This window comes from Cetorhinus maximus, chromosome 9, assembly GCF_964194155.1.
Source record: "Cetorhinus maximus chromosome 9, sCetMax3.hap1.1, whole genome shotgun sequence".
Classification (NCBI taxonomy): Eukaryota; Metazoa; Chordata; class Chondrichthyes; order Lamniformes; family Cetorhinidae; genus Cetorhinus; species Cetorhinus maximus.
Window position 1 is genome coordinate 68,998,330 of NC_135887.1, and position 144,179 is coordinate 69,142,508.

At 46.0% G+C, this 144,179-nt stretch overlaps 1 long non-coding RNA gene across 2 annotated transcripts; it reads right to left on the minus strand.

Moving 5' to 3' along the window:
• Nucleotides 1-10,821: 10,821 nt before the first annotated feature.
• LOC144684703 (uncharacterized) lies at nt 10,822-64,394 on the minus strand. Of its 2 annotated transcripts, XR_013577546.1 has the most exons (5): nt 64,246-64,394; nt 62,020-62,550; nt 52,983-53,273; nt 43,279-43,356; nt 10,829-11,225 (listed from the first exon to the last, which is right to left on the minus strand). It is a non-coding gene; the product is annotated as an uncharacterized LOC144684703 (long non-coding RNA). The 2 variants fall into 2 exon arrangements; XR_013577547.1 differs by lacking the exons at nt 52,983-53,273; nt 62,020-62,550; nt 64,246-64,394 and adding an exon at nt 45,150-46,482 and having other exon boundaries at nt 10,822-11,225.
• Nucleotides 64,395-144,179: the final 79,785 nt, after the last annotated feature.

Consider the following 144,179-nt stretch of genomic DNA (forward strand, 5'->3'; position numbering starts at 1 on the left):
TGATCATTCTTTTAGAGTCATTCTTTCTCAATGGAATATATCTTTGTTGAGGATTATGAAATATCTCCCTAAATGTCTGCCACTACTTATCTACCAACTTATCTTTTAATCTATTTTACCACTTTAACCAACTGTGATCATACCTTCGTTACTGCCTTCATTTAAGTTTAAGACACTATTCTCAGATCCGAGTTTTTCCACCCTCAAAGTGAATGTGAAATTCCATCATGCTGGGATTACTCTTCCCAAGACGATCCTTTGCTATAAGAAGATAATTAATCCTCTTTCATTACACATTGCCACTTCTAAAATAGCCTGTTCCTTAGCTGCTTCCACAACTTGTCTACTTCAAGAAAATGTCCTTGATGCTCCTTATGAACTCATCCCCAAGGCTACCTTTGCCAATTTGATTTGTCCAATCTAAATGAAGATTAAAATCACTCACAATTATCGCAGTACCTTTCTGACAATCCCCTATTATTTCTTGATTTACACTCGGTCCAATAGTGTGGCTATTTTTGGAGAACCTATAGACTATTCCCTCCAGTGACTTCTTTCCCTTGTTATTTATTATATCCACCCAAACTGATTCTACATTTTGATCTTCAGAGCCAAGGCTATCGCTCACGACTGTACAGGTCTCATCCTTTATTAACAAAACATAAGAAATAGGAGCAGAAGTAGGCCATTCAGCCCCTCAGGCCTGCCCCGCCATTCAATAAGATCATGGCTGATCTTCCCCAGGCCTTAATTCTTCTTTTGTGCCAGCTCCTCATAACCCTCAACTCCCTGATATTGCAAAAATCTATCTACCTCCTCTTTAAATGCTTTCAGTGATCTAGCCTCCACAACTCTTTGGGGTAGAGAATTCCAGACATTCATTACCCTCTGAGAGAAAAAATTCCTTTGCATCTCAGTTTTAAATGAGTGTCCCCTTATTCTGTAACTATATCCGCTAATTCAAGATTCCCCCACTAGTGGAAACATCTTCTCAACATCTACCCTGTCAAGCTGCCTGAGAATCTTGTACATTTCAATAAGATCACTCCTCATTCTTCTAAACTCTAATGAATAAATGCCTAACCTGTTTAGCCGTTCTTGATAAATCAACCCCATCATCCCAGGAATCAGCCTAGTGAATCTTTTTTGCACTACCTCCAATGTCAGTATATCCTTTCTTAAATACAGGGACCAAGACTGTACACAGTACACCAGGCCTCGCCAACACCCTGTACAGCTGTAACAAGACTTCCCTATTATTAAACTCCAACTCCCAAGCAATACAGGTCAAAATTCCATTTGCCTTTTTAATTACTTGCTGCGCCTGCTCGCTAGCTTTGTGTTTCATGCACAAGAACACACAGATCCCTCTGTGCTGCACGTTTTTGGAGTCTCTCCACTTAAATAATAGTCTGCCTTTTGAATCTTCCTACCAAAGTGCATGACCTCACACTTTCCTACATTAAACTCCATCTGTCAAGTTTTTGCCCATTCAATCAACCTGTCTATATCCCTTTGCAGATCCCTTATGTCCTCATCACAACATGCGCTCCCACCTATTTTTGTATCGTCAGCAAATTTGGAGACATTACACTCTGCCCCCTCCTCCAAGTCATTAATATAGATAGTAAATAATTGGGGCCCTTGGACTGATCCTTGTGGCACTCCACTAGTTAAGTCTTTCTAAACTGAAAAAGGCCCATTTATCCTGACCCTCTGTCTTCAGTATGTTAACCAATGACAGATGTTAGGCTGAATGCTCTATAATTTCCTGCTTTTTGTCTTCTTCCCTTCTTGAACAGGGGTGTCACATTAGCGGTTTTCCAATCCACTGGGACCCCCCCCACCATCCCCCCCTCCCACCTCTCCCCCCCCCCCCCCGCCACCCCCCCCCGGAATCGAGTGGGTTATGGGATATTTCGACTAGTGCCTCCATTATCTCACCACCCATTTCATTTAAAACACTTGGATGCAGGCCATCAGGTCCGAGCGACTTATCTGCCTTTAGTCCCATTAGTTTGTCAAATACTTTGTCCCTCATGATAGAGACTATTACAAGATCTTTCCTCCCATTAGCTCCTTGCTTATCTGATATCTTTGGAATGTTTATAATGTCCTCCACCGTGAAGACCGATGCAAAATATTGGTTTAAATTATCTTCCATTTCCCTGTTCCCCATTATCAATTCTCTAGTCACATCCTCCAAGGGTCCCACGCTCACTTTAGCTACTCTCTTTCTTTTTATATACCCATAGAAGCTTTGCTGTTTGTTTTTATATTTCTTGCCAATTTACTTTCATAATCAATTTTCTCCATCTTTATTAGCTTTTTAGTCATCTGCTGCTGGTTTCCAAAAAATTCCCAATCCTCTGGCCTACTACTAGTTTACACCGCATTGTATGCCTTAGTTATTGATTGGATACTCTCCTTGACTGCCTATGTTAACCACAGGTGTTTCATCCTTCTCATCGAGTCCTTCTTTCTGACCTGGATAAATTTTTGCTGAGCATTATGAAATATCTGCTTAAATGTCTGCCACTGCTCATCCATTAACCTTCTCCTTTGTCTATTTTCCCAGCCCACTTTAGACAATTCTTTCTTCATACTTCTGTTATTTCCCTTATTTAAGTTGAGGACACTTGTTTGAGACCAGAGTTGCTCGCCCTCAGACTGAATTTGAAATTCTATCATGTTGTGATCGCTACCCCCAGAGGATCCTTAACTATGAGATCTCTTATTAATCCTACCTCATTACACATTACTAGATCTAAAAAGCCTGTTCCTGGGTAGGTTCTGCAACAGATTGCTCAAAGAAACAATCCCTGATGCACTCTACAAATTCGTCTTCCATGTTACCCCTGCCAATCTGATTTGTCCAGTCAATATGCAGATTAAACTCACCCATGACAATTGTCATGCCTTCTTCCACACCTCCATTATTTCCCAAATTACACTTTGTCCTACACAGTGAGGCAACTCTTTGGGGCCTATAGACGACTCCCACCCTTCTTCCACTTGCCATTCCTTATTTCTACCCAAATTTCACATCATGATCTATTGCACCAATATCATTGCTCACTACCGCAGTGATACCTTCCTTTTCCTTTCTGCTTCCTTCCTTTGGAAATATGAAGTACCCCTGAATGTTCAGTTGTCAGACTTTGTCACCTTGCAACCAGACCAGATCATATGAATTTATTTCTATTTGTGCCATCAATACTTCTATCAAGAACGCTGCATGCATTCGGACAAAGAGCCTTTAATTTGTCCATTTTTTCCCTACTCTGACCCAACTTGCTGGTGTACTCTTACGTTTGTACGCTCTGTCCCTTCCTGTCAAGCTCTCATTATCATTACCCATATTGCTATCTTGCACTGTTGCCTGTCCTTTCCCTTTAACTTTCTTTAACTTTAACTTTCAATCAAACCCTCCTCCCCGCTATTTAGCTTAAACCATATCTTCAGCCCGGGGGCTGAATTTTCCCAGAATCGCACTAAGTGCAGTAGCGGGCGGGTAAAATGAAGTCCTACCCGCCGATGAGAATGGTGGATTTTCACGCTGTATCCTCCCGAGCCCACCTCATTATATATTCACTCTTGCGAAACACGCTGTTGCCATGGCGGGTTTGCAGGTAGGCTCTCATTTGCCCGCTCGCTATCACCCCACTGTTGCATAAGGCTGGCTACCATCTTTAAAAGGCAGCTGCCAGCAAAGCGTTCATCGCCACCAGCTCATCACCGCTGCCTGGGAGACATGGCCCGCAAAGACAAAAAGACTGCAGCCCCCCCGCTTCAATGACAGGTCCCTCGAGCGACTGCTGGATGCCGTGGAGGCCAGCCAGGATGTGCTCTACCCCGGCTCTGGCTGCAGGATGGGTACCAATGTCACCAACTAGGCTTGGGAGGCAGTGGCAGCGGTGGTCAGCGTGAACGCCCTGCAGAGGACAGCCACCCAGTGCTGCAAAAGGGTGAATGATCTCCTCTGTTCTGCCAGGATAAGTCACTCTTTTCATCACTCCCAACTCTCTCACTCACAAATCCATCATACACCCATAGGGCTCTCACTCACTGCCAGCACAAGGGGCATCAAGATTCACTCTTTCACACACACTGTCATTGTCCTCATCCCATCCATGGGACCACTCACCACCCACACAGGCCAGGCATACTTATCATCTGGCCCGGCAGGCATTGTGATACACTCTCCCCATCCCTATCCTTGCAGGACAAACTGGCTCACAAGAGGAGGGAAAAGTCGCAGACAGGTGGAGGGATGCCGGAATTCAAAGTTATGGCAGAATTTGAAAACAAAGCCATCCAGCTGGCCGGCGATGATCGGGACTGGTCCTGTGCTGAGTTCAGTGAGTTCAGCACTGCTCTACCAAGTGATGATCCAGCAGTGCAACATCCATCAGACAACCATGCCATGAGTGATGTATCCTCTTTCTCAGGCAACTGCCATGCACTAGTTATCTCCCTTTGCTTTCGCAGGCACATCTGGGAAGCAGACAACTGCATCCAAGATCTAGAGCTCCCAAGCAAGCTCCGACAAAACCTCTGAAGAAGAATCTGAAGGCACCCTCCCTGAAGTCCCGTCACAGCGCTCACCCTCACCCTCCACCAGCGCAGAGACACACACCTCGGTGGGGCCTAGCTTTAGAGTAGCCTTGGGATCACAATCTGGTGAGCACATCGCAATTTCTGATCCACAGCAGGTGGAGGCAGGGACTTCCCAGGTCCCTGGCACTCAGAGGACTGCTGGAGGTCAGAACTTTGCTGAGTCCAAGTCAGATGATGAGCCTCTGGACTCGGACATGGCACAGTTGCTGGAGCTGCGAAGGCAAGCTAGGGAACAACAGAAAAGAATTTCCGCTGCACTCCTCAGATTTCAAGGCAGGATCCGTCTTCAGGCTGAGGTGATAATGCCAGCATTGCAACGCACCGAGGTCAACACTGGCAGGATGATGTCGCTCCTGCATTGCTGCGAGGGCTTAACTCCATCACTGATGCCATAGTTGGCCTCCAGCAGTGTGTACGCGAGACAGCTGCGGGCAGCTTGATCTCACTCCAGCTACCCCTTCTGCACACGGAGTCAGCCAGGGGCCCACGGGCACCCATAGGGAGGAGGATCAGCAGGTGTCCATTCCGGGTCCATCCACCCAGGTGACTCTGGGAGTGACCAGCTCATCTGACTCCCCTCTTCCTATGACCTCCGCAGATCCAGCTTCACAGGCCGAGGAGGGTGCCACTGCCGCACAGCAGGTCCCCGAAAGCAGGCCAGGGCCCTCCAAGTCTCAGCCCTCCAGAGGACACCCACCAAGGTCATCACAGGCAGGGCGTCACAGTCAGCAGGCTGCCTCCACCTCAGCTGCGGATGCCCGGGGAGCACCAAGATGTAGCGGCAGGGTTAGGCAAGTTAAGGAGAATTAGTTGCACAGCATGGGTGTTAATCACTTGTACATAATGTTCACTATTGTCAATAAACTCCCAAGGATCTCTCCCTGCCTATGGATCCTTATTCTGATGAGCAGTGTTCTTGTCACTCAGATGTGAAACCTTTCTGCACAAGATAAAAGTCAGGTGTCTCAGTCGCGGGCCTCTTCAGTGTGCTCTGTGCGGCCTTCAGACCACAATAATGGTCCAGCCTCACGCTCCCTGGAAACATGACTGATGTCTGCACCTTGGCAGTGCTAGTCATTGCTAATCAGAATGTAGTGGGCAGGCACCACAGAGTTCTCTCACACTCTCTGTGTGCTCTCAACACCTTTAGGATGGGGCTGGCCCCCATCACACCTGGATTTGTGACCTGTGATGCTGTGCACCAGCTCCTGAAGGGCTGAGGTGCTGAAGGCGGACACAGCATCAGACGAATCTAAAGTTTCATGGCTGCATCTCTGAGACAGTCTTGATCATGGAGCGCAAGAGAGCTGCCCTCGGCCAGAGAGTCAGGCATTCCTAGAGGCTGTGTGAAGGCCTATGGAGTGTCCTCACTGCATGTTGTCATTATCCTCCTGCGATTGAGCTACTATTGGGGTCTCCACTGCATCTCCATGACAGAAGCATTCTCACAGACGGTATTGGCGCTGCGATAAGCCAGACTGGAGTCAAACGTTCACAACTGCGATGTGATGATCAACGGGAAGACCTCACTGCATGTCGTCATCATCCTCCACAAATCTGGCAGCAATAAGGGCCTCCCGAGTGCGCCTGCCTTGTCTAGCCAGTGCAAGATCCTCATCCCCGTCGTCGTCACCATCGAGGACCCCCTGACCCTTATCCCCATCAGTGTCCTCCTCATCGGAGGAGACACGCAGCTCCTCCACCTCCACCTCAGCCAGCTCCTCGCACCGTTGCAGCACCAGGTTGTAAAGGACGCAGCAGACAACAACGATGTGTGATACCCTCTGCAGACTGCATTACAGGGCTGCACCAGACCGGTCCCGATGCACCAAGTTGTGAGTGCTGCATGAGCCTCATTACAGCATCGCTCTGCTGCAGTCTGAGGCTGCCGCACTGGTGTCATCAGCCATGGCCTCTACGGGTAGCCCTTGTCCCCAAGGAGCCAACCCTGCAGCCTCTGTGGACCCTGGAAGGTTGCAGGGATCTGTGAGCAACTCAGGATGTAGGCATCGTGCACACTCCCTGGAAACCGTGCGCATACCTGCACGATGCATTTCAGGTGGGCGCATGCCAGTTGCACTTTCAGTGAGTGGAAGCCATTGTGGTTGATGAAGTCCACTGAGTGTAACGATGGAGACCTGAGCAGCACATGAGTGCAGCGGATTGCATCCTGCACCTGTGGGATTCCCGAGATCAGGGTGAATCCAATGGTCCTTGCATCCTGGCTGGTCCCAGTCCCAGACGAAATGCACAAAGTTGCGTGCCATGGAGAAGATGGCATCCGTGACCTCATGGATGCATTTGTGGGTGGCAGATTGCGAAATCCCACAGAGGTCACCTGTGGGGCCCTGAAAGCCACTGGAGCCACTGGCATTGAAATTGAGCGCCGTGGTCACGTTCACTGCCACTGGCAGTGGATGCCCTCCATGTCCCCCTTGGCGCCAAGTCCTGCAGCAAGTGGCAGATGTGAGCCACCAGGTCCCTAGACATGCGCAGTCATTGGCAACACTGGTTCTCAGTCATCTGGAGGAATGGCAAAGGTTGTCGATAAACCCTGGGTAGTGCTAGGCACCAATCAGCCAAGGCTCGCTGTCGCTCCTGGGCAGCATGTGCAGGAGGCCCTGCTGCCCCTTCTTCATGAAGTTGCTGCTCCTGCCTTTGTGCGGTCAGGTGCCTCAGTCGCTCTCTTCTCCGTCTTCTATGGTCTCTTTAGGCCATCAGGCACACAGCTAGGTCACCAGGATCCATGATCCTGACATGGTCCTCCAGCAGCATGAAAGAGAGAGAGATGGACGTGGTTATCATGGCTGTACTTAGGACCTTTCCTGGCCCTGTGTGACCACCCGTAATGCTTCCCGAAGAGTGCTGGTCACCCCTTGGATGGCCAGAGATGAGTGTGTTGCATAGCTGCCCTGTCAACCGGCGACATGGGGGTCACTGCTCCAAACCAGGATGCTAATATTGCAAGGGGCTGTGAGCGCCTCCAACAGTGACTGCTACGTGGCCAGCATTGGCAAGGAGATTGTACAACGTGTGCAGTCCAACTGCTCTGCGGTCCAATAAAGTGGTGGTGGACTCAAAGTCTGTGCTGGGGCTGGGGGCGTTTTGGGGGGGGGGGGGGGGGGGGGGTGCACTGGGGGTGGGTGGTAAGGTATCGAGTGCTTGGTGGCCCTTTGGTGCATCCGCTTTGCTTGCATGGGCGGGCACGCTAGAAGCCTGACCCCAATCATATGACTGTGGCTGCGCCTGATCTGTCTTCGTTGCTGAGGCATGGTCAGTTGAGACAGGTGTCCTTAATGCGTGGCCACTTCCCTCGCTTACCCTGCCCCGCACCCGTGCATGGGATCCAGCGCCAGGGCAGCACTTGACCCCCCCTGCCCCCGCCTCAACAGTTGCCTCTGAGGCTGGCCAGCACTTGCTCCCAGACACGCTCCTACCCTTAGCAGTCGCCTGCAGGGCCAGGCATCAGTTTCCCCCTGCCCGGCCCCCGGCACCCGAGGCCTGTAAACAACAGGTGAGCTGTGGAGAATGCTGCTGCTCAATCACCTCAGTTCTCCCAAAGTGAAGGTCGCCAAGTGCACATTGCCTGCATGCTGTTGTGAAACACAACGGCATGCTTTCCCGCCGACGTGGATGGGCAATACAGCAGAGTTCCAAGAGCCTGGCAGGATGGCCTTTTAACTTTATGCTGATGTATTATAATTCCGATGGTGGGAAATGCGGACCGGCTATATTATCCATGCACGCCAGCAGCGGGCTCAGAAAATGCTGCCCCTACTTATTCAATTCACCCGAACACTGGCCGCAGCAGGGTTTTACTGAAGCCCTTCCCAGCAGAACAGTTGCCACGTTCCCCACTACTAATCTTCCAGGGTGGTACCTTAGGAATCCTAAGAACTTGTTAGAGGACAGATTGCTGTACTCCTGTGACACCCTGCAAGCCCCTTTGTATCCACAGCTATGATGGCAGCAATCAAACCTTGCATGGCAGCAAGCTGACCTTGGATAACTTCAGCCTGAGATTCTGCTGCAGAACTCAGGCTTTTGGTAGAAACAGTTTGTTCTGCAATGGAAGTGAGGTATCAGCCATTAGATGCTGCATCATGGTTGGATTCACAAGCGTGCTGATGGAATAGGCCACTGGTTCCATTCTAGAAAGGATGGGCTCCAATCTCTGTGCAAAACTCTGCCAAGTTGATACTGGTCTCCTCGATGCTTCTTGATGTTGAGCACAGATTCTCAAGCAGTCTTTCCAATGCATAAAACATTTTCCTGTGTACACCCATGAGCCTTTTTGAAAGCCTGGCCCAACAAATTTTTATCTGTTCCCTGTGCAACAGAACTCATGTGTAACCTTTCCCTCTGGCAAACTGGCACCTGCACTATCCTTGGCCCCTGCTCTGACTGCAGTGTACTTATGCCCAATGTCTCACCACATACAGATTCCATCTCTATGTTATTCCTCCAAGCTATGCCCAGTGTCAATATCTTATCTGGTGACTGCAAGTGTGAAATCAAGTACCTGTTTATCTTCAGCATCGCTGTCTTTTTGGTCTTCCTCCCATGTCTGGCCAGGTTGCACTTCTTGGGTTTCTGAAACGAAAGAAGCACAACAGTACGGTTAGATCTGTTTGGGTGATTCATGGTTGAATAATTGACTATGAGTTCAACTTGTGAGATGTGGGCGTGAGACTTGCAGCAGTGCTAAGTTTATGAGTTTGAGATGAAGCATATGAATGTTAGGTTTGAGACTTGGCTGATAAGATTGTTGCTGAGCGATGGGATTGGTGATTTCAGCAGTTTGAGACTAATGATGCAATTAGTGACATATCAAAATGTATTCACTGACCTTGACCACGTTTGAGTTCATTAAATATTTTGTGACACTTTATGCAGGTGCTTGGAGATGAACTCCTGGTACTGACCTTCATAGCTATCTGCTCCCGCAGCCTTCTTGCTTTGTGTGGGGACATATCTCCTCCTTTCCATATCCTCCACCAAGACCTCCAGTGCAGCATCAGAAAATCTCAGTGCCTGTTCTCCCTCATGTTCTGCCCATCATTGTTCTCTCTTCCACAGGTTATACACAGCTCACAAAAGGCTTCCAATGCCTGCTTCTGCCAGAATGCACCACCCCTTTAAGGGGTGCAGGCTGATTCCAAGCAATGCAGACTAGCCTAAATTGTGCTAGCAAGTAACATTTTTGGGCCCCTGCTGATGAGTGCAGCCAGTTAACTGCTACATTTTCACTGGCTACAAATGGAAATCATGATTGTGAACAACACCAAACAGGCATGGGGTAATCACACACTATGATCTCGCATCCTTTATCAAGGCAATGAAATTTAGTCCCCAACATCTTAACTTCCTGATAAGAATACACCACTTAAAATGAGCTTATTCGGGGGTAAATATTTACCTTTGGCATTGGGAGGCAATCTGTGGTAACTAGCCCAAGCTTTCATTAGTAGAAATAAAAATTGAATGGAGCTTTAAACAGGTGGTCAATGCACTACTCTCTTTTTTACTGTTCTGTGGTTAAAGTTAAAATTTACCCCTAAATATCAGCAACACAACTGAACAGCAACTGGCCAGTTCTATGCCAATTTTCCATTTCAGATTAGCAAAATTAAGGGAATTTCTGGAGAAAATTTTAGTGTAAGTTTCTGGTGAGATTGGAGTAGGAACAGTCATAAATTAAGGTGTAATTTTTGTAATTGCAATCCAAGAAATTCCAGGCCCATAACATCACCGGATGCCTAGCAGAACCACAGAGAAGCTACAATAAGACCATACTGTAGGGACAAGAGCTTCTAGAAATTCAATGAGATAATAATATTCCTGATTTGAGGAATGATAATTATGTCCATTGACTGTTATTAATTTGTTACAGGCAGTGACAAAAACATACAGCTTCTCAGCAAGGATACAATAGACAATTCATGTCACTGACACAATACTGTCTGGGATTCCAACACAGACGCAAGTAAGTCACATTCCATAACACCATCAACATGTACAATCACACAAATAAAAGCAATGCTCAATAAAGTAAAAGCTTGAGTTCATTTTCACCCCAAATCAAGTTCAAAAATGAGTTCCTCTGTCTTGGACTAATTTCTTACTCTTTGGCAATCAAGAAACTCTAAATTCAGAATAATGCATTGCTGTAATAGTATGCAAAATAAGTTCATAGCATTTAAACCACATCAAAAACACATTTATTAATCCTCTGTACAACCATATACAATATAGCAATAGAGTTACCAGATTAATAAATAAGAATTAAAAATGACCCTTAACTTGCTAATTGGTATCTTAAATAAGCCCTGTGCAAAAATAATTCACTTAAGTTTATTCATGACTGGGTATGATTTTATTGTAATATTGTTACAAGATTACATATTTATCCTTCATCAGAGGAAAATATTAAGAAAGGTAGCTCAGCTTACTGAAGATTTGATCGATGGTATATGGTATATAAATAATCCCATCCCTTGAACGAGGCCACAAGCAGGATTTGGGGCCAAGTAAACATTTCTTGGCATTTTTTGAACTTCCAATTGCAATATCTCCATACACAATGTTCTTTTTCTTGCTTTCCTCTAAGATAAGAAAAAAGTTCCAAATACTAAAAATATAAAATATAAATATGCAATTTCACCCAAGTTTTGAAGCAGCACCAAGATGTTCTTGAGATTTCATAAATATATGTCTGAAGTTTATCCAAAAGTTTAGCCAAAACAATGGAAATCTGAGACACACTTTGGCCTATGCCTCCAAAATAGCAGGCATAATACATTCCATGTCAAGACAGTTTGGCAGAGGTCAAATTGTAACATTCTGTTTTATTTTGAAATGCAAAGTAATGAATTGATAGAGTAAAATTTGTTCCAGGAAAATATTACAAGTCATCACATTCAAACTTGAAAATAAGCAGCAGAGAAAGTAACTTGCTTTCAAGTACCAAATTCTAAAGGCAATTCTTAGCTTGTTCCAGAGACATTATTCCCACTGTGAGTTGCCCCATATTACGTTAGCAACTCCAGCTTTGAAGTATTACCGGATTTTGTTTTATCAAAACAGCAACTCACCAAGACTCCTTCTATGGCACCTTCCAAATCCACGACCTCGACCATCTAGTAAAACAAGGACAGCAAATGCACGGGAACACTACCACCTGCAAGTTCTCCTCCAAGCCACACACTTTGGAACTATATTGCCATTCCTTCACTGTCATTGGGTCAAAATCCTAGAATTCCCCTCCAAACAGCACCACGGGTCTCCCTACACAATATGGACTGTAGCGGTTCAAGAAGTTGGCTCACCACCACCTTTTCAAGGGCAGTTAGGGATGACCAACAAATGCTGGCATACCCAGCGATGTCCACACATCATGAACAAATAAATAAAAAAGAATTCAGAAAGTCTGAAGGAGAGTCAGCATGGAATTGTTAAGGGAAGGTTTTGTCTGACCAGCCTGATTGAATCTTTTGAGGTAACAAGCAGGGTTGATGAGAATAGTCTGCTTGATGCAGTCTGCATAGATTTTAGCAAGGCTTTTTACAAGGTTCCATATGGCAAACTAGTCAGAAGAGGAAAGGTTAATGGGATGCAATGTGGTAAGTTGGATCCAAAATGAGCTCAGTGGGAAGAAGCAAAATGTATTTTTGTGACCAAAAGGCTGTTTCTCGTGGGGTTTCATGCAAGCGGTTGTTCGGGAGCAAACCTCGGCATGGGGGACATGAGGGGCCATAGGGGTTGGTAGGGAGAATACCTTGGCAAGGGGGGCATGAGGAGAAGCTTTTCAAGTTACCTTTTAAAAGGTCCCCTTATGCACACTATGTTTCACGACAAAACTGATTGAAAATGCGGCCCAACTAAATGAAAATTGCAGAGGACTTGGATATGCCTATCCCCGCAATTGAGCTGACCAGTTCGGGATTGCAGGATGCGGGCACATGACCTGAACCAGCCCACACACTTTAAAAGGCATTCCCGAAAATTGGAAACACCGGAATAGGGTCAGGAATCCTGGAATCGCATGTTGCCTGCCATTTTTAAAGGGTTTCCGAGTCATCCCGACGTGGTGAAAATCCAGCCCAATGAGCCCAATGGCCCTCTTCTGTGCCATAAACTTCAATGTTTCTGTGATTCTATGAAATCAGTTATCACTAGGGAATCCATTAATGCCACTGAGGAGCTGGAGACAAGAAAGGTGGCAATTTGGATCATGAAAGCTCAGTACTAAATGGAAAAAAAAAACACCCCAAGAAGTAACAAACATAGCCCTGAAATGGCATAATGCAATTGCCTATAAAATGCACGTCATGGAAATAACCTCCATAAAAAAGGTAAAAGGGAGGGAGCTTAAAACAGTCATGATCATGAGAGAAAATGTACTAGGAAAACTAATGGGATGAAAGGCTGACCCGATGGTCTGCATCCAAAGATCTTAAAGGAAGTGGCTTAAAGGAGATAGTGGATGTATTGGTTGTAATCTTCCAAACTTCCGTAAATTATGGAAAGGTCCTAGTAAATTGGAAAACTGCAAAGGTAACAGCTCTGCTCAAGAAAGGAAAGAGACAGAAACCAGGGGCAGAATTTTACGTTCCGGGGGCAAGCGCCCACCCGACCCGAACGGGCATAAAATCGCGAAAGATGACGTCGGGTGAGCATGCTGCTAACATTCGCACTCACATGATATTTTGCTTGGCAGGTGCGTGCAGCAGTCGGAAGAGCACCCGCAGACATTAAGCAGGCAATTAAGCCCACTGACGGCGCAATTATGCGTGATTTCTCGTGGCCCGTCCAACCTTACGGGTGGTGGACAGGCCAATCGGCTAGGCAGCCTTTACATTTTGGATGAAATCTCATCCAAGGGCGGGATGAAGACTCCATTAGGATATAAAATAAAAAGAAATATCTGGGGGCAGCATTTTTATGAGGTATGCTTTCAGATGCTTGATTGTGCTTCATGGATATTTTTTGGAGCATTTTTGTGCTTTCTTTTATTATTTGGAGGTCTGCAGCTCCCTGAGGCAGCTGTCTTCCTTCAGGGAGCTCAGTGGAAGCGCTCACCCGCCAGCGGGAAATCGCATTCGGGGGCACATTTCCCAAACATTCCCAGGCCCGCCGATCACGTGCACCCAATGAGCGCAAAAGTCAGGCCCAGGAAACTATAGGCAGATAGCCTAAGATCTGTGATTGGGAAAATGCTCAAATCCATTATCAAGGAAGCAGTAGCAGAATGCTTAGAAAGAAAATCATAATACAATCAGACAGAGTCAATGTGGTTTTGTGAAAGGGAAATTGTGTATGACAAATTTTTTAGAGTTCTTTGAAGGTGTAACTAGCAGGGTGGATAAAGGGGAACCAGTAGTTGTAATGTATTTGGACTTCCAAAAGGCATTCAATAAGGTGCCACATAAAAGGTTACAGCACAAGATAAGAGCTCATGATGCTGGGGGTGATATATTAACATGGATAAAAGATTGGCGAACTAACAGGAAACTGAGAGTCAGGAAAAAATGGGTAATTTTCAGATTGGCAAACTGTAACTAGTGGAGTGCCAAAGTGAGCAGTGCTGGGGCCTCAACTATTTACAATATATATTAATGACTTGGATGAAGTTAAAGACTGCATTATAGCCAAATTTGCTGATGATGCAAAGTTAGGTAGGAATGCAAGTTGTGAGAAGGATACAAAGGGCGGGATTTTCCGGTCCTATCTGCTGCGCGAAATGTCGCAGAAAGGATGGAAAATTTGACAGACCAGCAAAAGGTCCATTGACTTCAGGTGGGAATTTCTGGTCCCTGCGGCAGGAGTATCTCGTGGTGGGGCAGGCTGGGATTTTTCCACTCTGCTATTACTTCATTGGGTCAAAGGTCTTGGCACCATATTCAAATGACACCTACACACATATTCACTCCCTGCAGCCCAGGGATTGTTGTGTCGAGTGATGACCCTTGCAAAGAGACAGGTCCTCTGCCCCAAAGTTCAGTTGAGGACCGCCAGGAGGCCCTCTAGCTCCCGTGATGGAAGCTGGAAGTCCACCAGCCTCACCACGCAGGCTTGGGAGGAGGTTGCCAGAGAGGCCTCTACCTCTACCTCTGCTGCGGATGTCGGGGACGCACCTACATAGCGGCAAGGTTAGGAAAATTAAAAGTACTGAGAGCACAAAAGTGGCACGGGTGTTCACTCACTGTATATGCTTTGCGAATCTGTAAATATTTTTTTTTGAAAGTCTCAGAAAATGGCTCTTCTCTCTGATGCTATGTTCCAAGGTCATCCAAGTATAACAGATGCGCCCACTGCCACTCCCCCCGATCACTGTCACTTATCTCCCATTGTGTCCCTCAGGTCTACGGTGCTTTCAATAACAGTTCAGTAAATCGCCTTCATATCCACGGAAGTGACATGAACAAAGCCAGTTGCTTTATAAACATGGCGGTTGGGAAATTCATATGTAAGACTTGCATCGGAGAATCATATCATGTGGCCTCATGAATACAGATTTTGCAGTTTTGCTTATTCTCTTGATGCTGCAGCACTGAAGTCTGTTCTGTGGATGTTATAGATTTTAAAGATGAGCCACGTTGGAGTCATTCCAACCTGGTGCATTTTTCAATGGCCTCCATGTAATGTCTGTTTGGGTGTGAGTTATAGTTTAAATAATAATCAGGGACCTTGGCCGTTCATGGCGGCCTGCAGCATGATGTCGTGACCGCATTTATGGCTAAACATTACCCCTATAATAGTTCCCATGCTCCACCTGTATGATGCAGAGCAATGGAACTAGCAAGTACTTGTTGACTCCTGAAATGTCTGCTAGACAGCCACGACTATGTGATTTTATAGATGTGTGTCTAGCCTCATGATACCAGCCTATTACATGCGAGGATGCTGGTTTGCATCTGAAGGTCTGGCTAGTGTGGCTTGACAGAATCCCTGTGCTAGCTCTCAGAAGTACAGTCGACATGCTTATCTGACCATGACAGTGCCATCTGTGTCCTAGACTAACTTGTGTATATCTTAATCTGCTAGAATGAAAATGTGAAGGCCTCTAATGGGATGAGAGCAAAGTTTCAATGCATCTGCTGTATGGCCTTTACTATCAATGAAGTTGCTGAGTAATGCTTAAATGCAGTGTTGAAACTGACTGGGTCACCTCACTCCCAATAAAGTGCAGGGCGTGAACTTGGGAAGCTCCTGACAAAGATTGGGTCATGAGTGCTTGTCAATGATCAGACGATTGTGATGCTGAAGCTCTCTTTGTGCACACAAAGGTCACGTAACTCACAGGCTCGCATCCATAATTGACAGTGACTGATCACCGCATCCTAAAGAATGGTCTCATGCTGGGAATTCAGTATGAGGATGAGACCAGAACATTATTCTTGCATGAGAGAAGGCCTTTAGAGAGATGCCGCAGTCCAGATTCAGATTAGTCCTCTAATGGTCAAGTGAGAACCAGTGATTGATGATTGTCCTCCTTACAACGCTCCAGGCATAGTGCCATGAGTGCACAGCTGTTTGCAGTGCTATTTCTGCCTCTTGTAAGCTGCTGTAGGCAGTCAAATGTTGGCACAATGAGTGAAAGGACTGCACCATGTCTACTTGATTCACAGTGACCACTAGTGGAGTTTTTATCCCATTACAGACTGGCCACATGCTCTATCGGCCACCTAGCCTTCCAAGGATAAGGACATCGTCAAACAAGATGATGACTACTCATTCTGAGATTGATGTCCTTACCGTGCATCAAGGGAAAAGGTGAAATGGGTTTGTATGAGCTAGTCATCTTCATCACCCTGGAAGTTTGTTGCTATATGGTTCACATGGGCATATCTGCCGTGTCTGGTCCATGTAATGGCCTCTTCCTCTGGGGCGTCAACATCCTCGCTCTCTTTGAGGTCATCCCTTTTGACATCCTCCTCATCGGAGGAGAAGTGCAGCTTCTTCATCTCTTCATGTAGCAACTCATCCCCCCTTTGGAGTGCCAGGCTGTACAGCGATGATTTGGGAGACCCCATGGGGAGAGGATTGGAGAGCACCGCCTGACCGGTCCAGACATCTAAAACGCATCTTCAACATGCCAATGGTTTGCTCAATCAAGGAGCGTGTTGCAGAATGAGCCTCTCCCCTGAAGCACTCTGTGACCGCCGAATGGGTGTCATTAACCACGTCTTTTGGGGGTAGCCTTTATCACCAATGAGCCAACCCTGAATGCACTGAAGACCTTCGAAGATCTGTGACACCTGCAGGTGACTCAAGCTGTAAGAATCATGCGAGCTCCCTGGGTATCTCGCACAGACCTGCACCATGTGCTTCTGATGATCACACATCAGCTGCATGTTGAAAGAGCGGAAGCCTTTTTGGTTGATGAATCGCAGTGGCTGCTGTCAGGGAGCTCTTAATGGCTCATGTGTGTAGTCCATGGCACCCTGCAACTGTGGGAGATTCCCTCAAATCCCACTGCTCTGGCAGCCTAACTGGCTTCATCCAGGAAAAAATTGACATAATTTTGTGCCTTACTCAATAGGGTGTCGGTGACATCTCATATGCATTTATGAGCGGAGGATTGTGGTATTCTGTAGAGGTCCCCAATGGAGCCCTGGAACAAGCCACTTGCAAAAAAGTTGAATGCATCATCTTTAGGGCCAATGGCAATGGATGGCCTCCCAGTCCATGAGGCCTCAGATCTTCCTGAAGAATGTGGCAGACGTGAGGCATCACATCCCTTGACAAGCGAAGGTGTCTTCAGCACTGTCTCTCTTTCATCTGAAAATATGAGAGACATCTTCTGTGCACCCTGGGTCATGTCAAACGCCTCCGTCGAATTTGTCTCTCCTCCTCAGCTTCTGGGTGTTCATGGGATCTCACTGGCCCATGTTCCTCAGAGCCAGGCTCTTCCCTTTGCCCTGCCTGAAGGTGACAGGCCCTTCTTCACCTTTTCAGTTACATGAATGCCATGAAGAAGGCAGTGTTGCCTGCATTCTGCATGCCTCCTTGAGTCTGTGGAAAAATAGTTGTGGGACATGATTGAACCGTACCCTGCAATGATAACTTTCCTTGCCAGGCTCGGGAATCATTGCAAAGCCCTTGGATGGCCTTTATTACAGACATTCCATCCCCAGATCCTCCCTTTTAGCTGTAGCATACGGTCTTAAGGATCAGTGGTAGCTGAGTTTCCCTCCCAACCCCCATGCCTCAAGCATGACAGCGCATTCATAAAGGGGGTTGGATCTGGATGAGTACAGCCAGGCACTATCAACCTCAGTCCGGGCTCTGTCAGGTTCCTGATGTCTTGATCCATGACATTTCTTCTTTGGGGACTGCTTATAAACCCAGTAGTGGCCACTAATTGATTCTGGCACTGTTAGGACTACAGAGCTGCCAGCCAATCAGGTTGACCAGCAGCTTTCTAGGATGGGACGGAAGTCCCACTCTGAAACAATTAAGACTTCCCCCAGCGCAATATCAATGTGGGGCAGCTGGGGTTCAGTTGGGCGGGTGACCATGGACTTTTCAGTTCAGGTGTGGGGAATACGAACCCTGTAAAATCCAGCCCATGAACTCCATTTATCAGATGAAACATGACATTATACTCACTCAGAGGTCTGTTCTTTCCCTCCTTGCAGGAGTAGAGAGTACAGAGTACCAGAGAGAGGCAGAGAACTGGTGTTGGCCCTCTAGCCATCTTGTAACTCAAGTGCAGATGAGGAGGTGCCGGAGTTCAGCAGAATTCTGGCATATCTAGCCACCAGAGCTGGGGAGATGGGGAGAGCTCCCAGCTATCTGGTGACACAATTAAATATTAGCCAACCACAAGTTAGTGGAACTCAGTCACTTTGATTCAATTTCAACAGCGACTGAAATTTAAACATTTTAATGGCGATAACTTGCTAAATTCTTACTTTAACATTTCTTTTATCTCCAAAAGAGCCTCCATGTGCACAGCAAGAGCTGCTAGAGGCCATGGACTATGGTTCCTCAGAGGAGCTGAGTATACTGTCATGGGATCCATGCATGCAATTTACCAGCTCAGATACTTATGCTTTGGTGGGATCTCATGAACACATAATTGGATTTTAATCTGGTAACTCACACCAGGAAACAGTGGCATGGTGGTAATGTTACTGGACAAATAATCCTGAGGCCTCAATTAATGCTTCAGAGCTGGTGGAATTTAAATTTAATTAATTAATAAATCTGGAATAAAAAGTAATGGTAAAAATACATCTGGTTCATTATGCCCTTTAGGGAAAGAAATCTGCCATCCTTTGTGTGAATCCAGACCAACGGCAATGTGGTTCACTCTTAACTGCCCACTGAAAGGGCCTAGCAAGCCACTCAGTTGTACCAAAACTGGTACAAAAAATTCAAAAAATAATAAAACCTGATGGACCACCCAGCTTTGACCCAGGCACTGGAAACAACAAAGGCACACCCTGTCTTTTCACCCTGCAAAGTCCTCCTCACTAACATCTGGACACTAATCCCAAAATTTGGAGAGCTGGTCTGCCTGACATAGTCATACTGGCTGAATCATAAATTATAGCCAATGTCTCAGACTCCTCTCACTGGCAAGACAGACTTATCAGAGGAAGTAGCACAGTGCGAGGCAGTCAAGAAAAAGTGGCCGTCAGACTCATCAACGTTTCTCCACACCCCATGAAGTCTCACAGCATCAGATCAAACATGAGCAACTACCACCTACTGCCTTCCCTCAGCTGATGAATCAGTACTCCTTCAGAACAAATCTAGCAGCTCAAATCTGGGTATCCATGAGGTGCTGTGGTCCATCAGCAGCAAGAGAATTACATTCAACTACAATCTGTAACCTCAAGGTCTGGCCTGAATATGTGCAGCTCCAACAACATTCAAGAAGCTTGACACCATCCAGGACAAAGCAACCCGCTTGATTGACACCGAATCCACAAACATTCACTTCCTCCACCACCAGCAAACAGTGGCTGCAGTGTATACCATCTACAAAATGCACTGCAGAAACCCACCAAACCTCCTAATGCAGCACCTTCCAAACCCACGACCACTATCATCTAGAAGGACAAGGGCAGCAGATACATGGGAACACCTCCACCTGGAAGTTCCCCTCCAAGCCAATCACCATCCTGACTTGGAAATATATCACCGTTCCTCCACTGTCACTGGGTCAAAATCCTGGAACTCCCTCCCTTACAGTACAGTGCATGTACCTACATCACAGGGCTACAGCCGTTCAAGAAGGCAGCTCACCACCACCTTCTCAAGGGCAATTAGGGATGGGCAATAAATGCTGGCCTAGCCAGCGACACCCATTTCACATAAATGAATAAAAGAAATTTCCCCCACTCTACCATTACCATCAAGCAAGGGAATCAACCATGGATTAATGAGGAATGTAGGAGAGCGTGCCAGGAGCAGCACCGGGCATACCAACAAATAAGGTGCCAACATGGTGAAGCTACAACACAAGACTACATACATGCTAAACAGCAGAAGCAGCATCCAATCAACAGAGCAAAGAGATCTCACTGACCAATGAGTCAGATCAAAGCCCTGCAGACCTCTCAAATCCGTTCATAAACAGCAATGAAAAATTAAATAACTAACCGGAGGAGGCAGCTCCAGAATCATCCCCATCCTTAAAGAAGGCAGAGCTAGGCACATCAGTGTAAAAGTCAAGGCTGAAGCATTTACAACCACCAGCCTTCAGCCAATTTATTTCACTCCATGTGATATCAAGCAACAGCTGAATGCATTGGATACAGCAAAGACTATGGGCCCTGACACCATGACAGTTGTAGTACTGAAGATTTGTGCTCCAGAACTAGCCACGCCCCATGTCAAGCTGTTCCAATATAGCTCAGCACTGGCATCCACCTGGAAATGTGAAAAACTGTCCAACTATGGCCTGGCCACAAAAAAGGACAAATCCAATCCATCCAATTACCACCCTGCCAGTATACTGTCAATCATAAGCAAAGTGATGAAAAGTGTCATCAACACTTATCAAGCAGCATTTGCTCAGCAATAACCTGCTCTTGGACGCCCAGATTGGTTTCTGCCAGGGCTACTAAACTCCTGGCCTCATTACAGCCTTGGTCCGAGTATAGACAAAAGATCTGAACTCCAGGGGTGAAGTCAGAATGATTGCCCTTGACATCAACATAGCATTTGACTGAGTCAAATTAAGGAGCCCTAGCAAAACTGAAGCCAATGGAAATCAGGGGGGAAACTCTGCCCTGGCTGAAATCATACCTTGCACAAATGAAGATCATTGTGGTTGTTGGAGGCCAATCATATCAGCCCCAGGACATTAATGCAGGAATTCCTAAGGTGGTGTCCAAGGCCCAACCATCTTCAACCTTTCCTCCAACACAAGTCAGAAGTGGGGATATTCACTGATGACTTAATCAATAGCCTTCCTCCATCATAAGGCCACAAGTACTGGGGGAAGTGGGATCTGTTTCGTTGGGATGGTCTACACCTGAACCATGCTGGGGCTGGTGCCCCTGCGAGCCGTATAACTAGGGAAGTAGAGAGGGTTTTAAGCTGAATAGTGGAGGCAAGGGATCAAATTTGGGAGGATGTGGTAAACCAAAGAGTAGAGACAAGGTAAGAGAGAAGGATGTTAACTTGGGAAATGATAAACAGACTGTGACAGGAAGGGACAAATCGAAGAGTAAATCGGCAGATAAGGTTAGACATTACAAAAATAATAAAAGGACAAAACTAAAGGCTCTGTATCTAAATACATGTAGCATTCGAAACAAAAGAGCTGAATTGATGGCGCAAATAGAAATAAATAAGTGCGATCTGATAGCCATCAGAGTCATGGCTACTGGATGACATAGGTTAGGACCTGAATATTGAACGGTATGTGACATTTAGGAAGGACAGAAAGCTAGGAAAAGGTGGAGGGGTGGCTCTGCTAATTAATGGTGGTATCAGCACATTAGAGAAGGATGACCTAAGTTCAGGAAATCAGGATGTAGAAGCGATTTGGGTTGAGAAGTGATAACGGCAAGAAGTCACTTGTGGGAGTGGAGTACAGGCCCATAATTGTAACTACATGGTAGGGCAGAATGTAAAAAAAGAGATAATGGGAGCTCGTCAGAAAGGTACAGCAATAGTCATGAGAAATTTTAATCTACATGTAGACTGGAAAAATCAGATGGGCAAAGGTAGTGTAGATGAGGGGTTAATAAAATGCTTTTGGGATCGATTCATAGAACAGCACATTCTGGAGCCAACCAGAGAGCAGGCTATGCTAGATCTGGTATTGAGCAACGAGATAGGACTTCAGAGTGAAGTCACCCCTAGGTATCAGCGATCATAATATGATTGAATTTTACATTAATTTTGAGGGAGAAACAAGTGCATACAATATCAATATTTTAAATTTAAATAAGGGCAATTATGAGGGCATGAAAACAAGCTAGCTAAAGTGAACTGGCAAATGAGGTTAAGGGATATGCCAATAGAGCTTCAGTGACAGGCATTTAAAGGGATATTTCAGAATACACAGAATAGATACATTCCAATGAGAAAGAAAAATTCCAAGGGGAGGGCCCAACATCTGTGGTTAACTAAAAAAGTTAAAGACAGTATCAAACTTAAAGAAAAAGCATATAATTACATAAAGATGGGTGGCAGGTCAGAAGTTTGGAAAGAATATAAAGAATGGCAAAGAGTGACAAATAAGATTGATAAGCAGGGAAAAATTAGAGTACAAGAGAAAATTAGCTGGTAGTATAAAGACGGATAGTAAGAGTTTCTATATTTAAGTAAGAAAAGTTAACAAAGTGAGTGTTGGTCCTATAGAAAGTGCGTCTGGGGAATAGATGATGGAAAGTAGGGAGGTGCTGGATGAATTAAACAGGTATTTTGCTTCAGTCTTCATTATAGAGGACACAAGTGACATCCCAGAAATATATGTAAATTAGGAAATAGAAGGGAGAGAGGAACTCAGGAAAATTACAATCACCAGGGAAGTGGTATTGAGCAAATTGTTGAGGCTACGGGCTGACAAATCCCCATGTCTTAATGGACCTCACCCTAAGGTCTTGAAAGAAGTGGCTAATGAGATAGTTGACACATTGGTTTTAATTTTCCAAAATTCCCTAGATTCGGGGATGGTTCCATTAAATTGGAAAATTGCAAATATAACTCCTTTATACAAAAAGGGAGGGAGACAGAACTACAGGCCAGTTAGCCTTACATCTACCATGGGGTAAATGCTGGAAGCTATTATTACAAATGCTACAGCAGGGCACTTAGAAAAATTCAAGGCAATGAGGCAGAGTCAACATGGTTTTGTGAAATGGAAATCATGTTTAACCAATTTATTGTTAAATTGTTCATTTCGGAAGGAAGAATAAAAAGAATCTTATTATCTAAATGACAAGAGATTGCAGAGCTCTGAGAGTCAGAGGGATCTGGTGTCCTAGTGCATGAGTTACAAAGGTTAGAATGCAGGTACAGCAAGTAATTAGGAAAGCTAATAGAATGTTAACATTTATTGTGAGGGGAATGGGTTACAGAAGTAGGGGGGTTATGCTTCAATTGTACAGGCCACTGGTGAGACCACATCTGGAGTATTTTGTACAGTACTGGTCTCCTTATTTAAGGAAAGATGTAAATGCATTAGAAGCAGTTAGAGAAGGTTTACTAGACTATTACCAGGAATGGGCGAGTTGTCTTATGAGGAAATGTTGGACAGGTTAGGCTTGTATCCACTGGAGTTTAGAAGAGTAAGAGGCGATTTGATTGAAAACTTTAAGATCCTGAGGGGTCTTGACTGGACGGATGTGGAGAGGATGTTTCCTCTTGTGGGAGAATCTAAAACTAGGGGTCACTGTTTGAAAATAAGGGGTCGCTCATTTAAGACAGAGATGAGGAGAATTTTTTTCTCTCAGAGGGTCGTGAGTCTTTGGAACTCTTTTCCTGAAAAGGCAGTGGAAGCAGAGTCTTTGAATATTTTTAAGGCAGAGCTAGATAAGTTCTTGATTAAAAGGGGATAAAAGGTTATCAGGATAGGCAGGCAGCCGATCCAGGTAGCCATTTTTTAAAAACTTTTTCCAAGGAGCATACCATCATTATTTTGCGGAGCTCACCAAAACCAGTGAGCGTAGGAAATCCCTTTGTCTCCAAATGAGCAGCAACACCATCTTGAAAATCAGAAAGCACTTAAAGCTAAACATAGACTAATTATGAAATTGGGGACTTTGGTGAAAAGATTCTTTAAGATACAGCATCACACAGGTTTAAATAAAAAGTCAGAAGAAAAGCAGGTGAACACGATGATTTATTTGATAGGCCTGGTTGTAGACAACATCTTTGTAAGACAGGGAATTAATCTCAAAAATCAAGGAAGTATGGAAATCTTTCAACACGTATTTCAACTTCAGAAGCAATAAAATATTAGAAAGAGCTTCATTCAATAAGAGTGTCCAACTACTAGGCACACCAGTCAATTCATTCACTAAAGATTTGTACAGGATGACAGAAGGTTGTAAATATGGAAATTTAAAGTCTGGACTCATCAGAGACAGACTAGTGGTAGGAGTAACAGACAAGGCACTCTCTGATCTCCTACAAGCAAAGGAAGATTTAACCCTGGAAAAGGTAATCCAGATAGTTTGACAGTCAGAACTCAGTGAGAAACACAGGACAATCTTAAAGGGATGGAATAAACATGGAGCAGAGGCCAACCCTCAGTCAAGCTTGTCAGGCCACAAAGACACATGGACAATCTAAGGCCGGAATTTTCCATGCTTGGTGGCGGCAGGCGTGATAGGTGGCGTGAGCGTACAATATGGTGCGATCAGTTTCACGATGACAGGAAGTCAGGTCGCGATTGTCCGCTCAGTCCCCCTACGGCGGACCGCATTTCCCGCCATCAGTCATCGGGAACCTCATTTTAATACATCAGCATATCATTATCAGGCCATCCCGCCAGGCTCTTGCACTCCCGCTGGATCATCCATCCACGTTGGCGAAAAAGCACGCCGAAGTGTTTCACAACGCACAGAGGCGACGTGCACTTGGCGGCCTGCACTTTGGGTGAACTGGGGATGAGTGCGCGGCATCGTTCTGCAGAGCTCGCCAGGATCACCTGTTGCTTTGCAGGCTTCAGGGGTTGATGTTAAGTGCCGCCCTGCCTCAGAGGCTACTTTTGAGGGTGAGGGGGAGCTAGGGTGGACAAGTGCAGCCTTGCCGTTGAAGCGACTGGTGGTTAAGGGCAGCCCTGCCTCTTGAGGCGACTGATGGCAGGAGGGGCAAGGGCAGCCCTCACATTGAATATAGTGCACAAGTATTTGGGGTGAGCGGGTATATTGGGCGAGGGAAGTGGCCAGGCATTAGGGAAACCTGTAGAAAGTGACCATTCCTCTGTAACTGAGACAGTTCAGGCACAGCCACATTGATATGATTGGGGTCGGGCTCCTAGCTTATCTGTCCACTCAAGCAATGCAGAGGCGTCAAAATGCCACCAAGTTTTTCAAAACTCCCCTGGAGTGGACTGCAGAGCAGTTGGATTGCACATGTTGTACAATCTCCTTGCTAAAGCTGGCCATGTAGCAGTCACTGCTGGAGGCATTCACAGCCCCTTGCAATGTCAGCAACCTGGTTTGGGCCAGTCTCCCTCATGGTTCAAGCTAACAGGGCAGCCATGCAGTGCACTAATCTATGGCCATCCAAGTGGTGGCCAGCATTCTCCAGGAAGCGTTAAGGGGCCATCACACTTAACTAGGACAGGTTCTTAGCACACCCATGCTAGCTACATGTCTCTGTCTTTCATCCTGCAGGAGTAGTACATCAGGATCATGGAGCCTGGTGAACTAGCTATATGCCTGATGGCCTACATAGCACGAAGAAAATGAAGAAAGGAGCGACTGAGGCTCCAGGCTGCGTAGAGGCAGGAGCAGCAGCCTCAGGAAGAAGGGGCGGCTGGGGCTTCTGCACACGCTGTCCAAGAGCCACAGCGAGCCGTTGCAGGCCGGCACCTAGCGACACCCAGGGTCTTAGACACTGCCTTTCATTTCTGCAGATGACCGAGAACCAGTGTCATCGAAGACTGCGCATGTCTAGGGAACTGGTCACCCGCAGGACTTGGTGCCACGGGGACATGGAGGGCATCTACTGCCTGTGAAAGTGACCGCGGTGCTCAATTTCTATGCCAGTGGCACTTTTCAGGGCTCCACAGGTTACCTCTGTGGGATCTCTCAAGCCTCCACCAACAAATGCATCCATGATATCACAGATGCCATCTTTGTGAGGGCACACGACTTTGTACATTTCGCCCGGGACCAGGATAGCCAGGTTGCAAGGGCGATTGGATTCGCCCAGATCTTGGGTTTCCCATAGGTGCAGCGTGCGATTGACTGCACTCATGTGACGCTCAGATCTCAGTCACAACACACAGTGCACCACATCACCCACAAGGTCTTCCCATTTGCTGAATGTGCATCTGGTGTGCAACCACCAGAAACGCATCCTGCAGGTGTGCGCACGGTTTCCAGGGAGTGTGCACGACACTTACATCCTCAGTCGGTAACAGATCCCTGGAGTCTTCCAGGGTCCACAGAAGCTGCAGGGATGGCTCCTCGGGGACAAGGGGTACCTGCAGAGGCTGTGGCTGATGACACCCATGCAGCAGCCTCAGGCTGCAGCAGAACGATGGTATAATGAGGCTCATGATGCAGCTCGCACCTTGGTGGAGCAGACCATTGGGATGCTGAAGATAAGGTTCCGGTGCATGGACCGGTCTGGTGGAGCCTGCAATACAGTCAGCAGAGGGTGTCACGCATCATCATCATCTGCTGCGCTCTTTACAACCTGGTGCTCCAATGAGGAGACAAGCTGGTTGAGGAGGAAGAGATGGAGGAAATGCACGTCTCCTCCGATAAGGAGGGCGCCGATGGGGATGAGGCTGAGGAGATCCTCAGATGGGACGATGACAAGGATGAGGCCCTTGCACTGGCTAGACGAGGGAGGTGCGCTTGGGGGGCTCTCATAGCTGCTAGATTTGTGGAGGATGATGATGACATGCAGTGAGGTGACCGAATAGTTCCTCACATCGCATTTGTGAACATTTGATTCCAGTCTGGATTATGGCAGCGCAAATGCCCTCTGTCAGAATGCTCCTGTCATGGAGAGGTGGTGAAGGCACTAATGTCGCTCAATTGCAGGAGGTTAATTACGACATACGTTGAGGACATTCCATAAATCTTCATATAGCCTCTGAGGATGTCTGGCTCCTGTCTGGCCAAGGGCAGCTCGCTTGTGCTCCGTGATCAGGGTCATATCATAGACACGCAGCCACGAAACTTTAGATGCAGCTGATGCTTTGTCTGCCTTCAGCACCTAGCCCTTCATGAGCTGGAGCACAGCATCAGTGGTGACAGATGCTGAAGAGATGGAGGTCAGTCCCTCCTCAAAGATGCTGAGAGCACACCGAGAGAATGAGAGAATCTGTGACGCCTGCCCACTACATTCTGGCAGCAATGGCAAGCACCGCTGAGGTGCAGGCATCAGAAATGTCTCCAGGGAGTGCAAGCCGAACCATCACTTTGGTCTGAAGGCCACACAGTGCACAGGGAAGAGGCCCTGGACTGAAATGCCTTTATCTTGTGCAGAAAGGTTTCATGTCTGAGTGACAAGAACACTGCTCATCAGAACAAGGAGCCATAGGCAGGGAGACATTCTTAGGAGTTCATCGACAATAGTGAACTGTATGTACAAGTGATTAACACCCATGCCCAGGCTGTGCAACTAATTCTCCTTAACTGTCTTAACCCTGCCTTGGTGCTCCCTGGACATCCATAGCAGAGGTGGAGGCAGCCTGTTGACTGTGATGCCCTGTCGGCGATGACATTGGTGGGCGTCCTCTGGAGCACAGAGACTTGGAGGGTCTCGGCCTGCTTTAGGGTCCTGCTGTGTGGCAGTGGCACCCTCCTCGGCCTGTGGAGCTAGGGCTGCTGAGATCACAGGAAGAGGGGAGCCGGATGGGCCGGTCACTCTCAGAGTGGATGGATGGGCTCGAAGTATGCACCGCAGATCCTCCTCCTAATGGGTGCCCGGGAGCCCCAGGCTGACTCCTTGGAGTGAGATCAAGCTGCCCAGCATGCCTCTTACATACACACTGTTGGAGGCCAACAATGCATCAGCAGTGGAGTTGAGCCCGTGCAGCAGTGACGACCTGGACCAAGGTCTCCATGGTGGCTGCCATCCTACCAATGTTGGCCTTGGTGCATTGACATGCCAGCGCTATCACCTCAGCCTGAAGACGGACGGACTCCTCCATCGTGCCTTGCAATCTGAGGAGTGCAACAGGCATCCCTTCCTGATGTTCCCGTGCTTGCCTTTGCAGCTCCAGCAACTGTGACATGACTGAGTCCAGAGGCTCGTCATCTGACCCAGGCTCAGCAAATGTCTGGCCTCCAGCAGTCCTTCAAGTTGCAGACACCTGGGAAGTCCCTGCCGCTGCCTCCGATGGATCAGATAGTGCAGATGAGCCCACCAGATTGTGATCCCAGGGCTACATACCTTCCACCGAGGTATGTGTCTCTGCGCTGGTGGAGGGTGTGGGTTAGTGCTGCAACGGGACTTCAGGGTGGGTGCCTTCAGATTCCTCTTCAGAGGTTTCTTTGGGGCTTGATTGGAGGCCCTGGGTCATGGGCTCTGTCAGCTGTTTGGCAGATGTGCCTGTGAAAGCAAGGAGAGGTAATTAGTGCATGGCAGTGGCCTGTGAAAGAGGACACATCACTGAAGGCATGGCTGTCTGATGGATGATTCACTACTGGATCCTCACTTAGTAGAGCAGCGTCGACCTCACCGTCAGCACAGGACTGGTCCAGATCCTCACCAGTCAGCTGGATGGCTCTGTTTTCAAAGTCCGTGAGGACCTTGATTTCAGGCATTCCGCCACTGGTCTGCAACCGCTCTCTCTTGTTGTGTACCAGCTTATCCTGCATGGATAGAGATGGAGAAAGTGTAAGCAGGACACCTGCCAGGTCAGGTGATAAATGTGCCTGGCCTGTGCAGGTGGTGAGTGGTCCTATGGACAGGATGAGGATAATGATGGTGAGCATGAGAGTGAATGGTGATGTCCCTTGAACTGGCAGTGAGTGAGGGCCTTGTGGATATGTGCTGGGTCTGTGAGTGTGTGCATTGAGAGTGATGAAAAGAGTGACTTACCCTGGTGCAACGGAGATCATTCATCCTCTTGTGGCACTGGGCGCCTGTCCTCTTCTGATGTACGTCATCTGTGGCCAGCTTTCCTCTCTCTCCTGAGCAGGGATATTTGCCTAGCCTTGGATCTCCTCAAGGCGGCAGCCACCTTCTCAAGGGCAATTAGGGGTGGACAATAAATGCTGGCTTAGCCAGCGACGCTCATATCCCATGAACAAATAAAAACACAACCACTGTCATTAACCAAATAGAACTGCACGGTCCCAAGTACTTAAAACAAAAAAAGAGTATCCTGACTGGGATTTCAGCTCTGAAGTATCTGCTCTCTTTGTGGAGCAGGTTTGCCCATTCTCACTGCAGGTCCCAGAAAACCCTTAATTGTGAGAGCAGCCAACCACCCAAGAGATAACCTCGACGCCTCCAGTGGAAGAGGTAAAAGAGAGTGATCAGCAGTCTGAGGAGCCTCTACCTCCAGCCCTGATGATGGTACAGCAGACCAACACTGCAACCACAGTACAAACACTGCAACATCCAGCCAGCATGCCAAGACCACGAGAGATTCTAGAACCTGATAGCAGCCATCCATGGCCAACAACGAAAAGCAGAGGTGAGCATACCACTAACCTCCTTCTTGCCACAGCAACACTCTTCCTCAGCCACAGAGGACATCAAGACATCATACACAACAAAAAAAGAAAAGACTGATAACAATGAAGTAAATGAGTATAACTCCAAATACATTGGATAAAGACTTGGGGGGAGGGAGGGAGGGAGGGTGGGGGGTAGTATAAGGGTCTGGCACATACAGAGTTAATTTGGGGCTGAGTATAGTACTGCCCACACAATGATGTAAGAAGGCACATGACCTTGACTTAGGAAGCAGTGTGGTGTAGAGCAGAGAAGCATATGGACCTAAACATGGAGATAGCAACTAGCTTTACTGTACATGTGTAAATAGTTCTAGTAGTTAGTAAAGACTTACAGTTAACCTACAGGAGACTACGGAGCCTTCTTTAAGCCATACCGTTCTGTAACCAAAATCCTCCCAGCACCTGCCAGTAGCACTCAGCATAACTTTGTCTTAAATTTCTTAGTTTCTATATCATTTCAGGTTTCAGCATTTCACAATCAGCTGCACACAGCCGCATCATGATGGTCACAGCTGCCCTCTTTGCCAAGGCTGGAGGCTACATCAAATTTCCCAACAATGGGGCCTCCCAGACTCAGAGAGCACTTAGATTTTCCTCTGTTGCCAGGTTCCCACAAGTATAGGGCTTCATTGACTTCATCCATGTAGCCATTAGGGCACCAAATGATAGGCTGGAAAGGTTCATCAACAGGAATTAATATACAGCTGCAAGCCTGGGTGACTAGGCACTTTACAGCCTTCCGGGCTGAATATTGAATTCAACAACTTTAGATCTTAAACTCCCCCTCCCCTCCCCCCCTGTTTCTTCCCCCTCCCTTTTGTTTGTTTTTTTTCAATAATTTATATAGATTTTTCTTTTCCCACCTATTTCCATTATTTTTAAATCTACAACCAATACCCTGTCAGTCTTTCCACCCCACCCCCACTAGAGCTGTACCTTGACTATCCTGCCATCCATTCTTAATTAGCACTTTTCTTAGATATCACCACCTTCAACACCTCTTTGATCCTTTTGTCTGTGACATCCTTTGATATCTGCTCCTATCACTGCTTGCTTGTCCCCACAACCACCCCACCCTCAACTTCTCTCTCCCCCCGCCCCCCACCTTAAACCAGCTTATATTTCACCCCTCTCCTAACTATACTTCAGTTCTGTTGAAGGGTCATGTTGGACTCGAAACGTCAATTCTTTTCTTCTCCACCGATGCTGCCAGACCTGCTGAGTTTTTCCAGGTGATTCTGTTTTTGTTTTGTGATTATTATACAGCTGGTGTGTGACCACAGTAAAAACTTACTGCATGTCAGTAGTACTGCAGTGACACAAATTGCTATTCAAACTCCGAAACCCAGAGTTCAAGCTCCTCTACCTGATGACTCTTCCTGCAAGTGCAGGTGTCCAGGACACAAGAAGTGTCCTAGGGTTCCCAAATGGCAAATGACATGCATTAGACTGTCCTAACGTGTCTCGATATAAACTACTAAATTTCTTACTTCAACTCATGGCCCCTTAGAGAGAAAAAAAAGACAACAGTAATACTCACCAATCAAATCATTTACATGCTGTCCGTGACACCACTCCTTGATTTGTTTTATTGCTTTTGAATTAGCCTAATACATACTGTCAATTCTGCTCAGGTCATTGCTCTGTCCTGGTTCTTCTCTCCCACTCTCTTTATACTCCTGCCACCTCTGCTCTTGCTGTTCACCCCTGTGTTTGCTGGCCTGCGTTGGTTCCCAATCTGATAATGCCTCAATTTTCATACACTCAATCCTAGTGTTCAAATCCCTCCAAGGCCTCAACCCTCCCCTTTATCTGTAACAGCCCTACAAAATTCCTAGACTCTGCTCTTCCAACTCCGACCTCTCACCTTTTCCTTTGCTCCAAGATTGGCAGCAGCGCTTTCAGTTGCCTAGATCCTGAGCTCTGGAATTCCATCCCTAAACACCTTTGCCTTGCTACCACTCTTTCCTCCTTTAGTTCACTCCTTGGCCAAGCTTTAGGTGGCCTGTCCTAATATCTCATTATATGGGTTGGTGTCAAATTTTGTCTGCTTCTGTGAATGTATCACTATATTAAAGGCAATATATAAATGCAACTTGATGTTGGACTGGACATACATGTCTTTACTCTCTCTGAAGACAGACCAGGGCCTGAATTTTAGGCTTGTCAGCAGGACTGGAAGCAGATGTGAAATCTGCTCCCTCCCACGATCGGCTTCTGACAGCGATATCATGCTCCCTGACTGCTTCTGGCTGCTGCTAAGATTTTCCAAGGGTCAGGCTACTTTTTTGAGGTCTTGTGCTATAAAATGTGGCTGGAATATGTCTTCTGCAACCAGAACCCATGACATGCAGGATGTAAATGGCTGGAGCCAGTCAGCCCCCCGCTTTTCAGACGAATGCTTTGCGGGATCTTCTGGAGGCAGTCAGCGCACAACAGGTAATATTGCTGCTGCGAGATGGCAAGAGGAGGCCACCACACTTAACATGGCATGGACGGAGGTGGTAACTCGTTAGTGGACCTGATGTAGTCTGAAGGACCGGGACACAGTGTGGAAAGAGGTTTAATGACCTCCTGCACTCTGCAGGGTGAGTATTGATTCCAGATGTAACTGTGGAGAGATGTGTTTGTGTGTGACAGCACTTGCTGGAGCTCTGGTGTGAAATCCCAAACTTAAATTGATACCTCTTCCTGTGCCCTTAAAGACTGCATGTGATTAGACTGGATGGCTGGCATGAGTGTAAGGGTGATGTGCCACAATGTGATGAGCACCTGAATCTACGTTTTTGGGGGAGGCTAGTACATTCTGGCATCCAGAGGGGAACAAATGAAAGCGCTTTTGTCGTTACAGAAGAAAAGGAGTCACAATGCACAGGAGTGAAGATGAATAGGTGGTGGTGTACCTAATCTGCTGATATTAAATCAGGTGAAGGAGCAGATCCTTGAGATGGCATGCGAATATAGAGCCAGATCCACTGGTCACGGAGAGGCAAGAGTCTCGGAGTAGGGTAAGAGTCCAGTGAACAAGGAAGAGATTGGGGGAGGGTATGAGAGATGGAGAACGGTGTTTGTAAGACTGACAGTTGAAATCCACTAATCCCTGTTGCTCGTCCGTTCAGAAATCCTTGCTCAACCAGATATCCATTCTTGAGAAGCAACCAGACTGCATGCACTCTGAGCTCTTAATGCTGCTGGAGGCTTACACATGTTCCCCCTTCCATACGTGGAACATCCTCTAAATCGCAGAGCGAGCCTGAGGACACTCCCTTGACATAAGGGGATGACCTGCAGCCAGATGCACCTCCGTTACATCCTCCCTCTGCACCATGCACCAGCGTGGATACGGGCATGTTGGTGGACATATGCATTTTGGAGCGAATGGCAGTGCATGCTGGGGAAGGTATGTCACACTCACTTGAGGAACTCTGGAGCCAGGCCGCCAGCAGAAGGAAGATTGCTAGAGACCTGGATGATGCTAAGGCCAAGGCAGATGATGAGCCTCTGGAGTCATCTATTAGGAGGCAAATGCTGGATGTTCAGCAGGATGCATGTGAAGATCTAGCAGAGATCCCTGGGAGTCTGTGTGCCACTGTACTGGAGGAGCCCATGCGGAGCATGAGCACTCTATTAGCCCAGAGCTCTGAATGCATGGCTTCCTCCATAGAGAGAGTGGCAACTCTCAAGGAGAGGCAGCTCCAGGAACTCAACCAGTGGTTTCTGGGGCTGCATTCAGCCCTGCAAACACACAAAGGTAGATGGTTGTGGTTGTTGGGAGTCAATCATCTCAGCTCCATGACATCACTGCAGGAGTTCTTCAGGGTAATGTCCTCAGCCCAACCACCTTCAGCTGCTTCATCAACGACCTTCCTTCAATCATAATGCAGAAGTGGGGAAGTTCGCTGAAGATTGCACAAAATTCAGCACCATTCGTGACTCCTCAGATACTGAATAGTCCATGTCCAAATGCAGGAAGATCTGGACAATATCCAGGCTTGGGCTGAAAAATGGCAAGTAACATTCACACCATACAAGTGCTAGGCAATGATCATCTTCAACAAGACAGAAACTAACCATCATTCAATGGCATTGCCATCACTGAATCCCCCACTGTCAACATCTGGGGGTTGCCATTGACTAGAAACTGAACTGGACTAGCCATATAAATACCACGGTTACAAGAGCAGGTCAGAGGGTAGGAATCCTGCAATGAGTAACTCACCTCCTGACTCCCCAAAGCCAGTCCACCATCTGCAAGGTACAAGTCAGGAGTGTGATGGAATACTCCCCACTTGGCTGGATGAGTGCAGCTGCCACGACACTCAAGAAGCCCATGACAAAGCAGCCCACTTGATTAGCACCCTATCCACAAACACTCACTCCCTCCACGACCAACACACATTAGCAGCCATGTGTACCATTTACAAGATGCACTGCAGGAATTCACCAGGGCTCTTTAGGCAGCACCTTCCAACCTACCATCTAGAAGGACAAGGCCAGATAGATTGAAACACCACCAACTGGAAGTTCCCCTCCCAAGTCACTCACCATCCTGACTTGGAACTATATCGCCATTCCTTCACTGTTGCTGGATCAAAATCCTGGAACTTACTTCCTAACAGCACTGTGGGTGTAACTACACCACATAGACTGCTGCGGTTCAAGAAGGCAGCTCACCACCACCTTCTCAAGGGCAACTAGGGTTGGGCAAAAGATGCTGGCCCAGCCAGCGAAGCCCACATCCCGTGAATGAATTAAAAAATACCCACTGGCAGTGACCTCAGCAGGTCACTGCCAATGTGAAAGATGGTTGAGGCACCTAATGAGACTGCTGGCACTCCATCCATCTCTGGTGAGTCGGGAGGTTCAAACAGACCTCATGTTGGTGGATGATCTGCAGTCCCATGCATCTGAGGGCTTTTCTCAGGGCGCTCCTGATGATAGCAGCAGCTCTTCCGCTCCTCTGCCAGTGACCGTCACATCTGAGGACACCGTGATGAATGAGGAGTTTCCAGCTGTGGTGCTGGACTCTCCTGCCCAGCCAGGGCCCACATAGGCCCCAGCGACCAGAGGACACCCGTCAAGATCATCAAGGCCCCCAGGGCATCAGAGACAGCAACCTGCCTCCAATGCAGCTGCTGGCGAAGGGGAAGCACCAAGATGGCACTCATAAGTAGAAATTTAAGTCGCTGTGATCACGTAAGGGGTCTCACAGATGAATCATTTTTCACTGACATGTGTGTAATGGTGTTTTTACATCTCACAGATCACTCTTAAAATGTGAGATCATGTCCAATGGCCTTAGTATACTTCATGCAATTGTTAGGGAGGAGGCCTGGGAGTCATGTGTTACACATAGACTGGGCTGAAAAGTTTATTTTAGATGTCGGGACATGAGTGGAGGGTGACAGGAGGGCCTCATCAGCACAGAGCAATAAGGTGGCGGTCACCTTGTCATCATTTCCTAATTGAAAGACCTCTGAATCAAGGTCTCCCTGCACTTCCTGCCTCCTGTAAACATCCTCAGTGCTGGATATTGCTCCTCATGTTGGGGATGATCAGGCTTCTCCTCAGCTTCAGCACTGGAGTTGTCAACTATGGCCTCTGGAACAGCATCGCTGTCTTCATCCTCCAAATGGTCCCCACTTGAGAGAGCCAGATTGTTTATGACACAGCAGACTACTACAATATAGGAGTTGCATTCCGGAGGATATGCAGTGATCCCCCTGAGCGGTTTAGGCAGCAAAATCTCACCTTGAGCAGGCCTATTTCCCTCTCAATTGTGGAAGCATGACTGCGGTTGTAGCTCACCTCAGCAGGAGATCTTGGGTGTCTGAGCGATGTTATCAGCCATCTTTTTAGTGGATAGCCTTTGACCTCAGTAGCCAGCCATCCAACCTTGCTGGTGCAATGAAGAGCCTTGGCACCTGGGGGTGACGTAGGATGTAGGCATCATGGCAGCAGCCTGGATACCTGGCACAAACCTGCAGAATCTCATTCTCTTGGTCACACACAATCTGCATGTTTAGAGAGTGGAAGCCCTTTCCATTCACAAAGGGACCCAGCTCCCCCGCTGGTGCCTTGATGGGCAGATGGGGTCAGTCATGGCTCCCTGAATTCTCGGAAATCCAATTATGGCAGTGAATCCTCTGGCACGCTCTGCCTGGCTGGCCTCATCTGCCCTGACGTGTCGGAACAGTGCATCTGTAACCAACTTGATGCAGCTATGCAAGGATTTTTTAATTTCAAGAATTCAAAGATGGGCTCTGAAGAGTCATGCGGAGTCAAAATGTTAACTCAGTTTCTCTCTCCACAGATGCTGTCAGACCTGCTGAGTTTTTCCAGCATTTTCTGTTTTTATTACCAATTGCTTTAATTTTGTCGGCCTAAGGGTGCACTTTTATCCACTGTCCGGGTGTGCATATAGCAAATGCAGACGTCCTCAGTCGTTTCCCTTTGCCAGATGGCATTACTCATGTTCCAGTACCTCAAGAAGTAGAACTTGTGTTGAATTTCCTGGACTCCTCACCAGTCTGTGCGAGACAGATAAAGAATTGGACAAACTGGGATCCAATTTTAGCAAGAGTCCGTGAATAGTTATTGCAACGATGATCAAATGCACAAGTCTCTGAAGAATTAAAACCATTCTATGCCCGTAAATCTGAACTGAGTTGTCAAGATGGTATCTTCTTATGGGGAGTAAGAGTTGTCATTCCTTTGCAAGGAAAAGAACCTCTATTGGCTGTATAGTGCGCATCCTGGTGTTTCAAAAATGAAGGCGCTCGCCCAAAATTATATCTGGTGGACAGGTAAAGACAGTGATATAGAAAAAATGGCTAAACACTGTCTCCAATGTCAGCAACAGCAGAAGTTGCCTGTTTCAGCTCCACTGCATCTACTGGCATGGAATGGCCACCTACACCATTTGAGGTTATTTCGGGACCGATCATGTTGCAGATAGAGGTGACTATTTACCTGGAGAGGCGGAGCCTTCTTTGCCACTGAAACGCTGTCATGCCCAGGTAGCATGATCGCTGCCTGTACATTCCACCTGCTGGGTATTGGCGCCTTCTCCTGTCCCTTCTCCCTTCCAAGGCCTGCTGTTCCTCCATCCCTTCTGGATGTGCATCTCAGTCCAGAGGGCAGACTCTGGGATGGTGCCTGCTGACAACTGGCCTCCTCTCCCTTCTCATCCTCTCCTTCTGAGGAGGACCCTCCAGGTGAGCACACAATCCCCATGTATGACCTAATGGCGGTACAGGTTTCAGCAATGAAGGGGGCCTTCTGCAGGAAGCCTCTGCAAATGTTTAAACCTCCTAGAATTATCCAGATCAGACAAAATATTCCAAAAATATATAATCCACCAACAAATAACTCACTTCAAAACTCCTAACTCCTCAATTCTCCAACATCTTCTAGGCCTTTTATCCCACCATGGATGCAGAATGAATGAAAAACATGAAGGCTGCCTAGCTGATTGGCCCATGTGCCAAACAAAAAAACACAAGGGCCACTCAAAATCACAGTGGATTGGGGCTTAAATGGCTTTAATTGGCCCTTTAATTGTTGGCAGGTGCACTTCTGATTTCCATGTGCTCCCACCAACCAAAATATCATGACGTCAGGCAGCCCTCCCGAAGTCATCATACCCCATTTCATGAAGCGTCATGCCTGCTGCGCATCCACATGACAAAGGTAAAATTCTGGCCCAAGTTAAATTCAGTGAAGCAAAGCTTGATTTGAAACATTAAATTGTGATACAACAACCAATACCAAATAGGATAGCACCCTGCCAGTATCAATCATCACCACTGCTGAAGTTGATTTTGGGGGCAAGTTTGCATCTGTGACTGATGCTGGAGAGGATTACACAAAATACTAAGACCGTAAAGTCCTCCTGCCAGCCTGAAATGTGTTCATAGAAGGGTATTTAATTGTTGTATTGTTAATATTTTTAATCTGAAGATTAAAATCTGTTTTATTGATCCAGTCTCCCATCTCCGACCAAGTTTAAAAACAGGCCCAGTACAGGTATTCACAGTCAGGCAAAAGACACTTTAAGCAATTGACCCTAGCTGGATTAAAACATGGAATGAGAAAACAGCAGTTCGTCTATCAAGCCTAAATCTCACAGAGACTAAATGGATTAATTTATTTGATCTTGTGGGGGTAGTTTACCTGTAAGTGTTCAATGATTGCCACAATACATGACCCATGTTCTCTCTGAGCTGTGCAACTACATAACAACCCCAAAGACCCTATGCAGGCTGCACACAAGACGGCTCTTCTTTAAATTACTATTTGTGTCTATTGTACTCTATTTAAGAAAGAGACTATATAGAAGCACACTACAGTGTGCTTGCACATGAACAGGGGAGAGAGTTCATCCTGAGTGAGACACAGCCAGAGTGGGTACTGACAAATTGATGCACAGTGGGAATTCGGTGCTTAGGGGAAGAGGTGCTCTTTGCATTTTTTCCTTGCTATCCAATGAGCGAGATCTTGCCCTGCTGCAGCAGTAGAGGCTACAAGGGAAAGGAATGACTGGTAATTAGTGAGTAAGGTCGGGTAAGTATTTACTACTTTAATTGCTTATAGTTTAAGGTATTTTTGTGGTTTATAGTTTGTATATTCTATAGTAACGAGGATCAGGAAAGAAGGGCCCTAGAGTAATTGATTTAAAAGGTTTAATTTAAAGGGATAAGTCATGGCAGGAGAGCTCAACGCCGTGGTGAGGTCCTCGTGCTCCATGTGGGAAGCCGGGGACATTTCCAGTGCCCAGGACCAGCATGTGTGCAGGAAGTGTGTCCAGCTGCAACTCCTGGAAGCTCGTGTTTCAGAGCTGGAATGGCGGCTGGGGACACTGTGGAGCATCCGCGAATCTGAAAGGATCGTGGATATCACATTTAGAGAGGTGGTCACACTGCAGGTGAAGGGACTTGAGGAAGGAAGGTTGACCACCAGGCAGTCCAAGAGAAACAGGCAGGTAGATCAGGAGTCCCCTGGGGTCCCACTCGCAAATTGGTATTCCATTTTGGAGGCTGATGAGGGCACTGGTTCCTTCAGGGAGTGCAGACAGAGCCAAGCTTCTGGCACAACAAGCAGCCTGTCTGTACAGGAGGGGAGGAAGGGAGGAACAGCAATAATAATAGGGGATTCTATAGTCAGGGGAACAGATAGGCGCTACTGTGGCCATCAACGTGACCCCAGGATGGTATGTTGCCTCTCTGGTGCCAGGGTCCAGGATGTCACTGAACGGCTGCAGAGCATCCTGAAGGGGGAGGGTGATAAGGCAGAGGTCATAGTACATGTTGGTACCAATGACATAGGTAGAAAGAGGGATGAGGTCTTGCATCAAGAATTCAGGGAATTAGGCAGTAGACTAAAAAGCAAGACCTCTCGGGTCGTAATCTCTGGATTACTCCCAGTGCCACGTGCCAGTGAGCTCAGAAATAGGAGAATAGTGCAGATGAATACGTGACTTAAGAGTTGGTGCAGGAGGGAGGGTTTTAGATTCCTGGATCACTGGGACCATTCCTGGGGAAGGTGGGACCTGTACAAGTGGGACGATCTACATCTGAACCAGAGCAGGACTAACATTCTTGCAGGCGGGTTTGCTAGTGCTGTTGGGAGGAGTTTAAACTAATTTGGCAGGGGGAGGGGACACAGAATGTTAGCAGAATAGGGACACATCATAATACAGTAAAACAATCAAGTCAGAGGGAGTACAGCTACATTAGGTTTCAAGGTTTCATTACTTTAATGCCAGGAGTATTACAGGTAAAACGGATGAGTTAAGGGTGAGGATTGACACATGGAATTGTGATATAGCAGCGATCACTGAGAAGTGGTTGAGGGAGGGGCAGGATTGGCAGCTCAACATTCCGGGATATAGAATCTTCAGGCGAGACAGGGGAGGGGGTAAAAGAGGAGGTATTACATTATTAGTTAAGGAGTCAGTTACTGCAATAAGGAGCAATGATATCTTGGAGGGGGCACCGAATGAAGCTTTGTGGGTAGGGCTTAGGAATAAAAAAGGGGCAGCCACATTGTTAGGTGTGAATTATAGACCCCCAGGTAGTCAGCGGGAAATTGAGGAGCAAATATGTGCACAATTTGCGGAGGTGTGTAAAAACAATAACAATAGGGTAATTATATTAGGTGATTTCAACTTTCCCAACATTAATTGGGATAGACATAGTGTTAAGGGCTTGGATGGAGCGGATTTCTTGAAATGTGTACAGGAGAACTTTTTAGGTAATTATATGTAGAGGGTCCAACAAGGGACGGCACAGTGTTGGACCTAATTCTGGGGAATGAAGCCGGACAGGTGGCTGGGGTGGTGGTGGGGGAGTATTTTAGTGATAGTGGCCACAATATGGTACAGTTTAAGTTTGTGATGGACAAAGAAATAGACAAGTTGCAAAAAAATGTTTTGGATTGAGGGAGAGTAGATTTAGTAAAATAAGGCAGGATCTGGCCAAGGCAGACTGGGGACAGCTGCTTGTGGAGAAATCTACAGAAGAACAGTGGAGGGTGTTCAAAAAGGAAATAGGGCGGGTACAGGCTCAACATGTTCCCTCTAGGGTGATAGGGAGGAGTAACAAGACCAGAGAACCATGGATAATCAGAGATATTCAGGTTACGATGAGAAGGGAAAGAGAGGCTTTTAGCAGGTACAAGGGAAGCAAATCAGCGGCGGCATTAGTGGAGTACAGAATAAGCAGGGTGGGGCTTAAGAAAGCAATTAGGGGAGCAAAGAGGGGATATGAGAAAGCTCTGGCCGGTAAAAGTAGGGAAAATCCCAAGATATTCTATAAGTATATCAATGGGAAGAGGATAACCAGCGAAAGAGTAGAGTCCTTAAGGGACCAAGGGGGCAATCTATGGGTGGGGTCAGAGAGCATCGCTAGAATGTTGAATGAATACTTCACAACCGTCTTCACCCAAGAGAATGAGGATGAAGGCATCAAACTCGGGGAGAGAGACTGCGAGGTTCTTAAGCAAATTGATATAGGGAGTGACAAGGTATTGGAGGCTTTGGCAGGCTTAAAAGTAGACAAATCTCCAGGTCCAGATGATTTGTGTGTCCTTGACTGCTGAGGAAGGCAAGGGAGGAGATCGCAGGGGCTCTGACCCAAATTTTTAATTCCTCTCTGGCCATGGGGGAGGTGCCAGAGGACTGGAGAACAGCTAATGTGGTTCCGCTATTTAAGAAGGGTTGTAGAGATAAGCCAGGGAACTACAGGCCAGTGAGTCTCACGTCAGTGGTAGGGAAACTATTGGAGAAAATTCTGAAGGAGAGAATCTATCTCCACTTGGAGAGGCAAGGTTTGATCAGGGATAGTTAGCATGGCTTTGTCAGAGGGAGGTCATGCCTAACAAATCTGATTGAATTTTTTGAGGAGGTGACCAGATGTGTAGATGAGGGTAGTGTAGTTGATGTAGTTTATATGGATTTCAGCAAAGCCTTTGACAAGGTCCAACATGGGAGACTTATAAAGAAGGCAAATGCACATGGGATACAGGGCAATTTGATAAGGTGGATTCAAAATTGATTTAGTTGTAGGAGACAGAGGTTGATGACAGAAGGATGCTTTAGTGACTGAAAGCCAGTGTCCAGTGGCGTAGCACAGGGATCTGTGCTCGGTCCCCTATTATTTATCATTTATGTAAACGACACAGGGCAGAATTTTCTGCCCACCGGGATGTGGACCCGACCCAATCTCCAGTGGGCGGGGAGCTGATCCCCGCCGGAGAAGTAGGCCCCGCCGCCATTTTAAGTGGGCTAAGTGCTGCCTCAGGGAGAACGCTGACAGCTGTATAAACTTTAAAAATAGAAAAATTAAAAAATCCTTAACATGTCCCCCTCATGTGACAATGTCACACGAGATGGGACATGTTATTAAATTTCACTGAAACTTTAATAAACTTTTTTAAACCCTACATGAAACCTCATCCCGCCGGTGGATGAGGTTTCATGTTTTTTAATCCTGCCTGTTAATCAACAATTTGACCTCAGAACTGCTATTCTCAGCAGCTGTCTAAAGTGAAAACATAGAAGCAATCGAAAGTGTTTAAAAAATTAGAAACCGTAATTTATCTTACTTGGCTACATTTACAATATTATGAATTTTTTTTTATTCATTCATGGGATGCAGACATTGCTGGTTAGGCCAGAATTTATTGTCCATCCCTAATTGCCCTTGAGAAGGTGGTGATGAGCTTCCTTCTTGAATCGCTGCAGTCCATGTGTTGTAGGTACACCCACAGTGCTGTTTGGGAGGGAGTTCCAGGATTTTGACCCAGCAACAGTGAAGGAATAGTGATATATTTCCAAGTCAGGATGGTGAGTGGCTTAGAGGGAAAATTCCAGGTGGTGGTGTTCCCATCTGTCTGCTGCCCATGTCCTTCCGGATGGTCGTGCTTATGGATTTGGACGGTGCTGTCTAAGGAGCCTTGATAAGTTGCTGCAGTGCATCTTGTAGATGGTATACACTGCTGCCACTGTGTTGGTGGTGGAGAGACCGAATATTTGTGGATGTGGTGCCAATCAAGTGGGCCGCTTTGTCCTGGATGGTGTCTAGCTTCTTGAGTGTTGTTGGAGCTGCACTCATCCAGGCAAGTGGAGAATATTCCATCACACTCCTGACTTGTCCCTTGTGGATGGTGGACAGGTTTTGGGGAGTCAGGGAGTGAGTTACTCAGCACAGGATTCCTAGCCTCTGACCTGTTCTTGTAGCCACTGTATTTATATGGCTAGTCCAGTTCAGTTTCTGGTCAATGGTAACCTCCAGGATGTTGATTGTGGGGGTTCAGAAATAGTAATGCCATTGAATGTCAAGTGGTGATGTTTAGATTCTCTCTTGTTGGAGATGGTCATTGCCTGGCACTTGTGTGGCATGAATGTTACTTGCCACTCATCAGCCCAAGCCTGGATATTGTCCAGGTCTTGCTGCAATTGGACATGGACCGCTTCAGTATCTGAGGTGTCAAGAATGATGCTGAACATTGTGCAATCATCAGCGAACATCCCCACTTCTGACCTTACGATAGAGGGAGGGTCATTGATGAAGCAGCTGAAGATGTTTGGACCGAAGACACTACCCTGACCTCCAACGACCACAACTTTCCCATTTATTTCATTTTATATACTTTTTAATTCATTTCAAGACCTTTCCACATTTACTTACATTAGAAATTCTAAGAACTCATAAAAGGAATTAAAAGTCTTTGAAAAATTAAGAAGTTTAAAATTGCTTAAGGGCTTTAAAAAAACTTAACATAACACTGCAAGGTTGCTTGGTCCTCAACGGACATTCCTTCCACTGCTGACATCAAAGGGAACACGGCCTCGACGCTTCTGCGCCTTTCCATTACCCCTCATGGCTGCCTTCACTGATTGTTGCATCCTGCAGTCGGGCTAGGAAGTCCCTAAATCTCCAGCGCAAAAAGGTAAACGTGAAGTTTAAATTATGGTCAGCAGCAAGTGCCTCGGACTCACTGCTTACCGGAAGATGTGGAATTTTCAGTTTCGATAGCTTTCAAATGTGATTAACTCAACTTCTCCCCTCCTGATCTGTGTGTAGTGTGGCTTATTCTGCTCTCACCATCTCTACACTAACTAATTAGCTAATTCTACGCAAAGTAGGGATCTAACCAAAGATTTCAATTCTGTTTGTCCCAGTTCCAATTTGAGCAATGTTTCACAGCTATTCTGAATGCCTTGTTGTGTCTTTTGTTCCTCTTTTTTTGCTAATCATCAGTTAAGCACAGTTTCTCCTGAAAAAAAGAGCCATTTGATGCTTACCTATCCATCGGTTAACTTCTACAATCCTAGTAAATACATCCACATCAGTGTAGTCTTTGGATATCGCTTTCAAATAACCTGAAAATCAATAATGATTAATAACTGTAGATTTCAGTTTCCTGCAAATCAATGATTATAATATTCAGTTTCTTTATTTCTTCCAATCATGTTAAGCAAACATTTCTACTCTCCTTTATCAGTTCTCCATGCCAATCCAGAATTTTCCAGTTTCTTGCACATCATTTTTAATGGAAAGCAAGTTGGCTTCCTTTACTCACTATAAAATGCCCAGTAATATAAAGCATCTGCTCCCATCAACTTTTCTTCAATTTCCTGAGTAAGCAGCATTACCTATGCTTAACAATTCCTCCTGACATTGTAGTCAAGAAAAGGAACTTTCAGTCTTGAAAGTTAAACACAAACTCATTCCAATCACAATTAGCCATAATTCAGTGGAGTATTTAACCTGCTGTTGGTGGGGGGCTTGCTGTCCAGAGAGGCCACCCGGCAAACCGTGTTGAATTGGCCAGTGGCCTATAGATGGGTCCCTCATTCACAGACATTCTGCGCTTGATAAAAGACGTGGCATCAGGAAGGGGGACCTCCAGAAAGCCACTTTCATATCCATGCTATTGACACCCATTTAACCCCCTCCCCGCTTTCTCCTCCTCCCCGACTCCATCCTTCCCCCCGCCGCCCCCGCACACACACCACTGTCTGCAGATCGATGGCCAGTCCCTCTTGCAGCCCTGAGTGATTGTTCAGCAGCTCTTGGGGCATGATTTCCACCTCAATGGGGCCTTATTCAAGTGGAAGGCCCAATGTTATCTAGGTAAGTGCCTAGTTATGTGGCAATTGCATTGAGCCTCACAGAGAGAAGCAATGTGAGGTTTCCACCAGTTCTTCAACCAGTAGCCAAGCCCCCGATTGTACTCTTCAAATTCCGCCCATTGTCTCTCAGGATTTGGCAGGAATCAGCTGCCAGGGAAGTCTGGGAGGTTTGGTTCAGATGAATGTGGCAGAAACTCAATGGTCTAATTGTCTCTTGGAGGTTGTCTGAGGTTAGGGTCTGCAGACTGAGAATGAAAGAATGTGCCAAATGGAGACTGCGGTTTAGTTTTTTCCCTGATAAATTTGGGTAATTGTCAGGATTATGGTTCTGGCCATTCATGTCAATGCTGTTTGTGGGCCATTACTGTGTGTAATTTGGCTGCTGTGTTTGTGTAGAGTGACTGTACTTCAAAAGTAATTAACCAGTTGTGAAGCATTTTGGAACCTCTTAAGGGTGTGAAATGCACAATTTGCAAGCTATTTCTTTCTTAATTCCTGCAGCCTCAAGGAAACCCCTATCTATGTTTTTGCCAAGGGCTAAAAATTGAGATAGTATCCAATTTAATTTGGGTGGATTTCTGCTGCCAAACCCACCAATAGTCTGTATCAAGCTATATCCTGAGTGACAATATGATGGGGAGCCCCTGCCTCCCCTCATACATCTGCAGTATTCCTTGCAACCAGAAAGTGTAGTTATTAGAGATTGTTCCCATTATATTGTCACAACTCGCTGGGGATAGTGTGCTGTGATATCAAGCCCCACTACCCCCCGAGCCACGACAAATGTGAAAAGTTTGATCAACCCACCTAATTGTTTAATTTAGGTTAACAGAATACGAGCACCAGGTTTGTAAACTTAATAAGTAAATAACTATTTATTGAACAAATTGTCTTTAACCAGTGGCAAAAGAAAGAAATAGGAACTGCTAATTTCTAACTCTATAACCTAAACTCTACCCCTTCTTAAATCCCTATACACACACATACAAGACATACAAAAACATGGATTTTAAGGGTGGAATAAAACAGTTCAATGGTACCAATTCCGGAGTACAGGATTCGATGGGTTGATTTTGATTGATGTCTTCCAAATTCCTTTCAGTTCTTTATTAATGATACAAGGTGGTCTTCCAGCACTTTTAGTCTTTAGTTCACTGGTTGAGCACTTGCATTTCAATGTCTTTAACAGTGATTTTCCCCTTTGTCTCTTGACAGGGGTTTTCAGAGAGAGAGAGAGAGCAGGTTATAGAGATATTAGGAGAAAAAGTCAGCGAGCTATTATTGTAGAATTACTGGAATTTGACACACAGGAGGCAGAGGCTTTAGGTATTTTTCCTTTCAGGCTAGGAGCTATTCTGCTGCACTGCTCTCGCACAAACCCTGGTCACCTGGTCAGGAGGCAATTAAAACATTGTTGCCAGGCAGTTTCCCATTAGACCAGACTCCTCCTTGGCACCATATTGTCTTTTATGGTGCACTCTGTTCCAGGACAGCAACATTGTATATCCCTCACACTGTTTCAGTAGACATGTCTTTCAAACTGCAGCCATTGTCATTTTAATCCACAGTCCAACAGGAATAAAAAGATATGTTCTTTGCAATATCTACAATTAATATCCATACTGAATGCTATTTGCTGAATTGTTTTCAAAAATTTTTAAGTCGTAAGTATTATGGTTGTGTTACCATCCATACAGTTTGAACCTTTTTTGGAATAGAAGACAACAGTTAGTATGCATTAACATTTATTGCACATTATGGTAATTTTTTCGCTTCAGATAACACATTTCAGCATGGCAAATAATGGAAAGATATCGGGCGGATCCGTCCCAGATTTGCACTAAGCGGGGTAGCCACTAGCCGCAATGGCGGCTTTTCACGCCATATAGTCCCATTCCCACCTTATTAATTATGCATTCCCGGGAAACACACCGGGTCGCCGACAGCACAGTCTCTGATTCGCCCACCGCGCCATCATCTTAGGCCTTCAGTAAGCCGGGCGCCATATTTAAAGGCCGCCCCTGCACAGAGCTAGCACTCTTCAAGAGATAGGAAGCTGCTGCAAACTGATGGCTGCCAAAGGGAGGAAACATGCTGCCCCCAAATTTAATGATGCCTCACTTGAGCACCTACTGGATCTAGTGGAGCCCACCGTGATGTCCCCTACCCCCACTCTGGGTGAAGACTAGCAAGCAAGGTCACCAATCCAGCATGGGAGGCAGAGACAGCAGTGCTCAGCACCAATGCCCTGCAAAAAAGGACAGCCTTCCAATATCGAAAGAGGATGAATGGTCTCATCCGTCCCACCAAGGTAAGTCACTCTTCTCATCACTCTCAACTCACATACTCAGAAAACGATCACACAGCCACAGGGATCTCACACCTCAAGGGACAACACCACTAACTCACACACACCCCTCACATCTCCATCAGGCTCAAATCCTCATCCTGTCCATGGCTCCGCTTACCACACAAACATTCCATGCAGTGCCATGCACCCTGTTCACGCTCTCTCCATCTGTTTTCATGCAGGAGAAGCTGGCTCACAACAGCAGGTAGAGGTCCCAGACCAGCGATGGAGTGGCCCGCAATACACCCCTCACTCATTTTGAGAAACGTGCCATCATGCTGACTGGTCATGGCGTGGACTGTGCCTGCAGTGATGGTGAGGTCGGCGGTGAATACCCACGCGAGGATCCTGCACCACATCATCCCTCTGCCAACGCAGCTGTGAGTGTTCTATCACCTGCTTTTGATTAGTGCTGCCATGCACTAATCATCTCAACTTTGGTTCACAGGGAGCTCTGCCAAGTATCAACACCCTCAGCCAGCCCTCACGTCCAGCCATGAGGAAACTTCCTCCATTGAAGAGCTGGAAATAAGCAGCCTGGAAGACCCGTCACAGCACTTACACACACCCTCCAACAGTACAGGGACACACACCTTGGTGGGACCTAGATCTAGAGCAGACTTGGATTCACAATCTAGTGGTCACCACACGGACACTTGTCAGCAGCAGAAGGTGGCAGTTTCAGCCGAGCTCCCTGGCACTCAGAGGACTGTTGGGGAAGAGGCATCTGTGAGGTCCGAGTCAAGATGACAAGCCTCTGTATTTGGCCTTCCGAATCAGAAGAAGACGTGAGAAAATCACGCAGAGCTGTTGGAAGCCCTCAACAGAATGGCACGCGAGCCGGAGGAATGCGTCCGCCTGCTCTCCAATGAAGTGATGCCCACATGTGTGCACATTGAAATCACCATAGACAGTATGAAGGACGCCATGGAGACCCTGGTCCAGCAGAACGCAGAGATGCATGCAGACCTGCACTCCATCGCAGTACCCATGGCTGAGTTCCTGCAATGGCAATGCGAGAGGGAAATGGGGCACCTCAACATCCCTCCAGGTGCTCCTTCCCCTCAAGGAGTCAGGCCAGGGCCCTAGGGCACCCACAGGGAGGAGGAGCAGCAGCAGCTGGACACCTCAGAGTCATCTGCTCTTTTTTTTTATTATTTGTTCGTGGGATGTGGGTGTCACTGTCTAGGCCAGCATTTATTGACCATCCCTAATTGTACTTGCTCAGGAGGCATTTAAGAGTCAACCACACTGGAGTCACATGTAGGCCAGATTTCCTTCCCTAAACAACATTAGTGAACCAGATGGGTTTTTACGACAATCAGTTTTGTAGTCATTATCAAACTTTTAATTCCAGATTTTTATTGAATTCAAATTTCACCATCTGCCATGGCGGGATTCGAACCCAGGTTCTAGTGTCTCTAGAACACTAGTCCAGTGACAATACCACTATGCCACCACCTCCCCTCAGGAGTCTCAGAGGCTGACCTTTCCCTCTGAGTCCCCTTTGCCTGTGACCCCCCCTCAACATTGTCCTCTGTCACTGCAGACGGAACACCTGGCCCATAGGAGGACTTCCAAAACAAGCTGGGGCCTTCAAGGCCTTGGCTTCCCAGAGGACCCATGCCAAAGTCATCAGAGGCAACAGAATCAACCATTGCACAGGCTGTCTCCACCTGTCCTACAGATCTCAAGGCAGCACCTAAAAGAAATGATAGGCCTAGAAAAGTTAAGAATTTCTGATCACAAGTGGTAGCATGGGTGAACACATCTTGTCATTTCATAATCTCAAAATATATTCACTTTCACTGAGTAATGTGTAGTGGTGTCTTTCAGCTTTATTTGCATGCTTCGTGAGTTCTCCCCCTGAATCCACCCCCACTACAGTTCAGCTGCACACAGCCAGGCCACAAGTGATTCTGGAGGGAGAAGTGTGTGTGTGGCAGGGCCTTACAGAGCCTCTTACAAGCATTCTCCCACGCATGTGGAGCCTTCCTCCATCACTCTCATCTCAATATCCCAAGCATTTACAATGCTACCTGCTGGGGTTCTCTTTCAGTAGTCCATCTGAGCTCATCTGCATCTTTGCCCACCTGCTGATCACATTCCCATACAGCACCTGTGCCCACCCAACATGAGGCTTCACTCACTTTCGATTTCAAGAACGTGGTTGTAGTAAGGTTTCTTCTCAGCTCCCCCATCCCCTCCACTAGTCACTCATGTCCTTTTGCCCATCACTGTTGACGCCCCTGGCATCACCATCCGCCTCCCCACCATCACCAAACAACCAGAACCCTTTTCTTTCCAGGATGTCCAGGTGAACATGCACATTGCCCTCCTTCCTGGGAATCCCACCCCATCCACATTGACCTCTCCAACCTCATCCTTCCCACCCTCAAGGTCCATGTCTTCCTCCAAGTCCTCACCAACCATCCTCGCTATCCCTTCTACCATTACCATCACACTCTCACCCTCCCACCCTTCCGGCTCACTCTGCGCCCTCTCAGATTCACAATTCCCTCCTACCATGCCCACGCTCAGTCTATTCCCCAGGAGACAGTCACTGACTCCACAGACCCCCTCCCTTGTACATTCACCTGGGCATCCCCCTCTTTCTCCCTCCTCCACCCTTACTCCCTCCCTCCTCCCAACCCCGCATCCCCCCGACACCTTTGTTGCCCCCTCCAAACCGGACATGCCCTCTCCCTACCCCCGTCCCCCCAGTAGACCTTCCTCTCCCAGTCTAACCTAGACCTTTCTCTCCCAGCCCCCCCAACCCCTGGTACACATTCCTCTTCCACTCACAGCTGGACCTTCCTCTCCCTCCCTCACTGATCATCCATAGCAGCCCATGGCCAAGATGCCCCAAAGCAGACCCCAGGCATCAACAGAGACTTTCCACATTCTGTGAGCTGCTTCACGGCGGAGCCATGTCCATGAGAATCCACCCAGCATGTGATCCACATGCTCCTTCAGGGTCCGGCAGATGTACAGCTCCAGCATCTTCTGGTCCTCAGATGTCTGGGATGTGAGCAAGGCCCTAAAGGTAAGCCCCGACTTCTGAACATCACACTTGTCAAGACGTGTTCTGGGCCAGCATGTTTTCCCGCCGACACAGGCAGTAAATTTGACATGGGGGATGATTCCGGCAAGCAGAGCTTATAATTAGATGCAAATGTATTAAAACGATGTTCCCAACTTGCGGCGGTGGGAAATGTGGTCCACTATTGAAGGATGGAGAGAACAATCGCAACCTGGTTTCACAATGGCGTGAAACCGATTTTTGGCCTTCTTACTGAGAGGGACCCGCAGGCTTTGCAGAGTGTGCAACATGGCACCGTTCTGCAGTTAGGGCGGGAACCTGCCTCCGGGCGAGGCGCGAAGATCAGGGAGGGTACACGAAGTGGGACATAATCCCTACCTCTAGAAAAATAAAAAGAAATACTGGAAGCAGCACACCAGTAACCCAGAAGTTAAAGTGTTACTGTTGTGGGGGTGATCATGCACCCGAAGTCCATAGATTTAAAGAGACAGGATGCCACTACTGCCACAAAAAACGGCATGTTGTCAAACAGTGCAAGATTAGATCAAGACAGCCATTCAGACAGCAGGTCCAGTTATATGAAGTGCACAATATAGATGAGCCAGAAGCTATTGAGGCTGACTCTTATTCCCTACACAATCTGAAAGCCAGGAAAACTGAACCAATCACTATTACACTTCAAGTGGAAAGCCTCTGGTCATGGAGGTTGACACAGGAGTATCAACCACAGTGGTGGGAGAACGCATCTTTAAATGCCTCAGCGAAGGTACCAAGCCATTGAGTTTGGAGAAAACCGCTGCTCAGTTAAAACCATATAGGAGAAGCAATACAGGTGAAAGGCATCACCTCTGTACCTGTATCATACAGGCAATAGACAACTCAGCTGCCAATAATTGTTGTAACAGGAGAAGGACCTAGCCTTCTGAGCCATGATTGGTTAAAAGAAATCAAACTAGACTGGTCAGAAATTTTTCAGGTCAGGACAGAGTTAAGTTAATAATGGGATATGATAGTGTCTTTTGGAACAAGATAGAAGAACCGAAGGACCTTCACAGGAAGCAAGGATCCCTCAGGTCAGGGTTGGTTCCATGGGAAAATCATGAAAAGAGGTTAAACGAATGCAGTGCAACTCTGAATCAACTGAAACAGTTAGAAGAATAAAATCAACAGCGTTCAATGTTCCAGGAGGAACCCGAGAGATACAAACAAGAGACAGAAGAACTGAAGAATCACTTGATGGAGACAAAAGAGGCATTAGAAGGAAAAGTAATGGAACTTTCCAAGATGCGAATGGGTAGTGCAACCCCTGAACTGAACTGAGTTAACATTTCACCAGAATGAAGGATGACAAAAAACCCTGTGGCAAACAGGAAAAAAACAGAAATCAAAGCTGAAAAGCCAGTAAGCCATATATTCAGAACCCTTTCTGCAGCCGAGAAAGTTCACTCTCAAATTGAAAAAGAAGGCTTATCTATTGTATTTGGAATAAAGAAGTTCCATCAATATTTGCACAGTCGACACTTCACCATAGTGTAAGATCATAAACCACTGTTAGGGTTGTTTAGTGAAGATAAGGCAATCCCACCGATAGCCTCTGCTAGGATTCAAAGATGGGCTTTAATTTTGTCAGCGTAAGAGTACATTTTTATGCACCTTCTGGGTGTGCATATAGCAAATGCAAATGCCCTCAGTTGTCTCCCTTTGCCTGTTAGTATTACACATGTTCCAGTAACTTAAGAGGTAGTGCTTGCGTTAAATTTCCTGGACTCCTCACCAGTCTGTGCGAGACAGATAAAGAATTGGACAAATCAGGATCCAATTTTAACAAGAGTCCATGAACAGGTGTTGTAAGGATGGTCAAATGCACAAGTCTCTGAAGAATTAAAACCATTCTTTGCCCGTAGATCTGAACTGAGTTGTCAAGATGATATCTTGTTATGGGGAGCAAGAGTTATTATCCCTTTGCAAGGAAGAAAACCATTATTGGAAGCACTTCATAGTGCGCATCCTGATATTTCAAAAATGAAGATGCTCAAAGTTATACCTGGCGGCCAGGTATCAGCAGTGATATAGAATAAATGGTGAAACACTGTCTCAAGTGTCAGCAACAGCAAGAGTTGCCCGTTTCAGCTCCACAGCATCTGTGGGAGTGGCCTAGTCGACCCTGGGTTAGACTGCATATAGGCTATGTAGGTCCATTTCTAGGTACCATATTTCTTGTGATCATCAACGCACATTCAAAGTGGTTGAATGTGTCTGAAGTGAGATCACCTACATCATCTGCAACCATTGAAAAAGTGTGCCAGAGTTTCAGTGCTCATGGTTTACCTGAAGTTATTGTGTTAGATAAAGGTACTGCTTTCTCTAACGCTGAATTTCAAAGATCCGTGAACCTAAATGGATTAAACATGTCAGAACAGCACCATATCACCCCTTGTCCAATGGGTTAGCAGAAAGTGCAGTACAAACCTTTAAAGCAGGCATGAAGAAACCATCATAGGGAACATTAGAAATGCGAATTTCAAGATTCTTGTTTAGCTATCGCACAACTCCTCATGCGACCACTAGTTTAACACCTTCAGAATTGTTAATGAAGCGCCAACTTCATACAAGATTGAGTCTGGTATTCCTTAATTTAGAGGGGTAGGTGGAGAGAAACCAGGGTAGTCAGAAAATGAATCGTGATGTTAACAGTAAAGGTTGAGAGTTTACTGTGGGAGAGACAGTTTTTCTATGAAAGTTTGCAACTGGACCGAGATGGGTCACTGGTACAATCTTCTCTCAAACAGGACCTTCATCTTATCAAGTCAAAGTGGAAAACAGGATTGATCGGAAACACATGGATTATCCTAGAAGTCAAGAAACAGTTAATCCACCTGAAATTAATGTCAAAACTTCGACCCCTGAGGTGCTAGATCGACAAAGAATAGACATACCTGATGCTTCTGTTGAAGTAAATAATTCTGAACTGCCATTGTCTAGGGATGTCCCTGAAGTTGCAGTTCCTGTTCAAGTCAATCCAATGGAAGAACTTCCAGTTGTAGAGTTGCATTGCTCTACCCGAATCTGAAAACCTCCTCAAAGACTAAATTTCTAATGGCATGAACTGTATATAATTGTATATAATATGGGTTAAGATGTTTTTACAATAAGAGGGTAAAATAAAATTAAAAGGGGAGGAAGGTAGTAATTGTAAGTTAAACCATTTCTTACTGTTATGGGGATCATGTGACTGTACAGACGAACCAGCTCTAAGCGCACGGAATCTTAGGGGCAGATCTTTTGAGCCTTGGTCTTGGAACAAGCATGTAGCCTCACCAGGAGTCTGTAAATAAAGTTTACTGTTTCTTACAAGAAACTAGCCCTGCATCCCAAGTTTATTACAGACATGGTTATAATATTGATGAATTTGGACAGCAGAAACCTACCCAAATTAATTTGGATACTACATAAACAGGCATTGTGCTCAGTAAATTTTACCTTCAATCCAAAATTATCTGGGAACGATATTCTGCACAAGAAACAAACCTTGTAGTGTCTTTGTTGTTGCATTATTCATCTGCATTAAAAGAAATTTGTATTACAGACAAAATAAAACACATAAATAAACAATTCTGATAGCTTATTCTTCTCTTACCATTACTGGATTGCTCCATGTTATGCTCAGCAGGAATAAGATTAATTCTACTCCAAAGGTGAAAACCATCCTCTGATGTCACACTGTTATCTGTACAGCTGACTTGTATGAAAGCTTGAAGCTGGGGAATTGTTCTAAACAAATGAATTACATGTCACTTATAAAAACCTCAAACATGTTTTGCCATTAGCTATTCCAAGCATAGTTTCTGCAATTACCATACTCCTCTTAAAGAAAAATTGCAATGGCTTATTTATGTTCACATCATATTTGTGATACTCTTTAAAATACCTTAACATATAACTTAACAGCATGCAAAAATGAAGTATCTGGAGTTATATTAAGATTTTTCACCTTTACATAAATATAGAAGATACAAACACATCAATATTTTTGAATAAACAAAGGGAACGACAATTGTATTGTAAAATCTTTTTGTGTAGTCAATATGATTCATACAAAACATATCCAGTAACTATGTATAAGTATGTACATAAATAATTTTCAATACATATAAATGCAACGCAATATTTTTAGCTTATTCTAATAACTGGCCTACATTTTGCTAGTTCCTTTTTTGCATTTAAAGAATCATTAAATTTGTACTTAAAATTAGACATCAAAACAAAACCTTAAAAGCAGCTCTTTACAATTAAATTGCACGTGCCTCTCACAAAATTAGTGTGTTGAATTTTCATTTCCTGGCACTGAGCAACCCTGTGTCGGGAAGACGAAATGGGAGGCATGACGGGTCACATTTTTATACTTCTTTGATTTCCGCTACCCCCCATTTTTGCCGGGTCAGGAAATGTAGCAGGTCACAACTAGACGCTCACTTAAAGTAGCATCTGTTTCACTATTTAAATGCCTGCTCCAAATTCAATTTTCTGTGTTATTGCTATTTTGGTGGAAACGAGTGGGTTCCTGAAGTCTGTGGGAACTATATCAGGTAAGACAATTCGTGAACCTTGGGAGTTGGGAACCTTTTGACAGGTAAGTTTAAAAACTCTAGCCGAATTAATTTGCCATAATGTAATGGTGTATGTTGATTTGAGTAGATTTTCAATGCAGTGATTAAACATAGGGCTCTGTCCTTAAAAGGTAAGAGACCATTAAATTAACCAGCACTGAGTAAGGGTTTAAGTGCATGTGAGCCTTTTCTCCAGTAGATAAAATCTTTTTCTGCATTCCACAGTATGGATAATCAGATATTAATGTATGTAGTGGACATTGATTTGATGTCCTGACATCTGCTGAATATTTGAAGCACTCTTCCAGTATCCACTAGGTACAGAACCAATGTGCCACATAATAACACTGGCAATTCTTTGGAATGCTCATGAAATAAAAAAAATCAGGCATTCAACATTCTCTTCAAGAAAAATTGTCCTCTTACATTCACATAAAACTGTCAATAAAATATAGTGTGTGAAAATCCCATTTAAGAAAACCTTATCCACCTAACACATCTTGATCTTGTCTAATTAAATATACCGACATTGAAAAACCATGTCAAAGAAAGAGTTACTACAATTCAATAAAACTGTCACTCAAACAAAGCTAGTAGTCCCCTTCAAGCTATGTAAACAACACCCCCAACCCCCCACAACTGGGCTGAGTCTATTAGTAAGGCTTAGATCACAACCAAGCATTCATAATGAGGTCATTTAACAAAACAGATGTGTGTCCATCTGTTCATCCTGCTTCTGTTGATCCAGATGCCTCATTATGAATGCTTGGCTGAGGGGGAGGGTGGTGTTAAACTTCTGACAGCCAGTTGGTGAAGTCAATCTTTACTCAGTTTTAGATTTATTCTTGAAATGAGACGTAACAAATGTATAGCTCCTAATTCAACAACCCACCACCAGTGTCAATAAGTGTCTATTTATACCTCTTTTGTTGAACCCTTAAATAATTAGGCATCCCGTTTGAAAGGGACACTATTGTCCCATTTTTAAAAAAAAACAAATATTAAAGGCAACTTTTAAATCTAAAGTAAAATGTCATTTCCAATACTGCTGATGCACTCCGGCACCACCGCCACCCCCCCTCCACCTCCCTCTACCGTGTCCACTGGTTGTGGAAGGCTTCAAATATACCGATGGACACCATGTGCTCTCTCTCCAGGGATACCTGAAAGCAGAAATAACCACAGAAGAGAGGCAGGCAACCAGGCCAATTGTCCCCCTTGACCACCTGCTGTCTGGACCTGTTAATGCCACACATTGGCCAAGCCCAGAGCAGTCCTTAGAGAAGATCCTCTGATTAGCCCATCTACATCCCCTGTCAATCATGTGGCCAAAGTTCAGGAGCTTGTGGCTGAAATGCAACAAGAAACTGAGGAGCAGCCCTTTCAGATAATGGAAGAGTAGCTGCAACCTCACATACAAAACACTGGCTCCTCCAGGCCAAAGAAATTACAGGCAGCCTAAGAGTCTGTGAATCAACTCAACCATCTACTGCATAGGACTGCCACATGCAACATCCTCCATGTCAAATCCGGTTGACAAAGGGAGGACTCCCTCATAGAAAGCCCTCTCCCTGGGGCCTCTGCTTACTCCAGATGGCAGGACAGAATGCTATGGCATTTCTGGACAGTTGGCAAAGGCATGGAAGTGGAGGGTGTGCAAGAGCAGCCAGTACTGGAAAGCCCTCTGTGCAGTGTAGAATGGCAAGGAGAGGATTTCTGACAGACAGCTCAGGTTGTGGGGCCGAGGTTCCCGAGGATGGTTTCAGGACCTGGTGCCTATGAGAAATTCCTTCCAAACTGGGGTTAGCTCAGATGGGAGTGCTCCACACACTTGAGCAGCCCCGACCCAGCAAGTGCGGTCATAGCCAAGCATCATGTTTTCAAGGCTTTTGATAGCTTTGGCTGCAAGCTGGATGTAGTCCAGGGATGCACATCATGCAAGTTCTTCTGGCAACATTCAGTCTGCTCCTCCACCATCCAATACGTTCCTGACTCTTGTCATTTTAGGAACCTGCACCCCTCTTCTGCCAGCCACATGAAATCGTACTGGTGGAGGTGTGGATTGCTGACTAGCAGCCCCCTGATTATAGTCATCACTCCCAATGGGAGAGAGTTCCAGCTGGAGGCAACCATGTTCCAGGCCTTGATCAGTACCTGCTAAAAAGATAGGCAGCTCCTGCAAGGAGACACGGAGAACCCCGGGTTCATAAACAGGAGTTGCATATCCTAACTGAGGCCATGCAGCTGGCAGAAGAAATATGTATAGGTATCTCTACAGGGTCTGAAAGTGGAAAGTCGCCACCTGGATGCAAAGCAAAGACCCAGTGTGCCCTTATGTCCCAGAAGAAGTCAATTAGCTTCCACTGTAACTTGATGACAAATTTAGGGGAGAGATCAAAGTGACCAACTGGTATCACAACATACCTGCAACCAGTTGGTTTATGACAGCACACGACCCCTAAAGGCCAGCACTTGGAGCAGTCCTGTCAGGTGAACTACGTGAGCAGCGATTTCGGACTCCAGCTCTTGCAAGTTCGGTGGCCAGGCTTCCTTGGCAGGGCTAAGTTAGACTCCCAAATAGAGGAAGAGAGCAAAAGGCCTCAGCTCCTCCTGCAGAGAATCCAGCTGCCACCAAGGAATTCTGAACATGTTTCCCAGTTGATCCTGGTGAAGAACACTGCAGAGTACACTTGCTGACACTCACGCATCCGCTTCAAGGGATACGGGAAAGGCTCCACACATAGTGCATATAATTGGCAGGATATAGCCTGACGCACTCCTCTTCCAAAGTGAAGAGGCACCATCAAGGATCTATTAACCTTAATCAGGTATTCTGCGGTGATTACAGAAGTCAGATCAAAGTGACAAAATGTGTCCAGAGCCTGAATGCCTGCATTGTCCTGAATAAGTATTCGTGTTCCTCCCTGTCAAATGCCATCTTCTGATCTAGGGATAGAAAGGCGGCAAACATATCAGCCCTCTGGGAATGGTGGATGTTATTGTGGATGGTTCAGGTCCGGGACCACGTAAGACAGGATAGGGTGGATGATGTAGGCCAGCACAGTGCCAAGCTGAGCAGACATGGCCCTGGCAAAGCGCTGAGGAGGGAGACCAGACGCCAGTTCTTATGCAAGAGAAGATCTTTCCTCTTAGGCGGCAGGACAACGATGGCCCTGCATCAGGAATGGACGTCTCCCAAATCGTCAAACTTTCCTCCAGGACTCACATACAGTCTCCACCCACGCCCTCCCACCATGTACGTGCCAGATCGCCCTGTGGGACTACACAGTCAACCCGTTGAGCTCTAGGGACTTGCCCCTCTAAAACCAGTCAGCAGCACTAGTCAGCTTCGGCTGATAAAATGGAGCACTGAGCTGCTTGCCACCCTTTTGACTGATCTTTGGTAGATCCTCCCACAAAACTCTGCGAGTATCCACACTGGATGGATCTGGAGAGAACAGAGAGTCGTAATAGGGTTGGGCCTAGGCACTGACACAGTCCTGATCCCAGACAAGGGATCCATCGTCAACAGGCTTAGGAGCTGCTCACGGACTCCCTGCCTTTTTTCTAGTGAGCAGAAGGAGAAGCTGTGGTCCAGGTCTTGAAGGGACCGCATCCACTACCTCATGTACACGCCTCAAGACCTAACAAGCTGTACATTCCTCATCATGCATTTCTTTTTGTACGGTTTCGCAGGACCAGGTCTGTGATGTCCCCTGAGGCAGGCTTCCAGGTCGAGCACCTCCTTCTCCAACTGCTCAACCATGGCCTTCAGCCTCCTCATCAATCCCATTACCTACTCCTGACACATGACCCATCTTTAGATTATTCCATTTAAAATGTTTCCATTTCCATTTAAAATGCCCAATGCCCTCCAGCGAGCTATCGTCCTCCTGTGGGTTGTTGTCACCAATGTCCAACTCAACCGAATCCATCTCCCTCACCATCCAACCCCTAGGATCAAGGCCCAGAACTGCCAGGTTCCTCTGGGGGTTCTGGGTCTCACTCCACCTCTGGTAACAGATCACATGGTGTCTCAGGAAAGATTTTCATAATAAACACCAACGCACTTAGCACCAATGCCAGAGATGGACTTTCCCACACCCAGTGACCCAGCATGTGGAGCAGTTTTATCAGGGTCCTCAGCCAGCTCCTGTTGGTCCCTGGGGATGCTCTTTGTGGGCTCAGCCTCAAGAGCCTCACCTACTTCGGCGTCCAAGCTATGAGTTACCATGACAATCTGCATGGACACTGCATCCCCTCATCATACAGGGGCTTCTCAAATCCCCGGGACGCACAAATTGGATGGAAAAGTCTGTTGCTCCCTCGCACGGGACGTATAGAGCTCCTCCGATAACGGAGCCAGGTGAAAGTTCCATGAAGGAGTGCCGGCACCTCCTCAATGAAAAGGCTACGCTTCTCTGGTTTTCCTTTGCTTCCGCAGAGTGACACCTCCTTCTTCTTTCCTGAGAGATATGCAGAGGAACGGAGACCTTGATATCAATTGAAGCCTCCTGATCCATAGTCTCCCTCTCTGCTTTGCTCCTACACCACATCCCAGTCTTTGAATGTATAGCTCCCACTAAAGCAGGCATGACCTCAGTCTCGGGTGCAGTACCAGGCTTGTTAATGGCATTACTCTGAAGCAGTCCATTCCAAATGCAGCAAGACTTGGACAATATCCAGGCTTAGGCTGACAAGTGGCAAGTAACACTTGTGTCACACAAGTACCAGGCAATGACCATCGCCAACAAGAGAGAATCTAACCATATCCCCTTGATATTCAATGACATTGCCATCGCTGAATTCCCCACTATCAATATCATGGGGGTTACCATTGACCAGAAACTGAACTGGACTAGCCATATAAATACTGTGGCTACAACAGCAGGTCAGAGGCTAGGAATCCTGTGGTGATTAACTCACCTCCTGACTCCCCAGAGCCAGTCCACCATCTACAAGGCACAAGTCAGGAGTGTGATGGAATACTCTCCACTTGTCTGGATGAGTGCAGCTCCAAGAGCACTCAAGAAGCTTGACACCCTCCAGGACAAAGCAGCCACTTGATTGGCACCCCAAACACAAACATTCACACCCTCCACCACCAACGCACAGTGGCAGCAGCCTGTACCATCTACAAGATGCACTACAGAAACTCACCAAGGCTATTTAGACAGCACATTCCATACCCATGACTGCTACCATCTAGAAGGACAAGGGCAGCAGACACATGAGAGCACCACCACCTGCAAGTTCCCCTACAAGCCACTTGCCATCCTGACTTGGAAATATATCATTGTTCCTTCACTGTCACTGGGTCAAAATCCTGGAACTCCCTCCCTAATATCATTGTGGGTGTACCTACACCATCTGTACTATAGCAGTTCAAGAAGCACCATCTTCTCAAGGACAATTAGGGATGGGCAATAAAGCCAGCGACACCCACATCCCACGAATGAATTTTAAAAACTCACATGCCTGGAGACATGAGCAGGCTCACTAACAGGCACAGGAACACATAAACCCGACCAGGTGAATGGTATTTTTAGAAGTCAGGATCGTGATGTAAGAAAATGGCTTGACTTGAGGTTCCCAAACTGAGGATGAAAATCAGACCCAGTGACTATTTTTTATCCAACATCAATCAACAGCCATCTCATTCACAAAATGCATGCTGAAAGTATTAATATTAATATGACATCTAAATCTTTTTTCACAACTACCTACTCAGCAAATAGCCATTTTCCATCAAGGAGCAGTTATATAGAATTATACAGAATGAATAGCACAACAACAGTCCATACGGCCCAATTTGTTGAGTAGACTGCGTGGTTTATGGTCCACATGATCCCTACTTCACCTAACTATCAGCATATCCTCCTGCTCCATTCTCCCCATGTACTTCACAGTTTCCTCTTATCCACATTTACACTATTCTCCTCAACTACTCCATGATGTAGAAAGTTCCGCATTCTAATCACTCTCTGAGTAAAGAAAATTGGAAACATAACATTAGTGCATTAAGCAAGTGACCACTTTCCAGAACAAAGAAAATCTGATATATCAAAAGAAAATTCTGGCAGTTTACGAAACACGTTTGGAAAATCACAGCCATAGACTCTAAACTCTCTGTTTTCTAACTAACTGCTCAGATAATGCCACATAGCAACTTTTGTAATATTTCCCTTCAGGAGGTTAAGATACAATGATAATTCTGGGTATTGGCAATTAAATTACTAATTTAAAGGTTAAGGAAGTCGGGCTCATTTTCTTTAGAAAAGAATCTTCAACATTACTTCATTGAAGTTTTGAAAATAATGCAAAGATTGACAGGTTGATGCAGAAGTGGCAAGTGGTAAGCAACATTGGGCTGACAAGTGCCAAGAAACACTCGCACCAGGCAATGACCATCCCCAACAAGAGAGAATCTAGCCATCTCCCCATGACATTCAATGGCATTACCATCACTGAATCCCCCACTATCAACATCCTAGGGATTTAACATTGACCAGAAACTGAACTGGACTAGCCACATTCCTGCAGTGAATAACTCACCTCCTGACTCCCCAAAGTCTATCCACGATCTCCAAGGCACAAGTCAGGAGTGTGATGGAATACTCTCCACTTGCCTGGATGAGTGCAATTCCAACAACACTCAAAAAGCTGGACACCATCCAGGGCAAAGCAGTCTGCTTGATTGGCACATTCACTCCCTCCACCACTGATTCACAGTGGTAGCAGTCTGTACCATCTACAAGATGCACTGCAGAAACTCAGCAAGGCTCCTTAGACAGCACCTTCCAAGCCCATGACAGTTACCATCTAGGAGGACAAGGGCAGCAGACCATGGACCACCTGGAAGCTCCCTCTAAGCCACATACCATCCTGACTTGGAAATATATTACTGCTCCTTCACTGTCACTGGGTCAAAATCCTGGAACTCCCTCCCAAACAGCACTGTGAGCGTACCTACACCACATGGACTGCAGAGGTTTAAGAGGGCAGCTCACCACCACCTTCTCAAGGGTAATTAGGAATGGGCAATAAATGCTGGCCTTGCCAGCCATGCCCACCTCCCATGAATGAAATAAAAGAATATAAATTTGTTCATGATAGTGAAGGGCACAAATGTTACAGAACATGAGCTAAAAAAAGAGTTTAGAAATACTAAAGGTATTGGTGAGAACTTGTTCACCCAACAGGTAATAACATTTTAAAGCAAGTTACCAGAAGTGGCCTTGGAGTTGATGAAACAATACCATACTTCACTGAAAAGGCTTGGGATTAATTGGTTAGAGAGAGGGGGTTGGTATAACAAATGAGAAAGAGATGGAGTTGTTCGGCCTAATACTATTTTTCTTGCTTGCAAGAATAATATCCTTATAGTGCTCCCAAAACTGGTCTTTGCCAGTAAAAAAGTCAATGAAAAAGAAAGCCAGTGCATGGTGTAAAATGAGCTGCCAATTTGCTGAGTCCTTTTCATGCAACCGGCATAGACTAATGTGACCCCAGTAAATATTGTGATAATCCCATTATGTTTCTCATAGTATTTTTTCGATATGTCATCAGCTTGCAGTGTTGTCATAAAATTGAATTTGAGAAGTTATAGCGCTCCATTCCTTGAAGGCTTAATGTCACTACTCACTGGCCATTGCTGACTGTGAGTTGCTGACACCACCAGTGCTTTTCAAAAATGTAATTGCTACAGTATTACAATTCATGAAGCTTGGGCTGGTTAACTAAGATTCTGAAGGTGCTGCTCTTTCCAGCAGGAGAGTCTGAAGGTAATCAAATCACATCTAATTACAATAAACGGAAGTTTGGCTTTATATCCCTCATTTAAAAATCAGTTGAAAATAAAATGATTAACAAGAGTGGTAAAATGATAATAGAAAGTTGCAGTAACTTGCCACATATAGAAGAATTCAGAAATTCTGATGCCTTTGATACATGTCCATGACCCAGTCAGGTCAGGCAATGAGACCATCGACCTACATCAAGCACATCAGCCACAGCAAAACAGTACGGCAGTAACCACAAAATGCAGCAAGATTTCTTGTTAATGTGAGAACCCAGCTCAGAGACTTTGTTGCCTGTTGACGTGAAAGTAAGTCCGATGAATTTAATAACAAGTCTTTTTTTGTATCTTAGTTGTCCCTTGGCAGAGATGTGTCAACATCATAAATCCAATGGCCTGAATTTTTCCCTCATCGGGCGTGCGCGATTGGCGGGCCCGGGAAGAGCTTGGAAATGGGCCCCCGACCTTGATCGGTCCCTGACCACGACTTCATGCTGGCTGGCCAATTAATGGCCAGTCAGCATGAAACGCGCGCTGAAAAGCTCAGCGCTGCCAGGGTGGGGGCGGGAAGAGGGCGGGCGATGACGTCACTGCAGACGCAGGTGGGCACTTCAAGAGACAGCTGCCTCAGGGAGCTGCAGACCTGCAAATAATGAAACAAAGCACTAAAAAGCTGCAAAAAATATCCATGCATCACAATCAAGCACCTGAAAGCATACCTCATAAAAATGCTGCCCCCAGATATTTCTTCTTATTTTGTTCCCTAACAGAGATTTCCTCCCTCCCTTGATTGAGGTTTCATGTAAAAGTTAAAGGCGCCTGGACGATTCGCCCATCCGCCAACCTTAAGTTTGTACAGGCCATGAAAAATCACAGACAAGTGCACTGTTAATGGGCTTAATTGCCCCCTTAATTGTCAGCGGGAGCACTTCTGACTTTTGCACACGCCCACTGATCAAAATATCACGCACTGACGTCAGGATGCTCGCCTGACATCGTCTCACGCAATTTTAAGCTCAATTGGGTCGGGCACGCGCCCGCGGGGCGTAAAATTCTGCCCAATAGCTTGAATTTGTGATTAGTACAATTAACAACCGTATAATAATGGGAGAACACAAAGTGGAGAGCACAAGCTGCTAAGTCAATGTCTGAAATTGCAGAGAGATACTTGGGACTGATTTAACTTTTCTCTTTGTCGAGATAGTTTTCAACTACCCTAGAACCACAGCAAAAAATGACTTCTGTAAGGCTGGAGAAACTCTAGAAAAACAGCATAAATTGTATTTATTCACTCTTTACATGACACCCGTGGCTCTTCCACTGAAATTACATAAGCCAATTGGGAGACCTACAGAAATTTAGCCCTTAAACCTATAGGAAGAGTTGTGCTTATGAATTTTAGAAACAATTAGAAATCGGCTGTGTAGGACTAGGGAACATTGAGAGTAAAGCTAGTTGGGGATAGATATGAGAAAGTATGTTGATTTCCAAAAACAAAATTAGAAATTTCTTGGCATTTGTCATTATGTTAAGGTCAAGTGGAGAGTTAGGAAAAGAAATGGGTGATCACCACGGTGCAAGTCTCTGTAAAATATAACAACAGAGCGACTAGGTGGTATATGCACACAAATTGTTGAAGGTGCCAGGCAGGTTGGGAAAGTGCTTAAAAAGGCATACAGGAGCTTCTAGGCTTTATTAGTAAAGGCATAGAGTACAAAAGCAAGAAAGTAATGATGAATATTCATAAAACACTAGTTTAGCCTCAACTGGAGTGTGACATCCAGTTCTCAATACCACATTTGGGATGTGAAGGTTTTATAGAAGGTACAAAACATATTTTAAAGATGGTTCCAGGATTGAGGGACTTCAGTTACTTAGTTATTGGAGAAGCTGGGGTTTTTCTCCCTCTAAAAGAGACGGTTGAGAGGAGATTTGATAGAAGTGTCTTGAGGGGTCTCAACAGAATAGATAGAAAAAAACTATTCCCAAGAGTGAAACGGTTGATAGGCAGAGGACACTGATAAAAGGTATTTGCCAAAAGAACCAATAGCAACACAAGGAAAAATCTTTATGCAGTGACTGGTTATGATCTGGAAATCACTATCTAAGAGTGTGATCGAGAGAGCTATAATCTGGGGTTTCAATAGGGTATTGAACAAGTGCCTAAAGAGAAAAAAGAATTCAGGGTTATAAGGGCTGGAAGTGGGACTAAATGAATTGTTCTTCCACAAATATGACAAACTGATAAGCATCTTTTGTGCTGTAACTATTCTATGATTCTATGATAAACTGCTCCTACATCACAATCGTGACTAAACTTCAAAAAGTGTTTCAGTACCTGTACAGCAACTTGGGATCGCCTGAGATCATGAAAGGCACTGTATGAATGCAAGTCTTCCCTCATAGATTCACCAATGCCAGCGTGGGTAAGAACTGGGGCCCAAAGTTCCTGGAGGAGCACAAAACAGGCAGACTGACCGTAATTGTCTGTAATAAGAATATAAAAAATAGAAGCAGAAGTAGATCATTCAGTCCCTCAAAAATGATCCTTTATTCAATAAAATCATGGTTGATCTTCTGTCTCAGCTACCTCTACCTTCCTGCATTACAATATTCCTTGACTGCTTCAGTATTCAAAATCTGTGAATCTCTGACTTGAATATAATCAAGGACTGAACATCAACAAACCTGAAAAGTGCCCAGTCTACCTCAAATTACCCTGGAAGAGTATGGGATCTCGAAAATTTGAGCAACAGGTGAAGCTAGCCGTTTCACACTACAAGCCATTTTTTTGGCCAGTTTTAAGTTAATTCACCTAACCTTCAGTGATTTATGTCAAAATAGCTAGAAATAACTGTCTTAGGTTCAACACATTACCTAGAGGGCATCTTAGAATGGATTTTTGTATTTCTGTGGGTCAGCAAAATCAGTATGTACTCTTAATGTTTAATGTATTTAGTTGTACAAAGAATGTAGGTATATGTATGCCTTTGTCACAGAATTGTTATGGTGCAGAAGGAGGCTATTTGGTCCATCATGTCTGCACCGGCTCTCCGAATGAGCATTATGATTTAGTGCCATTCTGTTGCCTTTTCCCCGTACCCTTGCACATTATTAGCGCTGCTTTAAGGACTGATTTTAAATTCACATAATTTTATATCAGATATGTTTGTGAAAAGGTATTTTGTACAGAAGATAATTTTAAATATATAAGGCTTTTTAAACTAAGATTTTCAGCTTTAAGTTTGTAACACAAAATTGTAGCAAAGAACTGACACTAAGACATTTATGATTAGATAAAAGGACAGTAACCAGCCTTGAAACTAAAAATCTGTACAAATTATATAAAGACGTGTATTCAAAATCAGATTAACACTGCACACTTAACAGCTCATTATTTATTATCAAGATTAATTATGCGCATAGGCCAAAAACAAATTAAGATAAATTAAGGAATATGTCAGCCAATCAAAGATTGACAAGGTCCATGAAGAGAAAGGATCTTGAACCTTCTCTAGGGGTTAAAAACCCCAATTCGAGATACACCTTTGGCTAACAATAGTCTGACCAAAGATACTTGTTCAAAAGAAGGAATGGGACACACTTTCGGGAAGCTGATCAACATATCAAAAGTCATGAAGGACTGTTGGATGAAATAAGTATACTCCATGTTTCAGGTAATATACTTCAAAATTAGACTAGTGTAGCAAGAAGACAGAATGATTTTAATTACAAACACATTGTTATAGAGTTGATCTTCAGACAACTTTTCTTACTGGAAACATTTGACTTTATTTACAAGACAGCAGAAGCAACTAAATGTGTGTAGTAAACTCCATAACTAAAGAACTCTCTCTTGTAGAGGTTCCCCACACTGCTAACACATTGGATTATACAGGTCATGTGATCTTACAGCACAAGATTATTCTTAAAGTTACAGTCCAACATTTCCTAAAACTATAATCACTACACACATGTTCTGTGTATAAAACTGAGATAATCTATTTGTATAAATGTATGATTCTTCTACATTTGGGCTTATCCAATTCTGCATTATAACCTTGTACTAACTCGCATTTCTATCTAAATAAACTTCTTTGAAGTTACTATCAGAAAAGTCTCAAGCTGTGTGGGTCTAAGTCTCATTAGAACCTGAGATTTAAAAGATAAGGTAATAAGGTAATCAGGCAGAGTCAACATGGTTTTGTTAAAAGGAAATCATGTTTAACCAATTTATTGGAGTTCATTGAAAAAGTAACAGGTGCTGTGGATAAAGGGAATGGTGGATGTACGATACATCTTCTGGTTGGCAAGATGTAATGAGTGGTGTACCACTGGGATCAATGCTGGGGCCTCAACTTTCTAAAATTTATATAAATGAATTGAGTGAAGGGACCAATGTTATGATGCTAAATTTGCTGATATCACAAAGATAGATTGGAAATTAAGTTGTGAGGAGGCTACAAAGAGATATAGATAGGTTAAGTGAGTGGGAAAAGATCTGGCAGTTGGACTATAATGTGGGAAAATGTGGACTTGTCCATTTTGGCAGGAAGAATAAAAAATAAGCATATTATCTAAATAGTGAGAGATTGCAGAATTCTGAGGTGCAGAGGGATTTGGGGTGTCTTTGTGCATGAATCAAAAAAGGTTAGTATGCAGGTACAGCAAGTAATTAGTAAAGCTAATATAATGTTACCATTTATTGCAAGGGAATTGAATACAAATGTAGGGAGGTTATGTTTCAGTTTACAGGGCATTGGTGAGACCACATTAGAAGGACTGTGTAGGGTATTGGTTTCCTTATTTAAGGAAGGGTCTAAATGCATTGGAAGCAGCTCAGAAAAGATTTACTAGGCGAATACCTGGAATGGGCGCATTGTCTTATAAGGAAAGGTTAGACAGGCTAGGTTTATATCCGCTGGAGTTTAAAAGAGTAAGAGGTGACTTGGTTGAAACGTATAAGATCCTGAGGGGTCCTGACGAGGTGAATGTGAAAAGGATGTTTCCCCTTGTAGGGGAATCTAGAATGGGGCCACTATTTAAAAATAAGGGGTCAACCATCTAAGACAGAGATGAGGAGAATTTTTTCTCTCTCACAGGGTCATAGCTCTTTGGAACTCTCTTCCTCAAAAGGCAGTGGAAGCAGAGTCTTTAAATATTTTTAAGGCAGCGATAGATAGATTCTTGATAAACAAGAGTGTGAAAGGTTATCCGGGGTAGGCAGAAATGTAGAGTTGAGGTCACAATCAGATCAGCCATGATCTTATTGAACGGCAAAGCAGGCTCAAGGGGCTGAGTGGCCGACAAGTGAGTAATATGGTAAATTAATTTCAGTGCAAGTGCAATGCCAGCTTTGTAGGCCATAGGTCCTAATGATGTATCAAACAATATGTCCCTTCAGCAATAGGCAGAGTATTGACTGTACTCAACCAGCCTGTTACAAGCCTCAGAATATAATATCTAACATTGGCTGTGATTACACAATTGGGCTGCACTTGCTGAACAATCCTGAGTGTGCTAAGAACTACACTAACAACCAATTTAAAATTATTAGTCAGTCTCGCAATGTGGCTCACTTACCTGCAGGGGCCTGTCCTCTGCTGTAAAAAGGAACATCTCCAGGCATTGAACTTTTTTTGAATTAAGCAAACATGTTGGGGGACAATAGTTCCCTGATGCATTTTCCATGGCAATGCTGCGAACAATCAGAGTCGACTTGCCAGCCAATCAGTACCCTTTTCTCATACAGAATAAATTCTTGCTCCCTTTCAAATTTGGCATTCTTCTGTTTGTCCTGATGATTACAAGACTAGAAGCTTCAACAGCACATTTCTTTTATCAGCAATAGAATTTTAAATGTCCACATTGCATTGAGGAAATGTATCCTCATCTTGGTCCTGAATGGTTGACCCCTTATTCTGAGGCTGTGAGGCCTAGTTCTAGGCTCCCCAACCAGGGGAAACAATTTCCTACTGTCTACCTATCAAGCCCTAAGAATGTTATACGCTTCAATGTATAATATTCTTAGGGTTCTCATTCTCCTGAACTTTAGGGAATCTAGCCTTAGTCTACTCAATCTCTCCTCATAAGACTATGCTCATCCCAGGAATCAGTATCATGAACATTTGTTGCACCGTCTCTAAGATGAGTATATCCTTCCTTAAATAGGGAGACCAACTGTACATAGCACTTCAGATGTGGTCTCACCAAAGACCTATAGAATTGCAGTAAGACATTTTTACTCTTGTCCTCCAATCCCTTAGTAATAAAGGCTAGCATACCATGTCCATTTCCCTAATTGCTTGTTGTAGCTGCATGTTAACCTCCTGCCATTTATGTACAAGGACATTCAGGTCCTTCTGAATATTAACATTTCCTAATTTCTCACAATTTAAAAAATATCCTACTTTTCTATTTTTCATATAGGTGAATAACTTCACATTTCTCCACATTATATTCCATCTGCCAAGTTGTTGCCCATTCACTTACACGGTTTATATCCTTTTGCAGCCTCTTGGTATCCCTCTTACAGATTACTTTCCCTACCATATTTTCCCTGCTACATGCAGCCCAACCTCCACTGTGGAGAGAAGCAGATGACTCATCTGCCCACACCCGTTATCAAGTGTCAAGTGTGTGATTGCCTACTGTCTTGGTCAAGTGCACAAGGTGGCATGAAGTAAACATGCTGTTATGACACAGCAGATGGTAAATGCTGAGCCATTCAGATCCCAGAGGGAAACTTGAAACAACTGTCACAACCAATTTTCAATTTGTATAAATTTTGAGATGCCTGCCTTGAATTCAGTATGAAATAAGACCACAAAGTCTTATAGGTTTTTAAAAAAACTAGATTAAACATTTATTAATAAGAGAAATTATTTTAAATACACACATATATCTGTACATTACTACAATGATAACTTCTAAATCCCCTAATCAATCTAACTCCCAGTTATACTTTCGTTAAGGCAACAGTAAGACACATAGATTTTAAAAGACCCAGGCAAAGAAACATGATACCCTGAACAACTGGCTTTCTAAGTGAGTTTTCTTAACTTCAGTCCTTTGAAGACAGCAGCTTGAGGCATAGATGCTGGAGGCTTTTCACACACTTGTAAGATCTTAAAAATGCCTTCCCTTACAAAACAGTCTTCTTTATACATTTCTTCCTCTTTGAATGCAAATACCCATTGTTTCACTATCTTTGGACTTCATCTCCCTGATAATAAAGCCCTCTCATAGCACTAAGTTTTACCAGTAATCTTTGGGAAAAATAAACACACTGTTTCTAAACTTCATCTGGCTACGTGACACATTTCACCCCTCCTTTGAAAACAATCTAGTCTGGTTTATTTTAAAATGCAAATGTTTCCTTGACACCTATGTTTCTAAACTTCCTCAGGTTTATCTAATTAACATTTCAAACCTACCTTCTCATCTTAGATCAAAGCACCCAGACTAGCTGCCTCTAATTCAATTAAATCTCACACACCCACACACACAGATACTTAGACACATTCCACTATTGCTCTATTTTACAATAAATTACAATAACATTATGAGAATTATTATATTGCCTTGACACATGCCAATCTGTCATGCATGGCAACGGAGGATTCTTGGGGTGAGGGGGAGCTTATGAACTACAACACGTTAGTTAGCAAGCATCCTTAGAGAATTGTTCACCACCAACAAAGGGCATGTTGGACACACAACTGAAAGCATGGTTTTTCCACAGCAGGTTAATTACAATGTCGCTTTTTATTTGCAGGACAAAAAGGCACATAATTTCCAAGAGAGGGCCAAGACTGGAGTTAGTCAACTCAACTTGGCAATTTTCACCTCTCTGGAGGCTGGAGCTGGTGGTGGATGCCATTGAACGAGGCGAAGTTGGAGGATAGCCCGGAAATGGTGAGATTCCAAGGGAGCATAGCTCTCTTCTGCAAAGGTAGTTCTGAAGGTGGTAGTGAGGTGGCGGGGGAGGGGGGAGCAGTAAAGCTGTGGCACCATGGAGTTGCACCAGTTTCTGATTCCTCTCAGGAAAGCAGAAAGAGCCAAACGGCATGAGTGGATGAGCAGGTGCTGTCACCATTGGGGGACACCTCTCAGAGCACTTCTCATGGGGACAGCCTCTTCTCCGCCCCTCAGCCATTGACACAAATGCCTCAGAGTGCTCCGGTGACAGACGAGAATCCTGCAACTGTGCAGGAGGCTTCCACAACGCCAGGGACCTTACTGCCTTAGGTAAACAGAGGAAACCCACCAAAGTCATCCCAGGTAATGGGGCATAAAGGTCAGCAGCCTGTCTCCAGTACAGTTGGCGATGAGGGTGAAGCACCATACCACAGCATCCAGAAAATATTTAAGAAAACAACTGATTAGTCACACATGGGTTCACAAGAGTGACTGCTTAGTTTTATCAGGTCGGAAATTTCTTGATTCATTTTGTCAATAACTAACTGTTCTTTGCACTTGTGGCCCTGGCTGCATTATTGTTTAATGTTTGTGATGTGCTGGTTTTGATTTGGATTGATTGCATGCTGTTAAAGGAGTTTGAGCTCATGTGGGCCGCTCTGATTGGCCTCATTTGGTACTTCTACAATGGCACATGTACAAATGGCTCTGGTGTTGAGTGGGTGATATCAAGAAAAGCTGAGGGTGGCCAAGATGGTCTCGTAGATCAAATTACAGATTGCTAGTCAAGTCTTTGCTTTGTTCACAAATCTCGCATCCTGCGCACTGACTTGCACAGCTGGCTAGCTCTCCTCCTCATCATCACACTCACCCTCAGGCCCTTCATCAGAGGATGGGGCTCACTACATTCGATCCTCCTCTGCCAGGGTTTCCCCTCTCTGAAGCTCCAGGTTGTGCAAGGCGAAGCATACCACAATCAAAGATGAGACTCAAACAGGAGACTATTGAAGAGCACCACCTGACCAGTCCAAACAACAAAATCTCATTTTCAGCAATCCAATGATCTGCTCAACGATGGCTCTGGTGTAAGCGTAGTTCTTGTTGTACATCCTCTCCAGCTCAATGCATGGATTTTGGACTGGGGTCATTAGCCGTCTCTTAGGGGCATCCTTTGTCATGCAGAAGTCAGCCGTCTAAGGGTCCAGTCCACAGAACATCCCTGGCACTGGGAGTCTCTAAGTATGTAGGCATCGTGACTGCCGCCAGGATAGCATGTGCACACCTGCATTATCTTTTGCCTATGGTCACATACAAGCTGCGCATTGATGGAATGATACCCTTTTCTGTGAACGAATGTCCCTGGCTGTCTTGATGGCACATTAATTGCCACATGTGTGCACCCTATTACCCCTTGAACCTTTGGAAATACTGCAATATTACAATGCTGGCTCTGTCTGCCTGACTGGCATTGCTATCGCTAAATGAAATGAACTCAAGGGCACACCTAAATATTGCATCTGTAAAAACCTTTATGCAGTGATAAGCTGCTGGCTGCAATATTCCACAAAGGTCTCCAGATGATGCCTGGAAAGACTCTAAGGTGAAAAACTTCAGAGCCACTGTGACCTTAACGCCACAGGCATAGTGTGTCCACCAACAAAATTTGAGGCAATCTCCCCAACCAATATGTCACACAGTGATGTCACTTTCTCCCTAGAGAAAGACAAGTCTTCTCAGGCATTGGCACTCTGACATTTGGAGGTATATACTCTGTTGGCAGGATAGTGCCTTTGCCTATCTTTGCCTGCTTACTGCTGTTGTCTCCCCTCTCGGCCACAGGGCACACCTTAGCCAGCTTCCTCCCTACTCCTCCTCTTCTCCTCATTACTCCACTCAGTCCTGTCTCAGCAGGCACGCTCTCCTAACGTCTCCATCTGGACAGCCAACACTCACTCTCATCCTATTGCCATCTCACATCGATGCCTCAGAGTCAGCGAGCACCCCCATCCAAAAAAATGTTGTCCTTCCTTCCATTCCAAATTTCGAAGTCATTTCTAACACTTATAACTCTGCTTTCTGCTTTTTTTTCCCTTGCAGAAAAAGACATATACCTTCGAGAAGAGACAAAACCCTGGGTGGAGATGGAGAGTGGCTCTCTAATGACAGCCACCTTGATGCCTTGGTACCTTGAGGCAATGTGTGCCAACCGAGTCCACAAAGGAGGTCTTGTTCAAAGGGGCTGCAGATGTCAGCACAACTTGCCATGAAAGCTTAAGCCTCCTGAGACACTGGTGATCATGCATGTCAAGAGAGCTGATTCTCTGCCTGTAGCCACTGTGTTGGAGTCTCACTGTCTTGTAGCTGGGTCTGTGTCCATCCCCTCTGTCCTGTGGAGCAGCATGTGGCTGTGGAGAAGGAAGGTGGTGTTGCTGCTGGAGTTGCTCCTGCTTCTGTTGGTGCTGTTGATGTTGGTGTTGTTGCTGCTCCTGTTCCTCATCAGAGGTGCAAGACAAAGCCTGAATAAGATGCTTCTGTGCTGTGATGAAGACTGACAGCAGGGAAATGCAGCTGAAAGTGAGTGAAATGCAAGACAGGTGAACTAACTTTCAAGGAGTTGGCTATCACCTATCAAGCTGTGAAAGCGCACTCTGAGAAGTGCACCAGCCTCTCACCTGGCTGCGGCTGCAGCTCTTAATTTTCACTGTTCAATGACTCCCCAGCCTTTCAGTTTCACTGCAGAAGCAATCCCCACTGGACACTCATATGGTTGACCCTGGCAAGTGGCTGACATTAAGGGAAATAAACCTACAAGCTGTTATAGTCAGAATGGTTGATTAAAACAGTAGTTAATGACCTATTCGAATATTCTGATTACTTAAACAACAGCTTCAAGCAGGTTCCCCACTGACCTACAAATCCACCCATATGAAACTCAAAATCAGGTGGGATGAGATCAGCATTCCAATGCAACACAACTTTTTAGGACACTTGACCCCATGCATGCCCAAATTCAGCCCTCTCGTCTTTTAAATTACCTCCATTGCACCTGCATGTGACACACCATCGTGAAATCTAGGATGGGTGTAGTGTGGAAAATCAGCTGACCTACAATGGAAATCTACCCTGGTATAATCGAAGTCTCCACATGGTCAAAAAGAAGGATGAAAACTCTAAGGGGTAAAACTGTTGACCGCTGAGATGTTTGAAGCAAAGATTCCTCCTCTAGACTAAAGTGGTCCAGGACTGCCTTGCTAAAACTGTAGACCTCTCTGGAATTAGACAAGTTAAAGGTTTAACTAAATAGAAATATAAAATCTCAAGCTCCTTTAAATTTTACCTCCTCAACCTCAGCCCCTTTTTGGCCATGTTTCTTACAAGATTCTTGTGAATTATATACAAAATAAAATCAGTCATTCATCTACTCCTAATCAAAAGGGCATAAGAAATAGGAACAGGAACAGAAGGCAATTCCCACTGAGCCTGCTCCGCAAGCAATGATGAAAGGTCATAGAACTGAAATGTAAATTCTGTTTTTCCCTCTCCACAAACGCTGCCTGACCTGCTGAGTATTTCTAGCATTTTCTGTTATCATTCTGAAATTTCACACCGCTCTGAGTAAAGAAATTTCTTCTCCTCTCAGTCCTAAATGTGACTCCTTATCCTGAGACTATCACCCTAGTTCTAGATTCTCCAGCCAGGGGAATAAGCCCCTCAGCATTTAGACTGACAAGGCCTCTTAAGAATTTTAAACATTTCAATCAGACCTCCTCTCATTCTTCAGAACTCCAAAATATATAGACACATTCAACTCAATCACTCTTCATAGGAAAAACCTCTCTTCCCATGAATCAATCCAGTGAATCTTCATTGAACTCCCTATAAGTACATCCTTCCTTAGGTACGGAGATCAAAACTGTCCACAGCACTCCAGATGTGATCCATCAAAGCCCAATATAATTGCAGCAAGCTTTCCTACAGTGTAACCCCTGTCAGTAAAGGTTAACATAACATTTACCTTCCTGATTGCTTGCTGTAGCTGTCTGTTAGCTTTCTGTGATTTGAGTACAAGGACCCCCAAATTCCTCTAAATACCAGATTCCTCTCAGCTTTTAAAAAAGTTCTGCTTTTCATTCTTCCTATCAAAAAAGGTAATTTCATATGTCCCTGCATTACACTCCATCCTCCACCTTCTTGCCCAATCACAGAACCAATCTATATTAATTTACAGCCTCTCTGCATCCTCCTCATAGTTTATATTCCCAGCTAGTTTGGTATAATGAGAAAACTTGGATATATTATACTCAGTCCCCTCACCCAAGTCATTGATTTAGATTGTAAATAGCTGAGGCTCAAGCACTGAACCTTGAAGCATTTCACGAGCTACAACATAAAAGCATAAGGAATAGGAACAGGCAGACCATTTGGCTCTTCAAGCCAGTTCTGCCATTCAATATGATCATGGTTGATATTCTGTCTCAAATCCACTTTCCTACTTGCTCCCTTGATTCCGAGATATCGAAAATCTGTCCATCTCAGCTTTAAATATGGTCAACAATGGACCATCTACAATCCTCTGGGTAATGAATTCCAAAGATTTACAACCCTCTGAGCGAAAACATTTCTCCTAACCTCAGTCCTAAATATTCAACCCCCTTATACTGAGACTCTGCCTCCCATGTTCTAGAATAGCCAGCAAAGGAAAATAACCTTTCAGAGTCTACCCTATCAAGCCCCTTCAGAGTCTTGTATGTTTAAATTAAATCACCTCTCATTTTTCTAATTCTGAGTGTAGAGGCCCAATTTACTCAGCATCTCGTTATAAGACAACCCTCTCATCTGAGGAACCAATCTAGTGAATCTTCACTGTACCACTTCCAATGCAAGTATATCCCTCCTTAAAAATGTAGACACAAATTGCAAACATTAATCCGGGTGTTGTCTCACCAAAGCTCTGTACGATTGTAGCAAGGCTTCCTTATTTTTGTACTCCAATCCCTTTGGAACAAAGGGCAACATTCCATTTGCCTTCCTAATTGCTTGCTGTACCTGCATGCCAATGTTTTTTGTTCCTTGTATGAGCACAGCTAAGTCTTTCTAAACATCAACATTTAGAAATTTCTGCTTTTCACCAAAGTGAATTACTTTGCACTTATCCCATTTGCCACCCTGTTGCCCATTCACTGAATCTGTCTATAACTCCTTGCAGTTTCTTTGTGTACTAGCCCATTTATGGCCCACAAATGACTCATTTATTCCTACTCTCTGTTGTGTTTACCAATCTTCAATCCATGCTAATATAATACACCCAATGCCATGAGCCGTAATCTCATGTAACAACCTCTGTGTAACACCTTATTGAATGCCCTCTGAAAATCCAAATATGCTATTTCACTTTTTCCCCTTATCTATTCTGCTAGTTATACCTTCAAAAACTATAATCGATTTGTCAAACTCAAATTCCTTTTCTTAAAACCATGTTAACTCTGCCTAATCATATTGTGATTTTCCAAGTCCTCTGTTACCATATCCTTAATCGTAGATTCTAGCATTTTCCCTACTTCTGATGTCAGGCTAACTGGCTTGCAGTTCCCTAGTTTCACTTTTCCTCCACAGCAACCTCCTTCAGAACCCTAGAATGTAGGCCATCAGGCCCAGGGAATTTGTCAGCTTTTAATCCCATTAATTTCTCCAAAACTTTTTCTTTACAAACATTAACTTTTACTTTAAGTTCATCACTCTCACACACCGTTTCTTCCACAATTTGCAGCATTTTCTTTGTGTCCTCTACTGTGAAGATATACACAAACTATTTGTTTAACATCTCTGCCATTATTCCCTATTATTTTCCTGTCTCAGCCTCAAGAGAACTCACACTTAGTTTCACAAGTCTCTTCCTTTTTACATACATGTAAAAGCTCTTACATTCTGTTTTATATTCATGAGCTGGAGATGAATCTACTGGGTCCCAAGATATCAAAAGAAATATGGATCGGTGAAGGAACACAACCATCCAGCATCCCCAGAGGGATGGCACTTACAGTAGCCTCAAAGGTGTAGAACGCAACTTCCTAGATGGGGAAGGTAGGAACTGACCACCATGTGTCTCTACCTTTCAAAAATATGGATTGATCAGGTTATTTATTGTTAGCAGCCCACAAATCCCAAGGCTCTACAAGTCAAATTTTTTATTAGTTTATCCACATTTAAAAATAGAAAAGCGAGCTCCAAGCGTAAAGAGATTGTTTGAGTACCCTAAGTTTTTTTTTAAAATAAGAGAAAGGGAGGCTCACTGACATCGTGTGAGCTTCAAAGCATCCCCAGTGCCCACCAGTTTAAAGGCTGACCCTGACCAACAGCAACCAATAAAGGGTGTCTGTTCTTTTTAGATCAAATCTTGTCAAGTCACTAAGGCAGAAATAAAAATTGCTGGAAATGCACAGCAGGTCAAGCAGTATCTATGGAGAGATAAAGAGAGGCAAGGTCGGTGACCGTTCATCACAATCCTGTCAAATCAATGTTGTTACAAACATTACAGAGATCGTGGAAGGTTGCAGGACTGAAGAATATTATACAACTAGGGAGGGGTGAGGCTATGGAGGGATTTGAAGCCAATGAAGAGAGTTTTAAAAGTGAGGTGTTGCCAGATCAGGAGCCATTGTATGTCAGCCAGTACAAGGATGATGGGTGAACAGGACTTAATGTCAGTAAGGACATGGGCAGCAGAGATTTGGATTAGCTCAAGTATGTGCGGGGTAGAATGTGGGAGACTGGCCAAGAGTGCATTGGAACAGTCAAGTTTCGAGGTAACAAAGACATGGATAAGGCAGCACATGAGTTGAGACCGGTGAAGTCGGCAATGTTAACGGGGTGAAATAGGTGGTCTTCATGATGGTGCAAATTTGTGGTCAGAAGCTCATTTTGGGGTCAAATATGACACAAAGATTGCAAACAGTCTGGTTTTATCTCAGACTGTTTGCAGCAAGAAGGATCGAATTGGTGACTAGGGAAGGGAGTTTAAGGCAGGGACTGAAGACAATGGCCTCAGTCTTCCCAATATTTCTTAAGTCTTTTGAGGATGTAATTGCCAGAGTCGATAAGAGGGAATCAATGGATGTGGTAGCTGGGGATTTTCAGAATGATTCCCGCATCTCCAAAGGTGTCAACAAGCGCCAACCTTTTGCAGGGATTAAACAAATGCTGTGTATTTACGGCGCCTACTTTATAAAATGACATGTTTAACCGTGATAATGAGGGAAGCTGCCTGATGCGCCGTCACCGATAATATCTGCTCTATTACCAGTATCTGTTCAGCTTTTTCTCTGTCTTTCAGCGATGCTTCTCTCTCCCTCTCCTCCTCGGATCTATCTGTGCAATGTCACCGTCTCTCCCTCACACGAACCCAGCCCCTCCCCTCCCCTCCCCTCCCCCCCCCCAGCTGCCAGCCCGGAGCCTCGCGCTCTCTGCTTTCAAATCCATTCGCGGCGCGAGCCCAACCGCCGCCGACCTCACTCCATGTTAACTCCTGTCCCCAGCTCCACCCTCTCCAGTTTCAGAGCCGTTCCCAGCTTAACCCTCTCCAGTTTTACTCCCGCTCCCAGTTTGACCCGCTCCAGTTTCATTCCTGCTCCTGCTTCACTCTCGCTCCCAGTTTGACCCTCTCCAGTTTAACTCTCACTCCCAGCTTGACCCAATCCGGGTTAACTCCCACCCCCAGAGGGAGTGGTCCATGTTTTTGAACTTAAATAAGGGCAACTATGAGGGCATGAAAACAGCTGGCTAAAGTGAATTGGCAAATTAGGTTAAAGGATAGGTCAATAGAGATGCAGTGGCAAACATTTAAGGGTATATTTCAGAATATACAGAATAGATACATTCCAATGAGCAAAACAAATCCAAGGGATTGACACACCGTGGTTAATTATTAAGGTTAAAGATGGTATCAAACTTAAAGAAACGGTATATAATTGTGCAAAGATGGGTGGAAGGCCAGAAGATTGGACTGAATATAAGGGACAGCAAAGGATGACTAAAAGATTAATAAGGAGGAGAAATTGGAGTACAAGAGAAAGCTAGCCAGAAATATAAAAACAGATAGTAAGAGTTTCTATAAATATTTTAAAAAGGAACAAGTTAACAAAGTGAGCGTTGATCCGATTAAAAAGTGAGTCTGGAGGATTGATCATGGAAAACAAGGAAATGGCAACTAAATCAAACAAGCATTTTGCATCAGTCTTCACTATAGAGGAATCAAGTAACATCTCAGAAACAGTAAATGGAAGGGAGGTAGGAACTCAAGAAAATTACAATCACCAGAGAAGTGGTACTGAGTAAATTGTTGGAGCTGCAGGCTGACAAGTGCCGAGGTCCTGATGGACTTCATCCTAGGGCCTTAAAAGAAATGGCTAGTGAGATAGTTGATGCATTGGTTTTAATTTTCCAAAACTCCCTAGATTCAGGAAAGGTTCCATTAGATTGGAAGATAGTAAATGTAATTCCATTATTCAAAAAGGGAGGGAGACAGAAAGCGGGAAACTATAGGCCAGTTAGCTTAATATCTGTCATAGGGGAAATGTTAGAAACTAGTATTAAAGAAGCTATAGCAGGGCACTTGGATAAGTTCAAGGTAATCAGGCAGAGTCAACATAGTCTTGTGCAAGAGAAATCATGTTTAACCAACTTATTAGCATTTTTGAGGAAGTAACGTGCTGTGGAGAAAGGGGAACTGATGGATATACCGTAACTTAGATTTCCAGAAGGCATTTGATAAAGTGCCACATCAAAGGTTATTGCGGAAAATAAAAGTTCATGGTATAGGGGGTAACATATTGGCATGGACAGAAGACTGGCTGGCTAACAGGAAGCAGAGAGTAGGCACAAATGGGTCTTTTTCAGGTTGGCAAGATGTAACGAGTGGTGTGCCACAGGGATCAGTGCTGGGATCTCAACTGTTTATAATTTATATAAATGATTTGGGTGAAGGGATGGATGGAATGGTTGCCAAAGTTGCTGTTGATACAAAGATAGGTAGGAAAGTAATTTATGAAGAGGACATAATGAGGCTACAAAAATATATAGATAGATTAGGTAAGTGGGCAAAGATCTGGCAGTTGGAGTATAATGTGGGAAAATGTGAAATTGTCTATTTAGGCAGAAAGAATAAAAGATAGGCATATTATCTAAATGTTGAGAGATTGCACAGCTCTGAGATGCAGAGAGATCTGGGTCTTTTACTGCATGAATCGTAAAAGGCTAGTATGCAGATATAGCAAGTAATTAGGAAAACTAATAGAACGTTATCATTTATTGCGAGGGGAATTGAATACAAAAGTATGGAGGTTATGCTTCAGGTATACAGAGCACTAGTGAGACCACATTTGGAATACTGTGTACAATATTGGTCACCTTAATTAAGGAAGGATATGAATGTGTTGGAAGCAGTTCAGAGAAGGTTTACCAGACTAATACCTGGAATGGGCGGGTTGTCTTAGATGGAAAGGTTGGCCAGGTTAGGCTAGTATCCGCTGAAGTTTAGAAGAGCAAGAGGTGACTTGATTGAAACATATAAGATCCTGAGGGGACTTGACAGGGTGGATGTGGAGAGGATGTTTCCTCTTGTGGGAGAATCGAGAACTAGAGGTCACTTTTTAAAAATGAGGGGTCACCCATTCAAAACAGAGATTGAGTGACATTTTTCCTCTCAAAGGGTCATGAGTCTTTGGAACTCTCTTCCAGAAAAGGTGTTGGAAGCAGAGTCTTTGAATATTTTTAAGGCAGAGGTGGATAGATTCTAGGTAAGCAAGGAGGTGATAGTTATCAGGGATAGGTGGGATGCTGATTTTAAGTTACTATCAGATCAGCCATGATCTTATTAAATGGCAGAACAGGCTCGAGAGGCCGGGTGGCCTACTCCTGTTCCTTGTTCGTATGTTCATAAAATGGAGGCATGCAGTTCCTTAAAATTTTTTTAATAATCGCCCACCTCCTGAAAGCAGATTGGAACCCCAGCCCTGGCCCACCTTCATTAAAACTGTAAGTGAGCAGATTGGGGTCAGGTTTCCCAAATTTTTATCTTTAACCCACTCTTGTTAGTTTTGAACCTAGAAATTCACCATCCTTTCCTATATTACTTTTCATCCCCACTCCTCTTTTATTGTCCTTTCCAAAAGAATGCTGGAGTTGTTTTAATTTAGCTGAAGTCTGCTCCTATTCTGTGCCCGTGTCTTGTTTCTTCAACTTGGCCCAAAACTTGCAAACCATACTTGCACTGGCCTGCAGCTATGTATTGAACTGCCTAACTTTCACTTCCTCAACCTGTCTGACATTAGGTATGACAAATAATTCCGAGCTTATGACCCTTTAGGTCATGTTTTTCAATTTAGCCCCTTTTTCCTTAAACTCTCTGTTCAAAAACTCTAATATACTTCCAGGTACATTACTGGTTCCAACATGAACCATGTCTTTTAATTGCTCATGCTGCCTTACCATTTTCCCCATTCACTCTGTGAATCTGTGCCTTCAGTTCTGATGAAAGGTTATCCATCTGAAACAATAACTCTGTTTCTCTCTCCACAGATTAATGCCAAACCTGCTGTGTATTTCCAGTATTTTATTTTTTTTTACTTTCAGATTGCCAGCATCTGCAGTATTTTATTTTTGTATTTTCTGCGAATCCTTCACCAGATACTTGCTTCAAGCATGAGTGCACTTATTGTTAAATCTCCTAAACTAACCCCATCCAAACCAGCATGATTGATTTTACAAAGTAGAGAAATGGTTGAAAAGTTAAATGATTACTTTGTGTCTGTCTTCAGTGAGGAAAATACAAGAAATCTTTCCAGAATTAGAGATCCAAGGGACAAGGGAGAATGAGGAATTAAAGGAAATTAGAATTAGTAAGAAGGTTGTTTTGGAGAAATTAATAGGGCTGAAGTTTGATAAGTCCCCGGGACCTCATATTCTACATCCCAGAGTGCTAAAAAAAGTAGCTATGCAGATAACGGATGCATTGGTGATTATCATCCAAAATTCCATAGATTCTGGAATGGTTCCTGCAGATTGGAAGGTAACAAATGTCACCCCACTACTTAAGAGGGGACAGAAAGAGAAAACAGGGAACTACAGATCTGTTAGCCTTACATCAGTAGTAGGGAAACTTTTGCAATCTGTTATAAAGGGTGTGATAAGTGGATACTTAGAGAATAATAATATCTGATTGGACATAGACAACATGGATTTATGAATGGGAAATCATGTTTGACAACCATTTGGGCCAGACGTTTCTCGTCGGCATGCAGGGACGGGCCCCGCACGCCGATGCATAAAATGACGTGGTGATGTCGGGCGAGCGTCCCAATGTCACTGCGTGCCATCACGATATTCTGGTGGGTGGGTGCGCGATGATGTCTGATGCACACCCGCCATTAACTAACGGGCCAGTTAAGGCCCTTGAGACAGCAATTGACATTGATTTTTCGGGGCCCATGCGATCTTCAGGTCGTCACACGGGCAGGCGGATAGGCCACATTTTATAAACCACATTCACGGGTGGGATAAGAGGGGTGAGTGGGGTCGTAAGTATTATTTGCCAGACGTTGAATGCTTAACGTTACTGATACTTGCCTGTGTGAGGAGGAATACTTCAAAAGTCTTCACAGCTTGGATAGGAGTAACAGCCTTCAGGTCAGGACTCTGAGTAAACATCATTTCTGGGGCCTTGCTGGTTTCAGGAAGCCTTCCCTTAGCCTGGGAACGAGAGTTGTGCTCTCTACTGGAGGCACCTCCTCTGAGTAGGAAGGGAGGGCCAGAAGGGGGAGGAGACCAGGAGTCCACATTCAGCCTCCAGAGGACCCACCTTTGGGAGGAGAGGTGCAGGCACAAGGGGCACAGAGCCAACAGGAAGTCCAAGGCGGAAGGGACCACAGTAGACGCCACTAACCTGCCAGGGTACACAGGCGGCGAAGCAGCTACCTCAATATGTCTGAGGTGCAGTGCCGAAGGAGGCTCTGTCCCTCAAGGGAGACAGTGATCTCCATTTGTCAGATGATAGGCCCTGAGATCTGCACCAACTGTGTGGGTGGGCACCTCATGCTAGTGGCATTGAATGTCACGGCTGCCCTCAACTTCTATGCCTCTGGCTCTTTCCAGGGGTCAGTGGGTGATTTTTGCAAAGTCTCCCAATCAGCTGTCCACACTTGTGTCAAGCAGGTGACAGATGCTCTGTTCAGGCATGCATTGACATTCATCCACTACCGCTGGGACGAGGCCAGCCAGTCAGATCGAGTCAGAGGCTTTGCAGCGATTGCTGGCTTCCCCTCATCCAGGATGTAATCGATTGCTCACATGTGGCCATCAAGGAGCCAACGGATGAGCTCGGTGCCTTCGTCAATGGGAAAGGATTCCACTCCTTGAACGTGCATATAGTGTGTGATCACAAGATGCAGATTCTGCAAGTCTGTGCAAGGTACCCAGGCAGCTCCCATGACGTTTACGTCCTCAGAAACTCCCAGGTGCCAAGGCTCTTCAGTGCTCCAGCCCGGCTGGATGGATGGCTGCTGGATGACAAGGGCTATCCCCTCAAAAGGTGGCCCATGACATCCCTCCACCATCCAAGAATGGAGCTTGAGCATCGGTACAATAGGAGCCATGCCTCCACAAGGGCCGTGGTAGAGAGAACCATCGGTCTTCTCAAAATGGGCTTCTGATTCCTGGACCATTCAGGGGACGTACTCCATTACCCCCCAGATCATGTGTCACTGATAGTGGTTGCATGCTGCACTCTCCACAATCTGACACTGGAAAGGGGAGACGCAGTGGAGGAAGAAGATGTAGACGCAGTTGCTCCGGCTGCACATGATGAGTCCGGTAGTGAGTCCAAGGATGAGCACGCACAGGAGAATGCTGAGGGGATAGACGCTGACCCCAGCATCCTCCAGGGAGGCAGGCACACCCGGGAGGCTTTAATCCAATGAACCTTCAGCGAGCCAGTTTATAAAATTGTGAGGTGTATAGACAGAGTAAATGCTAGTAGGTTCTTTCCACTTAGATTAGGAGAAATAAACATGAGAGGACATGGCTTTAGGGGGAAAGGTTTAGGGGGAACATTAGGGGGAACTTCTTCACTCAGAGAGTGGTGAGAGTGTGGAACGAGCTACCATCTGACGTGGTAAACGCAGGCTCACTCTTAAGTTTTAAGAATAAATTAGATAGATATATGCATGGGAGAGGTCTGGAGGGTTATGGACTAGGTGCAGGTCAATGGAACTAGCGGAATAATATTTCGGCACAGACTAGAAGGGCCGAATGGCCTGTTTTCTGTGCTGTAGTGTTCTATGGTTCTATGGTTCTAGCCCACCACAGATGGACCTCCAACACAAGCCAGGGCTGCAGGTTCCATACTCGATACCAGAGAGCAAAATCTCCTGGGTAGGAACATTAACTAAGTGCCTTGTCAATAAAGCTCAATGTCAAACAACTCACTCATAACATCATGGGTTCCCATCCACCTGCAGAAGTAAGGAATCACCCTGAGCCTTGCTCACCTATCAAAATTTAATGATTGAACAAAACGAAGCAGAAAATAAAATGAATGCAAAGGTGTTACGCATCACACCAACTTGTCATCAACTAATAGCGGGGCAACATAAAACCACCAGTGAGAAACCCGTGGTGTGCTTAAGGTGCCTTAAGTTTACGTTTCCAGGTGCTACGTCTAGTTGCTCCACCCTCGCTGGTACTGGCATCTGAGACAGCCTGCTCACTGTGCTGTCCTGTTGGCCTCGATAACCTTGGCGGCAGTCCTCTGGCCCGTGGAGCCTGGGAGGAAGCAGTCAGTTCCACAGCTGGCATCTTCCCAGTCACCACAGCCTCATCGGATCCTACGGTCACTGGCAGAGGGGCAGAGGAGCAGCTGCCATCATCTGGAGCACCCTGAGAGGAGCACGCAGAGATGACAGGCAGCTTGTGCGCTGATGTGAGGTTGCTTCGGACCTCTCTGCTCACCATTGATGGATGGGCACCAAGCTAGGATACTTGGTGCCCAAACCATCTCCAACATTGGCACTGACCAGCTGAGGTTAATGCCACTGTGAGGGTTTGCAGGTCCGAGTGCAACCCCAGGAGGCCCTGATTGTTCTCCTGGAGGATCCTCTCCATGAGAGTCTTCACTCTCTCCATGGAGGAAGCATGGTGCTCAACCATGGGGCTCATTGCATCAGTGATGCTCTGCGTGGACTCCTCCAGCACAGGCACTATGCCACGCATAGCCTCATGTATCTCCGCCAGATCCTCCCACATACCCTGCTGCACTTCCAGCGTCTGCTGCCTCACAGACGACTCCAAAGGCACATCATCAGCCACCGACCGAGCATGTGTCTGGTCCCCTGCAGCCCTCCGACTGCCGGTGCCATGGGCACTCTCTGTCTCCGCCTGCACCTCAAGCGAGTGTGAAGCACCCTCACTGCTGTGCCCCGGGACACTAGCCGATGATTTAATTCCCACTGAGGTACGAGTATGTACGCTGGTGCCTGCCTGGCAGAGATGGTGTGACGCTGGTGAGTCCAATTGTTCAGGGCCCTCAAGAGTCAGAGGCCCCTCTGCCTCCTCCTCCTGACCCTGCTCCGGTGATGCTGAAAGGAGGAACAAGGAAATTTTATTAGTTAAAATGGACACAATGGCAACATGCATGCCTTTCCCCCAGATGAATATGCGCTCATCCTTCCATAATCAATGGTCAACCCATGTTGCAAGATTCAATCACTGAACATTCAGCAGTGCCATGGCTGCTGGGACACACATGATGACCTCAGTGCTCAGCAATCTTACCTTCCCTTGGCACCCCAGCTTCACTGCCACCAGTGGACCTGGGTGCATGGCGCCTCTCCAGATCCATTGCCTCCTGCTCGTATCTGGTGATGATGGCCAAATGGCTCGGCGCATTGTGTGTGGTCTTCTCCTGAAAAGGAAAGAGGAGCATTGATTAGTCCACCCTATATCTGGATTCCCATTGCATCCCTACCACCCCAACAAGAGTGGGACATTGCAAGGCTCTAGTGATTTGTCACCCCGCAGCTGCCGCACACTCATACCAAGAAGCCAGGGCTGACCCCACCTTGCCCACATGTTGCCTCCATCACATTTGGCACCACACGGTCTAACCTTGCAAAGCAAAGAAGCACAAGCATGTGGAACGCCAAGGGCAGCAGATCGATTGTGACCCGCCACCTGGAAGCTCCGCTCCCAGCATGTCAGTACCCTGACTTTAACATGTTTCGCAGTTCCAGCACTACGCCTAGGTGCAGATCCTTGAGGTTGCCCCCAAAACAATACTCTGGGTATCAGTCTAACACATGCTACAGGTGCAGAAACCATCTCAGCACTACCCTCTCAGGGTGAACTAAGCATGGGCAATATCTGCTGCCCACCCAGTGAGGGAAATATGCCGTGAAGGATTCAATGCTGTAACTGCACTCAGAATTTGGGGAGGCAGGGCTGGGGCAAAGCTCATCTGCTCTGTTAAGTGACCTCTGCCAACATGGTACTCACCCTTCCCGAGTGCAAGAGGTCGTTGAATCGCTTGCAGCACTGGACCCACGTGCGGCGCACCACATCATGGGAGTTGACTATGTCTGCCACCTCCTCCCAGGCATGTTTGGTCAGGTGGGGGAAGGCCTCCTCCTCCCATCCCTCGGAATGAGGACCTTCCGCTGTGCTACCACCTCCTCCAGGAGAGCAGCTAGGCACTCATCAGGAAACCGAGGGGCACACTGCCGTGCTGCCCTACCTCCTGCAAGGCCTGCTCCCCAGCAGCACTCTGGGGAGCCCTTCTGTTGGCCATGATGAACAGCCTTTGCAAGGCTGCCTGCGCTCAATTTGAACAGGCCGCTGTGTCGCCATTGTACCCGGCGGTCATTGCACTCCCACCACCGCCCACCCACTCCCGCTATTCTTGGGAGCCGCGCTTCATGCGGTGGGACTTTTATTGGCCCGTTCACATAAAATGGCAGCATGGAGCCAATCGCAGGCAGCGATCAGCTCCGCGCCTGCCTGTACCTGCTCCCGAACGGCCCACCCAACAGGGAGAAATTTCTCCCATTGGAGTTTTTTGGGGAACTTAGTAACAGAATTGATAAAGGGATGTCGGTGGACGTAGTGCACTTGGATTTTCAGAAGGCTTTCGATAATTAGCAAGATTAACGCACATGGGATAGGAGGTAATATACTAGCATGGATTAAGGATTGCCTAACAGGCAAAATACAGAGAGTAGGAATAATTCTCACATTGGCAGGCTGTGACTAGTGGAGTACTGCAAGAACCAGTACATGGGCCCCAGAGGTTCGCAATACATTTCAATGATTTGGATGTGAGGTCCAAATGTAATATTTCCAAGTTTCCGGATGACACAAAGCTAGATGGAAATGCGAGTTATGAGGAAGATGCAAAGCAGCTTCAAGGAGATTTGAACAGACATAGTGGGTGGACAAGAATATGGCAGATGGAATCTAATGTGGAAAAATGTGAGGTTATTCACTTTGGTAGGAGGAACAGATGTGCAGAGTATTTCTTAAATGGTGAAAGATTAAAAAGTGTAGATGCATAAAGGGACCTGAGTGTCCTCGTCAATAAGTCACAAAGCTAACAATCAGGTGCAGCAAGCAATTAGGAAGGCACATGGTATGTTAGCCTTTATCACAAGAGGATTTGAGTACAGGAGTAGCGAAGCCTTTCTTCAATTGTATAGAAACTTAGTTAGACCACATATGAGGGACTAAGGGCGGAATCGTCCGTTCCTGTTGGCGGTGGGTGTCATGGCGGGCAGTGGGTGAACAATTTGGCGTGAGGGGCAGAAATTGGATTGAGGCCGGTGTGAAAGCACAGCAGGATCAGCTGATGGTATCTGCCGTGACGGAATATGAATCCCACTGGAGGGTGATGTGAACCCGATTTGCATCCGTAATGGGATGCAAAGTAAGGTCCAATCGAAATCATCCCACCTCGCCCGATTTACCATTATGCCAGCAGGAAAACATGCCAGCCCAGAATACATCTGCACAAGCGAGACGTGCAGAAGTCGGAACTCTCCTTTAGAGCTTTGTTCAGATTGCGGACACCTGAGGAGAAGAAGATGCTGGAACCTGACCCTGGAGGAACACATGCATCGCATGCTGGGTGGATTCTCGTGGACTTGGCACTGCCGTGAAGCAGCTCTCAGAAGGTGGGAGGTCTCCATTGATGCTTCAGGTCTGCTTTGGAACATCACAATCTTGGCCATGGACTGCTACGGATGATCGGCAGAGTTGGGGGAGGGCGATGGTGGGGAGGAAGGTCTAGCTGTGAGGGCAAGAGGAAGGTGTACTGGAGGGGGTGAGGTTGTGGGGGGGGTTGAAGGTGTCACAGAGGGTGAGATTGGGAGGAGGGAGTGTGGGGGAGGAGGGTGTAATGGGGGACAAATCAGCAAGTAGGGAGGTAAGTGTAAGGGAAGGAGGTCAGAGGGGTGAAGTGTCTGGGGGAAGGAGGGAGTTCGGAGAGGAGAAGGTGCTTGCGGCGAGGAGAGAGTAATTGTGGAAGAGGGAGTAAGGGGAGGAGGGAGTAATTATGGAAAAGGGAGCAAGGGTGGAGGAGGAAGTAAAGGGGGGGGTGAATGTCTAGGTGAATGTGCAAGGGAGGGGGAGTCAATGACTGCCTCCCGGGGAGTAAACTGAAGTTGGACATGGTAGGAGGGAATCGGGAGTGAGAGTGGCAGAGGGAGCCAGTAGGGTGGGAGGGTAAGGATACATGGGTAGTGGTAGAAGGGATGGCGAGGGTGGTTAGTGGGGATTCAAAGGCAGACACGGACCCTGGAGGTGGGAAGGAGGAGGTCAGGGAGATCAATGCAGATGTGGCTGCGATTTTCAGGAAGGTAGGGAATGTGCACATTCACCCAGACATCCTGGAAAGACAAGGGTTCGGGTTGGTAGGTGACGATCGGTAGGTGGAAGGTGATGATAGCGGGGTCGACAGTGATGGGGGATAGGACATGAGTGGCTGGGGGAGGGGAAAGGACGGGGGAGCAGAGAAGAGACTTGACTACAACCATGGCTGTCGAAATGGAAAGTGAGCAGAGCCTCGTGTTGGACAGGCACAGGTGCATGGGAGTGCAATCAGTGGATGGGCGGAGATGCAGGTCAGCTCAGACAGACAACTGAAAGAAAACCCCAGCAGGCAGCATTGAAAATGCTGGGGAGAGTAAGGTGAATGTGTTGGATGAAGGCTTTGCATATGTGGGAAAGTGCTTGCACGAGGCACTGAAAGGCTCTGCCACACACAAACTTCTCCCTCCAGAATCACTTGTGGTCTAGCTGCGTGCAGCTGAACTGCTAGTGCGGGGAGGTGGGGGGCAGATGCAATGGGAGGACTCATGAAGCCAGTCAATGAAGCTGAAAGACAACATTACACATTATTCAGTGAAAGTGAATATATTTTCAGATTATTAAGTGACAAAATGTGTTCACCCATGCAACCACTTGGTGATCAGAATGTCTTAGCTTTTCTAGGCCTCCCACTTCTTCTAGGTGCCAGACTGACATCTGCATCAAGGGTGGACACAGCCTGTGCAATAGTTGGCCCTCTTGCCGCTGATGACTTTGGGTTGCGTCCTTTGGAAACCTGAGGCCTTGAGGGCCATGGCTTGCCTTAGCTGTCTTCCTGTGAGCCATCTGCTCCCTCTGCGGTGACAGAGGATGAAGATGAGGGATCACAGGCAAAGGGGAATCAGAGGGAGCAGATAGCCTCTGAAATTCTTGAGAAGATGACCCAGAGCTGTCCAGCTGCCGCTCCTCCTCCATGTGGATGCCCAATGGCCCCAACCTGATTCCTTGAGGGGAAGAGTACATATGGCAGGACTTTGAGGTGCCCCGTTTCCCACTCATGTCTGCCATCCTTTCCAAGAAGACACGCACATGTGGCCACCACTTCACCAGAGAGCAGGCGGATGCACTCCTCTGACTCGTGTGCCACTCTGTTGAGGGCTTCCAACAGCTCTGCGTGAGGTTCCCCCGCCTTCTGCTGACTCTCCAGGATGAGTTAGAAGGCCAAATCCAGAGGCTCGTCATCTGACTCGGACCTCACAGATGCCTCTTCCCCAGAAGTCCTCCGAGTGCCGTGGAGCTCAGCTGAACCTGGCTCCTCCTGCTGCGGACATGTGTCCGTAAGGCGACCACCAGATTGTGAACCCGAGCCTGCTCTAGATCTAGGAACCACCGACGTGTGTGTCTCTGCACTGGTGGAGGGTGTGGATAAGCACTGTGATGGCTCTTCCAGGCTGCTTATTTCCAGCTCTTCAATGGAAGCACTGTTCTCTTCACTGGAGATGAGGGCGTGGATAGACTGAGGGACTGGCTAGCTGATGGCATCTGTCACTTGGCAGAGGTCTCTGTGAACCATGGTACAGATAATTAGTGCATGGCAGCACAGTCAAAAGCAGGAGAGAGAGCACTCATAGTTGCGTTGACATGGGGAATGTTGTGGTGCAGGATCCTTATCTGGGTGTTCGCCACCAACCTCACCATTGCCACAGGCACAGTCCACGTTCTTAACAGTCAGCATGATGGCACACTCCTCAAAGTGAGTGAGGGACCTAATGTAGGCCACTCTACCCCCAGCCCCAGTTGTGATTTCTCCCAATTGTTGTGAGCCAGTTTCTCCAGCTTGAAAACAGATGGGAAGAGTTTGAGCAGGAAGCATAGCACAGCATGGAATGTTTGTGCGGTGAGTGGAGCCATGATTGGGATGAAGACGCGAGCTCCAGAGAATATGAGCCTGATGGAAATGTGAGGGTGTTTGTGAGAGTTAATGTGTTGTCTCTTGAAGTATGAGATCCCTGTGGATGTGTGCTGGGTTTGACTCATAGACATCTACAGCACAGAAGGAGGCCATTCGGCCCATCATGTCCGTGCTGGTCAACAAAGATCTGACTACACTAATCCCATTTTCCAGCACTTGGCCCATAGCCCTGGAGGCTATATCATTGCAAGTGACTATCTAAATACTTCTTAAACGTTATGAGAGTTTCTGACTCAACCAGTGAGTTCCAGACTCCCACCATACTCTGGGTGAAAATATTTCTCCCCAGGTCCCCTCTTAGCCTTCTAACTCTTACCTTAAATCTATGCCCCCTGGTCATTTACCCCTCTACAAATTGAAAAAGTGCCTTCCTATCCACCCTATCTATGCCCCTCATAATCATAACCTCTCAACCTTCATTGCTCCAGTAAAAACAACCCCAGCCTATCCAATCTTTCCTCATAGCTCAGACCCTCCAGCCCAGGCAGCATCCTGGTAAATCTCCTCTGCACCCTCTCCAATGAAATCACAGCCTTCCTATAATGTGGTGACCAGAACTGCACGTGCTACTCCAGTTGTGGCCTAACCAGCATTTCATACAGCTCCAGCATAAACTCCCTGCTCTTGCATTCTATGTTTTGGCTAATAAAGGCAAGTATCCCATATATCTTCTTAACCACCTTATTTATCTACCTGCCCTGCTACCTTCAGGGATCTGTGGATATGCACACCAAGGTCCCACTGATCTTCAGTACTTTCCAGGGTCCTACCATTCATAATGCAATCCCTTGCCTTGTTAGCCCTCCCAAAGTGCGTTATCTCACACTTTTCCGGGTTGAATTCCATTTACCACTGCTCTGCCCACCTGACCATCCATTGCTGTCCTCCTGCAGTTTACGGCTATCCTCCTCACTATTTATCACCTGCCAATTTTTGTGTCATCCACGAATTTCTTGATCATACCCCTACATTTAAGTCCAAATCATTTATGTACACCACAAATAGCAAGGACCCCAGCACCGAGCCCTGCAGAACCCCACTGGAAACAGACTTCCAGTCACAGAACTATCCCTCTACCATCACCCTCTGCTTCCTGCTCCTTGGCCAATGTTGGATCCAATGTGCCACTTTGCCTTGGATCCTATGAGCTCTTACTTTCTTGACTATTCTTCCATGAGGGACCTTATCAAAAGCCTTGCTAAAGTCCTTGTCGACCACACCAAGTGTATTACTCTCATCAACACTCCTGTCAAACACAACCTTACCTTAACAAATCCATGCTGTCTATCCCTGATTAATCCGTGTTTCTCCAAGTGCAGATATATTCTGTCCCTCAGAATTATTTCTAGTAACTTCCCCACCACCGAGGTTAGACTGACTAGCCTGTAATTTCCTGGTCTATCCCTTCTTCCCTTTTTTAATAATGGGACAACGTTAGCAGTCCTCTGGCACCCCACCTGTGGCCAAAGGGGATTTGAAAATTACTGCCAGGGCCCCTGATATTTCTTCCCTTGCCTCACTCAACAGCCTGGGATACATCTCATCTGGGCCTGTGGACTTATCCACTTTTAAGGCCACTAAACCTGCTAGTATCTCCTCTCTCTCTATGTTCATTTCCTTTAATATTTCACTGTCTTTCACCCTAATGTCCATATCTGCGTTGTCCTTTTCCATTGTGAAGACCGATGCAAAGTATTCATTGAGGACTGAACCCATGTCCCAAGGGTCCATACACAGATTACCTCTATGGTCCCTAATTGGCCCTACTTATTCCCAAATTATTCTCTTGCTCTTTATAAATTTAAAAAACCCCTTTGGGTTGTCCTTTATTCTACCCACCAATGCTTTCTCAAGTACTCTCTTAGCTTTCCTAATTTCCTTTTTAAATTCCCCTCTGCACTTTTTATATTCCTCTAAGGACTCTGACATATTGAGCCCTTGGTATCCACCGTAAACTTCTCTTTTTTTCTTAATCCTAACATTTATGTCCCCTGATATCTGGGGTTCTCCGAACTTGGTCCCCCCTTTGTCTTTACAGGAACATATTTGCCCTGTATTCTCGCTATTCCTCCTTGAAAGCCTCCCATTGCTCTGACACAATTTTATCTGCAAGTAGCTGCTCCCAGGCCACTTGGGCAAAATTGCATCTCATCTTAGTAAAATTAGCCTTTCCCCAGTTTAGAACTTTTATTCCCAGCCCAATCTTATCCTTTTCCATAACTATCCTAAATCTAACTGAGTTATGGTCACTATCTCCAAAATGCTTCCCTACTGATACGCCTTCCACCTGCCCGGGCTCATTTCTGAATATTGGGTCCAGAACTGCCCCCTCCCTTGTTGGGCTTTCTATGTCTTGGCTAAAAAAGTTCTCCAAGATGCAACTTTTTGCATATATATATAGCAAGAATTTTGCTATTTCCCTATCTTGCACACTAAAACCATCCCAGTTAATATTTGGGTCGTTAAAATCCCCTACTACCACTGCCCTATTATTCTTACACTTCTCTGAAATTTGATTACATATTTGATCCTCTAATTCTCCCTGATTGTTTGGGGGCCTACAGTACACACCCAACAGCATGTTTGCCCCTTTTGTGTTTTTAACTTCTACCCATATGGCTTCATTTGATGATCCTTCCAAGATATTATCCCTCCTTACTGCTATAATTGATTCCTTGATTAATATTGCAACCTCCCTCCTCTTCTAACCCCCTCTCTATTTCATTTGAAATTCCTATAACCAGGAATGTTGAGCTGCCACTCTTCCCTTCTTTTAGCCAAGTCTTGGTCACAGCTATGGATCATACTCCCATGTGCCTATCTGTGCCCTCCGCTACAAAAACAGAATTACCTGGAAAAACTCAGCAGGTCTGGCAGCATCGGTGGAGAAGAAAGGAGTCGATGTTTCGAGTTGTCAGTCTTTCCACCCAACCCCGACTAGTGCTGTACCTTGAGTGTCCTGCCATCCATTCTTAATTAGCACATTTTCTTAGATAATATCACCACCTTCAACACCTCTTTGATCCTTTTGTCTGTGACATCTTTTGATTATCTGCTCCTATCACTGCTTGCTTGTCCCTACAACCAACTCCCCCCCCCGCTCAACTTCTCTCTCCCCCCGCCCACCTTAAACCAGCTTATATTTCACCCCTCTCCTAATTATACTCAGTTCTGTTGAAGGGTCGTGAGGACTCGAAACGTCGACTCTTTTCAGTGACTGTCTCCATCTCCGACTCACCCCACGTGGGATTTCAACTGAAATTCCATCCCTCTTGTTTCGAACCCACCCAGGATTACAGGTATCTCCGGGTCATAAAATGTTTCTCGGACTGCTGTTCCCGTCGCATTCTGAGATCCACACTCAGTGCCATGCGCCGCCATATGAACACACTCGACCTCTCCCTCCAGCAGCACCGCCGCACCCTTTTTCAAAGCTGCACGTGCCCCCAGTTTCATTTTATTCTTCGCCTCATCCGACGTCTCAACAATAAACTTTTTCTCTTTCTCTCAAATGCTAAGGAACACAAGTTCCAACAACTCATCGACACCAACACCCATCTGGGACCCTCCACCCCTGCTTGTCCCTCCGTCCCCACCCCATCTTCCAATCCCAGCCCCAGCCGCGTATTCACTATACTCCCTGACCTTCCTCTCTCCGATGCTGAACGTTCAGTGGTCAGCAAAGGACTCAGTTTCATACCCTTACGCCCTCATCTCAATGAATTTCGGGCTCGGCACGATGCTGAACTCTTCTTCCGCCACCTTCGTCTCTGTGCTCACTTCTTTGGGCAGGAGTCCTCTCCCCTTTTACCCACCTCCAATATTCTCCCTCCACCTGGACCCCTCCCTCTGGATTCTGACCTTCTCTTGATCTTTTCATTGAGAACTGTCGGCGTGACATTAGCCGTCTCAATTTCTCTGCTCCTCTCACCCATTCTAATCTGTCTCTCTCTGAACTTACTGCACTCCGTTCTCTCAGGTCCAACCCCAACATTGTCATCAAACCCGCTGACAAGGGTGGTGCTGTTGTTGTCTGGCGCACTGACCTCTACCTCGCGGAGGCTGAGCGTCAACTCGCAGACACTTCCTCCTACCTCTCCCTGGACCATGACCCCACCACTGAACATCAAGCCATTGTTTCCAGGACTGTCACTGACCTCGTCTCCTCTGGAGATCTTCCTCCCACAGCTTCCAACCTGATAGTCGCCCAACCTCGGACGGCCCTCTTCTACCTCCTACCCAAAATCCACAAACAGAACTGTCCCGGCAGACTGATCGTGTCAGCCTGTTCCTGCCCCACGGAACTCATTTCTCGTTATCTTGACTCCCTTCTCTCTCCCCTTGTCCAGTCCCTTCCCACCTACATCCGTGATTCCTCTGACACCTTACGTCACATCAACAATTTCCAGTTCCCTGGCCCCAACCGCTTCCTCTTCACCATGGATGTCCAATCCCTCTACACCTCCATCCCCCACCAGGATGGTCTGAGGACCCTTAGCTTCTTCCTCGAACAGAGGCCTGAACAATCCCCATCCATCACTACTCTCCTCCGTCTGGCTGAACTTGTTCTCACACTGAACAATTTCTCCTTTAACTCCTCTCACTTCCTCCAAATAAAAGGTGTGGCTATGGGTACCCGCACGGGCCCCAGCTATGCCTGTCTCTTTATGGGGTATGTGGAACATTCCTTGTTCCAGTCCTACTCCGGCCCCCTCCCACAACTCTTTCTCTGGTACATCGATGATTACTTTGGTGCTGCTTCATGCTCTTGTCGGGACCTGGAAAAATTTATTAATTTTGCTTCCAATCTCCACTCCTCCATCATTTTCACATGGTCCATCTCTGACACTTCCCTTCCCATCCTTGACCTCTCTGTCTCAGTTTCTGATGATAGACTGTCCACCAATTTACATTACAAGCCTAGCGACTCCCACAGCTACCTCGACTACAGCTCCTCACACCCCGCTTCCTGTAAGGACTCCATCCCATTCTCTCAGTTCCTTCGCCTCCGTCGCATCTGTTCTGATGACGCTACCTTCAAAAACAGTTCCTCTGACATGTCCTCCTTCTTCCTTAACCGAGGTTTTCCACCCACGGTCGTTGACAGGGCCCTCAACCATGTCTGGCCCATCTCCCGCGCATCCGCCCTCATGCCTTCTCCTCCCTCCCAGAAACATGATAGGGTCCCCCTTGTCCTCACTTATCACCCCACCAGCCTCCGCATTCAAAGGGTCATTCTCCGCCATTTCCACCAACTCCAGCATGATGCCACCACCAAATACATCTTCCCTTCACCCCCACTGGCGGCATTCCATAGGCATCGTTCCCTCTGGGACACCCTGGTCCACTCCTCCATCACCCCCTGCTCCTCAACCCCCACCTATGGCATCTCCCCATGCCCACGCAGAAGATGCAACACCTGCCCCTTCACTTCCTCTCTCCTCACCGTCCAAGGGCCCAAACACTCCTTTCAAGTGAAGCAGCATTTCACTTGCATTTCCCCTAACATAGTCTACTGCATTCGTTGCTCCCAATGCGGTCTCCTCTACATTGGAGAGACCAAACGCAAACTGGGCGACCGCTTTGCAGAACACCTGCGGTCTGTCCGCAAGAAAGACCCAAACCTCCCTGTTGCTTGCCATTTTAACACTCCACCCTGCTCTCTTGCCCACATGTCTGTCCTTGGCTTGCTGCATTGTTCCAGTGAAGCCCAACGCAAACTGGAGGAACAGCACCTCATCTTCCGACTAGGCATTTTACAGCCTTCCGGGCTGAATATTGAATTCAACAACTTTAGATCTTAAACTCCCTCCCCCCCAGCCCCACCCCGTTTCTTCCCCCTCCCTTTTGTTTTTTTCAATAATTTTTATAGATTTTTCTTTTCCCACCTATTTCCATTATTTTAAAATCTACAACTAATACCTTGTCAGTCTTTCCACCCCACCCCTACTAGAGCTGTACCTTGTGTGTCCTGCCATCCATTCTTAATTAGCACATTTTCTTAGATAATATCACCACCTTCAACACCTCTTTGTTCCTTTGTCTGTGACATGTTTTGATTATCTGCTCCTATCACTGCTTGCTTGTCCCTACAACCACCGCCATCCCCCACCCCCCCCCGCTCAAATTCTCTCTCCCCCCGCCCATCTTAAACCAGCTTATATTTCACCCCTCTACTAACTATACTTAGTTCTGTTGAAGGGTCGTGAGGACTCGAAATGTCGACTCTTTTCTTCTCCACCGATGCTGCCAGACCTGCTGAGTTTTTCCAGGTAATTCTGTTTTTGTTTTGGATTTCCAGCATCCGCAGTAGTTTTTTGTTTTTATCTCTGTGCCCTCCGCTAGTCTGTCTTATTCCCCAGGCTCCTTGCATTAAAATATATTCCATTTAGCCTTGCTAAACTCACTTCCTTCTTATCTAGCCTATGTTTCTTCTGCCTTCCAGACTTACTTACTAGCATTTTAACTTCTTATTCCATCTCAGCTTCTATCCCCTCTGAGCTACTTTTCAGGATCTCATCCCCCTGCCAATTTAGTTTGAATCTGCCCCAACAGCGTTGCCAAACACCCTGCAAGAATGTTGGTCCCATTCCTGTTCAGATGTAACCCATCCAACTTGTACAGGTCCCATGTCCCCTAAAAATGGTCCCAATGGCCCAGGAATCTCAAGCCCTCCCTCCTGCACCATCTCTCCAGCTACGCATTCACCTGCTCTATCCTTCTGTTCCTATACTCACTACTGCATGGCACCGGGAGTAATCGAGAGATTACTACCTTTGAAGTCCTGCTTTTCAAATGTCCTACCTAACTCCCTAAAGTCTGCTTGCAGGATCTCATTTCTGTTTCTTCCTATGTCATTTGTCCCAACATGGAGCATGACCCCTGGCTATTCACCCTCCTCCTTCAGAATGTCCTGCAGCCATTCTGTAACATCCTTGACCCTGGCACCCGGGAGGCAACATACCATCCTGGAGTCACACCTACGGCCACAGAAGCGCCTGTCTACTCCCCTTACTAACGAATCCCCTACCACTGTTGTCCTCCCACGCTTCTTCCTCCTACCCTGAGTAGCAGGACCACCCGCAGTGCCATGGCCTTTGCTCTGGTTGGCCTCCACAGAGGAACCGTCACTCTCACCATTTCCAAAGCGAGATGCACTCGGGGGGTTCCTTCACTGCTTGCCTGGTCCCCTTCTTCTGTCTGGTGGTCACCTATTCCCTCTCTGCTTGCACTTCGTTAAGCTGCGGGGTGACCTCGTGAATGCACCATAGTGACCCCATCTGCTACTGAAGCTCCAAAATCCGGAGCTCGAGTTGCTCCAATCGGAGGCACCTCCTGCACATTCCAGGCTGACAGGAGTGTCTAGGATTTCCTACATAGCACAGGACGTACAAATCACAGGACTGAGCTCCCCAGACATATCTTAACTAAAATGCTTGATGGGCTCGTCTGGGAATTGAATCCCAGACCTCTCGCATACTAATTCAATGAAAATCCCAAAGTGAGAATCATGCCCCTAGATATTGGGAGTGTGTGAGTTTAGCTTGATGAGGTGGTTGACTTACCTTGGTGGAACAGATGAAATCATTCATCCTCTTCCTGCACCGGATGGCCAACCTCCTCTGTGATCTGCTGGCACTGACCGCCACTGCCACCACCTCCCAGGCCAGATTGGTGACTCTGGTAGACTTCCTGCAGCCAAAGCAATGGTAGAGAACATTGCAGCGGCCTTTCACTGCATCTAGCAGGCGCCCAGAGGGGCATCACTAAATTTGGGGACTGCACTCTTCTTTGCTTTTGGGGCCATCTGTTGCCTGGAGCAGTCCATGTCTATAGACACAAAGTAGAATGCACTTTGGTTACGGCATGGCAGGCAAATCTGAGCCCACCCGCCAGTGATCTGGAATGTTTCCCATTAATGCGTTATTAATGAGGCGGGACGTACCATGAAGGGACAATACAGCGCGAAAACCCGCCTTTGGAGCTGAAGGGTAAAACGAGCTTTTTCATGCCCACTACCACACATAGTGCAAATCTGGGGCGATTCTGCCCTAAGGCCTCACCCTGTATATTTTTATAAAATATAAATCGATATCCTCATTGCTATTTCTTAAACTTTAGAATTGAACAAAGATCCTTAAAATGGCTGAACCTATCTCTGCCTGTGACCCCTGAACAAAAGAAGCCATGTTGCAGTATCAGGAAACTCACACCTCGTTATTTCTGGGAGCCACTAATGACCATCTATGGACTGCACAGCCCAAATTCAAAGAGAGCTGTACAATGGCCATTTGCATTTGATAACCCAGGCTGCTAGCATGAGACTGCTGGTCTGCTAAGACAAAGTCCCTGCAACCTTCCTCTCAATTCATAATAGCTGAGACATTTAGCAGTCTTTGAAACCCAGCCACATTCCAGATGATGGATGCACTCCTTTGTTGGAGATAGGGTGGAGAGTTGAGGGTCATGTGACATAGGCCTATGACTTGTTGCACAAGTAATATTGCCTTGCCGAGCTGAAGATCTCAGTTTGCTGTTTACCACCTGACTAGCAGCCTCACAGATAAGGAACTCTGCCCAGGTTGAACACTTGGCCCCATCTACATTGTTTCTGCTGGAAATTCTGTCCCACCAGCTACAAGACTAATTCATCTCTGCATGCCTATATCATCGTGTGAAGTCAACACCACCGGAAAAGTGAATTATACCGCATCAGTTTTCAGCCCACCAACCTGTGTGAAGGAATATCGCATTGGGCTTTGATTCTGGACTCAGGAACCCACGGGAAATAATATTTATTTTCTCTGTGTTCTCTGTACTGTAAAACCTTCTTTTCTCTATCCCTCTTTTTACTTTATAAATGCGGCCCACCTTTCCATGTTTTGAGTTCAACCTATCTCGAGTTTGCTGTGGGGCTATTAATAGAAATTTAGATCATATCGAAACTGAGGGATTGGGAAACACGCCACCGTGTTACCAAAGAGGTAAATGAATCAAAAACACCTTTCTGTTTACAGACGGGTGTTGAGAGGAGAAATTAGTGCTGTTTAAAGTAATCCCCTCCTGTCTGTAACACCACACCTGGAGTACAGTGTTCAGTTTTGGACCCCTTACCTTAGGGAGGATATTATTGCCATAGAGGGAGTGCAACAAATCTTCACCAGACTTGTTCCCAGGGTGGCAGGACTGTCCCATGAAGAGAGATTACAGAGATTGGGTCTGGATTCTCTAGAGTTTTGAAGAATGAGAGGTGATCTCATTGAAACTTACAAAATACTTAAAGGGATAGCCAGGGTAGATGCAGGTAAAATATTTCCCCTGGTTGGGGAGTCTCGAACCAGGGGACACAATATCAAAATAAGGAGGAAGGCACTTAGGACCAAAATGAGGAGAATTTTCTTTACTCAGAGGGTTGTGAATCTTTGGAATTCTCTCACCCAGAGGGCTGTGGAAGCTCAGTCATTGAGCATTTTTAAAACAGGGATTAACAGATTCCTAAATACCAATGACATAAAGGGATATGGGTTTGGTGAGAAAAAGGGATTGAAGTGGATGATCAGCCATGATCATATTGAATGGCAGAGCAAGCTCAACAGGCTGAATAGTCTATTCTTGCTCCTCGATCATTTTTTTAATATCAGGATTAAATTTTAAATTTTGAGAAATATAGATTTTCAAATGTAAATACTTTTAAAATCAGATCTGATGTATGTAACAGGTAATGAAACAGTTTGGAATCTAAAGGAGTAGAATGTACTCTACAGAACAGGATGATTTATGTGCTGAGAGGAATCACCAACTGTAGCGTGTTGCAGTTCTAATGCTCAGATGTAATCTAAGCTACTCAATTTGGGATGGTTCTCATTTACACCTCACAGCCAGAATTTTACGTCTCGCAGGCGGGTGCGTGCCCGGCCCAAATGGACGTGAAATAGCGCAAGATGACGTTGGGCAAGTGTCCCGCACGCAAGCAACCTTCAGGTCAGCGGGCGTGTGCAGGTGTCGGAGTCGTGCTTACCAACAATTAAAAGGCCATTTAAGGCCATTAAAAAGGCAAATCTCGATTTTACGTTGCCCACTTGATTTCAAGCTCATCACATGGGCAAAACGGGCAGGCGGGCAGCCCACTTTTAACAAAACCTCATCCAAGGGCGGGGAAAACGGGTCAGTAGCATTGCCATTGTGAGTAGTGAGGAGTTTAGGAGATAGTTTGCTGCTAGTTGCTTATTTGAACTTGACAACTTCACCTCTGTTCTGAGCCTAGCAGTTCTAGGGTACATTTTAGGACTCATGGGTGTCTCCAAGGTCCCAGGAGGATAGTGACCATGCGGACCCTTCCAGGCGTCAGACAGCCTTCTGTTACACTGATAATGGGGATTGTGCTCTCTGCTGGTGGTACCTCCTCCGAGGAGGAAGACACCTACAAAACAAGTGAAGCATTCTCAGGCAATTAAGACAAAAGCAAAATTTATATTATGTTGGCACTCACATCAAATGAACATAACAGTATATGGTGTTAATGGTCACACCAGTAAACATTTTATCAAAACATGGCAGAACAGAAGATCACCTGTGAACAGTCCCTCTTGTGCTCATGGTGCCTTAAACTTACGTTTACGAGTGCTGCGTCTTGTTGACCCTCCCCACCCTCGCTGGCAGCAGCATTGGAGGCAGCCTGCTGACTAGGCCATCTTTCAATGATCAAAGGGGACTCCAGGTTTGAGGCTCCCATTAATGATAGACTACACAAGAATGTTTGCACAATCCGACACTCTCAACTCTGTGCACTGCACAGAGACTCCTACCTCTCCACAACTGGCTGACCAAGGTGGGTGGCGGTACTCCAGCTCCAAGCCATCCATCTCATACCTCATCAGAATGAAGAGGATTAGGGACCTTCCGCCTGTCTTAGTTCTTTAAAGGTGTTACAGCTTCTCCTCTCCTGAAATGACAGAGGAATGTTGATTTGTCCATTCTTTATCTGCAGCGCCGTTGCAGCATGGCAAACATCCCCCTACCCTGGGACACCTTGCAGGTAACATCCAAATCATGGCACTCAGGCCAAGCAGTCAACACTTACCCCCTTGGCCGGCACCAGTGTCAGTGACAGTTGGCACTCGGACTCTAACACCCCTGAGCTCCACGGGGTGATGGCCAGCCCTTAACACTTCTCCACACTGATCCATGCCAACTCAGTACTCACCCTTGCCGAACGCAGCAGATTGTTGAACCTTTTGTGGCAGTACACCCATGTGTGCCGCACACAACGTCGTGGCCGCTGACCTCAGCTGCCACCTTCTCCCAGGCTTTTGTGGTCAGGTGCGATGGCCTCCCAATGCCATCTCTGGGTACTAGATTGTCCCGCCTGACTCGACCTCCTCCACAAGGACCGCGAGGCACTCATCTGAGAAATGGGGGGAGGGGGGGGTGCTGAGTGCCCGCCTGACCTGCCCTTCTGCCTGACATCTCCAGCTGCTGATGAGGCCATTGTTCGAAAGAAATAGTTTCCTGGGCAGCCTCCAAAGATTCTCCCCTGGCAGCCTTCAAGGAGCTGCCTCTGCTGGTTTTAAAGCACCATTGGACCCAGCACCCAACAGGCTCCCGCCCCCACCCAGCCCTTCCCGACCATTGAGAAGACACATTTCACGTTGGGCGGACCTTAATTGGTCATTCAGTGTGAAATCACATTTGCAACGCGACCACGGCTGAGAATGGATTCCACATCCACTTCTGCTCACTTAGCGTGCACACCAAGCGTGAAATTCAGGCCCAGAAGATTTTACTTCCTTTGACTTCACACAGAGCATAAAATGGGCATTCAACTTGAACCTGCCCTGTTTCCTTTGGGCATGTTAGGATAAAATTAAAATTTAAATGTGAGTCATACGTTTTAGACATTTTGGGAAGTTTTATTTTCTTAGATCTTTCCCCTTAAGAGACTGAATGGTTTGGGTAGAGTCTATTGTAGAGCAAATAGTACATGTCTTGTGAAGAGAATGTGATTTATGGGATAAATGGGCTTTGCTAATTCCATGTTTTCCTGCATGTGCGTTTTGAAATCTATAAAAGATGAAAGGTCATGCCATTGTTTGAAGTGATGTTTTATTAGCAAATTATTTTGTAACTAAAATATTACAAACTGTTTATTTACATAGCATCAAGTGAGCACAGCAGGTTATTAGATCAAAGCGTTGGAACAGTTTCACCTCCATGTGAAATAGGTCAGAGCTCCCACAAGCTGAGAATTTCTGACATGACTTCAAACAGTGAAGTCCTTGGAGCCAAACATCTTGTTGACTTTGGAGCCAAACAAACACAAAGAAAACACGTGGCTCTTTGACCTTCCCTTCCCTTAGGAGTTAGATAAAGGAAAAACAATGTAATGCCAAATAATTTACTACAAAATATAACTTGTGTTTTTCAATTGCTGCAATTACAATAAAGGCAAGTTCTTAAGAAACACTACATAAGAAAAGTCCCAAAGTTACTGTTCAGCCCCTTTGCACTCTTGCAAATATACTTGGCTGATATTGGCAAAGGCTCTGACAAAGATTTACAGCAATAATCCTTATAGCATCAAATTAACAGTCCTGATTTTAACCTAGCCCACCCAGTGGGAACAGGGTTGATTTAGATCAGAGACCCATTTTACATCTCATTGACTTAACTCTCCATTGAAAACAATGGAGTATTAAATCAGGCAAGGCACAAAACTAGCTTCTGACCCAAACCCACCGTATTCTCATGGGTAGGTTAGATTGAGGCTTAGTTGTGGACTCTTTCCTGATGAACTAAGGGTTCTATCAACACACCTTGAAAGAAGTGCAACATTCTGGCTAAATTTTCATAATTTGGCCCCTAAAAGACCAGTGTAGGACTTCCAAACACTGACCCAATGTAATCTTGCTCAGTTTCCTAATTTGTATTATTAGCTGTGTTAGAAGGTTTCTGGTGGGTTTTCCATGAGCAAGTGAGAGCCTGTCAAAAGGTTCCACAGAAATGAACTCAGTGCAATAATGGAATAGCCATTGTAGTATCATAATAAATTGATGGTAGTATTAAAGGGACCTCAAAGATTTGCCCAGCCTAATGATAACCAACACCTAGGCCATCAGCATGTGTGATCATAGGGAATGTAAGCCTCTAGCAAACAATCCATTTGTGTCATGTGGAGCCGTTCCGAATACTTCTTTGGGTTTACCACCATGTTTGACCTGGGGAGCTACAGAAGTGGGTAAACAAGATGGAACTGGCTGAAAAATTGGGTTCAGCATCTCCCCCACCCTATCAGCACTTGCTTGTGGTAATGGAGAAAAAGCGATATAGGTGGTGAAAGGGAAAGTAAAATCTGGGCAATGTTAACTACATGGCGTGATTTTCTTTCATTTTCTTGTAGGAGAGAAGAGGAAACCACAATCCTTTGAGTGGGGAAAGGTGTACCAGTTCTGATAAAATTCTTTGATGTATAATTATCTATAACCTGTGGATCTATTTATTAGACATCAAAATATTCTTAAAGTCATTTTTGGAAATAAAATCTCATCCTTTAAATACAACGTGTGTCACATCTATGTGTTTTACTTTACATGTAAGATAGTGTCTTTATGATGGCTAATAAAATTAAGATGAAATAAGGGCAGGAACATTTAGCAGATTCATCTAATATTTCAATCCTGGCAAATTGGACAGAGATGTTAATCCATTGAAAACAAATACATAAATTGTTTTGTTAAAACAGCTGAGTGATTTCAGATGAATGTGGATTTCAAATGATTATGTTATATCTTTACCCTAGAATCTGTCAGTACATTCTCAGGGGTGTTCTCAATGCTATGCAACAACTTGTATAAAGGCATGAAGGACACATGTATGTCGAGTGTTGCCCAGGACCATGGTCATAGATTTTCTACAATCTAGAAGCAGAGGGCAATGCAAAAATAAATGCCACTCTAGTCATTCTACAAAAGTTATGTTCTCCATGACAATAACGATGAGATAAACAGCACAAATGCAAAATTATTGTAGTAACTCCCCTCATGTGAGGATCCAGAAACCGTAGGAGGATTATTATCTGCAAAAAAAAGAAGCAACATTTGGGAATTGTCTTTAAAGGTTTCCAAGATATGAATACATTAAACATGTTAGCAGATTTTTAACAGAGAAAATAATGGAATGCTAAAAACATGAGACAAGAAATCCTGCAAATACTCAATTGGTCAGTCATCATCTGGAAGGGACCATTTACCCATCTTCTCTTTCAGGCATTGATTGGTCTACTGTATATTTTCAGCAATGCTTTAATGACACAAATCTGTTTATCTCAATGTTATAAAATAAAATGAGCCTAGATTTTCCATTTCTAGGGTTCAGACACATATTTGGCATGTCAGGATTTTCACCTGTTCCAACCCTGGATGAGCTCCTGGCCTTTGAATTATTTAAATACTATCAGTGGGTTCCTTGGCAGGATTGGGGAACAGACAAGTCTTCCACAGTGCAAGTGTGCAGGCAGTTGCCATGCTGTGTTAAAATAAATTTTCAGTTTCTTCTTTGAGCTGTGAAATCCGATGTTCTGCGAGGAATTGCAAAGTCATGCCAATAGAAGCTCAAGAGCTTAATGCCAGAGGAGAGTTGAGAGTTTCTATCCTCGCTATTAAGTCAACATTTGACTTATTAGGATAGAACTCTTCTATCACTGTCATATTTGAAACTCTTTAGAGTTATCAACAGTCACAGATTGCAACTCGTTCAAGTACAATCACAGTTCTTGGTTTCCGGGAGTGGGACATGAACCCACAACCCTCTTGATTCAAAGGCGAGGGTGCTATGAACTGAGCCACAGCTGACACCTCAACTGTCATATTTGAAAGAGAAGAAGATGCGCATGATTGCTGAAAGCTAATTATCCTGGTCCCAAAGCAACACTGCAGGAGTTCCACAGGGGAGCATCGTTGGCCCAACCACTTTCAGCTGCTTCTTCAGTGTTCACCAATAATTGCACGTTTACTGGTATTTAGAACTGGACTGCTAAAGGAGCAGCTCATCCCAGCTTATAGCAGGACCTGGTCAACATCCAGACTGAGCAACAGCAGGTTTTCACACCATATCATCTCAATCCCACCTCAACAATCATGCATTCCCAGGAAACACGCCATTTCAATGGTGGGTGAGCCCTCATTTGCCCACCACACCATCACCCTGCTGCTTCCTCAGGCTGGGTGACATATTTAAAGTGCAGCCGCGCGTGCTTCCAGCCTAGGACTGCTGCACAGATGACATGGCTCCAAAAGGCAAGAAGACTGCAGCCCCTCCAATTCAGTGATGCGTCCCTGGACTGCCTTTTGCACACAATGGAGGCCTGTTGTGATGTCTTCTACCCCAACTCTGGCCACAAGAGGTCCATTAATCTCACCACTCTGGCTTGGTATGAGATGGCAGTGGTGATCAGCCAATTCTGCACAGAGGAAATTGGCCAACCAATGCAGAAACAGGATGAATGGTCTCACCAGTGCCACCAGGGTAAGGCAATCACCTCATCACTCTAAACTCACACACTCAAGCCCATCACACATTCACTGGCATCTCACTCACTGCCATCTCAAGAGACACTCCCTCACACAAACCCTCACATCTCCATCTGGCCTAATCTCCTCTGGAGACTGATTCCTTAGCCCTCACCATCTTGAGGCCACTTGCACAGATCAACTTGTGCCCCCTCACACATCCTGGGATACCCCCTTTCCCCAGTACAGCCCTCGTCCTGCAGCCTCTTCCCTTGCCTGAGGCCACTTCTCCCCCTTCCCAAACAAGTCCTAGCCCTGCAGCCATTGAAAAGCTGTTTTACAGCTAGTCTGGTAGGTAAGAGGCCTGCCTGTTAGCTGCCCGTAAAAGTGATGTGGTGCCGCCTGCAAAGCCTGGTGCTGATGACCATGAGTGCTGCCGGAAGCAAGGTAGGCAAACAAACCTCGAAGTCCCGGGCAATGTGCAGCTCAGCAGGTGCACATCGCTTATGAGCAGTTGTGAAACATTTCGGTGTGAAATCACACCGAAGTGCTCGGATGATCCAGTGTGGGAGGATGATTCCTTCAAGCTGTGCTTATAATGATATGCAGATGTATTACAATTAAGTTCCTGATGTCCGACTGCAGGAAACATGGTCCACCACTGACGAGCAGAGCAGACGATTGCAAACTGGTCTCACAATGTCATGAAACCAATTTTTGGCCTTCTCGCCATGTCTGCTCATGCCACCAAACACGCCCGCCACCAACAGCCATGGAAAATTCTGCCAATGTTTCAGGTCAATGACCTTTCATCAGAACAGTTATACCATGCAAGGACATCTCCATCAAGAAAAGGCCCAGTCACTTCCCCCTAATCTTTAGTGATATCATAATCACTATTTCCTCCTAGATCTTGATGGTTACCTTTGATCCAAAAATGCACTGCAGCAGTCAGATTAAAATCGTGGCTGCAAAAAACTACCCTATTTCCACTGTACAGAAGACCGCAAAGAGCAGAACATTCAGCTTTGCAGGCAGGACTGCTCACACAGGGTGCTGGGGGCACAAGCAGGGCTGCTCACACTAGTTGCTGGGGGCACAAGCAGGGCTGCTCACACTGGGCGCTGCGGGACACAGGCAGGGCTGCTCACACTGGGAGCTGCGGGACGCAGGCGGGGCTGCTCACACTGGGCGCTGCGGGACGCAGGCAGGGCTGCTCACACTGGGCGCTGCGGGACGCAGGCGGGGCTGCTCACACTGGGCGCTGCGGGACGCAGGCGGGGCTGCTCACACTGGGAGCTGCGGGACGCAGGCGGGGCTGCTCACACTGGGCGCTGCGGGACGCAGGCAGGGCTGCTCACACTGGGCGCTGCGGGACGCAGGCAGGGCTGCTCACACTGGGCGCTGCGGGACGCAGGCAGGGCTGCTCACACTGGGCGCTGCGGGACGCAGGCGGGGCTGCTCACACTGGGCGCTGCGGGACGCAGGCAGGGCTGCTCACACTGGGCGCTGCGGGACGCAGGCAGGGCTGCTCACACTGGGCGCTGCGGGACGCAGGCAGGGCTGCTCACACTGGGCGCTGCGGGACGCAGGCGGGGCTGCTCACACTGGGCGCTGCGGGACGCAGGCGGGGCTGCTCACACTGGGCGCTGCGGGACGCAGGCAGGGCTGCTCACACTGGGCGCTGCGGGACGCAGGCAGGGCTGCTCACACTGGGCGCTGCGGGACGCAGGCAGGGCTGCTCACACTGGGCGCTGCGGGACGCAGGCAGGGCTGCTCACACTGGGAGCTGCGGGACGCAGGCAGGGCTGCTAACACTGGGTGCTGCGGGACGCAGGCAGGGCTGCTCACACTGGGTGCTGCGGGACGCAGGCAGGGCTGCTCACACTGGGCGCTGCGGGACACAGGCAGGGCTGCTCACACTGTGCGCTGCGGGATGCAGACAGGGCTGCTCACACTGGGTGCTGCAGGGTGCAGGCAGGGCTGCTCACACAGGGTGTTGTGGGACGCAGTTAGGGCTGCTCACACTGGGTGCTTTGGGGTGCCAGCAGGAGAGAGCAGCAGGGAGAAGTGGGTGGGGGGCAGGGGGAATTGGAAGAATGCAAAGAGACTAGAGCAAGGGTGGGTGGGGGTTAATATGACAAGAGAGTGATGGGGTGCACGCAGACTCAAGACTGGTGGAAGGGAGAGTTAGTGTTGCACAAGAGGGAAGGGGTGTATTTAGTCTCATGACTTGGGGGGCAGAGGGGAAGTCCTGAAGGACACCGGGGGATGAGCGCTGGTCAGTCATAGTCCTAAGGCTGAGGCCAAATGGTCATGGTGACAGATTTAAGGCAGTGCTGGGGCTCTGTGGGTCATATTGATGAGGTGAGAAATTAAATGCTGTCCTGAGGCTCTGTGGACCAGATTGTCAGCTGAGAACTTAAAGGCAGTCCTGGAGCTTTCCAGGCCATGCTACAGGGCTATGCATGTCATACATATCGTGGGTCACAGGGCACAAGGCATCCAATCATTCCAAAAGTGCAAAACAGGAGTAATCTCAAATCCACATTAGGCAGTGTATGAGTGCCTTCAATGAGGCTCAAAATTACATGGCTGTGCTCAACCCTCTTCAATCCAATATGGGATTGAGATGTCAAGTTTTTGGAGTGGCTTCTTGGGCACCTATGATCGGTGAGAGAGCACCTCAGCTACAAGGGTGGAACTGGTAAAGACGGGTAGCAGATGTGCAGCCCAAGGGCATGACACTGGGTTTCTGGCTTGGAGTGGGAGGTCTACAATTGTTGGGTAAGCTCCATTCATGTCTTTGATCTATCTGCTCACAGGAAGAAGGAGGAGTGCAGAATAGAGTCTGTGATCAATGCTGCCTTCTTGATGGCAGTGCTCAGATCGAGGAGGAGAAGGAGGGCCCAGCACCATCTAGCACAGCTTAGAGAAAAGCCCCCGTCTGAGGTGCTTGGTCCAGGGGCGCCCCAGGTAGACCAGAGGCTGAGGAGGTCAGACTCATCCCACATAGGCGACCAAGGGTATATCAAAGGTGAACATACAGACATACAAATTAGGAGCAGGAATAGGCCATTCGGTCCCTCGAGCCTGCTCCACCATTCAATAAGATTATGGCTGATCAGATTATGGCCTCCTCTCCACATTCCACCTACACCGATAACCTTTGACTCCCTAGTTGATCAAAAATCTATCTTCCTCTGCCTTAAAAATATTCAGTGACCCTGCCTCCACCACTCTCTGGGGAAGGGAGTTCCAAAAATTCACAACCCTCTCCTATTTGGAGATGAGCAAGAGACAGTGCTGCACATGTTTATGTTTGTCAAGAGACATGATGGCTCATATCTGCCACATTCTGTGGGAGGATCTGATGCCGCATGGACTGGGAGGCCGTTCCCTGGCAGTGTCCCTGAAGGTCACTGCCACACTCAATTTTTTTGCATGCAGCTCATTCCAGAGATCCAAAGGAGACCTGTGCAGTATCTATTAGGCCTCAACACATAAATGTATAAAGGAGGTGACAGATGCAGTATACAGTAAGGTTCATCATTATACAAAGTTCACAATGGATGAAGCTAGCCAGGCTGCTAGATTTCTGAGATTTGCAGAGATCTCTGGCTTCCCAAGAGTGCAGGCAGCAATCAATTACATGCATATCACTATAAGAGCTCATAGGCTGCAGCCCCTGATCTACATTAAAAGGAAAGGATTCCGCTCAATCAACATTCAGCTGCTTCTGCGATCATCAGAAGCACATCATACATGCTTGTGCCAGGTACCCTGAAAGTTCTCATGACTCCTACATCTGAATCCTGCCAGGTGCCACAGATCTTTGAAGTGCCATGGTGCTTAGAGGGTTGATTTTGGGTGATAAGGGGTACCCAACGGTGAGATGGCTCATGACACCCTTCCATCACCCTCAGAATTCCTCCGAGGAGAGACACAACACAGGTCACTCTATGATGAGGTCCATCATTGACCAAACCATTGACATCCTGAAGATGCGCTTCTGATGTTTGAAATGTTCTGGCTGGGCTCTGCAGTACTCTCCACGGAGGGTGTCCCACATCATCGTGGTCTGTTGCACCCTGCACAACCCGATACTTCAAAGGGGAGATCACTTATCACAGGGAGACATGGAGGAGACAGAGGACGAGGAGGATTTGGAAGGACAGGAACCTGAGGAGGGCGATGGTAGTCAGCTTCCAAGTGAGGATGCCATCGCAGCAGAAGTCATGCCCGTGACACACTGATAGCCACAAGGTTCCAGCAGGAGTAAGGTCCAGGCAAGGGGACACAAGCACATTTCTCCTGTCCCTTAGTGTCATGCCAGTGAACGGAAAGGCCTTACAAACAGTGACATCATAAGCAAAGTCAGCATTCGGCCTTGGATCTGCAAATGGGGAGGTGGTGGGATAGTAGTATTATCACTTGACTAGTATTCTAGAGACCCAGGCTAATGCTCTGGGGACCTGGGTTCAAAACCCACCATGGCAGATGTTGAAATTTGAAATCAATAAAAATCTGGAATTAGCAGTCTGATGTTGACCATAAAACCATTGTTGTTTGTTGTAAAGACCCATCTGGTTCACTAATGTCTTTTAGGGAAGGAAATCTGTCATCCTTACCTGGTCTGGCCTATGTGTGACTCCAGACTCACAGCAATGTGGTTGACTCTTAACTGCCCTCTGAACAAAGGCAATTAGGGATGGGCAATAAATGCTGGCCTAGCCAGTGATGCCCACATCATATGAATGAATAAAAAAAACCTCAAGGATGATGAAGACCTCATTTGTGGAAAGGTCAGCACCCAAGGCTGCTTGGTTGCACATTTTGCAGTTGTTGCCATCTGAAGGAGACACTTTCAGCGGCCACAGAGATTTGCACACAGTTGCAGAGACTATATTGGCTCCAGAATATGTGCTTTCACACTCACAATAAACACAGCTCAGTGTTGATGACAGGACGTTAGATTTAACCTTCCAAGACACATGAGCACACATAATTCTATGGTGTGTTGCAAAGCTTAAAGGATCAAATCTCAATGTGCAGTCACATTCAGGGTGTGGCTTGACGTATCTCCTTTACATGACACAAGGGGAGAGTGTTTAACAAGTTTTCTAAACATCACATCACCCTTGAAATAAGAGGGCACATAGGTTCATATGCAAGTGGCATTCACATGCTGAGAGCATTATCATGAAATCAAATTGTATTTACAAAGGTGCATGATATATACAGTGGGTGAACACCCGTACCACCATTGTGCCCTCAGGATGTCTTAATTTTCCCAGCCCTACTGCTATGCCTTGGTGCAGCCCCAACATCCGCAGGTGGAGGCAGCCTGCTGGCTGCAATGCCCTGTTGCCTGAGGTGGTTTCGGCGGGCGTCCTCTGAAGGGCCAAGGCCCGGAGGGCCCTGGCCTGTTTTGGGTCTCCTGTTGTGCAGCAGGTGTGCCCTCCTCGGCCTATGTAGCTGGAGCTGATGGGGTCACAGGCAGAGGGGATTGGGAGTAGCTGGACACCCTCGGAGTCTCTTGGGTAGATGGCCCCGGGGTGTCGAGCTGATGGTCCTCCTTCCTTTAGTTGCCTGAGGGCCCCTGCCTGACTCCTTGATGAGAAGACGCTCCTGGAGTGAGGTCGAGGTGACCCATCTCCCTTCTGCCTAGCCACTGATAGATCCACCAATGCCTTTAATAATGGGGTGCAGTTCTGAGCGCAAATCCGGCAGAACCTACTGGTCCATAGTCTCCAAGGTCGGCGCCATGTGACCTTGAGGCACTTGCATGTCGGAGACACATCAGAAAGAACACAAAAACAGAATTACCTGGAAAAACTCAGCAGGTCTGGCAGCATCGGTGGTCCCCCCGCCCCCCCACCTTAGACCAGCTTATATTTCACCTCTCTCCTAACTATACTTCAGTTCTGCCGAAGGGTCATGAGGACTCGAAATGTCAACTGTTCTCTTCTCCACCGATGCTGCCAGACCTGCTGAGTTTTTCCAGGTAATTCTGTTTTTGTTTTGGATTTCCAGCATCCGCAGTAGCTTTTAGCTTTTTGTTTTTATCAGAAAGAACATGTTGGACTCCTCCATCCTTTGCTCTAGTCTGTTGACTGCCTCTCGCAACTCTGCTTAATGTTCCGCTGCCTCTCTTTGCTTTTCCTGTATGTTAACAATGGCCGCTTGAGGAGACTCATCATCTGACTCGGACCCAACAGGTGCCTGCTCTCCAGCAGTCCTCTGAGTGCCAGAGACCTGTGCTGTCACTTGGAGGATTGCTGTGGAGACATGTCAGTAAGGTGTTCTCCAGAAAGTGACCCCAGCCTAGTCTAGATCTAGGACCAACCAACATGTGTGTTGCTGCACTGGTGGAAGGTGCAGGTGAACGCAATGATGGATCTTCATCAAATGGATCCTTATCTGAGGTGGACTGGGGACTGAGGCTGATGGGCTGGCTGGACATCTATCCTGGCCTGCTGGTACCTGTAAGAGAGAGAAGGTAGGTTTAGATCACGAGCAGGCAGAATGCAACATTGCAAGTCATTCACTGTGAATTTCAGGATGTGATTGACTAATAGTGGGCTCATCCTTAGTGGGTTGCTGGGGGAAGCTGATCTCACCTTCACAGCAGGAGCTATCCCTGTCCTCCCCCGCTAACCTGGATGCTTTCTCCTCGAAGGGAGTGAGCTCCTGGATGTCTGCCATCCCTCCTCCTGTCTGGGATGTCTCCCTCCTGTTGTGGGCTAGTATGGCCTGCAGAAAGACAAATATATGGGATGTGATGAGAAGAGGTGGAGCAGAGGTTGTGAAGCATGCCTCACAGAAGCTGAAATAGTGAAACAGTGCATTCCTCAGCTCACGACTGTCTCTTGCTGTGTGTGCTGAGCCCTCCCCAGTAAGGGCTGAAGATGTTGAATGTGTGAGATGATACATGAGACGGTGGTGATGTTAAAGGGTGTGTGAGACAATCAGTGCTGATCTCTCCTCCACTAATAGTGTGTGAGTTCCCTGAGGAGTGTAAACCTTAGAGTGCCTGATGCTATTTTGAGAGTGTGAGTCCAGAGTTAGCAGAAGGTTAAATTCTCCTGGTGGACCAGGTTAGATCATTCTTCCTTTTCCTGCAATGCAAGGTGTTTCTTTTTTGGGTCCCAAAGGCACAGACCTCCTTGGCGACATCTTCCCAGGTGGTGAGGTAAGGTTGGTGGACCTGCTGTTTGCATCCCTTCGGAGGAGGACGTTGTGACATTTGTGGACAGCGTTGAGCAGAGCTACCAGGGTGTTGTGGCTGAGCCTTAAGGCATATGGCTTCTTTCTCCTGGGAGCCATCTCAGTGAGTACAAACCACACAGCTGGGTTGCAGAGAGTGAATATGCACGTCTGGGTGGTGTTTAAATATGGCATCAGGGCCTTTGACCCCATAAGGTAACAGCAGGGCAGACGAATCAGTGCCCGCCCCATCATGTGATTTTGAGAGCGGCTCACCGATGCATATTTAATGAGCTTCCAAGTGTGCACGAGAGCAGCCCTGCCATTCAGCAGGAAACGCACCGATTATCCTGCCCACCACCGCACTTAGTCTCCAGAATGGAAAATTCCACCCATTGTTAACCCATATTTATCAAGTAATGTGATGGAAGCAGAGATCAGAGGGAAGTAAAGTATATTGTTGACAAGAAGACAAATTAAATTTCAGTTGAAAAAGCTTGGCGCCTAACTAATATCAAGCATGGAAAAACCCAATAAGACAAATATAGTCAGTTTTAAGTTAACAGGTTACTGAAATGATATCATACTATCCATGGTAACATGCAAACAATGCAGCAGGATTATCTTCTCACTGCATCATATCCTCTCATTCGAAGCGTATCATTCTACTACTTGTATAAGGAAGTGATGTTGATAGGGAAGAGCATCTGCAAACATTTGAGGGAGGAATATTAATCTGGAACATTGTGTGCATTTAGATGTGGATGTGAGGAAGGGAGAGATTAAAGTGGTTGGGAATGCATTTGCATTGAGAGCCATCTCAATGCTGATATGATCCCCGTAGAGACTGATAACTTTTAAAAAGATATTTGAATTCCCAGCGACCAATTTAAAGGAATTGTACGGCAAGATTTCAAGTTTTAACATTGACTAAACATTACTTAAAGGCAACCAGTATTCTAAACTACAGAAAAGATAACACTTATTAATGTCTTGACATGACTGATAACCCCGCACCAGATACATATTGTACCACATGTTTTCCACACAATTGCAGTCTTCTCAGGAAATAGTCTAAAGTCACTCCCAGCTACCAATGGGTTCAACTCTCCCCATTTTACTAAGTTGTAACATCCAGCAACCGTTGAGGTCCTCTCCCTCAATTCTCTGAGAATTCCCAAACTGACTTTTAAAGGAAGGCTCACTTTGGTAGTTTATTCTCTTTATCTTGCCAGGGCAAATCTCCCCATGTCCTTAAATTGCGGCAGGTTTTTTCTCTTTGATTAGTGGACAAGCTTTCCCCAGTATTCTATCTGGTAAATAAAAGAGGAAAGAAATCTTTTCCCTCTTTACACTGCAGCAACCGATGTTCCCATCTCATTCTTTCTCTCTGTGTCCAGGGCTTTTTCAATCACAATGCCTGGGAGTATGTACGTCTACGTAAGGCAAGACAGCTGCCTCTCTATTTGTATTCAGGTGTGAAATATGACATATGGGTCAGTAAGTCTTAAGCTGGGTCCCATGTCCCAATGGTAACCATCACCTGGACTGTTGCCAGGCAAAGTCCAGTACAACTTTACACCAAACCCCCTTTTCCAGGGCATTCAATTTTCCTTTAAATTGAAAGAAACAATTTAAACATTACCATCTTATAAAACCTCACATTTGTAACATGTCGCCTGCAGGTTTAACTCAGGTGTGTTTGGTTGGTTGCACATAACTCTCTCTGGAGAGGCGAGTTAGCAATTTAACTAATTACTAAATCAATTCCAACAATATTTTAACCTACATTCAAATTTAACAGCGTAACCACAGATTTCCTGAGCTTCCTGAAACTCATCATTCCAACCAAGGCAAGAAGAGAATGGCCATCTTTTCTTGCTCACTTTTGAACTGTGAGCCACCAGATGAAAACCCAACATTATGTCTTACTGGTCTCACTAGAATCATAAAATGGTTGCAGCACAGAAGAAGGCCTTTCATATTATGGTCACTCATCCCTAAAGGTTCGTTACAACAAGATTATTAATTAGCCCATTTTTATTACATAATACTAGGGCTAGAATTTTCCGTCCCCAATGGTGTCAGGCATCACGGTGGCCGTTGGCAGACAATATGGCGGGAAGGTCAAAAATCAGTTTCACAACATCTTGAAACCAGATTGCGATCATGTGCTCCACCCGTCAATGGCGGGCTGCCTTTCACGCTGCTGCATGTCTGGAACATCATTTTAATACATCTGCATATAATTATAAGCCCTACTCACCAGAGTCAAACCCCCATGTCAAATTTACCGCCCATGTGGGCAGGAAACACGCCAGCCCAGAACATATCTTGACAAGTGTGATGTGCAGAAATTGGGACTAACCATTAGGGCCTTACCCACATCACAGGCATCTGAGGAGCAGAAGATGCTGAAGCCCTACAGCTACCAGGCCCGGGAGGAACCAATTGTGATCAGAAATTCTTAAATTTTCTAGGCCTACCACTTCTTCAAGGTGCTGCCCTGACATCTGCAGCAGAGGTGGAGATAGCCTTTGTAATAGTTGGCCCTGTTGCCTCTGATAGCTTTGGCATGTGCCCTCTGGAAGGCTGAGGCCTTGAGGGCCCCAGCTTGCTCTGACTATCCTCCTGTGGGCCATCTGCTCCATTTGCACTGTCAGAAGATGAGGTTGAGGGGGTCACAGGCAAAGAAGATTCGGTGGGAGAGGACAGTCTCTGAGATTCCTGAGTGGATGACCCAGTGGTGTCCAACAGCTGCTCCTCCTCCCTTCAGGTGGCCGAGGGCTCTGGCCTGAATCCTTGAGAGGAAAGAGCACCAGGAGGGACGTCGAGGGGCCCTGCTTCCCTCTTGCATTGCCACTGCATGGACTCACCCATGGCTACTGCAATGGAGTACAGGTCTGCGCGCATCTCTGCATTCTGCCCCCTTCTTCCCATGGAGACCTCCATACTGCACATGTAGGCACACCACTTCAACGGAGAGCAGGCAGATGCATTCCTCTGACTCACGTACCACTCTGTTGAGTGCTTCCAACAGCTCTGTGTGATGATGTTCCCACACCTTCTGCTGACTCCACGATGAGTTGGAAGGCCAAATCCAGAGGCTCGTCATTTGACTCGGACCTCATAGATGCCTCTTCCCCCAGCAGTCCTCCGAATGCTGGGGAGCTTGGCTGAACCTGCCTCTTCCTGCTGTGGACATATGTCCATGTGGTGGCCCCCAGATTGTGAAGCTGAGCCTGCTCTAGATCTAGGTCCCAACGAGGTGCGTGTCTCTAAACTGGTGGAGGGTGTGGGTAAGCACTGTGAGGGATCTTCCAGGCTGCTTATTTGCAGCTCTTCAATGAAGGATGTATTCTCTTCACTGGAGTTGTGGACCTGGATGGAGCTGAAGGACTGACTGGCTGAGGGTGTCAGTCGCTTGGCAGAGCTCCCTGTGAACCAAAGTAGAGATAACTACTGCATGTCAGCAGAGTCAAAAGGAGAGAGAACACTCACAGTTGCATTGAGAGAGGGATGATGTGGTGCAGGATTTTCATGTGGGCGTTTACAACTGATCTCACCGTCTCCACAGATACAGTCCATGCCCACAACAGTCAGCGCAACGGCAGGCTCATCAAAGTGAGTGAGGGGCCTAACGAGGGCCACTCCACCCCCAGTCTGGGACATCTCCCTGCTGTTGTCATCCAGCTTCTCCTGCATGAAAACAGATCGAGAGACTATGAGCAGGACGCATGGCACAGCATGGAATGTTTCTATGGTGAGCGGAGCCATGGACGGGATGAGGACACGAGCTCGAGGATCTGAGTCTGATGGAAATGTGAGGGTGTGTGTGAGAGTTAGTGGTGTTGTCCCTTGAGGTGTGAGATCCCTGTGGATGTGTGATGGGTTTGTGCATGTGTGAGTTGAGTGTGACGAGAACAGTGACTTACCCTGGCGGAACAGATGAGACCTTTAATCCTCTTCCTTCACTGGATGGCTATCCTCTTTTGCAGGACATTGGCGCTGACCACTGCCTCCTATGCTGGTTGGTGACCTTGTTTGCTGATCTTTGCCCAGAACAGGGTAGAGGACTTCAAGGCAGGCCTCTACTGTGTCCAGTAGGCACTTTAGGGAGGCGTCACTAAATCTGGGGGGTAGCATGTTTCCTCCCTTTGGCAGCCATTAGTTCATAGCAGCTTCCTATCCCTTGAAGAGTGCTAACTCTTTACAGGAGCAGCCTTTAAATATGGCACTCGGTCTATTGAAGGCCTGAGGTGATGGCAGGACGGGCAAATCAGAGGATACCCCATCAGGGACCCAGCATGTTTTCCAGGAATATATAATTAATGAGGCAGGGATGGGACAATACAGCGTGAAAACCCGCCATTGTAGCCGGTGGGTAAAACTTCCATTTTCCCACCCACTACTGCACTTAGTGCAAATCTGGAACGGTTCTGCCCTAGATCTAAAACAGCCCGTTCTCTAATCAGTTCCTCATATGTTTCTCCAGAAAATCATCCCTAACACACTCCAGAAACCTGCCCTCCACAACAGTAGGGATCATTAGATTTACCCAGTCTATGTGCAGATTTGTGTACACATCATTACTGTATTACCCATGCTACATGCTTCTCTAACCTCCTGATGAATGCCATGCCCCACACTAACACTATTGTTTAGTGGCCTATAAAAAACTCCTACCAATGTTTGCTGCCCCTTGCTGTTTCTTAGTTCCATCCAAGCAGATTCCACATTTTGTTCTTCTGATCTGAGATCTTCACTTACTAATGTACTGATTCCATCCCTTATTATCAGCACAACATCACCTCCTTTTCCTTTTTGCCTGTCCTTCCTAAATGTTGAATATCCGTGAATATTCAGTTCCCAGTCTTGGTCACCCTGCAGCCATGTTTACGTAATGGCAATTAGATTATACCCATTTAACTCTATTTGAGCCTTTAAATCATCTACCTTGTTGCAAATGCTGCGCGTATTCAGTTAGAGTGTCCTTAACTTTGCCTCTACATTCTAAGCTTAATTGATGTGCAGCTTTCTTTTGCCTGCCTTCGAATTTCGCTTGTGACTTTTCTACTTCCCGTTACCAACTTTGCTTCCTTCAAATTTGAGCTAACCATCCCCCTGAAAAGCTATTTTAAACCCTCCCCAACTGCACTAGCAAGTCTTCCTGCGAGGTATTAGTCCCAGTCCTGTCAAGGTGTAACCCATTCAGCTTGTACAGGTCCCATCTGCCCCAGAACTGGTCCAAATGTGTCAGAAATCTGATGTCCCCCTCCTACACCAATTCTCCAGTCATGTGTTCAATTGATCAATCCTCCTATTTCTATGCTCACTAGCACATGGAACTGGGAGTTTTTTTTATTCTTTCATGGGATGTGGGCATCGCTGGCTAGGCTCAACAATTATTGCCCATCCCTAATTGTCCTTGGGAAGATGGTGATGAGCTGCCTTCTTGAACCGCTGCAGTCCATGTGTGGTTGGTACACCCACAGTGCTGTTAGAGAGGGACTCCGGGATTTTGACCCAGCGACAGTGAAGGAAGTGAAATACTTCCAAGCCCTGAGATCTTGAGATTACTGCTGCTGAGGTCCAGGTTTTTAATTTCTGTCCTAACTTCCTAAAATCTGTTTTCAGGACCTCATCCCTCTTCCTACCTATATCGTTCATACCAATGTGGACTATGACCTCTGTTCAGCCTCCTCCAAAAGGATGTCCTGCAGCCGCTCTGCGACACCCTTGACCCTGGCACAGGGAGTCAACACACCATCCTGGACTCACGCCTACTGGCGTAGAAACACCTGTTTCATCCCTTGACTATGGGAACCCTTGTCACTATTGCTCCTATACTCTTCCTCCGCCCCCTCCTGTGCAGCTGAGCCTGTGGTGACACAAACCTGGCTCTGTCTGCACTCCCCTGGCATGACCCTCACCAGGATCCAAAATGGGAAACCGATTAGCAAGCAAGATAGATTCAGGAGACTTCTGCACTACCTGCCTGGTACTCTTAGACTGCCTGGTGGTCATCCATTCCCTCTCTGCCAGTATGCTCCTAACCTGCAGTATGAAGCAATCCATGTCAAAATGCAGCAAGACCTGGACAATATCCAGGCTTCGGCTGACAACTGGCAAGTAACATTTGTGCCACACAAGTGCCAGGCAATGACCATCTTCAACAAGAGTCTAACCATTGCGCCTTGACATTCAATGGCATTACCATCACTGAATCTCCCACTATCAATATCCTGGGGGTTACCATTAACCAGAAACTGACTGGGCTAGCCATATAAATACTGTGGCTACAACAGCAGATCAGAGGCTAAGAATCCTGTGGCGAGTAACTCACGTCCTGACTCCCCAAAGCCTGGCCACCATCTATAAGGTACAAGTCGGGAGTCTGATGGAATACTCTCCGCTTGCCTGGATGAGTGCTGCTCCAGCAACACTCAAGAAGCTTGACACCATCCAGGACAAAGCAGCCCGCTTGATTGGCACCCCTTGCACAAACATTCACTCCCTCCACCACCGAGCACAGTGGCAGCAGTATGTACCATCTACAAGATGCACTGCATAACTCACCAATTCTCTTTAGGCAGCACCTTCCAAACACACAACTATCATCATATGGAAGGACAAGGGCAGCAGATCCGTGGGACAGCACCACCTGGAAGTTCCCCTCCAAATCACTCACCATCCTGACTTGGAAATATATCACCGTTCCTTCACTGTTGCTGGGTCAAAATCCTGGAACTCCCTCCTTAACAGCACTGTGGGTGTACCTACACCACATGGACTGCAGCAGTTCAAGAAGGCAGCTCAGCATCACCTTCTCAAGGGAAATTAGGGATGGGCAATAACTGCTGGCCTAGCCAGCCATGCCCACTTCTAATGAATGAATAAAAAAGTGACCACCTCCCTAAACATGCTATCACATAGTTGTCTACCTCTCAGATGCAAAGCAGTGACTCCAGCCACCATTTGAATTCTAAAAACTGGAGCTCAAGCTTCTGCAGCCATGACACTTCCTGCAGAAATATTAGCCTAGGACACATGCTATGCCCATGACTTCCCACATACTGCAGGATATGCATTCCACTCAGCCAATTTGACCTGTCATACTGTAACTTTTAAAACTATATATTACAATTAGAATAAGTAGAATAACTTATCTGCTACTCACCAATCAGCTTATTCCCCTCTACTGAAGTAAGAACCAACTACTGGAGGCTGGAAAATGAAAGGAGTACCTCCTTCCTCTAACTCCCTCACTCACCAAACTCCCACTTTACACTCTTGTACACCCAAAGAAGCACTCTCAGTGCAGATCTATAGAATTTTGAAAGATGATCACCAATTCATCCACTATCTCTACAGCAACTTCTTTCAATTTTCCCTCGCTGCCTTCCTGTTTATCTGAAAAGTGAAAAGGACAAGGATAAGGCTGTGGTGAGGCAAGAGGGGAAAGTAAAAAAGTGCAAGATTACACCATTTGTAGCTTGTAAGTCAGTAGAGGCTGTGGGATGAGTTGGAAGGGAGATGTGGGCAGGGCTATTAGATATGAGGGTAGAGTCAGTGGATTCAGCCCCACCACAGACCAGGGCTTCAGCAATGGTAAATCCAATAATGGTCAGAACTGTCTCCTACATAAGGATTTGAACATGTATGGCACACCCCTTTGGTTAGTTCCAGCTGCCTCCAGTTGTATGCTGCGTTCTCCTGAAAGAGAGAGGAGAGTGTGCCAGTGAGTGTCATGCAAACTATTTGGGTGTTGTGGCTGCTTGGTTGAATTGTTGGAAGTGTCTTCAAGCTGTGAGGCTTGGGTGGGAGGCTTGCAACAGTACTCAGTGTGAAAATGTAAGCTGAATCATGTAAATGTTAGGTATAAGTCCTGATTGGTAAAGATTATTGATAGATCAGTGAAGGAGGTGTGATGATTTGAGAATCAGCTGAGGCTACTAATGCAGTTGGTAGGATATGACATTTGAAGATGCATTCCCTAACCTTGACAACTCATCAGATTATTAAACTCCTTGCAGCCAGGTCTCATGGCTAGTTTCGTGGCATTGACCTCTGTGGCTATCTGCTCCCATTGCCTTCTCACACGTGTCTAGAGGGCCTCCTTCCCACTATGGATAGAGGACATCTCTTCTTTTCACCTCATTTACAAGGCCGCCTGAGCAGCTTTGGAAAAAGTTGGTGCAGGCTCACTCCCCTGGTCAGCCATTGTTTTTTGTTGCCCATCACTTTTCCAAATGAAGTCAGCACTCCAGCAGCCATAATGCACCTTCCATTTGGAGCTGCAGGCTAACTTTAAGCAGTGTAGGCTAGCTTTAAGTCTCAGAAGCAGCCAATGAACAGTGTGATTAGTGCTGACTACACACAGAAATCATGATATTGAGCAGACAGCAGAGATGTCCATCCAATTTAGTTCCCTAAATTACTGCATTCCCTGGTGGGCCAATTTCCACCTCCATAACATCATTCAATTCCTCCCCAGCTCAACTCTCCTGCTGCTGAATCCCTCGTTCATGCCTTTGTTACTTCTAGAATTGACTATTCCAACACATTCCTGGCTGGGCTTCCTTTGTCAACTTGAGGTTATCTAAAACTCTGCTGCTTATATCATAAGTTGCAGCAAGTCCATCACTCATGTGTTTACTTTATTGGGTCCTGGTTAATCAACACCTCAAGTTTAAAATTCTCATCAACGTTTTCAAATTCCTCCATGGCTCACCCTGCCTTTCTCTGTAATCTCCTCCAGATTTAGGACTCTCTGAAATATCTGCACTTCTCCAATTCTGACCTTTTGAGCATTCTTGATTTTAATTGCCCCATCATTGGTAGCCTTCAGGTATCAAGGTCCTATGCTCAAGGTCCAAAATTCTGTTATAAGAGCTGGGAGTGATCTGAAACTGGTACAATTGGTCCCTGTGCTCCTGGTTTAGGAAATGCAAAAGAAGTGATGGTTTTCTCTCCAATCACTCTCCAATGACCCCTTCTGGAAGTGTGTGGACATTGGATGAGCAGTTGGTTACGAAGTTCTCCCACAGTTTATCTGGTTTATTGACATTCACTTTCGAAGCTCATATTTGAGAATAGCCACTTAGTCGCAAAGGACTTCTGATATTTGTGAAATTGTACCCAAATAAAAACTAAACACTTCCAAGAGAAGGAAGAGGAAATTTAATGAAGAAAATAGACAAAAAAAAGCATAAAAAGGAGAATACTGAAGAAGAGTCATACGGACTCGAAACGTTAACTCTGTTTCTCTCCCCACAGATGCTGCCAGACCTGCTGAGTTTTCCAGCATTTTTTGTGTTTGTGTTTGTATTATATAAAAGGAGAATACTGATTTCTCTAACAAAGAGAATGCATTGGTTACTATAAGCTTGCATGTTTTGAACACTTACTCACAACACTGTTACAGGAAATTTTAAATCCGTAGTTGGATTCTGTCTGCTTATGTTGAAATTCTATCACAACTGTCTGCCCAAAGGAGTTCATGCTTAATGGCAATGATACTCTATCACAATACTTTCCAGCAACAACAGGAGGAGCGTAAGCAGCATCATAAATGACCAAGTTATTTTCTGTACAGTTTCTGCTGTTCTTAATGCGAAGTTTTTCAAATTTCAAGACTATCTGTTAAATAAGAAGAAAAGTAAGAATTTCAAATATGTCTTAATTTGGAATAATTCTTTCCAACAATGCCTGCATGGCAGACTCAAAGATAATTTAAGTCAATGGGGTAGAGTTTCTGCTTTCAGTACAATCAGTGCTCAAACTTTGAGGAGTCGTTCTTATTTTACCCCAAGGTGCCACTCAAACTCACTTGCATTTCGCCAAATGTAAAATCTGCCCTGAATGGGAAACATTTAAAAACATATTGGCCCAGATCTACCGGTCAGCATTGATACTGTGCACGTTGACACTACCTGCAAATAGTTCCGTGACATGACCCTTTTGTGATTTTTAAGCCAGGACTTCTGATCCTGGCTGAAGCATCGATGGATCAGCGCAACCATCCACGGAGCACAAGAGAAGGTGGGGAGGGTAGTCGTATGGTCGGGGGGATGTTGGGTGGTTGGAGGTTAGTCGGGTGCGGTGGGTAGCCCGCTTAGGTCAGGGGATGGTTGGGTCAGGATGGGTAGTCATGTCAAGTCGGGGGATAGTGGTGATTGGCGAAGGCGGTTGTGGCGCTCAGTTCAGTTGCAATGGCTAATCACTGAGTTAGGCCAGGTAGTAACCAGCATAACATTCCCAGGGCAAATATCCAGGTAACCCCTGCATATCTGGTCCAAGTCTCTGACACTGAGCTCATGGGGCCCTGGGCAGCAGAAATCAGCCTATTAGAAGCTTAAACTTCCTGAACAATTTCAGAATACGTGCATTTCCCAATTTAGGTCCCATCTCCAACAAACCGGATACTGGAAAATTTGGACCAATGTTTTTCTTCAAACAAAAATTTTGCTTTAAGAAAAATTCTTCATATATTTCAGAGTGGTAACTTGATAAAGTTTGACTAAAACAGCTGAATTTGTCACAAAAAATAAACTTTTAAAATCAAAATATCAATCCACCACCTCTGAATTATGTGATTGAAATTACTGAACTACACTTTTAAAATATATAAAAATAATCCTTAAATTATATTGAGGTACAGTAGACAGCTTCTTAGTAGATTAAAACAAAATTATATTCGAAAGCTATTGCTCTCTCACGCTCATCCCTCGCAATCAGCTTCCTCAAATGTTATCTTTCATCCTCTGTACACATCCCACTTCTCACATTCATCTGCCTTCTTTTATTGCAGGGGAAGAGTGCCCAGGGCTACAAGGAGAGGCAGAAAACCAGGAGTGCACCTGCAACCATTGCCACCCTGGCTCTGGTGAGGAGGATGCCCTGGAGATTTACAGGGTGGCACAAACACTAGGGCCCTGCAAAGTAGAGATAAGGGTGGCCCAGAGACATGGTGACAGCATTAGATGATGCTCTGCCACATGGCACTTAACCATCACTCATGTTAAATTCATTTCACCACTAACTGAACTGTCATGACAAGCTGTATGCTGAGTTTGTACCCTTCTCTCAATGTCAGCATTGACTCATTTCAATCACCTCCCACAGCTCGTTATTAGATTGCAGAGAATCTGCTGAGGGAACTGGCCAAGGACTTCTCAGAGGAGAAAGAACCTTCTGAGGATGTACCATCACATGCTTCATATGCACCCTCCACCAGTGCACATGTACACACCTTGGTGAGTGCTGCATTAGAGACAGATTTTGTTGAGGACTACATCAAATGTGAGCAGGACCAGGTGCTAGAGACTGCAGTGGAGAGTTCTTGTTAAAGGGCGCAGGGCATTTCAAGCTCTGTTGAAGGGTTCTCAAAATTCCCACAATTTTCATATCATCAACAAGGATATGACTTTTGGACTTTTAAACTGTTGTGTTAAGTGTAAAACCCTGCAGACAGGAGGCTGGGCCCATGAAGGCCTGGGGCTGCACATGCCCGGGCTTATTGAGTACAGTGTGGATTGTTTTGCCTGAAACCAGACAATGAGAGGAGACAGAATACGCATTCTTCCCTTTAATACAATCAACCCAGAGAACAACTTCACCTCACATGAAACTGGAGCCCTTCAAACTCTTGCATAAATAATCGCTACTAACTACTAAGGCAGGAAGGCACCATCAATTCAATTATACGAATCCATCAATACTCCACACATACAATGGCTTTCAGTTCAAAACTAGTTACTAGGCAGGAAGAAAATGATAAACATCATGCGAGCCCATTAAAAACAACGAGACATCAATCACCGGGGGAAGCCTACCAAAGTCAAACAAAGAACTAACCTTGATTTGGATTCCGATAAGAAATTCGAAAGACAATATAACTGACACAGTCAGTTGTGAAGGAGAGAGAGAGAAAAACCAGCTAGCAGAAGGGTTACAGTTTTGAAAGCTGACACAGGGCAGTGACCAGCTAGGAGCGGTTGAAGCCAAGTTTAAGCAGAGAGAGGGAAACCAGCTAGCAGGCAGTGAGCAGCTGGGAGCGGTTGAAACAAAGTTTAAGCAAGAAGATCTGGAGGTTTGCAGGCCCGCAGGCAACATCACGGCGAGAGGCACTGGGTGGCAGGCTCAACCGAAGACAACAAGGTCGCAACTGCAGCCCTCCATGAAGATCGACCACCCACAACCGCGTCCTCCACTCAACTGAAGAACCTTTGCAGATTCCATAGACCAGGACTACGTGGGGACGGCAGGCCCCAGAGGACACAAAGAGCGTACCCCAAAGCTGCAACCGGCTTACCTGGCTGGATTTCGAACTGTCAAAGAACCCTGGTTGGTGAGCATGATCCCTGACTTCTCCCAGTTCAATTTAGTTAGGTTTCGGGGGTAGGACAAGGGTAAGGGGATTAATAGCGTGATTTTTTCCCTCATTATGCCGTGTGTTCCCCATTCTTAACTAAGTGTACTTTGTAAGTCTGTATAATCTCAGTGTAATCCTAATGTTATAAATTCATTTGTGACTTCAATAAACTCACTTTTTTCTTGCACCAAAACCAGTTGTCTGCTGTACTTTGTCACAACCCCCAAATAAGTCCATGGTCTAGAACCCAGGGAGTGGGAGCGATTCGAACCGCTCAGAAGTCAGAGGTGAAACTGACTCACACCACCACCCCCTACACTGTTCAGCTGGATATAGATACTGAGCCTCAGGGGTCTTCCAGGAAAAGGGAACTTGTAGAGCAGTAACAGGGAATGTGAGTACTTCTGTCATCATTTCCAGAGGCAGTGCACATTCTTGGAGGAAGAATGGAGGAGCCCATCTGTAGCTGATGTCTCAGACATTAGTGCTGCCATACACCTCCATGGAAAGAGTTGCCACCTGCACGGAGAAGGCCACTGGATGTCTGATGGCCTGCACACTCTCTGCCATTTTCTACAGGAGGTGTAAAGCCTTGGTGGCTCAATGCCTCATTGACATGCAGCCAAGTGTTCTCCAGTTCTTGGCTAGCAGCGAAGTACAGGTGGAACGAGAGGCAGAAGATACAGAAAGGGCAAAAGATGTGGGGACTCATCCCATAGCAGCTCCTTTTCTTATCCCTTGCTCACCTCCAAAGACAGAACCACACATGCTGCCTATTGCCCCAACCACCAAATCTGCCCATACTCAGGTGGGGAGTCTGTGGCGGGGCCCTCAAGAGCTCCAAAATCGAAGAGGATGTTCAACATGGACATTTCATATTTCAGAACAGGGGAACATATACCTGCCTTTAGCCCAGCTGAAGCCCCAGGGGTTGCACCATGAAGGAATAAGAGGAAGTGAATAAGAAAAAGATCTTAGCTGCACAAGGGGATTTACTTGGATGTTTATACAAATGTTAATTGAACAAAAAAAAACAATTTATATTTACATAAGAGTTAAAATGACGATTATCGCAATCATTGAAAAACTTTATTGGAACTCCTCATTTTCATGAACTCTAATTGTTTGCACCCCCGCAGCCACCCTGTTCAGCAGGCTTCAGGTGAATGTTATGATCAACTATTATGAGGAGGAAAGGGTGTGAATGTGATGGTTGTCTGGTTGAATTTTGGAATGCTGTGTCTCTTGGGGGGCAACGGGAAGCACAAGGTTCCTGACAGCTTTACATGCAGATATGAAGTGAAGCATGCCTGGATGAGTTCATTGTAGGTTTCTCTGGCAGCCACATGTGCTGTTGCGCATCTGGCTCCTTCTCCTCTCCCTTCTTCTCCTCTACGAATGCTGGCCATTTTGCATCTTCCTCTTGCTGCAGTGCTTATACAGTACATAAAGTGAAAGTGTAGGGCTTCAGCGTGAAAGTTTAAAAATATAGTAAATTATTACCAGCATCAAGGAACAGAAACAGAAGCTATATCTACCATAAACCAGTGCCAAGATCCAAAATTGCATAGTGTAACTTTAGAGGTGGATATACCAGAGGAAAAGCCTGATTCCAGTGAGAAAAATAGGCAAGCAGGATAGGAGCTGACAGCAATCTTTTGCAAGAGAGTCGGCAGCACCCAAGACAGATAGGATGCCGACACCATTCCAGATTTCTTGAAATGTACTATCTTCTTAGTTTTAATTTCTAGGTTTTCGAATGGTTCTTTTGTCCTCTGGTTCTTGAGGAAATGGTTTTTCCCTATCTACTCTGTTTAGACACTTCATTATTTTGAACAACTCCATCAAAGCTCCTCTCAATGTGTCTTCTCTACAGAGGACAGTCCAGCTTCTCCAATATATCCTTATAACTGAAGTCCCTTATCCCTGGAATGACTCTTGTAGATCTTTTATGCACCACCTCTAATGTCTTCACATCCTTTCCAAAGTGTGATGCCCAGATTTGGAAACAATAGTCCAGTGGAGACTAAGCCAATGTTTTATAAAGGCTCACTATAACCTCCTTGCTTTTGTACTCCATGGACAAATTTTCGGCTCCAGAGACTAAGTACAGTGGTGGGCTGGATTAGCGGCGAGTTTCCCGCTGATCGGCAGATCGGGTTTTCACGTCTGATCTTCCGCTTGAAACCTCATTAATTGTGCATAGCCGAGCTGCTCATTGAATCAAGTGGTGGGTAGGGCACTGATTTGTCCACCTGCCGTCACCTTTTGGGGTTGAAGTTCCTGGCGCCATATTTGAACACCACTCGAACACGCAATACTCTCTGTCGCCCAGCTGTGTAGTCAAAAGTTCTGGAGATGGTTCCAAGGAACAAGAAGAGTGCACCAAGGTTTAGCCATGGCTCCCTGGAGGCTTTAATTAGAGGTGTCCACCAGCACCCGGAAGTTCTTTTTCCCAGTGATGGATTCAGGAGGTCCACCAACGACACCTTGCCAACCTGGGAGGTGGTTGCGAAGGAGGTCAGCTCTGTAGGCAACCGCCAGAAAAATGCCATCCAGAGCAGGACAAGGAGGAATGATCTCATCCATACTGCAGGGTAAATCAACCTTCAGCTCACACTCTCAAAATGGCATTATGTACTCAGAGCATCACACAGCTCAGGGATCTCACACGATAATAGCGAGGGAGATATCAGCATTGAAAGCCTATTCACCAGCGTCTCATCTATCGTCCTGTACAAACAGCATCTTCAGCCTTACTGGGGAGGGCTCAGCACACACAGCAGGCATGCATGCTTCCCAACCTCTGCTCCATTCCTTCTCATCATACGAACATACAAATTAGGAGCAGGAGTAGGCCACTCAGCCCCTCGAGCCTGCTCCACCATTCAATAAGATCATGGCTGGTCTGTTTATAACCTCAACTCCACATTCCCATTTACATCCCATCTGTGTGTCTTCATGCAGGCCAAGTTTGCCCACAACATGTGGGTCAGATCCCGACCGCCAATATCCAGGAGCTCTCCAAATTTGAGGAGGATGCTGCCAAGTTAGCGGAGGAGGACGGAGATTGCTCCTGTGGTGAAGGCAAGATTGGCCTCTCCCAGCAAGTCAGTACGGATAAACCCTCCATGACTTGATCACATCCTGGCATTCACAGTGAGTTTTTAAAAATTCATTCACGGGATGTGGGCTTCGCTGGCTGGGCCAGCATTTATTGCCCATCCCTAGTTGCCCTTGAGAAGGTGGTGGTGAGCTGCCTCCTTGAACCGCTGCAGCCCATGTGGTGCGCGCATCTCTTTCGCTGCAAGAAGTATCTCATTCAAGTGGCCAAGACCGCATCAAGTCCAGTAGATGCAGGGTTTGCACTGGAAAGTTGCCTTCAACTTCCCAGAGTGGCTACATGCAGCTTTGGCTGCTGACCTTTCCGAAGAGTAGGGCCTGATGATACATGAGGGTTGCAGGTCCAAGGCCGTATGCAGATCTTGGTCTCATTGGCATCGCTTGTAAAGGCCTTTCCAAGCACTGACATGGCACTAAGGGACAGGAGGTATATGCTTGGCTACCCTTGCCTGGACCTTAGTCCTCCTGGAACCTTGTGGCTATCAGTGTGCCATGGGAACACCTTCGGCATCATGCCGCTTTGAGGGCATCATCACATGGAAGGTGATCGTCATTAACCTCTTAAGTGTCCTGCCCTTCCAGGTCCTCATCGTCCGAGGAATTCTCCACCTCCTCCATGTCTCCCTCTGGCAAGTGATCTCCCCTTTGAAGCATCAAGTTGCCAGTGCGCAACAGGCTAAGATTATGCAGGACACCCTCTGTGGAGAGTACTGCAGAGCCCCCACCTGAGCGGTCCAAACATCGGAAGCGCATCTTCAGGATGCCAATGGTCTTCTCTATGATGGATCTTGTCACACAGTGCACTGAGTTGTATCTCTCCTCCAAGGCACTTTGAGGACAACGCACAGATGTCATGAGCCATCTTTTCAGCGGGTACCACTTATCACCCAGTAACCAAACTTGTAAGCGCCGCAGCCCCTTGAATATCTGTGGCACCTGGGAGTGATTCAGGATGTAGTATTCATCTGAATTCCCAGGGTACCTGGCACAAACGTGCATGATCTGCTTCTGATGATCGCACACCAGCTGAACATTGAGGGAATGGAATCCTTTCCTGTTAATGAAGATCATGGGCTGCTGCCTGGGAGCTCTTAAAGCAACATGCGTGCAATCAATTGCACCCTGAACTCTAGGAAAGTCTGAGATAGCTGCGAATCCAAGAAATCTAGCAGCCTGGCTAGTGCCATTCATTGTGAATTTCAAATAATTATCAGCCTTATTGTACAGGGTATCCATCACCTCCTTGATACATTTATGTGTTGAGGACTGAGAGATGCCACATTGGTTCCCTGTGGATTCCTGCAACCAGCCACTTTCAAAAAAAATTGAGTGCAACAATGACCTTTAGAGGCACTGGCAGAGGATGGCCTCCCAGCCTATGTGGCATTAGATCCTCAAAATGTGGCAGATATGAGCCACACATCTCTTGATAAGCATAGACGTGCTTGGCACTGTATCTCGCTCATCTCCAAATAGGAAAGGCATCTTCGGTAGACACTTGGTTGTGCGTCTGACTTCCTCATCCTCTAGTTCTTCTTGGGGCTCCCCTGGACCAAGGACCTCAGGCCGGGGCTCCTCTCAAAGCTAAGCCAGGTGGGCCCTTCTTCTTCACCTCAATCAGAGCACTGCCATCAAGAACACAGCATTGAGCACAGCCTCCATCCTGCAATCTTCCTTCTTCCTGTGTACAGAGATCTAACTGATTAATGAGAAATGTCCAACTATAGTAGACCTCCCACTCTCACCCAGAAAGCCACTGTCATGCCCTAGTGATGCGTCTGCACTACTCGCCTTTCCCTGTTCCGGCGTTGTAGCTGATGTGCTACCTCACATATGTAAGTGACCAGCAACTATACCTCTCACTCCCATTGAGGTTGGAAAGGCTTGAGCACAGCCATGTTATGTTGACCCTCACTGAGGGCAATCACACAATGCCTGATTTGGTATATTAATGATGCCAAATTGCACTTTTGTAATGAATGGATGTCCTTTGGCCTGTGAAACATGACGATTGAACTATGCACTTTACAGGGTTTCTATGATCATCTTGCAGGTATCCAGCAGCTGTGCTCTATTAATGGTTGGCTGCATCTTCCCTTCTCACATTCCCCTCTTTAAATGCTCACATTGATCACTTTGAATGTGACCCCAATGATGCTTGCAGTCTCACATTCAAGCGCACCATATGTCAGTCGTCCCAAATATGCATTCTCAATAAAGTGTTCATGAGTTCTATCAGGTGAGACTTCACCTCCACGTTGGAAATCTAAGAACTATGACGTGCCCCCTGCAAGGGCCCCTGAGTCCAGCTGTGGGCTCCTCCCACACTGCCTCAGGCCCTTCCTGTGGAGAATTTTTTCCAGTTTGGATTTTAAACTGCATCATTACTTCGGGGTCTCAAGATGGTGCTGCTGCATTTTTACTTCAAGACCTATTTTGACCCTCCCCCGGTACTGTCTGTGTCCTTCCGCCACCACCACCCCCTACCCAACACCCCCCTCCTCCAATCATCTTGTAACCCCATGATGTGCAGGCAGATCTCCCTCCTGTTATTCTGGTAACCCTGGATCCCATAGTTATTGTTGTGGTGGCCCTGCCCTTCCCCCTGAGCCCATCACTGTTGATGTCCCCATGCCCCATGTGGACTTCACCCCTCCGCATCTTGAAGCTGTGTAACTGTGTGCACGGTGATATACAGAGGTGAACCCCCAAAAAGGGCTTTGAGTACCCCAATTTTATTTCCTTTTCCCCATTTACAGGCTGCAGATGCCTCCCCTGACCATGATCATCCCACCTGTAGCCCAGTACCGAGCCAGACACCCCTATCACCACCAAGTGTGAGACAATGGCCATGCCCTGCACACCAAGCTGTACCTGATCCCCACTGAGCACAATGGCCTCGCCCCTCCCTGGAGTGGGCCCATGACATGTGTGCCATGCATATCCCTGTGGCATGGCCCGCGAAGCCCCATGACTGATTTTAATCTCTCAACCTGACAATATGGTCCACAGAGCCCCAGGACTGCCTTTAATCTCTCATCCCAACCTTTTGGCCTCAGTCCCTGAACTATGAATGTCACTTAGCTCTACGGTTCCTTCAGACTGACGACAACACCGTTTCCCACCCACCCCTGCCATGAGTTTCTGTGCAACCCATCCCTCATGTACAAGCCTTCTCCCCAACCCCACTCATGAGTTTCTGTGCAACCCTTCTCTCTTGTGCCACACCAACTGCCCCCTTTCCTATTCTAGAGTCTGCATTCATCCCCATTCCTGCCAATTAAAACTGACCCCCGTGCCCTACCCCTGATCTGTGTCTGCATTCTAGTCTTCCACGTCGGGCTCCAGTTTTCCCACACCCAATGTTCCCTCTGCCTGCCCTCGTTCTGCAATGCCCTAACCCTAACCCTAACCCTAACCCTAACCCTAACCCTAACCCTAAACTGACCTAAACAATACCACCACCCCCTGCACCCTTCACGCTGATGTCTATGTTATTTTCCACACCCCGCCTCCTGCCATGCTGGTCTCTGTTTTAGAATGCAATCCTGCCTGAGACCCAAAGCACACCATGAACCATGAGTGCTCTCCTACAGTAGAAGCGCAACAGCCACCGTGAGCTGTCCTAATACACACCTGAGGCACCCACTGTGAGTTACCCTACTGCACACCTGAGGCACCCATTGTAAGCTGCCCTACTGTACATCCGAGGCGCCTACCATGAGCTGCCCTACTGTACATTCGAGGCGCCCGCCATGAGCTGCCCTACTGTACATTCGAGGCGCCTACCATGAGCTGCCCTACTGTACATCCGAGGCGCCTACCATGAGCTGCCCTACTGTACATTCGAGGCGCCCGCCATGAGCTGCCCTACTGTACATCCGAGGCGCCTACCATGAGCTGCCCTACTGCACAACCAAGGCACCCCCATAAGCTGCCCGACTGCACAACCGAGTCACCCACCATGAGCTATCCTTCTGCACAACCGCGAAGAGCCCAACCAGACATCCCCACCAGTCTGGCCTAACACTGCAGCTTTGGCATCGCTGGCAACTCTGAGCAGCATTATTGCAGGTAGGCTTTGAATGTTGCACTCACCTCAAAGTGATGAGCAAAGTGACGGTGGGCAGCTGCAAGCCACTTATATCTGGTCGTGAGTCAGACCGGTCTAATTTCCCACTGGCGTGGCGCAAAATTGGGAGGGGGAACGTGATTCTGGCGACTTCTGTTTTTAATGACTATTCATGACATGCTAATGCATGCAAATGGAGTTCCCAAAATGGGTCAGTGGGAAATCCGACCCACCATCTGCCTGCCATAGAGTCATAGAGGTCTACAGCACGGAAAAAGGCCCTTCGGCCCATCAAGTCTGCACCAGTCAAACAAGTACCTAACTATTCTAATTCCATTTTCCAGCACTAGGCCCATAGCCTTGTATGCAATGGCATCGCAAGTGCATATCCAAATACTTCTTAAATGTTATGAGGGTTTCTGCCTCTACCACCCTTTCAGGTAATGAGTTACAGATTCCCACCCACCCTCTGGGTGAAAAAATTCTTCCTCACATCCCCTCTAAACTTCCTGCCCCTTACCTTAAATCTATGCCCCTGGTTATTGATCCCTCCACCAAGGGGAAAAGTTCCTTCCTGTCTACCCTATCTATGCCCCTCATAACTTTATACACCTCAATCATGTCCCCCCTCAACCTCCTCTGCTCCAGGGAAAATAACCCCAGTCTATCCAATCTCGCCTCATAACTAAAACTCTCCAGCCCAGGCAACATCCTGGTAAATCTCCTCTGCACTCTCTCTAGTGTAATCACATCCTTCCTATAATGCGGATTCCAGAACTGCACGCAATACTATAGCTGTGGCCTAACCAGTGTTTTATACAGTTCCAGCATAACCTCCCTGCTCTTATATCCTATGCCTCAGCTAATAAAGACAAGTATCCCAAATGCCTTCTTAACCACCTTATCTACCTGTCCCGCTATCTTAAGGGACATGCACACCAAGGTCCCTCTGATCCTCGGTACTTCCCAGGGTCCTACCATTCATCGTGTATTCCCATGCCTTGTTTGTCCTGCCCCAGTGCATCACCTCACACTTATCCGGATTAAATTCCATTTGTCACTGATCAGCCCATCTGACCAGCCCGTCTATATCCTCCTGTAGTCTAAGGCTATCCTCCTCGTTATTTACGACCCCACCAATTTTCATGTCATCCGTGAACTTACTGATCAATCCTCCTACATTCAAGTCTAAATCATTTATACATACCACAAACAGCAAGGGACCCAAAATCGATCCCTGTGGAACCCCACTGGACACAGGCATCCAGTCACAAAAACACCCCTCAACCATCACCCTCTGCTTCCTGCCACTCAACCAATTGTGGATCCAATTTGCCAAATTGCCTTCGATCCCATGGGCTCTTACCTTCGTTATCAGTCTCCCATGCAGGACCTTATCAAAAGCCTTGCTGAAGTCCAAGTAGGCTACGTCAAATGCATAGCCCTCATCTACACACCTCGCCACCTCTTCGAAAATTCAATCAAATTGGTCAGACATGACCTCCCCATAACAAAACCATGCTGACTTTCCTTGATTAATCCCTGCCTCTCCAAGTGTAGATTAATTCTGTCCCTCAGAATTGCTTCCAATCGTTTCCCCACCACTGAGGTTAGACTGACTGGCCTGTAGTTCTCTGGTTTATCCCTTCCTCCTTTCTTGAATAACAGTACGACATTGGCTGTCCTCCAGTCCTCTGGCACCTCTCCTGTGGCCAGAGAGGCATTGAAAATTATTGCCCCTGCTATCTCTTCCCTTGCCTCACTCAACAGCCTGGGATACATTTCATCTGGGCCTGGAGATTTATCTACTTTTAAGCCTGCCAGGCCACTTAGAACCTCCTCCCCTTCAATGCTAATTTATTCAATTATATCATAGCCCTTCTGCCTGATTTCCATTCCCACGTCGTCCCTCTCATTTGTGAATACAAACACAAAGTATTCATTTAGAACCCTACCTACGTCTTCCGGCTCCACACATAAATTACCACTGTGGTCCTTAATGGGCCTTACTCTTTCCCTAGTTATCATCTTACTCTTAATGTACTTGTAAAATAACTTTGGATTTTCCTTTATTTTACCTGTCAATGTTTTTTCATTCCCCCTTTTTGCTTTCCTAATTTCCTTTTTAAGTTCCCCCCTACATATTCTATACACCTCTAGGGCTTCCTCTGTTTTGAGCCCTCGGTATCTGCCATAAGCCTCCCTTTTTCTCTTTATCCAACCCTGTATATCCCTCGACATCCAGGGTTCCCTGGATTTGTTGATCCCACCCTTTCTCTTTACTGGAATATGTTGGCCCTGTACTCTCCTTATTTCCTTCTTGAATGAGTCCCACTGCTCTGACGCAGATTTACCTAAAAGTAGCTGCTCCCAGTCCACCCTGGCCAAATCGTGTCTGATCTTATTAAATTTGGCCTTCCCCCAATTTAGAACTCTGATTTCTGGCCCATCTTGGTCTTTTGCTGGCAGAAATCCAACTTTTGGCTTCTCTCTCTGAATTTTTTACTCCTGCCCGCCACAAAATCTGCTAGTGGGACCGGAAAACTTTGCCCTATGTCTCTACTTATAAAACCAAGATCCAGTATATCTTATTAACCACTTTCTCAACCTGCTGTCACCTTCAACAATTTGTGCACACATACCCCCAGTCTTTCTGCTCCTGCATCCACTTCAGAATTTTATTCTTCATTTTTTATTGCCTCTCCTTGTTCTTCCTCGCAAAATGTATCACTTCACACATCTCTGCATTAAATTTCATGTGCCACATCCCCACCCATTCCACCAGCCTGTCTCTATCTTCTTGAAGGCTATCTTCATCCTTCTCATAGTTCAAAATACTTCCAAATTTTGTGTCATCTGCAAATTTTGAAATTGTGCCCTTCACACCCTATGTCAATAAAATAGATCAAGAAAGTAGTGGTCCTAATACCAATCACCGGGAAACCCCACTATGTACTTCCTTCCAGTATGGAAAACAACCATTCACCATGACCCTCCATTTCACGTCACTTAGCCAACTTTGTGCCACCACTGTCCCTTTCATTCCATGGGCTTTAATTTTGCTGATAAGTCTGCTATGTGGCACTTTATCAAACAAATCTTGCAAGTACTATAACAGCATTGAACTGGTTGTCTGTGGAGTAGATGCCATGAATGCCAAATTGGGCAGCCCTCCTTGCATCTAGGTCATGCTTTCGCCTTACATCAAACAGGCTTAGGTGCTATACCATTCCATCACTTGCTCACAGTATCTGCTTTGCAGCTCCACATTGGATTTCTTTTGCTTCATTTGTTCCTGCTGATTCTCTTTCCATATTCCCAGTCTGTGAAAGTGTCAATAAGTATCTAAAATTACTTAGAATTGACAATACAGATATGGGCTATTTTGCCCAAATGGTACATAGCATCATGGAATCATTGAATGGTTACAGCATAAATGTCTGTGATGACTCTCTGCAAGAGCAACTCACATAGTCCCACTCCCCTGTTTTTTTCCTCATAGCCCTGCAAATGTTTCCTAGTCAGGTAATTATCCAATTTCCTTCTCAAAGCCATGGTTGAAGCTGCCTCTACTACACTCTCAGATGGTGCAATTGAGACCTGAACTCGCAGTATCAAAAAATCTTCTAATTTTGTCATTGCTTCTTTTGCCAATCACATCCTCAGTGTGGTGATGGGACTTTGTCTTCACAAGGCCGGTGTCAATGTTGAGGACTCCTGTGGCCACTCACTTCCGTCTGTATACCACTGTGCCGCCATCTCTGGTGCATCTGACTTGCAAGTCGTACAAGATCGCCCCAGGGATGATGATGCCAGTGTTGGGAACTTTGATTGTAAGGTATAACTTGGTTTGTATGACTAGGTCTAACTGCTGCTTGGCTTATCTTTGGGACATCTTTCCCAATTTTGGCTCAAGACTTTGCAGGGTTGGGTGTGTCATTGTCGTTTCCAGTTTCGTTTTCTAGGACGATGCTGGGTGGTCCATCTGGTTTTATCAATTAAAAAGCAGAACTTCAAAGGTAATGATCTCTGGACTGAGCCACAAGCAAATTGGCATAGGGTAAATAAGATTAGAGAGTTAAATGCATGGCTTAAAGATTGGTGCGAGAGAAATGAGTTTCAATCCCTGGGGCACTGACATCAGTATTGGGGAAAGTGGGAGCTGTACTGTTGGGCCGGTCTTCAACTCAGCTGTGCTGGGACCAGTGTTCTGGCGAGTTGTATAACCAGGGTAGTGGAGAAGTGTGATGTGATAAACTAAAGAGAGAGGAGAAGGTAAGAGAGCAGGACAGCAATAAGGGAAATTATCAGTAATCAAAGTATGTCAGGAAGAGAAAGAGCAGACAAGCATAAGAGTACACCAGCAGTTAAGGCTAGAGTTTGCAAAAATAGTAAGTCAGGATTAAAGGCACTCTACCTGAATGCACGCAGCATTCACAACAAGGTGGATGAAATGATGGCACAAATAAAAGTTGACAGGTATGATCTAATTGCCATTACAGAGTTGTGCCTTCATGGTGACCAAGGCTAGGGACTGGAAGTTCAAGGGTATTCGGCATTTAGGAAGGATAGGCAAAACAGCAAAGGAGCTGAGGTCACACTGTTAAGGGTGGGATCAGTACATTAGTGACAGAGGATCCTGGATCAGGAGATGAAGATGCAGAATTAGTTCGGGTGGAGCTAAGAAACAGCAAGGGACAGCAAACTTTGGGAGGAGTTGTTTATAAGCCACCAAATAGTAGTGATAATGTAGGGCACAGTGTAAATTAGGAAATTAGAAGTGCATGTAACAAGAGCAATACGGTAATCATGGGGTACATCAATATAAATACAGAGTGGGTAAACCTAATTAACATAATGCTGAGGAGGACAAATTCCTAGAATGTATAAACAATGGTTTTCTGGAACAATATGTTGAGAAGCCGGGTACCACAATGTTCAGTGCTTGGCCTCCAACTATTCACAATCTATATCAATAATTTCGATGCGGGAACCAAATGTAATATTTTCAATTTTGTTGATGACAAACCACTTAGTGGGAATGTGAGTTGTGAGGAGGATGCAAAGAGGCTTCGAGGAGATCTAGACAGACTAAGTGGGTGGGTAAGAGCATGGCAGATGGAATATAAAGTCGAAAAATGTGAATTTACCCACTTTGATAGGAAAAACAGAAATACAGAGCATTTCTTGAATGGGGAGAGATTGGGAAATGTTGATTTCCAAAAAGACATGGGTGTTCTTGTTCATAAGTCACTGAAAGCTAACATGCAGGTGTAACAAGCACTTAGGAAGGCAAATGGTATGTTAGCCTTTGTTGCAAGGGGATTTGAGTACAGGAGTAAGGAAGTCTTGCTGCAGTTGTATAGAGCCTTGGTGAGGCCATAACTGGAGTATTGTGTGTAGTTTTGGTCTCCTTAGCTAAGGAAGAATATACTGTCCATAGAGAGAGTGCAAAAAAGTTTCACCAGACTAATCCCTGGGATGGTGGGATTGTCCTAAGAGGAAAGATTGAGGATGGTGGGCTTGTATCTGCTAGAACTTAGAAGTGGGCAAAATTCTTACAGGGTAGATGCAAAAGGATATCATCCTTGGTTGGTGAGGGACTAGAACTAGGGGACGAGAACTAGGGGACACAGACTCAGAATAAGAGGTAGGCCATTTAGGACTGAGATGAGGAGGAATTTCCTCAATCAGAGGGTGGTGAATCTTTGGCATTCTCCACCCCATAGGGCTGTGGAGGTGCAATCATTGAATATATTCAAAGTGAAGGTCGATATTTTTCTAGATACCAATGACATCAAGGGATACGGGTATAATGCAGAAAGATGGCGTTGAGGCAGAAGGTCAGCCATGATCTAGTTAAATGGTGGAACAAGCTTGCGGGGCTGAATGGCCTACTCCTACTCCTATGTACCTATTCTTTTTGACTTTTCTGTAACAGCTGAGTGGCTTGCTAGGCCATTTCAGAGGGCAGTTGAGAGTCAAGTTAGAGTGAATTTGGAGTCACATGCCGGCCAGACCAAGTGAGGACTCCTAAATGGCATTATGAACCAGTTGGATTTTTATGACAATCAATGATAGTTTCATTACTGAGACCAGTTTTCACTTCATTCTTCTTAAATTAATTGAAATTCCACCAGCTGGTATGGTGGGACTTGAACCCATGCCCACAGGGCATTAGTCTGGGCCTCTAGATTACTAGCCTAGTAACATTATCACTACACCACTGTCTGCCACATCCAGTTATGAATAGTGATGGACAATTAAACAACAAATCAGAGGAAGAGGCGCCACAAATATCCCCATTCTCAATGATGGGGAGCCCAGCACATAGTGCAAAAGACAATTTGCATCTCTCTACAGCCAGAAGTACCCAGTGGATTTTCCAACTCCTTCTAAGATCCATAGCATCACAGATGCCAATCTTCAGACAATTCAATTCACTCCACGCAATATCAATAAATGGCTGAAGGCACTGGATATGGCAAAGCTATGTGCTCTGACAACATCCTGGCAGTGGTACAGAAAACTTGTGCTCCAGAACTAGCCATGCCCCTAGCCAACCTAGTCCAGTACAGCTACAACACTGGTATCTACCCGGCAATGTGGAAAATTGCCCAGGTATATCTTTTCCACAAAAAGGGCAAATGTAACCCAACCAATTACCACTTCATCAGTCCACTCTTATCAGCAAAGAAATGGAAGGTGTCATTGACAGTGCCATCCAACTGCACTTACACAGCAATGACCTACTCGCTGATACTCAGTTTGGATTCTGCCAGGGACACTCAGCTTCAGACCTCATTACAGCCTTGATATAAACAGGGACAAAAAGGGTGGACTCAAGAGAGTGATGAGAGTAACTGCCCTTGACATCAAGGCAGCATTTGACTGAGCATAGCATCAAGGAGCCCTGGAAAAACTGATATTAATGGGATTCACGGGGGAAGCTCTCCACTGGTTGGAGTCATACCTAGCACAAAGAAAGGTGATTATGGTTGTTGGAGGCCAATCATCTCAGTCACAGGACATAGTTGCAGGATTTTCTCAGGGTTGTGTCACGTGTAGGCCAGACCAAGTAAAGACTCCTAAAGAACATTAGTGAACTAGATGTTTTTTAATGACAATCAATGATAGTTTCATTTTTGAGGCCAGCTTTTAAATAATTTTTTTAAAATTAATAAATGAATTGAAATTCCACAAGCTGCTAACCATCTTCAACTCCTTCATCAATGACCTTCCTTCCATCATATGATCAGAAGTGTAGATGTCCACTGATAATTGCACAATGTTCAGAGCCATTCACAACACCTCAGATACTGAAGCAGTCCGTTTCCATATGCAGCAATGCATGGACAACATTAGGGCTTAGATTGATAAGTGGCTAGTAACATTTGCACCACATAAGTGCCAGGCAACGACCCATCTCCAACAAGAGAGAAAACAACCATCTCAGCTTGACATTCAATGACATTAACATCACTGAATTCCTTGCCATCAACATTCTGAGGTTACCATTGATCATACACTTAATTGGACCAGCCAAGTAAATACTGTGGCTACAAGAGCAGGTTAGAGGCTAGGAATTGTGTGGTGAGTAACTCACCTCCTGACTTCCAAAGCCTGTCCACCATCTACAAGGCACAATTCAGGAGTGTGATGGAATACTCATCACTTTCTTGGATGAATGCAGCTCTAACAATTCTTAAGAAGTTCAATACCATCCAGGACAGAACAGCTTACTTGACCGGCACCTTATCCACCACCTTAAACATTCACTCCTTCCACTACCAATGCACAGTGGCAGCAGTGTGTGCCATATACAAGGTGGACTGTTGCAACTCGCCAACTTCCTTTGACAGTACTTTCCAAACTCACGACCTCTACCACCTGGAAGGATAAGGGCCACAGACATAGGAACACTTCCACCTGCAAGCTCCCCTATAAGCCACATACCATCCTGACCTGGAATCACGTTGCTATTCCTTCACTATCACAGGTCAAAATTCTGGAACTGCATTCCTAACAATGCTGTGGATGTACCTGCACCAGATGCACTGCAGCGGTTCAAGAAGGTAGCTCACCTTCACCTTCCCAAGGGCAATTAGGGATTGGCAACAAATACCAGTCTTGCCAGTGACACCCACTTACTGATAAAAGAATTTTTTTAAATCCAAATTTTGTGTCATCTACAAATTTTGAAATTTTGCCCTGTACACCCAAGTCTAGGTCATTCATAAATATCTAGAAAAGCAAAGCTCTTAACACTGATCCCTGAGGGAACCTCATTGTATGCTTTCCTCCAATCCAAAAAAACAGCAGCATAAAGAGCAAGACACATAGTGAGAACACAGTGAGAGCAGCAACAGTATAAAGAGTGAAACCAGTAACAGGAGCAAGTTAGTGTAGTGGCTGTATAAAGAGTGAGACCAGTAATGGGAACACAGTGAGAGCAGCGGCAGTAATAAGACCAAGAACAGTAGTGAGAACACAGTGAGATCAGCGGCAGTATAATGATTGAGATTAGTAGTAGCAACACAGCGAGAGCCATGGCAGAATAAAGAGTGAGATCAATAGCAGTGAGTTCAGTTGTAGTATAAAGAACAAGATCAGCAGTGTGAACACAGTCAGGTCAGCAGCAGTATAGAATGAGATCAATTGCAGAAACAGTGAGAGTGGCAGCAGTATAGAGCTGTGTTATCACATTCAAAAAAAATAGTGTGACATCACAGGAAAGCGGTTAAGTGATTGGATGATTAAAAATAGTAGGAGCTAAGTGGCTAGAGTTGTGCAGGATCCGGTTTTCACGAAGGAAAAGTGACATCACAGGACAGGAAGTCACATGGAGTGTGTTTTCTGGTAAGTTTTTAATCTAAATTAATCAGATATAAAGTTAGGAAATATTGATTAATCAATTAGTGCAGATACTAAAAACTGAAGCTAATTTTATAATTCATCATATAATTACAAGCCATTTTCAATCAATTGATCAGGTTTAGACAATAAAGTTAGAATTAAATAAAAAGGGACAGCAACACTAAATAGTTCTAATATTTTGTAAATTAAAATCCAAGCGTTTTAGGTAATAAGGGTTAAGTAACACATTTCAGTTACACCTGATATTCAAGTGACATCAGAAGAGAAACAGCTGATTGATGAGCAGCTGGTGAAGTATTTATTTATTTAAGAGTAAGTTTAATTGTCTAATAAATAGAGGAACGGCAGGGTAGATTGGACCCATGGAACGTGCATCATGTTCCATGTGGGAACTCCAGGTCACTTCATGAGTCCTGGATAACCATATGTACAGCAAGTGTCAACAGCTACAGCCTCTTGAGCCCCAGGTTTTGAAACTTAAGCAGCCACTGGTATCACTGCAGTATATCAATGCGGTTGAGAGCTTTCTGGATAGTACCTTTACAGATGTGATTAACCCACAGATCAAGGATATCCAGGCAGAGATTGAATGGGTGACAACCAGTCAGTCAAGAAGGAACAGGTAGGTAGTGCAGGAGTCCCCTCAGTATATCTCACTCTCCAATCAATATTCAGTTTTGGGGACTGCAGCCAGAGTCAAGTCCATGGCACAATAACTGGCTCAGTTGCGTGGAGTGGCAGGATGGTGCTGCTGGAGGAAGACAGCAGCAACAATGGTGATAGGAGATTCCATAGTTAGTGGAGCAGATGGGCATTTCTGCAGACATGAATCCAGGGTAGTATGTTGCCTCCCTGATGCCAGGGTCAAGGATGTCACTGAGGGCAGAGGGTGAAGACCTAGCAGTCATGGTTCACATTGGTACCAAGGGCGAAGTAGAACGTCGGATGTGGTCTCGCAATCTGAATTTAGGAAGCTAGGTAAGGAATTAGCAAACAGAACTTCAAAAGTAGTAATCTCCAGATTACTCAAGGTACCACGCACAATTGAGTATAAAATAAGGAGGATCCATTAGATGAATGCATGGCTGGAGAGATGATTCTGGAGCGAGGGCTTTAGATTCCTTGGACAGTGGGACCAGCTCTGGTGGAGATGGGACCTGTACAGGCCAAATGGTTGCTATTACATTGTTTAGTGTTGTCTATGGGCCACCAACTAGTGGAAAAGATGTAGAAGAATAAATTTGCAAGGAAATTACGGAGAAGTACAAGAATTATAGAGTAATTATGATGGGGGACCTTAATTATCCAAATATATTGGGATAGTAGTAAAGTAAAGGGCAGAGAGTAACAAGAATTCCTGGAGTATGTCCAGGAGAATTTTCTACATCAGCATGTTTCCAGTCCAATGAGAAAGGGTGTGTGCTGAACCTGATTCTTGGGAATGAGTTATGACAAGTGGGTCAGTGGTGGAACATTTAGGGATCAGTAATACTTGCATCATAAGATTTAGATTGGCTATGGAAAAGGATAAGAAGCAATCCAAAGTATAAATAATTAATTAGGGGAGAGCCAACTTCAATGGGGTGAGATTGGATCTGGCCAGATAAATTGGAATCAAACATTGGCAGGCAAAACTGTAACTGAACAATGGTCTGCCTTTAATGACTAGCTAGTTCGGATAGAGTTCCACAAAGGGGAAAGGTAGGGCAAATAAATCCAGAGTCCCTGGATGACAAAAAAAGATGGAGAATAAGATGAAGCAGAAAAATAGTGTCCTTATGATGGATAAAGGCTCTGTATCCAAATGCCTATAGCATTAAAAAAAAACAGATGAACTGATAGTGCAAATTGAAATAAATAAGTATAATCTGTTAGCTATTACAGAGACATGGCTGCAGGATTGGGACCTGAATATTGAAGGGTATGTGACATTTAGGAAGGACAGGAAGTTAGGAAAAGGTGGAGGGGTGGTTCTGTTAATTAATGATGGTATTAGCATGTTAGGGAGGGATGACCTAAGTTCAGGAAACCAGAATGTAGAAACTGTTTGGATTGAGATGAAGAATGATAAAGGCAAGAAGTCACTTGTGGGAGTGGTGTACAGACCCACTAATTGTCACTACACAGTCTGAAAGAGTATAAAAGAAAAGATAATGGTAGCTTGCCAGAAGGCTACAATAATAATCATGGGAGATTTTAATCTACATATAGACTGGGAAATTTGACAAGGAAGTATTCAATGAATGGCATGGCACTAGGAAGTTCTGAGGAACAAAGGGACCTTAGCGTGTGTGTCCATAGATCTCTGAAGGCGGAGGGGCACGTTAGTGGAGTGGTGAAAAAGGCATATGGGACACTTGCCTTTATCAATTGAGGCATACATTACAAAAGTAGGGAGGTCATGTTGGAGTTGTATAGAACCTTGGTGAGGCCACAGCTGGAGTACTGTGTGCAGTTCTGGTGGCCACATTATAGGAAGGATGTGATTGCACTGCAGGGGGTGCAGAGGAGATTCACCAGGATTTTGCCTGGGATGAAACATTTAAGTTATGAAGAGAGGTTGGATAGACTTGGGTTGTTTTCATTGGTCCTACAGAGAGTGCATCTGGGGAATTGATAATGGAAAGTAGGGGGATGGTGGATGAAATAAATGGGTGTTTTGCTTCGGTCTTCACTATACAGGACACAAGTAACATCCTGGAAATAGCTGTAAATCAGGAAATCAAAGGGAGGGGGGGCTCAGGAAAATTACAATCACCAGGAAAGTGGTATTGAGCAAATTGTTGGGGCTGTGGGCTGACAAATCCCCAGGTCTGGATGAGCTTCACCCTAAGGTCTTGAAAGAAGTGGCTAGTGAAATAGCTGCTGCACTGGTTTTAACTTTCCAAAGTTCCCTAGTTTCAGGGAAGGTTCCATTAGATTGAAAAATCACAAATATAACTCCTTTATTCAAAAAGGGAGGGGGATAGAAAGCAGGAAACTATAGGCCAGTTAGCCTAACATCTGTCATAGGGAAAATGTTAGAAGCAATTAATAAATATGTTATAGCAGGGCACTCAGAAAACATTAAAGGCAATCAGGCAGAGTCAACATGGTTTTGTAAAAGGGAAATCATGTTTAAACTCGAATTTATTGGAGTTCTTTCAAGGAGTCATATGCGCTGTGGATAAAGGGGAACCGGTGCATGTACTGTACTTAGATTTCAAGAAGGCATTTGATAAAGTGCCACATCAAAGGTTATTGCAGAAAATAAAAGCAAATGGTGTAGGGGGTAACATTGGCATGGATAGAAGATCGGCTAGCTAACAGGAAGCAGAGAGTTGGCATAAATGGGTCTTTTTCTGGTTGGCAAGATGTAACGAATGGTATGCCACAG